The 144,179-nt window shown below is 39.9% G+C and overlaps 2 protein-coding genes across 6 annotated transcripts; one reads left to right on the top strand and one right to left on the bottom strand.

Moving 5' to 3' along the window:
• Positions 1-19,284: 19,284 nt before the first annotated feature.
• DLEU7 (deleted in lymphocytic leukemia 7) lies at positions 19,285-31,431 on the bottom strand. The gene is given in 2 exon segments (XM_006210134.2): positions 19,285-19,548; positions 30,973-31,431. Coding segments are annotated over 2 exon segments (666 nt in total). The 3' UTR covers positions 19,285-19,341.
• Positions 31,432-67,444: 36,013 nt separating this feature from the next.
• On the top strand, positions 67,445-129,236 carry RNASEH2B (ribonuclease H2 subunit B). Of its 5 annotated transcripts, XM_072976209.1 has the most exons (12): positions 67,446-67,800; positions 83,851-83,928; positions 89,211-89,282; positions 91,298-91,405; positions 93,788-93,864; positions 97,601-97,715; positions 107,175-107,239; positions 108,821-108,926; positions 111,361-111,442; positions 113,371-113,413; positions 115,873-115,953; positions 118,444-118,875. In XM_072976209.1, the coding sequence occupies exons 3-12, from the start codon at positions 89,237-89,239 to the stop codon at positions 118,558-118,560; spliced, it is 840 nt and encodes a 279-aa protein (XP_072832310.1). In that variant the 5' UTR covers positions 67,446-67,800; positions 83,851-83,928; positions 89,211-89,236; the 3' UTR covers positions 118,561-118,875. The 5 variants fall into 5 exon arrangements, with proteins under 5 accessions (XP_072832307.1, XP_072832309.1, XP_072832311.1 ...); XM_072976206.1 differs by lacking the exon at positions 83,851-83,928 and having other exon boundaries at positions 67,445-67,800; XM_072976208.1 differs by lacking the exons at positions 83,851-83,928; positions 118,444-118,875 and adding an exon at positions 116,869-118,437 and having other exon boundaries at positions 67,445-67,800.
• Positions 129,237-144,179: the final 14,943 nt, after the last annotated feature.

Raw genomic sequence — 144,179 nt, 5'->3', positions numbered from 1 at the left:
TTAATATCTCTTCATAGATCCTGAGTTGATTTCTTTCTGATTGATCACAGAATAAGACAAGTTTTTCCTACTCAGCTTTTTAAAAAAGGCTTCTATGAGAGAGCAGTATGGGCCATGTTCCAGCTAGTAGGGCTTTTTCTTATGAAAAAATCAGTTATTTTAGCCTTTAACTTTCTCCAGGCAAGTGATATCAGCAGCTTTGGGCTACACATAAAGCAAAGTCAGTTTCCTCCTCATGGGCACACTGGTAGACTGCTTCCAACAAGTATGGTATTTTTATACAACTTTTCATTTAGCTTTATCTCCTCTCCTTTTTCCAAAAATCTCATCAGTTTGAAATCCAGAGAATCTCTCATGCAATCTGGTACACCCTTATTACTATCGAACAACACTCAGCAAGCCACAGTCCACAGGCCAGCTGCCCGTTTTTATAGTTTTCTTACAACACAGCCACGCCCATTTGTTTACAAACTGTCTATGGCTACTAGAGGTCTACAGCGGCAGAGATGAGTACTTGCAAAGAAGACCATATTGTCCACAAAGCCTAAAAATTTACAGTCTGGCTGTTTAAGAAAAAGTTTGCTGGCCCTTGTTGTAAAAAGCTGGGTTTACATTTATTATGTGTCACTTAAGACTCTTACAACTTCTTCCCAGCTCAGTATCCATGGGCATCTTCACTGTGGCGATTCCTATGTCCTTGTTCGACTGATTTTGGAAGTCTTTTTTTCTTATTTTTTATTTTGGGGTCTTTGTTGTTTCTTAGTTTACAAAGGATAGGCTTTGCATCTCTGTTTCCCCTGTTTTCCTTTCTGCTTTTGGGTGGCTTTTCTGAAAAGTGAATGAGAAAATGCTGACTTCATTCTGCATGTTAAAATTAGAAGTCCTCAGATGATATTCCAAGAAACTGGGTTTTGTTTGTTTCTTTGGTTGGCTGTTCTTTGGACATTGGAGAGAGATCCTAGCATACTGAATATCTTCGTCCTAGATATAGGTAGATGTTTTCTCCTTGGTTTAATAATTTTTATGATTTTTTTATAGTTTTCCTAGGTATGATTTAGTTCTCAATGGAGAACATAAACATAAAATTAAAAACATATAGAAATTAGTAAGAAAAATTACAGTTTTGTATTTTTTATTGCCCTAAATCCTGACTCAATTAAAGTAGACAGTTCAAAGTGATATTTAGCATTTGAAACTTCAGAAGTAACTGTAAGTAAACCCTGCTATAAATATTTTAAAATAGGTGGAAAAAATATGCATTTAAACACTCCTAACTTCACCCTCAAACTCTTTTGCTATCTAAGTCTTATTTAGTTATGTATTGGGCTTATTTTTAAATTAAACCAATTTTTTAGAACTTTAATGTATTTGCATATTTATCAAAACCATTGTGTCCAAATAGTTTCACAAAATTTATTTTCATTTTTACTCAGAAGCAGAATTTTTTAAATGAACTGAAATTTTAGTGATAATTACACTATTTCATTGTTTCTTTCTGTTTCTCTGCCTTTTATTTTTCAAAGTAGTCTTTTTCTGCAAACTTTAGTGAAGTATTAAATGGTGTTAAGGTATATATTGTCTTAAAACAAAATGTCAATTTAAACAAATTATATAAAATGTATATATTCTCTAATTGTTCTTAGTTTTCCATGAACTTTAGTATATGAGCAGAAATGTCAGAGATAGAAATGATATAATACCAGCTTCCTTAAAAAGTTTTTTATTACTTCTTAGAATCCTACTTTATTCTCTTTCTTGAATTCACGTGTGGCACTTATAATCTTTTAAAGATAGTTGTCAAAAACAGATAGAAGAAAATAATAATTTGACATCTTTCTTCCCTCCTCTTGCTTCTGGGCACCAAATTTCAGGTAAAATCCCCTACAAAGCATTCTCCCAGATGCAAGTTATTTTTTTAGTATTGAGTAATAAAAAAGCCAAAGTAATATATTACTCTTCTCAAGAGTAGTAACATTTTGATGGGGAAATCTTGAAGTCAGATTCACCTTAAATGCACAGGAATTCTTTAATGGACATTTCAGGAACTTTGATAGGCTAAAATAAGGAGAAAAAGTGGGGCAATGTGTTTCAGTAGAGGGCCTTCTTACCATATAGTCATACGGCCAACTTGGGCATCACATTTACCCTGCATCTAAGTGTTCTCCAGTTTGGGAGGAGAAGTAAGTGCTGTCATAGAGAGAAAATATCATCTAGCCCAGCCTGAGGAAGTTGGTGAAGTCTTCCAAAAGGAGAAAATGCCCAACGGAACGGACTTTCTTTCTAAGGAAAGGGACCAGCGTGTGCAAAGTCTAGGAGGTACTGAGACCGAAAAGTGGGTCATGGCATTAAGAACTTAACTGCTGACCTCCCAGAGAAGGCTTCCCACTGAATGGGAGGGAGATCTATTCTACTAGGCATCAGACTGTGGATGGGTCAGCTTTATAGACTTACTAGAAATGCTGAAGATCAAGAAGACAGGATCACACAGTGAACAGAGGACTATCAGAAACAAAGAAAAACATGTTTCCATCATCCTAGCTGAAACCTTTGGTCAGCCAGTTCTCAGTGTGCACCAAGGCAAAGAAGACTAGCCAGCAATGGAGAGTTTTTATTGCACGTTGCTCATCTGAATCCAAAAGAAGCAGCTTCCAAGCATCTAACCTTCTCAGATGGGACCATAGCACTCCCAACCCATTTCAAGTTGTTCAGCACATCCCCTTCTGTCCAACAAGTATCTGGAGCAACTAAAAGAAACTGGGCCATGCTTGTGAGAACATCCATTTTATGTCTTAAATATATATCAAAATATATTATACATATTGAAATGTATAAATGTATTTGAGGTTGGGAAGATCCATGAAAAGAGACAGTGTGTTGGAAAAAATGTGCTAGAATGTAATTGCTGTGAAAACAGTTTCTTCTCTGTGTTGTACATGACTGTATCGCCACTACCTAGAGCGGTGTGTGGCACTTGGTAGGTACCCAATATACATGTGTTGAGTGATAGATGGAAAGGAGATCCTCTGACTGCAAGACTTCTTCTGTTCTCTTGCTGTTGAGTAGATCGGGATGCCCCAAAAAATGAGACAAGAACTTCAGGAAGAGGCTCATTTCAGGATGGGTAAGGGTGAAAATGAGGACTGATTTACACATGGGGTTCAGGAGTCAAAGTTAAGCTCCAGCAACTGGGAACAGCATAAGGTGTTCAAATGAGAAATTTCTGACGTTCTTGCAAAACTGAGCTTTTCTATAAAATCGTGAAATTGACAATCATCCTTTATTTCAAAAGAAAAATTAGAAAAGTCAACAGGAATAACCAGAGAATTAAAAAAAAACACACACACAAAAAGAAACTTACTATGATGTCCTGGGGTGCATTTTAAATTAGAACCCACTTCAGCAAAAACCTTTGTGCTGAAGACTTTTTAAAAATGGGATCAATTCCCAGTTTCCCAGGCAATTCACTGTCAAGAAGCTTGTCTGTGTGACTGACCCAAGCATGAAAATGATAATAGCAACTTGATGAACTGTCAGATAAAGCCTGGCGACTTTTCCTCGCCAGCCACTGGCCCCACAGGAAATATTCATCACTGCAGTTTTTACCTTGTACCAGATATTTAAAAAATAAAACCTAAGAAATTCATTTCCATGTGTTCAAGCAGGAAAAAAAAGAGAGAGAGAGAGAAAGAGAGAGGTTTCACTCAATCTATTTCAGAAATTATAGCCATCTTGGGACTGAACATTTCTTTCAGCCTTAGCCCAAAGGCAATCACATTAGGGGCATCGTATGCATTTGGGGTGATAAAAATTGAGCTGTAGTCTAACCTATTGCATAATTTTCATTCTAAAATTACTTTGCTCTGGACATAGTGACCCATCAGTCAATCTATCATCTGGCTGGTTAAATGAAGTAAGAAAATAATCCCAGCTGTTCTCGGAGGAGTAGGAATTCAGCTGCCTGAGGAGGCTGAGATTTCCTGAGGTTTGTTCTAGATCTGTTGGGCCGACCAGCAGCTGCTCTCACCTTCAGCCTCCACAGCGAAGGCCCTTCAAGCCAGGTGAGAAGCCACTTTAGATGAAGCCTGTAACCAGCCCAAGATGGAAACACTTAACACGGCCTAATGTTTTTGTTTTTGTTTTTCTCTTTTTGGTGGATCTAATGCACAGTGATTGTTCCTAATTAGGCGGTCTTCCTTGAAAAGTCCTCCCCAAATGCCAGAAGAGAGCTTTTCTTAAGTGTCTTTGAAACAAAGATACATTGGGCTAGAAAGTCAGTTTGCATTTAAGGAATCACAGCTGCATAAACAATGTTTGTTTACTACAAGAAGAAAATTTATAGCATTTGTCAGGAAAATGTAAGCACATCGAGGACTCTGTTTGTGACACACAGTGTCATACTTCATGAGCCTTTGAGCCAGCAGGCACAAGAGCAGATCAACAGCAGAGGCAGCTTTCACATCACTTTGCCCCATTTCTGTTTCACATCTCAAGAGGACCTTGCATTCAGGGCATCTCAACTTTCATGAATGTTGGGAAAAGAGAGTAAAGTAGGGTGAGGAATCCTTCACCATCCTCATTCTCTATACTTTCCGAAAGAGAAGTTCTTAAAAAAAAGCTAATGCCTGGTTGCAGGCATTCGTTCCCGGTCTTGGGATTTGACCCAACCTCAGAGCAATGTTTTCCTGACTTTAAATTTCATGGAGAGTTAAAATTGGTTTTAAAACCAATGCAGAGTTTCCATCTTTTAATTTTATAAAGAAAGGTCATTTAAACAAAACAGAATATGTCTATCATCCACTATTACCCTTGCTTTCTGTAAGAAACGAACATTTTAATACCAAAAGAGAAAGGCAAGAAAAGCAAAGATAAAAATCTCAAAATAGAGGACAGAGCCTGCCATTGAATACGTTTAGCTGTAGAAAACGGGGCACACTATTTTCCCAGCCTTTCTCATTTCACTCCTGAATTTGAAGACTATGTCAACAACTGGCCCTGGCCCACAACTGGCATTTGGAAATCACTCCATTAGGGGAAAGACCACAGAGAACTTCGGGTGCCAGGATCTACAGAAGGGGGAAGTGTGTCGTTGCATGCCATCCATGCAGGGCCCTTTCGCAGTCATCCGTCATGACCCACATCTGAGCAATCTGTAAGTGTTTTAAAGGGACCTTCAGGGGGAGTCAACTGTTGTGAATTTTTTAGCTTATTTAAAAGCTTGGCAAAATTTATATTAAACACCGCGAGTATCTTAAATCTTTAAAGCCCAGTGGAATTTCAAAGAGCTTAATGATGTTTTCTTTTTAATGACCTTGACCCTAGAAATTAATTTTTAAAAGTTGTGTTACTATAGAAGGGGTTCTGAAAATGTTCAGGACAACGTGTGGTACCAATGAAAACACAGAGACTTCCTGGTGGTTTCATGCCGGAAGGGGTGTGTGTGTGCGTGTGTGTGTGTGTGTGCGTGTGTGTGTGTGTGTAGCAGCTGGAAGCACCTGCCAGGAACCCAGAAACTTGTTGCTGTGATCCCAATAAACAAACTCCATACTTTTGGTCCTTTATAGGGGGCTTCTAAAGAGGAGGAAAAAAAAGGCAAGTTAGAAGAGTGTAGACAGAAACTAAATGTTAAGGACCCAGAGAAAGCATTTAAAAAGGAAGCAACCAGAGAGGTGCGAGGGGGAGGCACATGGAGGGGAGGCAGTGCTGGATCAGGCTCCTCACAGGGAGTCCTCGGGCCTCTGCAGATGCCTGGCAGGACTGAGCGGAGCCTCCCAAGCTCTCTCCTTTACTCCGACTCCTTCCTGCTTAACAGGACTGCATACCATTGGCTGGAAACTTCTATCCCGGAAACGATGATAACAGTTGGAGTTTATGAGAAGGAAATCGGCTCTCCTGTGAAGTTTCTGGCAGGGATTTTCGTGGTTAGACCCACGGAGAAAAGGACCCATCCCGTGGGTTAAGCACTAACGCTCCCTCACCCATCCTTCACCGTCCCTTCCACCCGGAGCCACGTGGCCTGGGAATGCGGAGCTGAGGAGGGAAAGATTAGCTGCTCCAGCAGGCTGACATACTTAAGTTGTAAGCTCTAACAGAAGGAAGGGTGAATTAGGAGTCGGCAGAGCTGGGTCAGTGTCTGAAATAGTGGAAAAGTCTCCCCACTTCTCTAGCTTCATATTTTAAAACCTGTAAGATGAAGTAAGTTGGTGTTTATCAGTCTTTTTTTGGTTTTGTTCCTTATTCATTTATTTACAGGATTTTTTTTAACTTTTGTTTTCAGCAGCAGAACTCTTGTTTTCCATAGAGATGCTATTTGAAAATTGATGTAAGTAAATCAGGCCTGATGATGTAGGGGTGAGCACGGGTGAACGTGTGCCTGAACTCAGACCTGAGGCACACCACCTGGGCTGGCGGGTCCCACCTGCTCTGAGAAACCACTGGTGAAACCACAGGGTAGGTGGGATTCCACATCCTTCCAGCCCTCACAGCTGCTGACTGTATGCTAGAGCTATAGAAAGCCTATTTGGGTGTATATATGTGGTTACTGTTTTCAAAGATGAGTTTTAGTCTGTGCATAGAGATGTAGGGTAAAGAAAGGCTATGGCAGGGTAAACAGTTTTAAGCACAAGAAAAGCAGCTATGAAGGGCCTAAGGCCTAACACAGGCCACTATCATCAACCTCATCAGCAGAAAGGCATAAGCTTTAGTCTGGAATAAAAACAAATGCCTTTCAGTCACTCACAGTTGGGATTCGGGGTGTAGCTTGTTGATATATGTGAATAGTTGTGTGTCGTTTTATATGTATAAATCCAGTTCACAGATGAAGAGATATTTAAAGTAATGGAGGAAAATCTTGACATGGACATAGCAAAAGCTATAGAATGAATGGATAAAAATACATATGCCTTAAAATTAAATCTTCCGTTCAGAGTTTCATTTGAGCTGTTACATGTGAAAAACCAAATGCTTTGAAAAGATTAAAAAAAAACCTAAATACCTAAATAATTTCATTCTCTGAGTAATCTGCAGATCTCAGAACTCTTCACCTATCAGTATGATAGCTACATCGTGTGAAATGTACCCTTAAGTTGATGCATCTGAGTTTTACCAAAAATGCTGTAAGCCTTGGGGTGAAGGATAGCTGAGAGTTTACATAGCCTCCCTTTAATAACTGAAAAATCTCCATAATTTCTTCCAAATTTTTATATCCAATACATAAAAACACTTTAAGGTAAACTGTAGAGGTCTTCGATTTAAATATTAAAGTGATGATCTTGGAGTTACGGTAAAGCAAAGAAGTGCTCTGTTTTATGACTCAGCCAATTTAGGAGACAGGTATTACTCTGTGTAAGTTCTGTTTATTTTCCATGATATACTTCTTTTATGTGAATTATAACATTTCCCTCTAGTTAGATTGAAATAGGAATTCTAGGAGGTATTTCTTTTTATGGATTTTTATCCATAAAAGATGTATTTTTATCCATTTTAAAATGAAATAGAAAATGCCTTATTTTTATTAAAGTGTAGTTGATTTACAGTGCTATGTTACTTTTAGGTATACAGCGAAGTGATTCAGTTCTACATATACATATATATGTATATTCTTTTTCAGATTTTTTTCATTATAGTTTATTATAAGATATTGAGTATAGTTTCCTGTGCTATACTGTAGGACCTTGTTGTTTATCTATTTTATATATAGCAATGTGTATGTTAATTCCAGACTCCTAATTTATCCCTCCTCACCACTCCTTTGCCCTTTGGTAACCATAGTTTGTTTTCTGTGTCCGAGTGTCTATTTCTGGTTTGTAAATAAGTTCATTTGTATCTTTTTTTTTTTAGATTCCACATATAAATGGTATCATACAATATTTATCTTTCTCTGTCTGACCTACTTCACTTAATATGATAATCTCTAGATCCATCCATGTTGTTGCAAATGGCATTATTTCATCCGTTTTACAGCTGAGTAATATTCCATTATATATATAATATATGTCACATCTTCTTTATCCATTCATCTGTTCATGGACATTTAGGTTGCTTCCATATCTTGACTATTGTAATAGTGCTGATATGAACATTGGAGTGCATAAATCTTTTCAAATTAGAGTTTTTTGCAGATATATGCCCAAGAGTGGATTGCTGGATTATATGGTATCTATTTTTACTTTTTTAAGGAACTTCCATACTGTCCTCCACAGTGGCTGAACAAATTTACATTCCCACCAACAGTGTAGGAGGATTCCTTTTTTTCCACACCCTCTCCAGCATTTGATGGTGGCCATTCTGACTGGTGTGAGGTGATACCTCATTGTGGTTTTGATTTGCATTTCTCTAATAATTAGTGACGTTGAGCATCTTTTCGTGTGCCTGTTGGCCATCTGTATGTCTTCTTTGGAGAAATGCCTATTTAAATATTCTGCTCATTTTTTGATTGGTTCGTTTGGGGTTTTTTGATATTGAGCTGTATGAGCTGTTTGTATATTTTGGAAGTTAATCCCTTGTCAGTTGCAGTATTTGCAAATATTTTCTCCCATTCCATAGGCTGTCTTTGCATTTTGTTTATGGTTTCCTTTGCTGTGCAAAAGCTTTTAAGTTTAATTAGGTCCCATTTGTTATTTTTGCTTTTATTTCCATTACTGTAGAAGCTACTTTGAAAAAAATGTTGCTGTGGTTTATGTCAAAGACTGTTCTGCCTCTGCCTTTGTTTTCCTCTGGGAATTTTGGAGTATTTGGTCTTACATTTAAGTCTTCAATCTGTTTTGAGTTTATTTTTGTATATGGTGTTAGAGAATGTTCTAATTTCATTCCTTTACATGTAGTTGTCCAGTTTTCCCAGCACCATTTATTGAAGAGACTGTCTTTTCTCCATTGAATATTCTAACCTGCTTTGTTGTAGATTAATTGACTATAAGTGTGTGGGTTTCTTTCTGGGCTTTTTATCCTGTTCCATTGATCCATGTGTCTGTTTTTGTGCCAGTGCCATGCTGTTTTTGGTTACTATAGCTTTGTAGTATAGTCTGAAGTCAAGGACCATTTGATGAATTAAAGTGTCAAGAGTGAGCATCCTTGTCTTGTTATGCCCACTTTCTGAGAATTTTTATCATAAATGGATGTTGAATTTTATCATATTGGCAAATGCCGTATTTTGATGTTGGAAATAAATAACCAATTTATATTAAAGAGCCTGAACTTCCATATTTAATGTCTAAAATAATAAAAAAGAAAACATAAAAATGGCATTTTAAGCAATATGTATTTTTTAAATTGGATTGAACTTCAACATGGAAAGTTTTTAAATTAGCAAAGTATGACCAGACATACCTGATAGAAGAGCAAATGAGCAATATTTTACAGTCTAGTTTAAACTACAGAAAAATACATTAGATACAGGACAGGCTGGCTCTGAATCTATTTGAGTGAGGTCATTGTCACCACTATACTATTTTAAGGGCTATCCTGTGAAGTGAAAATATGGGAAGTCATGTAAAGAGACAAAGACACACTTGGAAATATTTAGCTCTTGATTCTGTCATATGGGTTTGGGGTAGTCCACATGTGGAAATTTATTCTATCAGTGCAACATAAGAGAATCCTTTCACTTTGATGATTCTGATGAAGATTTTCTTGGTAGTCATTTTTGTCACCTAGAGCTTACCAACTCAGCAGAATTTCCAGATATGAACACTTAATGGGTTTTGCAAAACTCTTGTTTAGAAAGTGAATTTTGAAAATAAGAAAGTGAAACAAATAGCAGTCAACTCCATGAGTTCCTAGATCTATGTGATTCAGCCTAGTTTCTGCCTACATGAAGCCAGGACCAATACTGATGGACCACTGAGCAACCCAGACCATCCACCCATCCATCATCCATCCATCCGTCCATATAGTCATCCACTTATAATTTTTGGAAAACCAATATAGTTCCTGCAAGTAAATCGAGCTTTGATTTATTCATATAAATTATGTTGTTTGTTTATCTATTTATTTTTTCATATAAATGAGTGTTTGTTGATATGTTCCTTGCAGTGATGCAACAGTTCTGTGTCTTGATTTTAGTGGTGGTTGCAGAAATCTGTACATGGAATTGAATTGCACAGAAGTGCTAACACATACCCTAGTACGTGTAAAAACTAATGAAAACCGAATAAGATCTGTAATCTAGTTACACTGTTGTACCAATGTCAGTTTCCTCGTTTTGCTATTGTACTATAGTCTTATGAAATATCATCACTGGGGAAAGCTGGGTGAAGAGTTTATGAGACCCCATGCACTATATTTTGCAACTTCCTATCAACATATAATCTTTGAATAATCTATGAATGTATAATTATTTCAAAATAAAAGGTTAAAAATAAATACATGCATAGATAATAAGTTTTCTTGATAAATATAAAAATGCCTGAGTCTTTTATTTGGCAAACTCTGTTCTTCACTAGTGATACTGTTTTGCTAAGGGCCACCTTAATTTTCCCAGGAACTCATTTTATTTGTTATGAATAGTATTAAAACCTGTAACTACAACACCTCTGGGAAATTATGATGTAATAATTAGTACTCAAAAAGTTCATTTGGGAACATGTTACATATGTAATCATTTTTTAGAACTGGGTATCATTATGGAATTTCTCATTTTTGTGGGTTCCCATTGTAAATAGAAAAATCTCTCCACTCAAAGATATTTTTAACCTGTTGGTTTTAATCTACTGAAATGGGTAAAGGAAAATGAAAGGGAGCCCCTGGAAGTCAGATGTTTATTGATACAGGAACTTACACACACACTCCTGTTGAGTTGACTGAATTTGTTGTCAATTCTGTTTCCATTATTTCCATACTAATTAGATCAACTATTGAGCAGGTTCAGTGGTCAAAACACCCATAAACAATGGACAACTGTATCCTACGTCTAGAATAGATGCTGGTTTGCACTAGAGTTAGGCCCAAGTTATGTAGGAATGTGTGTTCACTGATGCTGTGGGTAAATTTGGAGTAAACCAGCCTGTGGGCCCACTTAGGCTGCACCTAAGTCTGTCAGTGTTTGTGACTTGATGTTGCAATACTTGTCCCAGAAGATGCAAAGCCCGAGAACAGGAGCAGAACAGCTTTCAGTGCGACCTCACGGCAGTGATTCCAACCCCATTAACTGCAGGGTTCCTGATAGTAAAAAAAAAACCAGCAAAGCTACTTATCTTTTTAAGAAAAAATTCAAAAATTACATTTCAAAACCAGGAGATATTCTTGAAGTAGCTACAAAAAATGCAAAATGTCATAATACAGGATAACATAGGTGTTGTATCAACCATTCAGATTTAATTAAGCAAAAGTGTCAGGGAAATTACATCAACAAAGTTTATCCCATTCTTTTTGTCTTTCAGTCAAAATTGCCAAGAGACAGGAAAACGGATAGAAGAGATTTATTTACATTCCACCTGCGTATGGCTGTTCATCCAATGTGAGTGTAAATGGTATTCCTACTATACGCACATTTAGTTCAAGTCTGAGCTACACAGGAAATAGGTTTCTAAATAGATTTCTGAGACTGTAAGAGAGGCAAGGGAACATATGAAAAATTGAGGGAAAAGAACCAAGACCAATATCTGTTAACTTTACTTATACATAAGAGAATGCTTAGATACAAGAGAAAGCATAACGCAGTTGATAGCCTTATGAATGCCTTTGCCCCTCAAATTCTATGCAAATTGGTCCAAGACTTGGAGAGAGGCTGAGACATGAGGGGTGTGGAGACAGTTGTTGAGGACTGAATGATTGTATAAAGCAGCTGTCTTAGTATTATTATCGAATGGCATGAAAAGCTTCATGTGTGAGAAGCACTATATTTTTCATTTGAGCAAATCAATAAAGCAGTTAGATCCATCTGATGGACTCTTCAAAGTGAGGCTGTGGGAATCCCCAAGGGGATTCATTTTTTCAAATTGTCCCACTGCTTTCTTCATGTTTGGGGTTATAACACTGGGTCAGGTGTACTTCCTCCCCTGACCTCCCTACCTCTGGCCCAGACACATACACACACACACACACACACACACACACACACACACACACACACACAGCTACGCCCTTGGACTCCTCGGTTAGATTTAAAGCTAGAGTGACACATGCAGGACAGGGAAAGAGGTCTATGCAACCTCCTTTCCTCTCTTTGTGCCAACTTCAGCCAACACTGTCTTCCACGACTCATTTCTAGGATCACTGTGAATTTATTTTCCCACCAGATGCCCCCCCTCCCCGCCCCAGCTCTACAGACATTTTGTAATGCTTTTTTAAGGAAAAAGAAAATGAAGCCTTGATGATATAAAAGCCTTCATCAAGGCAAGAGGCACAAATTAATGTTACTTCTCTGTTGGGAAAGATTTCTGTCAACCTTGACAATGTCTCCTGACTTATGATTATAAGCATGGAGCAAATATGAGTTTGTCTACAAGAAAAATGTATAAACCATGGCTCAGCTTTAAATATCACATCTATTGAGCATAGCAGTAAACAAAGGTAAGCTCTCTGGTAACATATGCCAGGACAACAACAGCCTAGATCTTTGGTTCTGCTATGAGCTAAGTGAAACCAGGACTGTGGTAATTTTTTGGCTGAAGAATGGAACACTGGGATCCCTGCTGAGGATACCCAGATTACACAGAACACTTCTTATTCGAAGTTCTGAATTTAATGGGTCTTGAAACTCATGGATCCACAGAATTTATACTCCTCTCAGATAGATTTACTCCATAAATGTCTGGCACTGGAGCATGAAGAACAGTGGATAATGGGGCCAACTGTTGCAGGGAATTTTTAGATGTGAAAAACGTGATTCTTGTAGTCCTGTGTTCTGTGTGGAACAAGTATCTGAATGGTTTTCTACCCTCCAAAGGCCTTCATTTAAACCAAGGAAACGAATCCACTTTGGGGAGAAGCTGTAAGAAGAGAAAGAGCAGTTAAATGAGGGAAGAGGACTGATTCTGAAGAGGCAAAAGAAAATGAGACACACCCAAGAGACTCACAGATATAAGGCATGCAGTCAAAAGGATGTAGGATCCGGCCAGTCTGGGAGCTCACAGCACTTCCAGAGAAGTGGAGAAGAGTGAGGAGAGAAGGTGTGTCTTGTCTGGTCTTGTCACTTGCCTGCCCAGCTCTGCTTACGAAGTCCTCAGCACGGCCCCTATTTTTATTCCATAAGCAAATGTAACTCCACCTTCCAGAAATTGTTCCCGAGCACACCAGCGTAAGAGATCAAGGGAGTGGGAGGGTTAAATATCTAAGGAAATCCAACACAGAAATGATCAGATGGCTCAAGTTTTTCTCAGCATTATGAAGAGACACACCCTCTTGCAAGTGTCACAGACTGCTCAAGGTACTACATGGTCATAAATTAAAAAACCACAGGCTGGCTCCAAGATGACCAAATCCCGCCAGACACTGTGGTGTCACAAAAAATGTAGGAATTTTTTATTAAGATTGTTGCTGCTGCTGCTGATGACATGGCTGAAGAAGAAAACAGCCCATGATAATAAAGTTTTAAAATGTGCTTTTTAAAGGTACAGCTATGCAGTCTGTGAGGTAAGGGAGAAGAGAAGACTCCCACTGCGCAGAGGGGCCTGCAGGCCCAGTCCTTGTAACAGTGATCATCACGGTTATTCGCCGCTTACTGAATGGTAGCTACATGATTGCTTTCAACCCCACTCCTGACCAGAATGTGCTGATTAATGTAACCCTTAGAATTGTCCTTTTAACTTTTTTCTTTGAGTTTAGATATTTACCAAAAGTGATGTAACGCTTGGGGAACTCGTGGAGAAATCAAATCCATCAGTAAAAAACAAACAAAACAGCTTAAATAATTAACCACGACTTGTATGTCTTCATTTATCAAGTATTCATCTAGCTGCCACTCTACGCCAGGCTTTGCTGCGGGACCGGGGATACAGCCGTGGACAACGTCCTGGTGCTTTCATCCTAGTGAGAAAAAGCAGGTGCATTCATCTCTTACGGCTGCTGCGACAAGTTATCCCAAACTGGGTGCCTTAAAACAACAAAAAAGTTTATTCCCACAGTTCTGGAGACCAGGTGTCAACAAGGCAGTTCTCGCTCCGAAGGCTGGAGGGGAGAATCCGTTCTTTGCCTCTTCCAGCTTCTGATAGCTGTCTGCATCCTTTAACTTGTGGACACATCACTCCAACCTGTGTCTCTGTCACATTGCCACCTCCTCTTTTGCCTATACTCTCTCCCTTTGCCTCTTTCTTACGGGATCTATGGTCCACCTATTATAATCTCAAATAATCTCACCTCAATATCCCCAATATAATCGCATCTGTTGCCATCCAAGAGCATATTCACTTTTTGCCGTATAAAGTAATATTCACAAGTTTCATTGATTAGGACGTGGAAATAGCCTTTGGGGGCCACCAGTTAACCCAGTTACAAGTCAGTAAACACATAAATAAATTCAGGCCATTATAAGAGTTAAGAAGAGAACAAAGCAGGGAGAAGGGATAAGAGAGTGAGTGGGGATGGTATTTTCAATTAGAAGATTAGAGGGACCTCTTTCATGAGATGGCATTGGAGTCAATTTACCTTAAAGTAGATGAGAGGAAAGTCCTTTGAGAAGAATGAAAAGCAACGGCAAGGCCCTGAGACTAGTTGTGTTTGAAGAGATGAGAGTGGCAAAAAGATCGGGGTTGTTAGAACAGGAGTGTGATAAGAGATGGATCAGAGGCAGAACTGAGATTTTATTATGAGTAAAACAGGCAGTCATTGGTGGGTTTAGAGCAGAGGACTAATGGGTCTGACACAGCACTGTGGCTGATGTGTAAAGAACAGATAATGGGGAGAGGGCCATGAAGCAGTCGGACCAGTTAGGAAGATACTGCAACATTCCAGGCAGGAGAGAATAGTGGCTGTGGAAGTGTTGCGAACTGATCCGATCTGAGATGTATTTTGAAGTTGGAGCCAATAGGATTTGCTGACTGAGTGGCTGGAGGTGAGAGTAACAGAGGAGTCAAGGATGGCTTCAGCGTTTTTCTTCTTGCCTGTGTGACTGCCAGGATGAGAGCCTCTGCCAAATGAGATTTAGAGGATGGGGGAGAAGCAGGTTTGGGGATCAAGAATTCTATCTTGGCATTTGAAATGCCTTACAGACATTCAAATAAAGACATTTTTCAGTCAGTTGCTACAGGAGTCTGGAGTTCAGGGTGAAAGACATATATCTGATGCCATTGGTGAATAGCTCGTATTTAAAATCACCATGAAGTAAGTGCAGATAGAGAAGAGGACCAAGACTGAACTCTGAAGCACTCCAAAATTAAGAAGTCAGGGAGATGGAGAAGAACCAGGAAAAAGTTCTGTGAAATAAGCTAGTGAAAAAGTAAAACCATGGAAGTCTGTTGAGCGGGAAACCAAATTAAGAAAGTGATGCAAGGAGAGAGTCATCAATTGTATCAAAAGCTTCTGGTAGCTAGATCAAATAAGATGAGCACCGAGAAATTTACCATTGAATTTATCCAAGAGGCAGTCGTTAGGGATCTTGACAAGAGCAGTTTTAGCAGAGTTGTGGGCACAAAATCCACTTGGAGTGAGTTCAAAATGGAATCAGAGACGAGGGATTGTAGATGATTAATTTAGACAATTACAATGAGTTTTGCTCTTAAGGAGAGGAGAAAAATAGAGTCATTGCTGGAGAAATTGTTTTTGTTTTTAAAGATTGGAGATACTATAACATAATATCATGCGGATGGAAATGCTCCCATTAAAAAGAAAAAATTGCTGGGACATCATGCCGTACACCAGAAATGGACACATTGTAACTGACTGTACTCAATTAAAAATTATTTTTTAAAAAGGAAGCAAAAATTGATAATGCAGACAAAGGAATGAGTGCAAGAGGATGGTCCTCAAGCAAGCGAGAGAAGACAGGGTCCAGTGCCCGAGTGGTCGATCAGCTTCGGTTAGGAGCAGGGCGGGTCCTCCTTACTTATAGCTATGCTATAAGTTAAATGTGTGTGATAAATGCCTGTGCAGTAGGAAAATGTGTTTTATTGAGGCCAGAGGATGAAGAGCCCATGTCCTACTGGGATGATCTGGAAAGGTCCATGAAAGAAGTGGTGAATAAATCAGGCCTTGAAGGATGAATGGAATTTTCATTGGTCTATGGCAAGCACATTGCAAAGTGAGGAAACAGTACAAATATAAACAGAAAAGCAAAAATATCCAATATTTCTTGAGGTAGGAGTTTTAAAAAACCTTTAATATTAATATTTATTGGAAGACCTATTGATTGCAATGGGGAAGGCAGCTATAGTAATGATAAGTCATTAGAGTGGAATCCTAGAATAATTTCCCTGGGGAAAGACTACACCATAAAGTACAGTAATACCCCCAGAATACAATATTTCCTAGAACTGTGAGAACAAAGTGCCAAAGATTGTTCCTAAGAAATGAATGCCTTTCCTTTCTGGCTCATCCATCCTCCTTATACACACATGCACCTACATAAACAACACACTTTCCATCTTTCATTTAAAATTCAGTCTCATAGAAAGAAGAACAGAGCTGGAGGAATCATATTGCCTGACATTAGACTATACTACAAAGCTACAGTAACTGGCAAAAAAACAGACACAGGGATCAATGGAACAGGATAAAAAGCCCAGAAAGAAACCCACACACTTATAGTCAATCTACAACAAAACAGGCTAGAACATACAATGGAGAAAAGACAGTCTCTTCAATAAGTAGTGATGGGAAAATTGGACAGCTACATGTAAAAGAATGAAATTAGAACATTCTCTAACACCATATACAAACATAAACTCAAAATGGATTAAAGAACTAAATGTAAGACCAGATGCTCCAAAACTCCTAGAGGAAAACATAGGGGGATCACTCTTTGATATAAATTGCAGCAATATTTTTTCTCCAAAGCAGCTCCTAGAAGTAATGAAATAAAAGCAAAAATAACAAATAGAATCCAATTAAACTTAAAAGCTTTTACACAGCAAAGGAAACCATAAACAAAATGAAAAGACAGCCTATGGAATGGGAGAAAATATTTGCAAATGCTGCAACTGACAAGGGATTAATTTCCAAAATATACAAACAGCTCATACAGCTCAATATCAAAAACAAACAAATAAACAAACAACCCAATCAAAAAATGGGAAAAATACCTAAATAGCTATTTCTCCAAAGAAGACATACAGATGGCCAACAGGCACATGAAAAGATGCTCAATGTCACTAATTATTAGAGAAATGCAAATCAAACCCACAATGAGGTATCACCTCACACCAGTCAGAATGGCCATCATCAAAAAGTCTATAAATAATAAATACAGGGGAGGTTGTGGGAAAAAAGGAACCTTTCTGCACTCTTGGTAGACATGTAAATTCATGCAGCCACTGTGGAGGACAGTACTGAGGTTCCTTAAAAAACTAAAAATAGACTTACCATATGATCGAGCAATCCCACTCCTGGGCATATATCTGGAGAAAACTCTAATTTGAAAACACATGCACCCCAGTGTTCATAGCAGCACTATTTACAGTAGCCAAGATGGAGAAGCAACCTAAATGTCCATTGATAGATGACTGAATAAAGAAGATGTGGTGTATACATATACAATGGAATATTACTCAGCCACGAAAAGGGATGAAATAATGCCATTTGCAGCAACATGGATAGACCTAGAGATTATCATACTAAGTGAAGTCAGACAAAGGTAAATATCATATGATATCACTTATATGTGGAATCTCAAAAAAATGATAGAAATGAACTTATTTACAAACCAGAAATAGACTCATAGTCATAGAAAACAAACTTATTTACCAAAGGGGAAAGGAAGGGGGATAAATTTGGAATTTGGGATTAACATATATACACTACTATATATAAAGTAGATAACAGCAAAGACCTACTGTATAGCACAGGGAACTATATTCAGTATCTTGTAATAACCTATAGTGGAAAAGAATCTGAAAAAGAATATGTGTGTGTGTGTGTGTGTGTGTGTGTGTATAACTGAATCACTTTACTGTACAGCTGAAACACTATAAATCAACTATATTTCAATTTAAATAATTGAATAATTAAAAAATTCAGTCTCATAAATTTAATTCTCTTCTATGAAGATGGTCAGTTATATCTAAAGGGAAGCAATATATTTACTTTTGACCCTAAGATTGTGGAAGAAAATACTTGGAACCAACTGGGATTAGAATATGTGAGATTAAAAAGGCTTTAATTGTAATTAGCACTTTATTTTTTTATAATAGATATATTCTTGCCATACAGACTCAGCTAATTATTCCTTCAGAAAAGAAGCTACATGTATACCCTATGCTCTTTTTATTGCCCCCTAAATCTGATGCCATTGCTACTAAAACTTTAAGGGAAAAGCAGCATTTCAGTTTACTTTGGTTCCCAACACAGTCATCGTTAAACAGCAGGAAATTTCATTTTTCCTAAGCATGTGCAGATTGTTGTTGCAAAAAAAGTAACCCTGTCTTTTCCTAGCTCTAAATGTTTAGGGAAACCTGCCAGTATATCCACTCCCTCCTTTTTTTCACAAGAATTTTCTACTTCAATGAGAATATTTAGAAAAAGTACAAAGAGCTAGATGTTTCCACATGAGACTTTAATAATACTGTACTTTGTATTTACATATCATATATCTTTGGTACTTCATAGCCCATTATCATTTTAAATTTACAAATCAATATATGAAAGCACAAGGTTTAGAAGCAGCTCTTCTGCTGAACAGCAAGTTATTAATGCCAGGATCAGAACTCATAATTACTGACACATGTGGTTGTGGTCCTACATCTAAAGATCATTCTCATAACATAAAATGAAGTGCTCAGTAAGTAGAACGTATCGATTATCAAATATCCCTCTTATTCAAGACAATTTTAGGAACCATGGAGCTTTAATCATACAAATAACCATATTAAACCTCACAGGCCTACATTAATATGAATGTAGGTTAAGATGTCATTCAATTAAAATTAATAGTTAATAGAGATTAATAAATGCGTGTGTGTATATTTATATATGTATATATATTCCAGTCAGTGTCACAGGGTGGAATATATTTCAGTCAGAAAGTCAGCAAATATGTCAGTACATTTAAAAATGTGAACTACTGCTTTAAAACTTTTTCACCAACATGCTGTAATTCCAAATGGTACAGATGCCACGGGTCAGATTGCTGTATATGCTATCAAGTCTCTCCTTACCGGGAATGAAAACATCCCTTGTCTGCTGGTTCAATTAGAAATTTAAGGTACCCAGTTCTCTTCGCAGTGCTCACTGCGGTTTTAGTTCCAGTGTCTTGAACACTCATACGTCTGGGAGATTCTGTAAGATCTGTCTCAAGGAAGCACAGGCTACCGTGTGGACTTCCGAAGGAAGGTTAGCAAGTGACTGAATCAGCTTCTTGACTATCACCTTCAGACACTGGTGGGCAGCATTCAAATCTCTGTCAAACTGCTGTCCTTCACTCTGTAGAGCCGGATGACTGCAGATGTTCCTAAACTCAACACTGTCCTGCAGTGAAGAGCAAACACAAACAAGCAATGAGTGAGGCTGTGGAGGACATCTGTTGTGCTTTGTGTGCCCAAGTTTCCATTCCCGTCCTTTCTGATGTCAGGATCTTGATTTTTCCCTCGGAGAACTGCTCTCCTCCATTCTCGGTCTATGTGGTTTGACCAAAGCTGACCCCACTCCACAACTCCAGGGGACCAGGCCAATCAGAGCCATCACCTCTCAGCCACTTAGATTGGCCAGGGATGGGCAGATCACGTAAAGCAGGCCGATAAGCCACATCTCAGGATATTTGCTAGACTGGCAAAGAGAAGCTCTGTTTAACTGGGGCTGTTGGAAAACATCTCACCACCGTAAGGAGAGAATCCGAATGAAAGTGAAGCCAACACAGAAAAAAAGTAGAACCCAGCGATTAAAAGGGACTGATTCTAATTACACTTTCTGAGCATGTCAATCTAGCTGTACTTGAACAATAAATCCCAGGATTTTTTAGTTCTCTGAATCAATAAACATTTCTTTTTACTTAAGCCATTTGGAATTGAATTTCTCTTATTTGTCCCTAAAAGAGCTTTGATGAATACACAAATAAACTCTGTTCCTGTTATTCCATACTCACTGTCTTCAAAATTCCGATACAAGATTTGGTATTTAATGAACATAGTCCCAAGAAATTTCCAATGCAGATTTGGAAAGAATAGTTCACAGACAGTTTTAAAGAATGAGCTAATTAAATAGATTTTTAATCTGTAGATGTGTCATATTCTAAAATCCACTGCATGTAAATAGTACACTGAAATTATTCCACATCAGAGATAATGTTGAATATATATTTTATTTTAAATACGGTTACCTCAAACAACAGAAGTTTGAATTGTACAGGTTCAATTATATGCAGATTTTTTCCAATAAATATTTACTACAGTACTGCGCTATTTGCAGTTGGTTGAATCATGGATTTGGAACTCTGGATACAGAGGGCCAACTATAAAGTTATATGCAGATTTTTGACTCCATGGTGGGGTCGGCATCCGAAATTCTCCCACCCTTCAAGATTCCAATGTACATGAAAATGACCTCCCCAGACTTTTGGTTCTAGCAACTTAGCACATGTAGTTGCCCTATAATTCCTCGCTACTAAATTCTAAATAATACAGAACAAACATCCTTTCTGAGTTTGCAAGAAAGTAACGGAAATCCCCAAGGGCCAGAAAAAAAAAAAAAAGAAAAGTAGCTTATTTTAGCTGCCTGCCAATACCCACCAAGAAAAGAAAGTTGGTCTCTCTTGAGCTGGATTTCAGGTGGAAGGTGAAGTTGCCCTATGAATGTGCAACCGTGGACCTATAGTACACACTAGTTCAAGTTTGTGGTTGTCCTCTATACCATATATATGTTTTTGGAACACGCTTGCAAAGAAGTTAACTTAAATATTTGAACTGGCCTGAAATATCCATGGGCACATGGTAAAAGCAAACAAAAGCCTATTCCACAGTAACATGCCCACCACCCACGCCCCGCAGTAGTCGTCCCATAAAGCACCGCTACGACAGACTCTGCATATGACATTTAAAGTGGGAGCCACCATGATATAGTAGATGCAATGCAGGGCAGGATTAAACGCCGAGGATTTCAGGTATAAACTTATAAAATATATTCATAATGATTAAAGATATAAAAGAAGGAATCCGGGAAAAAAATGTTTTAAGAAAAAACAGGCTTGAAAAAGAACTCAATACCACTCCTAGAAACGACAGCTATCATGACAAATTAAAAACTCAATGGACAGTTTAAACATCTGAATAAATACACCTGAATAAATACATCTGAAATGAGGATTAGTAAACTGGATAGTAATTTTGAAAAAATTCCCAGAATGCAAAATAAAAAGTGGAAGCCATGGGAAATAATAAATGAGACATTAAGAGACATGGATGAGAGAATTAACAAAGTACAACAAATACATATCCAGGAGAGACAAGAAGGAGAATAGAGGGGAAGCAGTAGTCAAAGAGAGTAACGGATAAAATTACCCCAAGTTGATTCAGAAAGTGAATCCTTAAGATTCAGGGAGATTTGAGCAGGAAAAGCTAAGTGAGATCCAAATCTATACTCATCAAGGTAAAACTACTCTTAAAAGCAACCAGAAAGGAAAAAGACAGATAAGGTTCAGTCTGGATGACCAGACAGACAGCCAGCTTCTAAGCCACAACAATTGATGATAGAATAGAATAGAATAATATCTTCATTTAACTGTCAACCAAGATTTTTTTAATCCCCCTAAACTACCATTTAAACATCAGGGCAGCTCCCTGGTGGTCTAGTGGCTAGGATTCGGCGCTTTCACCATTTAAACACCAGGGCAAAGTAAATATACCACAAGAAGAAATTACCACAAACAGACCCTCACTGTCAGATCTTCTTAAAGATATCATTCAGAAAGAGAAAATTCAACTCAGAAAGAAAGAGATGTAAGAAGTTACAGTAAGGAAAGAAACGTAAAAACATGGAGTAAATCTAAAGATTTGATTATTCAAAACAAAAATTATAGCTAACGTGGGGTTTACGAAAGCAAGATGGTTCCGAAGTGCTGGGGAGCAGTACCCTGTGGGATGCAGTGGCATCTGAGGCACTGTCTCATTCAGGACAAAGGTGGCAAAACTGACAAAGTTTCAGGCTTGTTAAGTATTCACAAGTGAGAAAGTTCGCAAGTGAGAAATGTAATGATCATCATTAAAAACAGAGAAATAATACATAAAACTTCAAAATCAGCAGAGGGAAATGTTTATCAAAACTTTTTTGATCCTACTGATAGAAGGTAAAAACAGAGAAATAAAGATTCAAACACAAAGCAAGGTGAATATAGAAAGCACCAAATCAGACACCTTTTGAAATACAGTGGTTATCAGGTTGGATTTTCAAAATCTATCTATATGCATGCTGCTTACAAGCAACACATTATAAACTAAAAACACCCAAAGATTGAAAGTAAACAGATATTCAGATATATCCCAAGCAAAGAGAAGCCAAAATAAACCCCCCAAAAATCATTATTAGGGACAAAATAAACTGCAATTAATAACAGGCACTATTGCACAAGAAAATCTAACAGTTTTGTACTTGTGTGTGTCTAACATGGTAACCTCAATTTATATTCAATCCACAGACATAAAGACTGATTTTAACCCATCTTTTTCAGAAACTGTTCAAACAACAGGACGATCAGCCTAGAGATAAAAGATAAAAATCTTTTCTAATCACAAGCTTGGTCTAATGGAGATAAGCAAATATACATTATTCTCAAACATCTATGGATTACTTACGAAAGATAACTTTTATTTTAATGCCACAAAGCAAATCTCAACTAACATCAAAAAGTCTATATCACACAAATCAATGAAAATAAATGAAAAATCAGTAATACAGATAACCTTGCCAAAACATGTATGATTTAAAAATCTACTTTGAAATAATTCATGGGTCAGTGAAAAACTAACTGAAATTTTAAAATGCTCTATACTGAACAGTTACGGAAATACTATATCACAATTTGTGAGACATAGTTACCTAAATGCTTGTATAAGTAAAGAATAATCACTGAAAATCCATGAGCTAAGAACTGAACTCAGTAAACTAGGAAAAGAAGAACAGATAATGCAAAAGAAAACAAAAAGAAAAATAAGAGTTGAACCCAAGTTTGACGAGGAACTAGTTTTTCTAATTCTGTATAGAAAGAGAAGCTATTCTTCTCCCTAATAAAAACTCTGTCATTTGGGTGAGATGGACCTGGTGAGATGGAAAAGTGTTTATTTATTACAAAAACATCCTCCAAGAAACAAAACAAACATCCATTTGTTCAATTCAGCAAACAACGGCGGGACCCAGTGTGGCAGGCATGCTATAGTCCCCTTACTCGAATATTCACGTTATTCTTGGTTTTTTCCCTCTTTAAAGCATTCTTGCTTCCCTGCTTTTGTGTATTGTTCGTTTCTGCTCAGAGGGTATCAAGAGGCTACTTAAATAATCTATCCCACGGTTTATGGGGTAACCTATATTGCTGGAGCATGTTGCTTGGGAATGAGAAAGTAAGGGAAAAAATGGCTCTGGACTACTTTCCCAAGATCCACATCAAGGGAAGTTGTCTGCTTGCTTTATAGAAGTAATCCAACTCTTAAGTACAAAGTGGAAGGATCAAAGGCAACATGCAAAAGAAAATTTAAAATAGAAGGAACCACTGAAATGTGTGCTGACGTGTGCCTATTAGCCGGTCTGCAAAGGCATTCATCACCCAAAGAAGATTAAAATGCCTTTAAAAATATATTTGTGGGCCTAAATTCTGAAGGTAATTTCACATTTGCTGTAAAGAATCAAAGAAGACATCTTCTGGGGAAGTTATACATACAATAAAATTCCACTGCCGGATTGTACTGGTCCCTGAGGCCCTGGGTAAACTTCAGATCTCTGGCGAGCTTTGCAAAGTCTCTTTATTTTACTATTTTAGTACAGTATTTCCATTTAATCCTTTCTCAAATATATTAACAGTCAAAGAAAACAAATTAACAGGAATAGGCTTTCCATGGGACTCTTAAGCCAAGGAAGGGAAAAATAAAACAGGTGGTTGCTTCTCTTCCTTTCTGGAACGTCTGAAAGCCAACTATGGATCCAAAAATCAAGGTCTTCAACCCAGCCTCTACTGATTCTGCTGCAGAAGGTAGGGGCCACCAGTGACAGCCTTAAGGCGACAGCATGTTAAATGGCTCATGGGCTTTCAGTAGAAACTCACATGATCAATATTGGTGATGATTTCACTTACGGTGCTTTCCATTCAATAACAGGGTGTATTCTCCCAGCAGCTTTTATTTAGCAAGTCCCGGATACTTCCAGAAATGATGTAATATCCTACATGGTGCTTTGAGCCCTTTGCCAGAATTAGAACATGATGGTGGCTGAGCAATCTAAAAGCAGGTTTTGAGACTTTTAAAGCCTTGAGTAACCTCAGACTTTGGATATGAAATGTATTGAGTGCTACAGTGGTCCAAATCGATGGCCAGCTTTTATATTTTAGAGGGAGTTGAGATAACTTCCCATGACTCAACTAATATATTGGGATAATGGCCTTGGCCTATTTGATTCAATTAATAAATCAGTTAAATTTATTTCAAATGTGTATCAAGTCTCTGCTACATGACTGACTACACTGAATAAAAGGCAATAAGACATGGTACCTGATCGCTAAAGAGCTTATAATTTAGGCGTGGAAAATGAGACACATACAGCATATCTCCACATGACATGTGAAGAAGGCTATGGTAAAACACAAAAACCCAATCCTAAAGAACAGGCATTTATAGACTCATAGTCTGAGCCCTGCTCAGAGTTCATACAGATTTTGTTCGGATGGGTGAATACATAAAGAAAATGTGGTCTATACTGAAAAAGAAAGAAAATTCTGACACATGCTACAACATGGATGAACCTTAAGGACATCTTAAGTGAGTGAAACAGGCTAGTCACAAAAGGACAGAGACTCTGTGATTCTCCATATATGCAGCACCTAGAGTATTTAAACTCATAGAAAAAAAACTAGAATGGTGGTTTCCAGGGGCTGGAGGGAGGGGGAAAAATGAGGATTTTTTTTTTGTTTAATGGGTATAGAGTTTCCAGATTTGCAAGATGAAAAAGTTAGGGAGATTATTTGCACAGAAATGTGAATGTACTTAACATTACTGAACTATACCCTTAAAGTGGTAAGTTTTGTTTTGCATTTTTTACCATAAAAAAAGGGATGGTTGAGACCATCAGATTACTGCCAGCTTTATAGGAGGGAAAGGAAATTTGGATGAGGCATCAGAGAAGTAGTAGGTGAGAAGCTGCTGTAAGAGACGCGGTGTTGGCAAAAGCAGTATTTGACTCATGGGGAAAAGAGACAGCTTTATAATTAGAATGAATGATACCAGCAAAGGCATGGAGACAAGTAGGGACAGGGACTGGAGGAGATCAGTCTGAAAAGAAAAGAGCTTCGTGTTGCATATCAGGATAAGCTAGTGCAGAAAGCCTTGAATGCCACAGTAAAGTCTGTGGAACTTCTGAGCAAGGGAGGAACTCGGCAAACCAGTGTTGAAGAACACACATCTGGCCTAGGCGCCATTCTCCCGTGAATGGGAGATAGAAAGGTAGCTTGCAGAGATTAAATGATGTCCCTAAACTGCACAGCAGTAAGTGGCAGAGCTGGAATGAACCTCTCTTCCAAAATTCAACTGTTCATCAAAGATCCACCCCAAATCAGGAACCGGGCCAGATGCCAAGATGACACAGAGAGAGCAGAGCTCGCCGTCCAGTGCAGGAGACAGACTAGCAACAGGGAGTACTGAGCTGTAGATGACGCTCGGGGTGAACGGGGACAACCATGGAAGCAAGCAGAGAGGCACCCAACTAGCTTTGGGAGTGAAGCAAAAATGTCTACATGTGAATTGTTTCATGTTTCTTTTTGGCTATATTCATGCTGTTTTTCTTAAGGCTAACTAAATGTTATGAAGCTCAAATTGGCAATGGTCACATCCAAATTGAAGACTCTTCTCTTGGTCAATTCCTCTTCAGTGCAGCATTTGAGAGGGCTTGGCGATCTGGAAGAGATTCAAGGCATGGAACCTTCTACACACCATGTAAAGACAGCCCCTAGCTAATCAGGGACCTCCTAGATGGAGCTCTCCCTTCCTCCGCTCTGTTCTCTCCTACTCAGTGTAACGGAGGTCACTTACAAAATCCACCCCACTTGTACCCTTGTGCACTGTGTGTTGTGTTTCTTAGGAATGTGCACATCTGGAATCCCTGAACAACTGAAAATGCACCTGCAAAGTCCGAAAAGGGAAGAAAAGTTAAGCCTGTTTTTAGCTCCTTTTTGAAAATAAACACTTCCATCAAAACTGAAGGCTTGAAAGCAAAAAGAATCTGGCAGTGGGAGTCAGTTTCAAAGGTTTGTTTTCTGAAACCAACATGAATGGATAATAAAGTCAAAAATACAATATGGCTTTATAGGCTCTAAAATGCAGATACCTTTTAAACAATAAACAAAGTTTTTGGTTTTTTTCCTGCAACGTCACTTTAAAATCACTTCTAGATCTACACAAACTATCAATCAGTTCGTATTCCTTTCACTGCTGGCCTTAAAATAACTTAGTATTTTCCAAAAGTTATGTCTTGAGCTATATTCTCTTACAATTGCCTCCACAAACTTGCCTCTTCTCACATTTTTCCCTCTCACTCTCCCTGAATGCCTAACACCCTCTACAAAGAGCATTAACGAAAGAAAGAGTTTTTCCCCAGCTTTCTATGATGAAGCCTGTCCTTAAGGAACTTTAGCCTGGCCAGCAGACCACTCTCCACTAAAGCTGCCCAAGGCTAGGCACTACAAGGGAACCCAAATCCCCTCCCTAGACCCATCACAACCCTCCACACTGGATGTGTACATAAAACGGCGATGGGTTTCTCTGTTTTAGAGGGATATTGTAAAAACCATATTATCAGGCGTGGCATATGACAGATTGGCCCAACTTTACTTCATTCATCAACATCTGGCTTTGAACGACAAATTCACAGGGCCCAGAGCAGTCACCAGTTGTCTAAACTCAATATCAATCTCAAATAGATATGCAACCATGTATTAATAAAACACCCAATGAAGAAGCACAGTATTTGCAAGTAACTAAAAAGTCTATTGTCCACAGGAAATTAAACATTTTTCTTTGTGGTGTACCCATGTAAATGCTCACAAGTAACTCACGTTCCTTACGCACTTGGCTTTGGGTACAGTACCATTTCCATTAGGAATGTCCAGTGAAAAGCACTTTGTGATGGATACAAGCACTCAATTCAGGTACACTCACAGGGCAAACTCCCAAATTATGAAACAAAGGACAACAGCATTTCTGCCAAGACGTTAAACATTTTAGGACCTTCCTGCAATACCTTTCCCCAAGTGTTCATTTCAGAAAGCTTATATTTACTGGTTTTCATATCATTCACCTTACAAGGAATGACTAAACTATAACTAAGCTACTTCTAAAGCAGTCACTGGGCCTTTGCCTAACATAGAAGAACAATTTTGCCCCAAATAAAGAGCAACCCACTGGCCGTAGCTACTAATAATATAACCGTAATAACTTATTTGTTCAACACAATATTAGTAATTTTTAAAGACAAAATTCCCAAATTTGCAGAAACTGGCTTCACTAACTGATGTTGTTGGGGTTGTGGGAGGGAGAAGCACTCAGCATCAGTGTCGTCCTCGGAGTAACGTGATGTTCACACGTGCAATTTGCAAGAGCCTTAGCAATGACTGTGAAGTCAAAACCAGCGGTTTTACAACTGCTGCTCTTGCTCTGTAGAATGAGAAAACCAGCGCAGGCTACTGAACATGATGGAATTATTGGTACCAGAATTAGCTAACTGAAATGGGTGAGCTCACTAGCAAGTTTTATCTGCAATGGCAAGAAAGTTCTTCTCTCTCCTAAAGTTGGCATCGGCCATAGTTTCCATGAAAACTTACTTCAGAACAGAACTCTTGGAAACTAGAGATGTTTTTAACTATCAAAGGAAGACAAAACCCAATCTGAGTGACTTCATGATTGGCTTAGTTAATGGTCTCTATGGCAGTTGTTCATTTTTAGCAGTTTTTAAAATCCTACACTTGCTTCCTTCTGATGTTCTGCACATTTCCCTGCTCCCTTTGGGTGACAAATATTAAAGCATCTTTGCTAGTGTTACTAGTTTGATAATAATTTCCTACCTAATGTAGGAAATTATCACTTAAGGAGACACAGATCACCCCATGTTAAGGACTGAACTGTGTTCTGCCAAAATTCCTAGGTTGAAAACGTAACATGCAACTTGACTGTATTTGGAGATAGGACCTTGAGGGAGGCGATTAAAGTTAAATTAGGTCATTAGGGTGGGGCCCTAATCCAATAGGATTGGTGTCCTTACAAGATAAGGAAGACACATGCAAGATCTCTCTTTCCACGTACACAGAGGAAAGGCCATTGAGGACACAGTGAGACAGTGGCAGTTTATAAGGCAGGAAGAGAGCCCTTACCAGAAACCAGATTTGCTTTTGGACTTCCTAGCCTCCAGAACAGTGAGAAAATAAATGTCTGTCGTTGAAGTCACCCAGCCTGTGGCATTTTGCTATGGCAACCCAAGCTGACTAAGATACTCCGTCTACAACTTGACTGTTACAGCCCTAACAGACTGCAGTGCATGGGCCGCCCTGTCAACTGTGCCCTGTCACTGGGCACTCTCATGTACTTTATCTCAGTGTGATGTTCACAATACCCTATGAGCTAGCACTGTGATTGGTAGAAAGAGTCAAGACAAAACTGTTTGAATCCTGGGCCACTACTTCCCAACAGCAAGATCTTCAGCAAAGTTCTAAATGTTTAGGACAAAAAGTCAAGTAGAGAGGGTTAAGAAGATTACCAAGGAGAAGTGGCAGTTACACTAACCTCAGGTGGCACGATTTGTAATGCAGAGCAGAGGGCACCACTGCTACTGAGCTGGGTCAGGCCTTCTGACCTGACCTTGCCTCTGTGATTTATCGGGGTCCTTGACTCACTCAGTTCAATAGCTGTCTTCTGTCTGCAAGACAATCCAAGGTCCTTAGCATGACCCGGAGGCCTTTTGCCAGCTGACCCCACCTACCACTCCAGCATCTTTTTTTTTTTTTTGCCTTCTACCATACTGAACTAATTTTAGTTTCCTCCAAGCTCCAGGCCCTTTCATTGCTTCTAGGCCTTCAGTCCCACGGTTCCTCTGAGATGCTTTTTCCCTTTAATGCCTGGAGAGCAAACATTCTTTTTTAAAAGGTTACCTCCTCCAAGAAGCCTTCCAGGATCACCTAAAGTAAAACTGATCACTCGTCTCTCCTTTTCACAAACTACCTGAGCCTTGTATATTTTCCTAAGATCACATAGCCTTTCATATTTCATCAGTTCTAAAACGCTCATTTTTCACATTTCAAAAATCTCTGACATTAGGATGTATCTTAGACCAATAGTGTCAGTTTAATTGGTAGGATTTTTTATTTCTTGTTGGTACAAAAATGGTGCATCTTATACTCAAGATCATTGATGAAATGCAGCTTCATTTTTTCTTTTTACCTTTTTAAGGTGAGTGAAGCAGTGCTCCACATCTGGAGGCGATTTTGTTTCCCCTCCCACCACACACATTTATCAATTTTTGGTTGTACAAATTGGTAGGGAGGGTATGCTGCTGGCATCTACTGGATGGAGGCCACAGAAGCCACTAAACATCCTATAATGCACAGGACAACCCCCCTACAACAATCATCCAATCCAAAATGTCAACAGTGTGGAGGCTGAGAAACCCTAATGTATGTAGAGTAACAATATCTATTTGGCTGTATGCTCTGCTTTATTATGTTTGATTTTAAATTAATCTTTTACAATATTTAGTGCAACCTAATATATAGCAATTTTTTCCAAACCTTGGCTTTTGGAGGAAGCATAGCAACTCTTGAGAAATGCTCTAAGCTTTCTTTATTACCTCTCCTTCATTTCCTTCTGCCAGAGTCCCCAGGGGAATGAATGAAGCAAAGCTCCAGATCGGAATGGGAAAGCTGGAAGATCTCAAAGAGAGTTGTGACCTTAAGCCAATCAGGTTAGTTAATGGCACAGCCAAGACTGGATCCCACACCCCCAGACTTCCATGATCCCACTCAGCCTGGGAGGCAGCTGCTCTGCTCCCTGGCTAAAGTGGCTAACACAGTTTGGTACCCTAAGAGGAAACTGTGCCCTACAAATATGAGCTGCGTGACTTAGCAGGAGTTTAGCATGAGTATTCACGCTTCAACACCCGGAACCCACCCGCTTTCATGCTACTTTATGAGAATTTAGGTTGACTCTTTAAGACCCCAGAGCTCTATGGGGAATTGGATTTATGCAAAAATAACTGCAATTCATAAGTGTGAAAGAACTTTAAATAAATGTAGGTGATTTTCATCATACAAAAGGCAGAGAGGACTTAATATGTATATTTAAGGCTCTAGAGGAACTGTTATTAACTTGGAAGGGGAGTTAGGGGAGCAGTCCTCCATCCCTAGAAGTTGCACGTGTCCAAAGGGCCTTCAGCTGGAGCAGGAAGCTGATTTACCTGACAGAGGAAGGAGTTCCAGAGGAAGGTTTTGGCCAGGCCTTTCCGCATTTCTGTTCTGCAGTCAGGTGGGCCCCAGGTGGACTGAGTTCCCTGCCCCGAGTGCCGAATCCCCATAGTGTCACCTCCCTCCTTCCCTCTCCCGGGGTGCGGGGTGCTGAATCTCTGGGGAAAGCTTCACTTTGGAACCCCCGGCTCAGCCACCTCTCTGTCCTGGCCGGCTGCCCGGCTCTGTGGAGATCCTAAGCCACGGAGGGGCAGACTCACCTTCAAGTGGATGGGGAAGGACCGCTCCTGCTGGAGGGGGCCCAGCAGCGTCCGCTCCACGTTGACCAGCTTCGAGGTCGAGTCCACCACGCGGGCCAGCGTGCTGCGCATCGCCATCCGGGCCAGGGTGCAGGGCCCGCGACCCCCGGGTAAGGGCAGCAGTTCCATGCCTCCCTAGACGCCTAGCACCACTTCCACCTCGGGGGAGCTCGCCTGCGCCCTGGACTCTGGATTCTTGGAGCCCCTGCCTCCATCCCCCACTTCTCGCCCTGACCCCTGCCCGGCCACCTGCTGGCCTGAGCGACGCGCTGGGGCGGTGGATACGTGGTCCAAGTCGCGCGGACGTCCTGGAGTCCCTGGACCGTCCCCCCAGCCCCACTCCGGCTGCAGCAGCTGCAGGGTATGCAAAGCCACCATTTGGTGGCTGATGGAGGCCACTAAGGGCGCGGGGCTAGCCATTGCCTCCACCAGCCAACAGGGCGTTCCGCGGGCAGGTGCAGCAGCGGCAAGCAAGGGAAGTGTGGGCGTTTGGGGTTGCCAGGGTCACATTTCCTGGCCCACGGCTCCTCGATCTCCTGGCCTCTCACCGTGTGGGGCCGGCCCCGCCCCCGGCCTGCAGTCAGTGACCTGTACTGGCCCCTGCATTCCCTTCAGGTCTGAATGGGCTTGTTCCATCTCAAGGCAGACTGAAACGCTGTTGCCCGTTGAAAATCAGCCAAATGCTGAGCTCTGGATCTTCCTCCTCTCCAGGGCTTTGCAGGGAAAACGTACAGCTTTGTGCAGATGCATCTATCTGCAAGGATAGGCAGCCCCCATACCCTCTGAAGGATGTCTGTCAGTGACCATTCACACCCTGGGGGCTAGGGACGCGGAGTGGGGGTGGAGGTGGGGGTGAGGGTGGGGGGCAGCTCACATGGGTAAAAGATCCCCTAGGAAGTGAAAAGTGTGAAGAGAAAAGCTCACAAAAGGAAGGCTGTGCTTGATTCTCCTCCCTCCCTTTCCCAGCCCTTGGGGAATTTCAGGCACTTCTTGGAGTAACTGTCAAGGCTCCTGTCCCCCACACAATAGAAGGGGACTTGTGTATCCTCTTTGCTTTGCTCCAAGCCACATGTGGTGGGAGGGCCTGACTGCCAAAGCCGAAGTGAGGGCAGGACTCAGCCTTGGCGGCCTGCTCCTGAAGCGACTTGGGACGCAGGGGCCTGGCACTGCCCAGATGAGGAGCCTAAATGGTTTTTGTGAAACTCCCAAAGGGCTTAGGCAGCAGAGTTTGAAGCTAAATCCTTTTACGAGCCATGAACCCAGGGACAGCTGTACAAATAGTTGCTGGTTTTAATTAAACCTAGCTTCACTACTTCCTTGACTTGGGAAAAGGGGGCTGGCAAATTTATGCTTTGATAGATTGAAAACTATTGGTGTGTGATTACACTTTAAAAAAAAAAAAGTATTTGAGGGGAATGTTATGGAGGATGGTCCCAGAGCAGCATGGTTTCCACTTTTTTCCTGCATGGGAAACCTTTTAGATAACCCACAACACCGCAGAGCGGAAGACAAGGGTGCGGGCCCATGGCAGACAAGTAGACCCTAGCACACCCGGAGGATGGGATTTCATTCTTCCTTTAGAAGGGAGAGTCCACCCTTGGTGCTGTGCAGTAAGATCTGGTGAGGCCTTTGCATGGGAAGGCTGCTCCAGTGAGTTTATTAGCCTAGAAGTGCAGTCATCAGAGATACGGGGCGGGATTTGGGGTCCTTCAAGGTCTCTTTAACTCTGGGATAATATGACCCAATATAATCCTCCCAACTCTCCAGTGAAGGTTTCTTCTCATTCTCAGTGTTCTCGCCTATGAAAACAGATCTCAATGCCAAGGTAAAGAAAACCTTTCTGAAACAAAAACGAGTATGTTCACACTAATTATAACTAAGTAAAAATGCATGTCTTTGCATTGACAGAGAGGAAATTACTTTGGAGGGAAGTAAATAGTGTCATGTTGATTAGATTCTCTTGATGACATTACCTAAGTTCATAATGAAAAAGAGAGAAATTATTCTTTATGTGTGTGTATGTGTTTTTTTTTTAGTCCTCAAACACTGAAATACGTTAGGTTCGGCAGAAACTAACTGAGAATAGGGAAAACTAACCCCTAATTTTCACAGAGCATGTCAGATCTCAAGGGGTGCTCCTCTTTCCAGATACACAGGAAATCCTAGTGGGCCAACACTTCCACTATCAAATGACTGACTGCAAAAGCTTCTTGACAGATGGAATTCCAGCCAACTGCAGAACTGAAATCACTAGATGCAGGCTGACCTGAGGCCTCACTGTGCTACATACCAGGCTAACTCTGAGAGCCATGAGATCAACCAGACTGCAGGAGGTAAGAGAGAAGGGGGCCTGTGGGATGGCACATGAAGCTCTTCAATAGCTGCTTCAGTTTTCTAGCATCCTTTAGAGAGCACTAGATTGTGCAGCAACTCAAGGCTTTGCCTGTCCTTTGTCATGACCTTGAAGTGGCTGACGTTCCAAAGCTGGAGACATGAGGCCCTCACTAAGGAAAAGTATTCATAGACTATTGAGACGAGTCAATAACATAGCAGATGTACCTTTGATCTGAAACACCTCCAAAGCTACATATGCTGGGCTACCAGACCAAGTGACGAATTACACAGTCCCTATACTGACAGTTTGTGGCCCCTGGATAATAAAAGGCACATTCAAAAGGATGAAGTACTGGACACCTGATATTTTTGCTTCACAGTATCTATTTCACTATTTTATAAAAACCATACCCTAATTTCCCAGTAGCTATTCCTTCTCCTCTGTGCTCAGTCCATGTCATCCAGTGGGATGAACCCATCCCACTGCAGAAGTGGACTGGAGCATCTAGGCTGAGGTCAGTCACACATCACATTCCCACTGTGAATGGTTAGGAATGAGCATATGACCCCACTAGAGCTAATGACATCACCTAGGAAACTGTCTGCTGAATGTGCTGTGTGAGAGAAAATAATGGACCTAGAAGAAAGTGTAGAGCAAAGATGAAACGGCAAAAAAGATGAATTTCTTAACAAGAAAACTTCACATAAAATAGAATTAATCAATAAGAAAAAGTTATTGTCTCAGATCTTGAAGTAGGATGGCTCCAGGGTTGGTTAATCTTTGGGAGTGTCAGTTTCCAGGAGGGCTTCTCTTTCCAGAAACACTTCATGAGTCTAAACCTCCTGCTGTTGGATGGCTGACTGCAGTGACCTCTTGTGGATGTGAAACTGAGACAATGTAAGTTCTGGAGCTTCTGCAGCCATCTTATGAGTCTGAGGGAAGAGCTTGCCTAAGAATGAGCTGACAGTAGAGAGAGAAAAGCCAAGAGATCTATAGAGAGAAGCCAGTGGTCACGTAACACCATCTGAGCCTCATGTTGTGCTGCATAAGAAGACAGCCCCATCTCTGAGCTTTTCAGTTATACAAACCACTAAAATCTCTTTCTGTTTGAGTTTAGTTTAGGTTGACTTTACTGCCTCTTTGAGCAGACAGTCACAACTGAAGCAAACTGCTTGACATATGTTATAGGACAGATGAGTTAGTGGAATGACCCTGTGGTTCAGTGCCCCTCGGGCAAAACACTGCTAAAAGGTGCCTCCAACCATTTCCAACAATGCTCCTGTTCCTTACCTCATCTTTCTACTGTTTCAGCAGCTATGAGAAAAGATCTGTGAGCAACTCTGGCTATTCCTAAAGACTGATGGGGTCATTAGAAAATGACCAACAGAGACATTCCTGATGCTGAGTGATGTGGGATGGAAAAGAGAAGAGGATAGAAAACTCAGTGAAGTGAGAAGCAATTGTCTACGTGTTACTAGACGAGGCAGAGCGTTGCTAGATTAACAAGGATTCTGGTGCTTCTATTAATCCAAAGGTTGTTTTCCTACATGAGCAGAAGATATGAGCCCCGACATGAAATTGTGAAGAAGCCGGGCACAGTGAGAACAGAAGGGAGCTGGAAGGAGGTGCAGCTATGTGGAGCCTTTCTCAAAGGCCTTGGCAGAGCCCACATACATCTGAGCCCTCTTTATATACTTTGGCACTTTTCTTCAAAAGGGATCCAAGAAAATTCCAGAAATGGAGCCGTTAACCTTCAACACACCCTGGTGAAGTTCATAGGTAGGGGCAAAACAAAATATATCCAAAGAGACCAAAGAGTTATTATTCTTGAATGAAGATTATTATTGAGGAGAAGCAGATGCTGAAGAGATACACCAAGATATGAAAATGTACTGTAAGAGAGAAAACAATGAAACTAGGGAAAAATGGAAGCCCAAAAAAGAAACAGCAAAAAAGATCAAATTCCCTTTTTAAACACACAACTGTAATGTTTGACTATGCCAAGTCATAAAAATGCACATGCAATTCTAACTTTGGCGTAAACATTTGATTTTCAGAAAAAAAAAAAAATGCAGTCCTGCCACGAAACCTCTGAATTGCCAAAAACAATTGTTTACATAGGGCAATGTGTTTTCAGGCCATCGTACATGCGCTGCCTGCCCAGACTCTGTTAAGCTGGTGAAGCTAAGTGAAGCCTAATAAAACTAAGTGTAGAAAAATAGGGAAGTCTATTAAAGGGAGGAAAAAGAAAAGTTAAAAACGTTGAACCCCACCTGCTTGTGCTGACATAATCTGATGTGCAATTCACCTGCTCAATATAAAATGCAATTTTTTCTTAACATATGCTTCATTTTACTTGATTCTGTCTTAAAAATAAGTTTATTTTTCCGGGAAGAATTTTTGATGTTGGCAAAAAAAATCTAAAGTGAATTTTAAAAGAGTAGATATAATTTTTCCTAATTCTTGTAGCTCTGGTAGGTGATTTCATGCTTAAGAATGAGAGAATGGGTATGGGTTCTCATGCTGCCTACACATGATTTCAGCAGGACAACCTTGCTGGGTTTCTCCCTTCATTTCCAATTATAAGATGTAACCCCTGGAGAATCCTTTCCCTCGGTTGGAAAATTTAAAAACTGCTTGAGTTCCTGCCCTGTTTCTGTTATATATGTAGATGTGGCTCATAATATTGAAATTAGGGGAGTAAAGGGTAATTGTAATAAAAACGGAGACATGATAAATGTAGGAAGTGTTTAGATCCAACTAAATTCCAGGTTCTTTAATCCTAATGGAAAAAAAAAAGTACCCACCCTCATCACTCTCCGTGATCACTCTGTATTTTCAAGCTCTGCTACGTACCCTTTTAATGTGATGGGGAAAAATACTTGACTTGGATTGATGTATTCTTAAAAATTTACTCTTCCCTGTCCCTTTCCTTATATTCACCTTTACTGCCGTCTGCATTTTTTTTTCTCTAAGAGATTATCTTCTCTTGTTCCCCAAGGTCTTTTCTGTTGGGTTTTATGGTTGAACGACATTGGGGTTTTATCCACCCTCTTATTTCCTCCTTTGTCCCTTCTGTTTTCCCAGTAATTCTTTTCCTATGGTAATTATAATGAAAAAAGAGAGTGGAGAGGAGGGTTTGGGGGCACATGGGTTTTTCCCTTTAGCTTTTGCTACAGTATCACTATGCCTGTGTTTCCATGAAGTCAAAACTTCACACTGGAAGATTCAATTCTCCAACTCCTAAATCCTGAGTGTGGCAAGGGAGAACTAAACCAGCTTTGAGAACTGGATTAGTGCCTTCCCACAGTGGCTCTCTGTGCTGGGGAAACAAGAGAGGCCAACAGTGCTGCTTGCTTTATTTGTTAGGTCATTTTAATCATTTTGTTTCAAAATATTATTGAGGGGGTCAGAAAAGTTGAAATAAGGTAAAAATCATTTTAAAAATAAAGATCTGTTGAACATGATTGAAGTGACCCATTTTTTTTCCCTTGGAGGAAAAAAGTATGAAACACTTTAAAAATTATGTTTACGTAATAATATGACATTATATATTTTAGCATGAAGGCAATATATTTTTTAATTCTCATCATCTGGTTCTCTCACTGCTCACTGTTAATTAGCAAGTAGGTTCTTATAGATGCTAATCTGACCATAAAACTCAAATGTTCCATAGAACTGATCAAATTTCAAGCATTTGTTCAAAACAATTATATGTAAATTTAATTTGGTCTGTACCTCCCATTTGAAAATTGAAACCACATTCAATAGGATCTTTAATACCTCTGTTCAAATATCTAAGCTTTCTCAAAAGCTTAAATTGTAGCCTTTGATGGATCATTGGTAGATAATAGTAGACAGTTTGTTGAAGAAGCATTAAAGGAATTCCTAGTGTCGTATTCATTTTAGCTAAGAATAAAATATAACGTTTAAGTGAATGTTAATTCTACACAATGCTTTTTAACAGTGCCTTACGATTTTTAAAAAAGTTTAAGTGACGATTATTACAAAGCCAGGGTAGAATATAAAATACATATTATGAGTGAGAAGTATACCTTGAAATCTTTTATTTGTCACAATTTACACTATGTTTCAAATTTAAAGTTTTTTAACTGTCTTAAATTTCCATGCTAATGTTCTAAATTTCCAAATTTAACCCTCACAGGGGAAGCAATGTAGTATGGAAGGTAACAGGTTGGGCTCTTATGGATGATAGAAACATCTTCCTGGAGAATTCAAAAAAGTCAACTGAAAAATTCTAAGAAGAAATGAGAATTTACAGATAAATACAGCCAACATACAAAAACTGATTCGCTTTCATATGTGCCAAAATAACTGATTAGAAATGTCAGAGAAAAAATGGTCCAATTCATGATGACAACAAACCTACAAAATAACTGGAAATCTACTAAACATAAACATTTTCAAGACTTCTGAGAAAACTGCATGTAAAACAAAATTACTACAAACTATAAAAGAAGATCTAAATAAATGGAAGAAAATATGCCGTTTCTGATCGAACAGTCCATATTTATAAAGCTACCAATTTTCTCTAAATTAACCTAGAAACCCAATGCAATCCCAATAAAACCTCAGTAGGCTCTTTAGGAAACTAAGCAAGCTCATTCCAAATCGATCTTTTCAAGCTGATCTAGAAGACAAAGGATCTAAATAGCCAAGAAATTTCTGAAATGTCTTTTAACCTTTCCATTCTTGAAAAGCTCTCCTCTCATGGCTTCTGCTACTTTTACCTGTGGAGGTTCTCCCAAATCTTTGATCGGTCCTTCCCAGTCTTTGTGAGATCTTTTTTCTCTTTGGCTCCTAAATGTCAGTCATCCTCTGGCTTCAGTCATTGGTCCTCCTGCCTCTCAGCTTCAATAATACAACATCTCAGAGAAGTCCTTCCTGAGGACTTCTGAACACCTGGTCTAAAACACGTGGTCATTTTCTGTCTCTTCATAATATTTATTTTCTATTTAGCACTAGAACTATCTGAAAATCTTATTTATTGATATGTTTACTTGTTTATTGTCTGTCCTCAGAGGTTCCTCCTCCCCCCCAGACTGTAACGTCAGAGACTGAAAGATCTTGCATCTCATTGCTTTTTCCCCAGTGCTGAATGACCAGTTTGATGAATGAATGATCTCTATACATTCTTCCTGAGCCATTTGTTTATTTCAAGCATTACTTACATCTTCATGACAGTACTTCCCACCAAGCAGTTAAGGAATATATAATAGCAATTCTATACAAATTTTTCTAGAAAATCAAAAAGTACAGATTACTTTCTAATACATTCTAATAGGCAAGTATTATCCTAATACAAAACCTGGAAAAGACAATACAGTGAAACTACAGACCCATATCCTTCCAAAACAAGCCCCTAAAATGCTAATAAAATTTTAAGAAATTAAATCCAACAGTATATTAAAATTGTAATACATCATGGCCAATTTAGGTTTATTCGGGAATGAACAGTTGATTTAATATTTGAAAATTGTTCAGTGAAACACACCATACTTACAGCCTAGAAAAGAAAAACTATATCATCTATCAATAGGTACAGAAAAGCATTTTACAAAATCCAGCATCTATTTCTGATAAAAACTTACACCAAACTAAGAATGGAAAGAAACTTGCCCAATCTAAAAAAATGCATCCTTGGAAAACATACAGCTATACCATACAAATGGTAAAAGACTGAATGCCTTCCCCCTAAGATCTGGGACAAGGAAAAGAATGTTCACTACCACCATTTCTATTCAACATTGTTCTAGGAGATTCTAGCCAGTAAGATAAGGCAAGAAAAATAAGCTGGGCATCCAGATTAGAAAGAAAAAAGTAGAACTGTTTCTTTTTTCTGCACTCAACATGATTATCTGTGTAGAAAATACAATGGGAATCTATTTAAAAATCACTAGAACTAGCAAATATAGCATGCTTACAGGAGGTCAGTATTCAAAAATCAATTGTATTTCTATATGTTAGTAATAAACAATTAAAAATGAAACTTTAAAAAATGCCATTTATAACACATCAAAAAGCACGAAATAATTAGGGATATATTTGACAAAATATGTTTAATACTTGAATGCTGAGAATAATAAAAATTGCTAAAAGAAATTAAAGATCAGAATGAAGGGAGAGATATACCACATTCATTGATCAGAAGCATTAAATCTTAAGATGTCAGTTCTTCCTAAATGGATATACAGATTTAATATTATCTCATTCAAAGTTTTAACAGACTTTTTTGTATAAGTTGACAAGTTGACAATAAAATTCCTGTGAAAATGCAAACGCCTGAGATAGCCAAAACAACTCTGAAGAAGAACAAAGTTGATTTCAAGACTTTTTATAAGTCACAGTAATCAAGACAGTGCGGTGTTGGTATAAGCAAAGCAAATAGATCAATAAAGCAGAATAGGGTCTAGACCACCCCCATATATATGATTAATTGATTTTTGACAAAATTGCTAAGGCAATTAACTAGGGAAAAAATTATTTCAGCAAATGGTGCTGGAATACTTGCAAAAGATTTAGAATAGAGAATTATTCTGAAAAATAAGAATGGAACTAGAGAACTTAACTATATGTATTTAAAAAAATATATATATATATAGAGAGAGAGGGGGGTGGTTTTTGATAAAAATCAACCAATGGGGAAAAGGAATGTCTTTTTAATAAATGATGCTAGAAGAAACTAGATCTCCATATTTTAAAAATAAACTTCAACTCCCATGTCACTCTGTAGAGGAAGATTAATTTAAGATGTGTCATAGCCTTAAATGTAAACAATCTATAATCATACAGCTTTTAGAAAAAAAAATAGATATTCTTAGACAAGATTCCACAAACACTAACAAACAATAGGAAAAATATTGACAGAATAGACTTCATCAAAATTAAATGTTCTGCTGTTCAAGAGCCATTATTGAGAAAATGACTTGGCAAGTCACAGACTGAAGAATGTATTTACAATAAATGTCTGACAAAGGACTGTGTCCTAATACATACAAATTGATAATTGAAAAATCGTATTTTTTAAATGGACACAAAATCTGAACAGACATTTCACAAAAGAAGTCATACGAATAGCCAACAAACACAAGAAAAGTAGCTGAACATCATTAGTCATCTGGAAAAGGCAAATTAAAACCACAATGTGCTGCAATTTCAGACTCACTGGAATTATTTTTTTAAAAAAACAGGGAAGATGTTGAGCAGTTGAAACTCTCATACATCACTAGTGGGAGAGGGAAAAAAATGGTACAAGCTACTTGGAGAGCTACTTGGCAGCTTCTTATAAAATTAAACATATATGTCCCTCATGACTAAGCAATTACATTCCTGTACTTAACAAGAGACACTGAAACATATGTTAACTAAAGGACTATAAGATTCTAACTCACAATAGCCGAAAACTGGAAAAACACACATCAGTCAACTAAGAAAACGGGTAAACTATGACATAGTCACAGAATGAAATACTTCTCAAGAAAAAGTTTAAAACTATTAATAACAAAATATGCCTGAAACTTACAAGATACTAATCTGACTGCAGCAAATGAACAACAACAACAAAACAACAAAAGGTGGCAAAATTTTGACCCCATGGCACTTTCTTTGGTCATGTTGCTATACCTGTGAATATGTTACATTACATGGTAAAGAGGGCCTCTGCAGATGTAATTGGGTTACTTATCACTTGACCTTAACATAGGGAGATTATTCAGGATTATCCTGTGAGGTCCAATTAATCATATGAATCCTTGAAAGCAATGGGAGGGGGGAAGTGAGAGATTAGCTTGAAGATGGAGTCCATGTGGCAAATGTGAGAAGGAAATGGACTCTGCCAACAACCAGTGCTTGGAAGATGACCCTGAGCTGTAGATGAGAACCTCCCTTCAGCCAGCACCTTGATTTTGGTCTTGTGAGATCATGAGCAGAGAATTAAGCCATGCTGTGCCAGATTTCTGATTTATGGAAACTGTGAGATAATAGATGTCTGCCTGTATAAAAGCAGAGAACTAACTGAAAGGGGCACACGGGAGTTTTTTTTCCTGTTGTAATAGAAATGTTTTATATGTTGTTTACATAATGATTACATGATTTATAAAATCATCAGAATTCATTAAATTTTATATCTCCATCAAAAACAAACACAATGAGACACCACAACATGCCCACTAAAATGGCAAAAATTTTAAAAGACTGACTAAGTGTTGGCTAGGATGTGGAGCAACTAGAATTCTCATGCATTTCTGGTGAAAGTATAAAATGGAATAACAGATTTGGAGATGTGTTTGGCAACTTCTTATAAAGTTAAACATATGTTTTCCCAATAACCCAGCAATTCCACTAATTTATCTCAGAAAAATATCTAAGAAAAATGAAAACTACGTTCACAAAAAGACTTGGGTAATAATGTTCACAGCAGCCTTATAAGGGCCCCAAATTGAAAAAATAACCTAACGTATATCAAGAGAAGAATGGAAAAACAAACTGTGGCATATCTATACAATAATGCAATGTATACTCAGTGGTAAAAAGGAATGAATGATACCGCAACACAGATGAATCTTAAAAATATTACGTTAAGCAAAATAATTGCTGTGCAAAAGAATGCATGCTGTAGATTCAATTTATATGAAGTTCATGAACAGTAAAAACTAACTATGCTGATAAAAATCAGGAAGTGGTTGCCTCTGGGTTTAGAAGATGGGTAATTAATTGGAAAGGGCCAGGAAAAAACTTTCTGGGGTGATGGAAGTATTCTATAATTTGTTTCAGGTGGTGAGGACATAGAAGTAATAGTCAAAACTTGTTCAACTGAGTATTAGAGTTCTGTGCATTATATTATATATGAATCATATCTTATTAAAAAAGAAAAAGAAATCCTAAGAAAGTAGGAATAGTATTTATTTAGTCAGCATTTACCCTCTTAATGTAGTTAATTGAGTGCCTACTATGTGCCCAGCCCTGAGCTGAGCCCTCACACTGAAAGATCATGTTGTTTTGACATTCTCTGTTATCTTGACAGCTGTGCTTCAAACCAGTCATATTCTCTTCCTTGATGACAAATTTCATCATTTCAAATGGGTCTTTATTACATTAAAAGTGGAAAGTTGCATACAGTCCACAGATGCTCAATTCCCTTATGTAGATGGCTTACTATTTGCATATAACCTACACACATACTCCCTTAAGTCATCTCTAGATTACCTATAGTACTGACAACAATGTAAATGCAATATAAATAGTTGTAGATGCTGTGTAAATAGTTGCCAGAGTGTGGCAAATTCAAGTTTTGCTTTTTGGAACTTTCTGGAATTTTTTTCCTGAATATTTTTGATCTATGGTTGGTTGAATCTGTGGATGCAGAACCCACGGATAAGGAGGAGTAACTGCCTTATAATTACACTCTCAGCCTAAAACAGTTGTACTTCCAGCAACTGCAGTATGAAACACAACGTAGCTTATTTTCATAGGAAGTGGAAAATTGTGTCTAGGGAATGATTTGACTTAGAATTCTGAGTCCACCCAAACCTTATGGTTTTGAAAGCTTTGAGATTAAACTGAAAGAAGATACTGAGATTTACATTCCTTTTTCACTTGTTTCTATTCTGGCAGCCTTTGTCTGCCATGGATTATTTATTCACTGCTTTCGTTACTGCTGATACCATCCAAGATATGTTTTTAATATTATACTGTGATGATTCTGAAGACTGGAAGGTTTTATAGAGAGTAGAGGGATTATAATAGAGATGTAAAGTTTATTTAAAGTTTTCACTTCGCCTTTGCAGAGCATTTTGCTTCAAAATGTAAAGCATTTCACAAAAGGAGAAATCCAAATGATTAGTAAACATATGACAGAAGTTAAGCCATTCTAATGATAAAAGAAAAAATGCAAATTAGATACTATGCCTTTACCTCTCCAATTATCAAAGGTTTATAGAAGTGACATTATCCAGGTTTGGCTGGGATGTGTCATAGGTTGCTGGTGGACATGTAAACTGATACAGTTTTTGGAAGAGCAGTGTAGCCACATGCATCAGTATCCTTACAAATACAGGCAATCCTCTCTTTGCATGGTGCCATGTTTAACTCAATCATATCAGAACCATGCAAAGTGAGGAGCATCTGTATTGCTTTAGATACAATAATTCCACCTCCAGGAATCTATTTTGAGGTAATAAATAGGAATGCATGAAAAGATTAACATATAAGTATATTTATTGCGGCATTATTTATAATAAAAATGGGAAATAATCCACATATCCAGCAATAAGGAATTGATTAAATAAATTTTGGTGCTTCCATATAGTGGAACACTATGCGTCCATAAAAATCATGTTTTCAAACAATAGCTGAAAACATTTGGAAATGCTTATGATATAATGTTCAATAAAAAAGCAGGATGTGAAGATTATGTACAGAATGAGTTCAGTTTTATGTGTATCTGTGCAGCCATGCTCCCAAGAATATCCACACATGATACTAGTTTAAATTGAACCAAAATGTTAAGAAAGCTCTTTCTGAGTGACGAGATTATGGGTATCTGTAATTTTTCTTCAATGTTTCTGTACTTCCCCAATCTTTGTTATGAAGCTGTATGTTTTTATTTTTGTTTTAATATTTAAAATAAACATATTTTGTAGTACATTTGTAAAATCAGAAACTATATAGAATAAAAAGATAGTTCCCAGTCTCTTTCCCTTTATAAAGGTGACCATCTAAACCGTTTTCTATACACTTGCATAATTATGAAGGTATATATCCATATTAAAAAGTGACTTCATTGAGAATTAAGTTACATACAATAAACCACTTCCATTTAAAGTGTACAATTTAATGAATTTGACAGGTGTACTTCCCTGTTAAACTGACACCATAATCAGACCATAGGACATGCCCATCACCCCCAAAAGTTTGTTCATGTCACTTGGCAGTTCAACACGCCCTCCACTAATCAACCTTTTGTTACCATAGATTAATTTTCTTATTCTAGAACTTGATATAAATGAGATTATATAGAATATAGTCCTTTCTATTTAGCTTCTTTTGCTCATGAGTATAGTTTTGAGATTCATCCATGTGGTTGTGTATATAAGGAGTTCCTTTTTTATTGTTGAGTAGTATTTAATTGTATAGATATACTATATTCTGTTTACATATTCACCTGCAAATATTTGGCTTATTTCTAGTCTTTTACTATTATAGCTAAATCTGCTATTGTCATTTGTGTACAGTAGTTGTGCAGATATATTTTTCATTTTTCTTGGGTAAACGCCTAGGAGTGTGTATTAGTCTGGGTTCTCCAGAGAAAAAGAACCAATCAAATATATGTAATAAATATCTATCTAGCTACATTTATAGATAGATAGATAGACAGATACACAGATACATAGATACAGAGAGAGAGAGAGATAGAAAGGATTTACTGTAAGAAATTGGCTCACTTGATTACGGAGGCTAAGAAGTCTTAAAATCTGCAGTTGGCAAACTGGAGACTCAGGACAACTATTGGTACAGTTCCAGTCTGAGTCCAAGTCCGAGGGTAGAAGACCAATGTTCTAGCTCCAAGGCTGTCAGCAGAGAGAGTGAATTCATCCTTTCTCAGCCTTTCTTCTCTATTCAGGCCCTCAACAGATTGGGTAAGGCCCACCCTCAGCGGGGAGGGCAATCCACTTAACCAGATTCAGACACTCATCTCATCCAGAAACATCCTCACAGACACACCCAGAATAATATTTAACCAAATATCTGTGCACCCAGTGACCCAATCAAGGTGACACATGCAATTAACCATCACAGAGTGGAGTGAATGAGTCATATAGTAAATGTATGTTTACCTTTTCAAAACACTGTCAAAACTTTTCCAAAGTGGTTGTACCATCGTACATTCCCACCAGCAGTATATGAGTAGTTGCATTTACTCCACATCCTCCCCAGCACTGTTAGAATCAGCCTTTTTAATTTTAGCCATTCTAACACGTGTTATCCCATTATGGTTTTAATTTGCATTTCCGGATGATGTAAAACATCTTTTCATGTGCTTATTTGCCATGTGTAAACGTTCTTTGGTAAAGTGTTTAAATTTTTTGCCCAATTTTTAATTAGGCTATCTCTTTCCTTATTATTGAGTTTTGAAAGTTCTTTATATATTCTGGGTACTAGTCCTTTATCAGACATATACTTTGGAAATACTTTTTTCCAGTCTGTGGCCTCTTATTTCATTCTCTTAACGGTGTCTTTCCAAGAGCAGAAGTTTTTAACTTTGATGTAGTGCAATTCATCAATTTTTTCTTCTGTGGATTATGCTTTTGGTATTGCACCTAAGACCTTTGTTAGCCTAAGGTAACAAAGATTTTCTTCTATGCTTTTTCCAGAAGATTTATAGTTTTACATTTTACATTTATGTATATGATTCATTTTGAGTTGATTTTTGTATATGATGTGAAGTGTGGATCAAAGTTCTTTTTACTTTAATGCACCACTGATGCAAAGACTTGCCTTTGCACCTCTGTTAAAAATCAGTTGTTCATCTGTGTGAGAGTCTGTTACTGGACTATCTAATCTGTGTCATTATCTCTGTCTATATTTATGCCAAAACTATCTGTCTCAATTAATGCAGCTTTATACTCAACTTTGAAATAAGTGGTGCTAATCTTCCAACTTTGTTCTTGTTTTTCAAAGATAATTTGGCTATTTTAGATTCTTTGCATTCTTACACACACTTCAAAATTAACATTCCATTTCCTACCAAAGAACCTTTGGAGATTTCAACTGGAGCTGTGATGGATCTGTAGATCAGTCTGGAGACAGCTGACATCTTATTATTGAATCTTTCATCTCTGAACATGGTCTCAATATTTATCTATATCTATCCATCTATCTAACCTAAACATTGTTTTATTAAAACTATCAAACATTGCTAATACGTGTATTAGCAGTGGGTATACACAAATATACACACAAAATATTCTTAAAAGTACTAAACACTGCTGAGATATATATCAAATTCTATGCTGATTTTTTTCTTTACTTTCCACTCCATGAAGTTGTTACTCTGTTGTCTTCTGGCTTCCTTCTTTTTCTTTTTCTTTTTTTTTTTTTTTTTTTACTAAAGAAGAGTAGTCATCATTCTTACTGATGTTCTGAAGGTAATGTGTGCTTTCTCTTGGGACGCTTTTAGGCCTTTTTTACCTTTGGTTTTCAGCAGTTGACTATAATGTGTCTGATGTGTTGTTGTTGTTTGTATTAAGCCCTTTTGGTATTGACTGAGCTTATTCGGTGTGTGACTTGGTGTTTTTCAACAATTTTGATAATTCCTGGCCATTCTTTTTCAAATTTTTTTTTTCTGCTCCATTTTCTCTCTCACCTTTCTTCCAGGCCACTAACTACATGTATATTAGATGATTTGGTATTGTCCCATGGGTGTTTTTTAAAAAATCTTTTTTTAAAAAATCAGTTTAGGTTACAAAACAGTTGCAAAGATACTGTAGTTGCCATGCACCCCATAGCTAGTTTCCCGTGTTGTTAAGATTTGGGCCATTGATGGATCTGCTTCTAATGACATTATCTTCTCTGGGCTATGAGTCGCATTGTCCTACTCTTCTTTGTATCTCAACTGTTGTGGTTGTATTCTGGCCATGGAGCTTAAGAGAACGTAGAGATGGGGGAATAACATCTACTCCTGTCAAAGAGCCGGCCTTGCTCTGTAAGCCCCTCCACGTTGGAGGACTGGCCATCCTGATCTGTAGTTGGGCTGGTTCTGAGCTTCGTCGCAGGTTATTTAGATTCAGTTCCTGGCTGGTTTCGTGAGCTTTAAGACTGGCATCAGGACTTTCGCTTGTATATCTTGGAACCCTAGAGCTTACACGACTCCGGAAATTTCTCCCAGCTTCACAGGCCAGCCCCCAGCTTCCTAAACGGTGGGCTACTTCTTTGTGCTTTGTAACCCAGCCAGGAACTTCTGGGGGTTTCTGTGGCATTTTCTTTGCTCTGCAACTCTGCCTCCGCATTATAGAAGCTTGAGAAGTCTCCTTCCCCTCTGGTGGCCTGCCCCTGGCTTTCGGTAGGCAGCTTCAGCGCACGCGGTGAAGGTCTGGTGTGCCGCGGGGTCGCGGGCCTTTGCCTCAGTTCTCCCACTTTGCTCACAGCATCACAGGCTGCTTCCTTGCACTAGGGAAAAGCCCATGCTCTTAGGAAAGGACTGCTCTCAGGTCTGCTGCCTCGCACCCAACCGCTGCTGGCCCTCTGCCTTACAATTAGCGGAAGTCATATCCCTGGGAGATTCTCTCCCACCTCTCCAGCCTTGCTTGCACATCAGCCGGCCACTTTCTTACACTTGGGGAAGGCTTGGCATACCTCTGGAGTGTATCGCTCAGCTCTCCTGCCCTGGCACCAGCTTTTCAGTGTACTACGCCCATGCACCCAGTGCAGGCTGAGCAGGTACATGCTAGCTTTGTTACTGGGCACCGCGTGATTCCAATCTACTTTGCCAGCCCAAATACAATCACTGAAAGTTTGTTTAAAGATAGGCTGGCTTCTCCCTTCTCTTCTAGTATCCTTCTGACATGTCCCTGGGGATGAAAGCAGCTGTGGGACTCCTCTTCTAGGAAGGGCTTGATTCTTTCTAAAACTTAGCTAATTTAGGATTTGTTTTATTTTATTTTGTTTTGTTTGCCTCATGGGTTCTCTGTCGGGCATAAAGCAAGTAAACAAAAACAAAAACAAATCAGACTACGAATCTGTACTGTTTCTGGCCTTTTCCTTTTAGGTAAGAGTGACAGACCCTTATAACTTTCTTCATTTTAGATGGAAATTAAGTCTTACCCTCTCATTAGGTGTTGTGCGTTGTCCTCGGGGTCTGGGATATATACCTGTCACAAAGTTACCTTAAATGCACACACACACACACACACACACATTCCTTTTAAATACAGCTAAGCAATGCTGTAAAGCCTCAAAGTTTGACATCCTTACTCAATGTGAAGGAACTTAAACTTTCCTTGGTCTTCAAAAATGCCCTCTAGGATCTCCGTATTCCTGATGGAGTTTGCATAATAAATCTTTTCAGCAAATATTTATTGTGTACCTTCTATGAGCTAACTAAGGACTGTTTCAGGGCCTGGAGATACAGGATAGAAGTCCCATGGCGTTTAGATTCTAGTGGCCTTAAGGAAAAACAAAAGGATGGCGATTTAGATGTGAGTACTCTCATGATACGCAAGCTCACCACAGTCTAACATTTGAAACAGCTATTTCAGGAGTCAAATTATTAAGGATAATTTATTCCAGATCTCTCCTGGAATAAGCAATGCTTCTGAGTTCTGTGCAGATGTGTACCCAGCAGCAAGCTGCCTGACTACATCAGTTTCGAGACATCTTTCATCAAAGTCAGAGCTCCACAAGGAAAGCTGAGTCCTGGGGAGCCTCTGTGCATTTCTAGGCACACCCTGGGGCCTCAGTCTAATGAAGGGATTACATTCTTCTCTGTGTGTAATTTTTTCATTGGTGACAAATTTAATGTGGATAATAGTGCTCACTTAATAAGCAGTACAGTATAATTTAACAGAAGTTACTAATTCAAGTTAAATGAATCTTCATCTACAATTTTAACAGTTTCATGTGTGTGACAATGAAGAAGAGTAGGTGAAGTAACATCCTGAATTATGTGTTAGTGCATTCATTTCTTTTACTTAAACAACCGAGACTATGAAAAGTAGGAAAATGCATTTCATGGTAGACACGATTTGGGTCTAATATCAAGAAGCTTAAACCAAAAGATTGTTCTATTCACCGAAGGTATCATAAGACGTGAAATCATGTTTACTTACACAGGTTTAGCCAATCAACTGAACCAGCATTGGTAAACATTTTCTCGAATGGTCCAGATAGTGAGTCGTTTAGGCTAAGCCGACTGCATATTTTCTGTCACAACTACCCAACAACTCTGCCTTTGCAGCGTGAATGTAGCCGTAGATAATAAGTAAATAAATGAGCATGACTGTGTTTTAATAAAACTTTATTTACAAAGACAGGTGGCAGGCTGAACTTGGCTTGTGTGCCAACCCCTAAACAAAAGAGTGTGGGAGCACTGGAGTTGAAATCAATTAGACTCTCCAGAAAAAAATGACAAGTCATGCACAAAATGTGTTGATCTGTGGCTGGCTACAGGCTGTGTGTTATGCATTAATTATGACTCAGTCATGCAGATATTTCTAGGCACACATAATGGGATTTCTGAGTGAGTATCATATCAGTGCATCATGACCCTTCTTCCTCAGAGTGGTCAGGGAGATTCTCAGTAGACTGATTTAGTAGCTTTCTACTGGGCGGGAAAGTAAGATTAAGATCGTTTAGGTTATAGATGTTTTCAACACCATTCATTCATTCAACCAGCACTATGTTGTTCATATCATGCTAGGATCTGGGGATATAAAGATAAATAGAAAATAATATCTGCTCCCAAGGGCTCATAGGCTAGTGACAGAAAGTAATGAAAAACAAATAATTAGAGGAATTTAATAAATTCCACAGTGAAAGCGTGAATAAAGGACTCTGATATGGGGGAAAGGAGGCTCTCAACTTTTCCTGATGATATTGAGGAAGACTTTATAAAATAACGTGTCATTTATTTGGTCTTTAAAGACTAAGCACTTGCCAGGCAGACAAATGGGGGAGATAATTCTAGGCAGATGGGCAATTTCGTTTCACTTTCTTCACCTTCTTCTTACCTCTTGTCATCTGGCTTCTGTCTCCACCGCTTAAACTAGTCTTTCCTGGAGGAGAGACACCATCGCATCATTTGTTTCTCAGGCTGCCTTGTCTCCTTGACTAGTCTGCCTCATTTCACATTGTTAATCACTGTCTTCTTCTCTTTCATTCTTTTTTCCTTGTTTTTCTTTTTCTTTTTAAATAGATTCATGCTTTTAGAAGGTCACTCATCTTGGAAGTATGGAAAGTAGATGTTAACAGAGAAACAGGTTACAATCTTGTGTTAATTGCAGTAGGAAGTGACAGGGCCTGACCTAGGTCTTGGAGTGCTAATTGAGGGAGAGGAAAAATTCTAGAGTTGCTAGAAAAACTGACTCCAGTGAGTAGGGACCCACTGGCTATGGCACTGTGGGAGGTGTATGAGGTATATGACCCCACCAGACTAGACTTGGTGTCAGAACCTTGACAAAGCAATTGACTCCTCTCTCAGAAATGCTTTCACCCCTGAACACATAAAACAGATCTAAAGATAATTTTGCTCATTTCTTTAAATTATTTTTTAAATTATCTTAAAATACACAGAACAAACTTTACCACCTTCACCATTTTTAAGTTCACAGTTCAGTGGCATTGAATACATCACATTGTTGTGCAACCATCACCATTGTCCATTTCCAGAACTATTTTCATCTTTTGTGAAACTGAAAGTCTGTATCCATTAAACAAAACTCCCCATTTTCTTCCACCTGCATCGCTGGCAACCACCACTTATATTCTGTCTCTATGGATATGATTACTCTAGGTATCTCATGCAAGTGGAATTATGCAGTATCTGTCTTTTGATGACTGGCTTATATTACTTGGCACCGTGTCCTCAAAGTTTATCCATGTTGTAACATATGTCAGAATTTCCTTTTTAGACTGGCTTATATTACTTGGCACTGTGTCCTCAAAGTTTATCCATGTTGTAACATATGTCAGAATTTCCTTTTTAAAGCTGAATAATATTCTATTGTGTGCATCTACCACATTTTGTTTATCCATTCAGCCATTGATGGATACTTGTGTTGCTTCCACCTTTGGGATATTTACTTACTTTCCAAAGCTTAAAATAACATTTGTAAGATGGCTGCACTATTTCAAACTAAAAATCTCTGCAAATTCTCAATATTTTAAAAAGTGTGTAAATTTGTTATTTTTTACTAATTAGCTTAATGGGAAAAAAAGAGAGAGAAAAGCACCAAATTGATCTCAACCAGCACAGATTTCTCAAAATCTTCCATCTTCTATTTACTCTTTATGTGATTTTCTATGCCTTTTCCTTTCTTGCTTTTATGCTATAGTTAAGAAGAAATTGGCTGTTAAATAACCCTTAGAATAGCCAGTGTATGATGATTATTGTACGACAATCAGTGCTGTTTTGTTTTACTTGCATCTTTGTCAAATAAAGCAAAGATGCATTGCTTCTTACATCCCAATTCTCTCCACTGATTTCTGCATTCTTCTTCCTGAAGAACATCATTCAGCAGCTCTTTCAGCAAGGATCTAGTCAATTTCTCACGCTTTGCTGCTCTGAAAGTGTATTTCACCCTCACTCTTGAATGAAAATAAGACCATAGTTAGACATATCACAGTGAAACTTCGGAACACCAAAGATAAAGAAGTGTACAAACTCAAGAACTTATACATAGACATCTGGCATATGACAGAAGCAGCATTACAATTAGTAGTCTTAGGGAAGTTGGTTATTCAGGTAGATGAAAAACCTAAAATGAAAAAATGCAGTATTGTAAAAGTTTGGAAGAAAATAGAAAATAATGTCTTTATGGTATTGAAGTAAAGAAGTAGTTACTGTATAAAATTCAAGAACATAAGCCATAAAAAGATAATAAATTTAAATAACTTAAACTTTAACAAAAATCCTCCACACAATGCCATATACAAACTAGAAGAGCAAGGCTCATACTAGGATATTTGCATAGCACATAACACACAATTACTATTGTGTAAAGAATTCCAACAAATCAATAAGAAAAAGTGATAACCCGATAGGAAAAATGGGCAAAGAATGTGAATAGGTAATTTATGGAAGCATAAACTTGAATAAACTATAAACATATGAAAAGATGATTAATCTCACCAGTAGTCAGAGAAATTAAAAATAAAGAAACATTGAGATGGTTCTCTACACTCATTGACCTGGTAAAGGAAATATTTTAATCTGACCACACAGAATATTGGTGATGATACGGAGAAAAAGAACTCTTAAAAATAATTAGAGAGCAGATTGCTACAATCACTTTGAAAAACTTAGTACTGCTTAAGAAATTTGAAGGCCCACATAGCCCACAACCTGGCAGTTCCACATCTGGGTATAGACCCTAAAGAACCTCTTTAACATCTGCAAAATGGCCACAGACACAGGCATGCATTGCAACACTCTGCATGGAGAGACTAACAACTCAGTGGTGAATAAATAGAGACTAGTTTACATGGACTAGAACACCATGTAGCAGTTAGAGTAAATGCACTGGAAACATACCAACCTAGATAAAGCTTTAGAATATGATAGATGTCAGAATTAAGTTGTACGTTCCTATAGCTCAGATACTCTGGAGAGAGAGATCCTGCCCCTGTGCAATAGCATACAGGAAGTTTGGGGGCAGGGGGAGGGCCCTCCAAATCAACACCTGTAAGGGAGTCAGGGAAACAGGACAGGCAGAGAGAGAAGCTGAACCACAACTCAGTTGCAGCAGAGGCTTCAGTTAATTCCACAAGGAGCACTGGAGATAGGATCTCCCCTTAGACTTGTCCTGCATTGAGGCAAGAAGGCCAGCTCTTTTTGCTGGCTCTCCTCCGCCATGCAACAGCCAGTGGATGCTCCCAGGAAGGGGATGTGACTTTGGACAAATTAGCCCCCGTCAGCCAATGGAAATTCCCAGTGAGGGATTCAACTGTGGCCAACACTCCCACATGGGAGAAAAAGTACCCTGTCCTGAAGGTCTGGGATGACCACACCCTTGTAGCCACAACACAGAACAAACCGAATAGTATAATATTTATATCGTTTATAAAAACACAAAAAGCTGTTTGTTGCTTATGTATATAAATATATGTTAAAATTACAAACATCATTGCCCATTCTCCAGTTAGGTTACCGGAGCCAATAAATGTTCCTCATGGCTTCAGCTAGTTTCTGATTGAGTTTCTGTCACTTGCAGCCAAAAGAACCCCGAGTAATACAGAGTAGTGCTTCCTTGTGAGCTGTCCCAAGTGTTTTTTGGAAGTAGACAGGAGAAATAACAAATAAAATAAAACTATTTATTTAAAATTTTATTTGCTTGTCCATTGGTTTATTTCAAATAGCTGTTGTCTTTTCAAGGTAGATTCAGTATCTTGAATGAATGTTGTAGATTATAACTCTATCAGAAGACTTTGTTTTTCTTTATGAAGCCACTGAGGCAGTCTTTCAGTTTCTTTATAAAGGAAAGTAGAACACGCTCATGCATTTGAGGGGTCCAGCAGCTTGAGAGGCCACTGGTGGATGTACTGCTTAGCAAGGGACCTCAGAGCAGGACCCCCTGACTAGCAGACAATAAGGTGTGGGATAAAGCGTTCCAGAGCTGGGCTTAACAGGAGTCCATGAAGGTTCTTAACTTCCTTATACTAAGTTTAATTATTTATAAAATGAGGATAATAATAATACCGATTCTATTCTCCCTGTCTCCCAAGGTTACAGTGAAGAGCAAAAGAAGCAGCATGTGTGAAGATGCCTGGTATGTGTGAAATGAGTACTCTGTAATAGTACAAAAAGCTTTCCATTTGGGGTCACCATGGTAATGTTGGTGACTAAAAATCTGTTTTGTTTTTTCTAAAAATATGTCATGACTGTTTCAGCCTTCACACCTCCCCTTGCCTGGAATGCCTCCCTCCTTTCCCTCCATATGGTGAAATCCTCAGTGTCCTCCAGGCATGCTTCCTCCATTCAGGTGCCTTCTTTTCAAGCTTTTCTCTGAGTCTCTCAGTGGAGTTTGTGGATCACTATTGTATAAGGCTTCTCTCTGGTCATTGCTTTGGGGTCTCTTTCTCCCTTTTCAAGGACTTTATTTTATATATATGTTGACTGAAAAAAATTGCACAACCTAAAAGTTGAGAATTATTTGACTTCTATGACACCTAGGTACAAATACATCATAGTTAACGTTGATGACTCTGAAGACATGTCTATATTAATTAAATCAGCAAACTTTAATTTGAGGTATTTACTCAGACTGAATATTCCCCAGTTCACGTGAACCTGAAATCCATTCTGGCCAGTTTCCTTTTATATTTCGGAGAATTTATATAAGCACTTAATTTCCTTTAAGCCAATGAAGTAGAGCTCATTTATAAATTAATCTGGTAATACCATCCAAAGGTAAAGACATCTATAACATACACATAGACATATAGGCAGACACATCCAGAGATCTCATAGGTTCATTTTCTAAACATAGTCATGAATCAGGTATCACAATATAAAACCCACTACTTTAAAAATAACAGTTGGAACAAGTTAAATTTAAAAAGCCCCCCCCCCACCAACAGTCTTAGGAATGAGAGATGGTCTAGGTAGGATGAGTGTCCCTGAGAGCCCTGGTCTCACGGCACAGGGAGAGAAACGCAAGTTCTCCTAGAAGGGCTTGTTCCCTCAGGGTCAGAATTATGAAGACTTTTTTTTTTTCTCTTTTCAGACTAGCTTTCTTTAACAACTGGGTATGTAATAAAAGAGCCCACTTTGGTCATTTTCAGGGCAAAATTTTCCTTTAATTACCAATTAAGTAAGTACTTTCAAGTATATGTTCTGTATGTACATAAACCTGGCTGGGGTGTTAGCCAGAGGCTGGCTTTCTGACACCCCTTGATTCTGTTTGAGAGGCTCTGTTTCGCATTTTAAAATGGAGTTTGTTGGGGATGAAATTGACTGATGAAATTGTGTGGTGGGCCAGTGTGCTGCTCGTGAGTTTAACTCCTCCAGGCGTCACCCCAGAGTCGTTTCAGCCCTCTTGCATGGCTCCGTTTCTCCCTTCGGTGGTTTTAGACCACCGTGAGCACCCAGATCCCTGAACGGCCAATGCTTACACGTGACCCCTGGATGAGTAACTCTTTTCATTAATGAGTGGGTTTCCCTATGGAACCACCACGCGGTATGCAGACTGTGCCTCCACCACTACCATAAATTTCTCAGTTGCCTGAGAAAGCCGTAAGGAGCCGGGAGTGTCCTGGGCAGTGGAGCGCGGTGCAGGGGGCGGTCTCACTGTCTCCGGCTCTTCCTGACGGTGAGAGGGTGCTCAGCTGCAGTCACAGGACACGACATTCTCTCGGAGCATCTCTCTCTATGAAAGAAAAAAGAGTAAAGGAGAGGGAAGGAAAGCAAAGGGCTGGAAAAGAAAGCCAGTAAGAGGATGAATTAGACGGGCTGTGGTTTTGAAACATGAAGCCTAGATAACAGCAAATGGAAACAGAATGGACTAAAAACTTTAAAGCTATGAAACAAAGTAATACGAGAAATCTTAAATCTGAAAAAAAAAAAAGATGTTTGAAGAAAACAAATCCCAGGAGACTTAAGAAAGTCCCTAAATTTCCTTGATTGTCCTAAACAGAGAACTGGACCAAAGTGAGGTAAGTACAACCACTTTCTCCAAGTTCTTTGCCGTAGTCAGTGGACTTTTCCGATTCTTTGAGACCATCACAATCCCAGCCACCCTTGGGATCCACTCCCTTTAGAGTGTTGGTACCAAAAAGCCTTACAAATGCTGTTTGTGTAGAGAAATCAGTGATGTTAAAGAAAGCCATCATTCATGAGGAAAGTTCCAAAGGGAGCAGTAACATAAAATGATGCAAATGCCAAAGATATGAAAAATAAACACAATTGTTACAAGACACAATAGCTCTGAACATTTGCTTTTATGTGACAGATGTTTTTAACCAAAGCTCAACATTGGCAGTTTGAGTCCACTTATGATTTTAATCTGAGTCCTATCCCCTTTTCATATTGATGCCTACTGACAACATCTGCGAAGGCGCTGTAACCTGAATTTGACAGGGGAAAGTGAACAGACGGCCTTTGGAGTGTTTCCATTAAGTCTATGTAACAGACTGTTAATAAAAATCTGAAATAGCTATCCTAATCATCAACAGCAATCTTACACAAATTAAATTAGACCCAAAGGGCCCGATTAACTTTAAAATGCCTTATAGGCATGTAACATAAGTTTAACTCTTTTTTCCTTTGGGGTAGAATAGGATTGTTTGGTGTGAGTCTGATGTACAGTTTTTTTTTTTTAAGTTAGCATGCATGTTGGACTCATAATGACAGGGAGACAGAGTTTCACTTTCTTTATCAGGAAACCACACTTCTGTGCATAGAAATTCAGTTAGGCCGCAGCCAAGCTCCCTGTTTACATGCAAAGCAGATGCTTCGAAAGAGGGAACGTACCTCCTCTAATAAACTCAAGGAAGTCTTCTTGGTAAAGGAACAGGTATTAACATTACAATGATGCCATCAGCAGAGGTAAAAGCTGAGCTAGAACTTCTGCAGTTCAGACCCACCTATCAAGAAATTAGCTGGATTTATGGTTTCAAGTATAATCATATCATAAACCAAGAAAAAAAAAACATTGTTAAAAATATCTTCCATTCTCTGTTTTAGCCAGATCCCCAGAGGCCTGTCCAAACGCACTTCTTGAATTTTCATTTATCCTGAATCCCAGCCAGCAGGCCCGTCATTTGTACATTTTGGTATATAGTCTCCAATCCTTGTACACATGTGAAAACTTCTCAAAGGCAACTTCCTTCCAGCTGCATGGAACATGTAATTTCCACCCAAATCAACAGCAGTAGATGAGGAACCCAACTCATGTTAAAGAATATTAACCATTAAAATTATCAACACTACATTTTGGACATTTGAGGAACGTTTGTCCTTCCAGTTCTTACAATGCTATCACAGACACCCAAACTTGTCAACACCTCTCTGTTTTGGTGCCCAGCAGTTAGATTTTTCACCCAGGAGGAGACGTTTTCGTCTCCACATCTCCCCAGACACTAGATCAGAGTCGTGGAAGATGTTCACTGCCTGCAGAATATTCCTCAGTACCTTGCAGAACCGAAGTGCTTTCCAGAGGAGGGAAGCTATAGCTCAAGTGGTAGAGCGCATGCTTTGCAGACACAAAGTGCTGGGTTAAATCGTCAGTATCTCCTCTAAAAATACACAAGTATACCTATGACCTCCTCCCAAAAAGCAAACAGAAAAAAGGGACATGCAAAGTGCTTTTCAGAAACATACCCCTCCTCCACACGTCTCAGGGGATTTGATGACAGTCTGGATCACCAAGGATAGAACCTGATTCATTCAAGTCAATGGCAGTGCCCCGGTCACTGTCAGTAGGCCAGGGATGGGCACGTACTCTGAGATGCTATCGGCAGAAAAAAAAAAGGACTTATCTTTCATGCTTCAGTGTGAACCAGAAAAGCATATAGCTCCCACTGCCACTGGCAGCCAGATTGTGAGTGAGCATGAAGAGAACCGGTGTTAGGATGAAAGTAATGCTGCTCTCCCTTTGGAATCTGGATATAACATTAAATGTGCTGATGGTTTATGCCAGCTTGAGTCAGGGATTTTAACTCCCTGCAGCTGAAAATACTCAACTGACTTCAGGGGTCTTCTGAGCAATTTGTACTCCAATGTCTATGAGTTTTTCCTAGAATTCAACCACCAGTTCACGGAGGCTGGGCCAAGAGGCTCTAAATTGTAGAGAATATACCCCATAGTGTCTCCATCCTCCAGGGCTAGACCCCTGGTTTTGAACCAAGTGTGTGTTTAGCTCTCTGAGAATAGCTGCATTCTCTCCTACAACTAGATGCTTCCTACCCGCCTGCCAAATACGCTCAGTTACACCCTAAAATATGTCAGGCTAGGCCCAAACTAGAACCCCTGGTACATAAATAAAGGTATTTTTGTACATTTGAGCTAAAAAATAGATATTTTTTAATTTATCCATCTTCACTCCCCCTTCCCCTCAGCAACTTTACATGAAATCTGGACTGGAGACATGGCCAGACTAAGGAGGACAACTGAGGAGAGCTTGAGCTGGGACTGAGCCCCCATCCCTGCCCTGAATTCCACACTCGGCCCACTGCTCTGAGCACAGAGCCTTCCAGTGTAACCCTAATGCCCCCTCCCAATGGCCTGGGCGCATTACACACTGACTATGTTGGGGATTTGGAATAAAGCTGTTAAAATTCTATATTTAAGAAGTCTGAATTTTTCATACCTGCCAAATTAGCTGTTAATACCATTATTGCTGTTTTCTTAGAAATAGTGCTAAATGCAGTGAAAATCTAAAGAAGAACAAACCACTGGCAAAGGGTTCTAAGCTCCAGGTTAAGGCTCGGCAGACGCTGTCTGACTGATGATAAAGTCAGTCCAGTTATACCCTGGGCTTCTTCCCACCCATGTGTTCTAAAGTGACTGAGTGGTCATCTAACCACCACCACAACAACACCACTTCTATATTTTAATATAAAAAAGAAACAGAAAAGGCATGCAGACGTTTTATTTTATACCTAATCCTTACGAAATACTTAATTTGCACGAACTGCTGCCAAACGTGGTTTTCAGTATATTCCTGCCTACTCAGAAACACACACTGGCTTCTCTCCCCCCTCCCTCTTCAAGTCTAGAATTCTCTGGCTGGTTTTCAAAGCGCTCTGTGACCACACACCACTAATCAACTATTTTACTTCATCACCTCCCGTGCTCTCTGAAACATCTGCACCATAGCCAGACCCCTCCGTTTAACATTCTCTGATATTCAGGAATAGTGCTCCCTCAGGTTTTAGCCCACATTTTGCCAGCATCTGAAATGCCCTCCACCCTTCCGTGACTGTCAAGTTCTAACCCACAGGACTCCTCATAATCCCCTCTTCACTGACAGTGAGCCCAGTCCGCAACCTTCCCTTACGACCCAAGTGCTCGGCCTTGATTATCAATTGCTGTGTTGTGTTTTTCTAATTATTTCATACGGGTGGGTCTTTTCAAATCTGATTGTACACTTTTTAAGAATAAGCAGTGATGAGGGGGACAGTATAGCTCAAGTGGTACAGCACATGCTTAGCACGCACGAAGTTCTGGGTTCAATCCCCAGTACCTCCTCCAAGAATAAATAAACCTAATTACCGCCTCCCACAGACAACAAAAACAAAACAAGAGTAAGCAGTGATGTTATTCTTTCCTGTATTCATTCTGCAATTCATTCTGCAGAGTGCCCTGCAGTGTGGAACTCGAATGCTCCTCTACAAATGCCTGTTGATGATGGTGAGAAGTAACCTGGAGAACAGGTGAGGCAGCGCCTGACCCGGCATCACTGGCCCCCCAGGTCCTGCTCAGGTACCACTGCCTTCTTATATTAGGATAAGCTCTTATGAAGACCGAGAGCCAAGCTTTCTTGTTCTCTTCCTCAGTGCCCTCTCTTCCTTGCTGTAGACTCTGAGTAGATCAGTTGAGATCTTCAGATCTATAGACTTGATGGATGGAATCTCAAATTTCAAGGACTTTTGAGGGGGTGGGTAACGAGGTTTATTTATTTATTTTTCTTAATGGAGGGACTGGGGGTTGAACCCAGGACCTCATGCATGCTAAGTACATGCTCTACCACGGAGCTACACTCTCCCCCTCAGAATCTCACATTTCAAAGGACGTCTATGGCATTGATAATCCCTTCTAGTTCCAAGTAGGCTAGGATCTAAGCTGTTGCAGCAAAGCTCTTGTTCTCAAAATCCCCAGGCAGTCTTGAATGTCTTGCAGAGATATGAGGTTATTTCTAATGTCTAATCTAAATCTCTTTGGCTGCATGTCAAGGCAGTTCCCTTTATCACAACCCTAAGTAGAAACAGGGACTAGGGCTTTCTTTGCTGAAAACCATGTCCACACCATGTAACTGATTTTTTTTTTAATGTACTTACCAGACTATCTTCTTTGCAAATTAAGGATGTGGTGTTGTGTTTTATATCCAGTCTCAGTTTTAAAGTAAATGGCTATCTATAGCACTGACTATAATAAGGCAAGTCCTTTAAATTTTCAAATATTGGGAGAGTACAGGGAAATTTTTTCGTATTTGCCTTAAATATTTTATTTTAAAAAGTAAGATATGATGGATGCAGTTGATGCTCCCTTTGTACCATTGCCTCTTCCTTCTCTGGAAAGGTAAGGACTATACTGAAGCTGAGTGTATATTCTTCCTGTCCAGTTTTAAAATCATATATAATATATGTATATATCATGTACATATATCACACATTCATGTGTACATATATAGGGGTATATATCAGCATTTGCTCATGACTTCCAGCTCACCCCTTCTCTATTTGATTGTGTCCAGTCTAGAACTTACTCAAGCATTTATTTCAATTGACTGTATTTGGTTTTTTTTTTTAACGTACCCTTGTTCTTCCTTTACTTCTACCACTTTTTATTTTATAATATCTTGTCATTTCTTAGGAGGGCATCCCTTTCTCTCTTTGGGGCGCGAAGACATTTATTTTAACATCAGAGTTGTATCAGGTTTCAGATTGCTGTGTTATTTTTGTATCACCTTGCCCTTCTTCCTCTTCTTCACATATGTGGCTCCTTTCCTTCGGGGTCTCGATGAAAATGTCGTACCCTCTGAGAATCTTCTCCCCACCTGCCGTGATTCTCTGGTCCAGCTCAGAGCCCTAACTGAAGATGCTATCACAAATTTCTCTGCTTTTGATTACTTTAGACAGTCTGTCATCCTAACTAGACTACAAGCTGCACGAGGACAGAGAGCCTGTCTATCCTGCTCAGTCATCTTTGCTGTCACTTGCCAGCACCGAGCACAATGCCTGCCTCACAGACGGAACTCAAAAAACATTTGCCAAATGAGTGAATGAACAAGTGAACCAAGAATAGGAGACCTAAGAAATGAGTAGGCTTTAGCCGGGAAAGGAGGGCATGAGAGGAGTGTCGGGTGGGAGTGGATGGAGCTTTCCTGGCAGAGGGAACACCCTGTGTCAGATTTTTGAGGATGGAAGGAGCACGGGAGCAGAAAGAAGAGCCAGGAGGTTGGAGTCTCAGTGACATAGTGGTGAGCAGGGGTCAGCTCATCTGGGCTTTCAATGCCAAACTGAGGATTTTAAATTTTATTTGAAAGGTTATTGGAAGCCATTGGAGGGACTTAAGCAAGGCAATGACGTGTTCAGCTTTTCACACCATCCACGTTTCAAATGCTGAAAAGCCGCAAGTGGCGAGCGGCTACCTTAACAGAGCTGAGAGCATTTCCATCCCTGCAGGAAGACCCACCGGTTAGCACTGTGGAAAAAATTGGACACTCACGCTGTATAAGGAAGTTGGAGGGGACATTTCCAGTATACTATAAAACTTGAACCTATCCAATGGCAAATCTAGGAACTTTTTGCAGTGGCAAAAAATATATATTTTTAAAAGTATAATCTAGTTTTGAGATGAATTCTGAGTTTTGAAAGGGCAATTTAACGGTTCAGAAAAGCACTAGTACTTGCATACTCATAAAAGCAAGCTGTTCTCAAACATTTTGAGAAGCTCTCAAAACATTTTGAGATCCAGTTCTAAAATTTGCACTGTTTTCTAAAAACAAATATATCTAAAGATCGGCCTGGAGATAATGAACAGAAATCTATCAGCAAATTTACTAATTAGGGTCATGTCTACGCTTTAATGGAAACATTAAACATTTGTTTATTTGAAGTAAACTCTTTTAAGTCAACTACCATAAATATTGGCTGCCTGTCAGAAACAATGTACCAGAATTTCTCATGTTTTGTTATTTCCTAATAGTGACCCAGCCTACACGATATTTTTATATGACGACAGCTGTCACGAAAGCAGAGTATCTTATATATACATTAGCTTTTGATTAACGAGCTAATGGTAGTTCTCTGTTTTAAAGTCTTTAGGGCCAGTGTGTGTTTAGCCAAAGCTCACTCAGAGTTGACAACGATGTTGATTATGTCGTCCACATGTTAGGGTGTAGCCCAAATAGTCACATTACTGATTAATGTACATCACAGCCATACATCACAATCCATTCCTAGGTTGTGAAATCAATTTAGTCCATGTTATCAGCGTTGAATAAAGAAAAGAAACTTAATAGACTGGAATTAAAGTACACTGAACATGATGCATGTAAGTATTAGTTTGTGAAACCTTTGTTTCAATTGTGTGTGTGTCTTTTGTGTGATGTCTGGGTCATGCTACAAAATGTACTTCTCACTGTAGATTACACTGAAAATATTGAGCAACACTGGGCTTCTTTCACGTTTTTAGTTGCAACTACTCTTGGTTGTTCTATTTTTTTCCCTCAGTTGCTTATTGATCAAAGTCCTTTTCTTATACTTTATTGCACTCTCTTGGCGCTCTGTGTGTGGTCAGCCCGCTGGGCAATCCCATTTTACCCCCTCCAACGGCAGGCAAGGTCCTTACTTCTCCAACCGCATCTCCTACCACCTCCTCCCCTTGCTCACTCCAGCAGAAGAGGCTGTCCTCGAAAGTGCTAGAAAAGCTGCAGCGCAGAGCCTTTGCACGGGCTGTTCCTAACACCCTTCTCTCAGATATGTACACGCCTAACTCCCTTTCTCCGTTCAAGTCTTTGCTCAGACGTTACCTTCTTCGTGAGGCCCATCCTGACTGCTTTATTTAAAATTGCAACCCTCCTCATCACGAACCCGCTTCTCCTGTTGTATTTCTTTCCTCCTGGGAACTAGCCACCTTCTATATGGAATGTATTTATGTGTGTTGCTTGTCTGTCTCCCTCTACAAGATTAAACTCCAGGAGGGAAGCTATTTTTGTGTATTTTATTGACTGATATAGCCCAAGCAACCAGAACAGTGTCTGGCACCGAGTAGGTGTCAGTAATGTTGTAGAATTAATTTCGATTGGCCCACGTGGAGAGAAGGGGAGAGAGACAGAGAGAGAGGCAAAGAGAGAATGAAGGGGCCAAGCATCACATACAAGGCAACCAGGAGACTGTTAGTGCATTCTTAGGTCATTTCCTGCCTTTTATCAAAAACTTTAAATTCTTCTTAGAAGCAGACATTGTTTTATGTTTTTTCCTTCTAGGGCCCATTCTTCATCTGGCTCTACCAGACATTAGAGAAGAACTCCCACTAACTTCTCGGAATCCAGCCCAGCAGAGTGTAGCACAAGTTAGAAAGCTCAGCCTCCGGTTACAAGGTATAGGTTTAAGACAGCTGATGTAGGCAAAATCATCAAACCATGGTCCTCTGCTGAACTTATGTATTTATCCATCATGCAACATGAAACAGTAAAGGAGGTCAGAAAGTAAATTATGGGGTCAGTTGGTTTCCAACATAAAACTTACGGAAAAAAGTAGCAGGATCAATGTGATAGGAAGTTTTGTGATCCTGAAATTTTGTTTCTGGAGCCATCCAGTTGAGGTAATAAAGTCCTCCAGTGGAGCTGGCCCTGCCACCCAGGCAGGAGGGTTTTGTACTTGGCACATTTCATTTATTTCCTGCCTCAAAATTTCCAATATAGATGGCGAGGCTACTGCTTGCTTCTGATGAAGTCAGCAATGCATTTCTGTACTTATTCCCCAAAAGGTACCTTGCTCTACTCATTGTCATAAGGGCCATTTATGAAGTAGTTTCCTCTTTTAGAAAGCCAGATCGTTGTGAAATAAATAATTTCTGGAAGAAATATGACTTTTGAATTGTACATGATTGCTACAGGGATGCCATTTATAAGCTGGCTCACAGAAGACATAGCTAATGTTAGAAATAATAAAACGAGGGGCCTTCAAATAGATTGACATCGTATAAATAGCAAAAACCAAGCCAAAGCAGAACCCTAAAAAAACCTCACAGAAACTCAGCAAGAGATGCCTAAAGATTTGGCCATTTCTTTTAATCTTCGTCTTAATCTGTGCTTATTTCATCTTAATCTGTTTGAATTATGTGAGAAACTGAAGCAATATCTTTCTTTTGTCTCCAAATTTATGCCTCCCTCATCCCAATCTGTACTTAAACATCTGAGCAATTTAAATATAAATTCAACTGTAAAGCTCTCTTCTATCTCAGTGTTTAACTCTGAAGCCAGAAGTACTGCACCATATCTTGTTCATACTTAATATTTTCTTAAATCTCAAGCCACATTTTAAATAAATGGAAACATTCTGGACAGTTCCCATCTACAAGAAAAATGATAGAAGCTGTTAGTCAATTTACAATTATTGCCAAAGCTATGAAATAAATAAACTGTAGTCTTTAAGATCAGGGCAATTGTTTTACATTTTAAATCAATATTAAATCTTTTAAAAGTCTCTTTGGTTTTTTTCCCCCAACTCCAGAACAAGGAGTACTTACTTTGTAAATTCTTCTCCTCTTGTATGATCTTGATAAGAAATACATGGGACTCATTTGCTCTGTCTAGAGGTTCTGATAGAGAAATTTTTTAAAGTGTGTTTCATATTTAGGCTGAAAAGTAGAGAAAGTGTAAGCACTTTTAAGGACAATCCTTTTAGCAAGTTCTTAAAGAATTAGGAATATTGAATAAACAAATGAAGAAGACCCTAAGTTTTCAGGAATTTACATAGTCAGTGTAATTACAAAAGTCAACATGAAATTGAATATTATTCTGTAGAAGATGCAGCAGTTTCTCTTTATAGCTTTGCTTTGCTTTTTGCAGCAGTTCCTCTTTAAATAGTCAATCATGACTTACTTTTGCTGTTGCCATAACTGCCTATCTAACCACATACATGTTTATTCAAAAAATATTTGCGGAGTATACGCTATGTGCCCATAAGCTTTGTCCTAGGCACTGGGACACTAGGGAAGGAGGGAGGAAAGGTTAAGAGCCCAGTCTCTGGGTTGGAATTCCTGTTCTGCCACTGGCTGCTTGTGTGTGCTGGGTAATCAGTTGATCTCTCAAAATTTACCTTCTTCCTCTGTAAAATGTGAGGAGCATCATAATACTTCCCCTTAAGACTGTTGGGAGAACTGAACGAATAAGAGTTATGTGTTCAGTGCACTGCTTGTCACAGTTAGTACATAGTGAAAGCCATCGTTATTTTTTGAGGATAAACTGGTGAATTATTAGATGCTGTCCTTCCCCAAGGAACTGACTGAAAATCAGGCTCACTCCCTAGTGAGATTACTGGGAAGACTGGAGGTGTCTCACGGATTCATGGGGAGGGTGCTGGGAGACAGGAAGAGGAGTGCTAACAAGAAGGCATTGTCTCAGTGGGCCTGATGGAGGAGGAAAAGTTGTCCAGGTGAAGTGGAGGGTGAGAGAGAAGGCGGAGGAATGAGGCTGGTTGAGAGCATCGCAGTCCCAGTATTAGGAACACAGTGTCAAGTGCTGGATGTGACGGAGGGCAGTTCCTCATGGCCAAACTGTGGTCAAGGTGGGGATGGAGGTGATAGAAACTGGCTGGAGGGGCAAGTGAGGACCATATCTCAAGGGCCATGTGTTCCAAGCTTAGTAATTGAGACTTCACCCTGAGGACAATAGGAATCTGGAGTCAATCTCCAACATCACTGCTGGCCGCCTTCCAAGAAGGTACTTAAATAATTTTTTTAAGTGGTTAAGGAAAATTGCTTAGAGATGTTTGTTGCAGCACATTAAAAACAAACAAACAAACATATTTTCATCCTTGGGCCTACTGTCAAGAGAATTAATTATACTCTCATTCATAGGACATAGTGACAGTTGTCCACATGGGTCCTGGCCCCTCTTATTTCATTTTTCTTGCCTCCTTATTCCTTATCCATCCCTTAACCCATGTCCCTTCCTTTTAAAGACACCCACTTATGTGTTTGATACATGGCCTTAAATGCGCATGTATTCTTGTGAAAGATATGTTGTTTTATGTGTGTTTTTAATTTATCTATACGGTTTTCTGCCATAAATCTCTTTCTGCTTCTAACTTTCCCCCTTAATATAAAGCATTCATGTTGCTATATGTACAATCTAGTTCATTATATGTGTACCTCTAGTTCACGGCTTCCAACTACCGCATAGTCCATATATAGTATACATTGTAGTACTTTCAGAATAACAGTTTGAAATAACCTAAATATTGCACACTAGGGAATGGTCAGGTAACCCTGGTACATGTCTCCAATGATATGTCTGGATGCCATGGGAAATATGTTTACGACAACATTAAGAGAGAAAAGCAGGCAAAATTCTTTGCACTGTGAAAACAACCACATAAAAACACGTATTCAAACAGCCAACGGCTGGAAAAGATCAGAGGAAGATGAAAACAGCTCCAGAGCAACACCAGTTTGCTGCCTGCCCCAGAGTTGGCATCTGGGTGCCCCGCCTCAACCAGAAAGGCTTCCTCTCTGCCAGGTGTGTCCTGCAGTCAACTTCAACTGCATTTGTCTCCCCTCATGGGAAACAGGACTGAAATAAACAATCTTTTCAGAAGGTAGGTCTAGTGGTACCCAATTTAACTATCTTCAAGACTAAGCCAAAAAAGTTAAGTGCATTAAGTTACGTAGATTACTCTTCAATTTGTGCGAAAAATAAGACACATGAACTTGTTTGTGAATGGAAAAATCTTGGAAGAATAGACAAGAAACTGTTACCAGTAATGGCTCCTGGGGAGGAGGACTGGGGACCTGGGGTGGCAGGGTGTCCTACTTTCCTTTCACGTATGAGACAGGTATTTATTATCTTCTTTTTTAAGACTATGTACAATTAACATTTTATTTTTACAAGTTCAAATCCCCAAATTTCATGACCCTTACTTTTTAAACATCAGTTTTTAAATGTCTTAATTTTTATCTCATTACAAGTTAATGTCTTCCAAGCAACAAATGCATGTTTTGAGCCTCAAATTGTGCATCTCTTTTTAGTAATGAGGACTAACCTCAATTTGAGGGCTGCTTTACAAGCGTTATGAATCACAAAGGACACCATATCCTGGCATTAATTCCACAGCAGAATGCAAACGATAATCAAAATACGTTGACAAGGAAGAGTGGCATTAGGGTTCGGATGTGAGAGCTGTCCTCCTTAATGTGGATTTGCCCCAGGCTTTTCCTCCTGCTAGGTGTGTGCGAGCCCGCCAGCCCTCTGGGGTGGCAGGCGCCATCTCTCCAGGGGCCCCACTCCCCGGGGACCCGGCCTCGCCCCGCTCTGCGACTTTGGAGCCCCTCGGCCGCGCCCTGGCCTCGCGGGGAGGCCGCTGGCGGCGGTGACCCGGCGCCCGGGGCCGAGGCGACCCCTCCCGCCGCCGCCACCGCCGCCACCGCCGCCCTCGCCCTGGGTCGCCGCCCCGCGCGCCGCGTCACTGGGCGCCGCGAGCGAGCACCTATCACTGGCCGAGCCGCGGAGGGGAGAGGCCGCGACCCTTCCCCGCCCGCGGGCGACGAGCCAGCGCGCTGGCGGCCTGGGCCTGGCGCTCAATTTAAACACTTAGCACGAGGGGCGGGCTGGGTCCGGAAACGAAACTTAATTCGTCCCGCGGGCCGCCCGCAGGCCCGGCCAGTCCCTCCGCGCGCCGCGCTCCCCCGAAAAGGCCCTGCTCCCTCCGTCTGCCGCCCGGCTCTCGCCGGGCCCGCGCTCCGAGGGCTGAGGCCTGCGGCGGCCACGGCATGGCTGGCGGCGTGGACGGCGGAGACGGGGCTCGCGCCCGGCAGCACGTGTTCTTGGTCCCAGGTAAATACGCCCGCCCCGGAGCGGCGGCGCGCCCGGCCCGGCCTCCCGCCCCGCGCGGCCCGGCCGGGGAGCGCGCAGAGCGGCCGGCGGGGGCGGCGGCGGCGGCGGCGGCGGCGGCAGGGCGCGCCCCCTCCAGCCCGCGGCTCCCTTCGCCCTCGCGCGCGCGCGCCCTAGTGGGCTCTGTGCCCGCGGTGGTGCCGAGGCGCCACCAGCTCTGGCTCTGCTCTCCTCTGGGCCGCGCGTGCGGGACCCGAGCCTCCCCCGGAACATGTGATTACTCATCTCGGTCACACGTACCAGCAGCTGCGCTTTTCAAAACCAAAGCCGGAAGCACCAAAACGGACCGAGCGGATTTTCCCCGTTCGGGTTCTTTGTGGATCGGGTGGGCTGGAGAGAGCGGCCCAAGCCTGCGGAGAGCGACATGGTTTCAGGGCCTCGGAGCCTGCTGCGGACCCCGGGGGGTTTGCTACTGGGTTGTAATTTGGTATCCCCCCACTCAGCAGCCGGCCCAGCGCCTGAACCCTACTGGATCGGAACCTCGGATCCGGTAGTCCCGCAGTGGCCTAGGAGGCCGCAGTCGTTGCAAGACCCCTGCCCAGGGACAGGTCTTGTTTGGCGAGGCAGGAGGGAAGCTGGGTGGTGACAGGGGTTAGGACGAGGGTAGCAAAGAGATTCAGGCGGCTAATGACAAGTGTGTTGGAGCCAGGGTTTTCAGCCTCCCTTGGGGTGATGACCAGCTGTCCAGGGCCTGCAGGGGCTGGGATGTTGGAGCGAGTCGTTATCACACATGACGGCGTGAAATGGCAGAATGAATGGAACTGGGGACCAGGGAGTGCAAGTCAGAAAGTTTTGGCCCTTTTATCGGATGATGCATTGATTTGATGGCATAACATTGGATATAAGGGAAACTCATTGCTTTCTGTATCTAATTGTGAGATTTTAGCTCAGCAAATGCATTATTTTTGCAATAAATGATACTCTGATGATGAAACATAGTTGCCCAGTAATCTAGATTTTTATGGTGAATATTGAAAATTGTTACATGACAATCTGTCTAGAATATTTTTTGTTTATATGTTTTAATTTTTTTTATAAAGAAGCGTAACATACATATAGTAAAGTGTGCAAATTTAAGTGTGCAACTCAATGGAACTTTTCCTATGTATACACCTCTGTAACTATTCCCCAGGTCAAGGCCTAGAACTTTTCCAGTAAGCTCCTCTTGCCTGTTGCTAGATAGCCCCAGTAACTTCTGTGCCGACCTCTGTCACCGCAGTTTCGTTCTGCCCGTTTGGAAAAGTATGTGTTCCTTTGTGCCTGCCTTTGACTCAGCATTGCATCTGTGAGGTTCATCCATATTCTGTGTAGCAATAGTCTGATTTGTTGGTTGGCTTGTCTTTTCCTTGTGTATATTTAATCGTATGCATATTAACAATATTTATCTCTACTACTGTGGATGGACATTTGGATTATTTCCAGTTTGTAACTATTACAAGTTTCATTTCTAAGAACACTCGTTTATGAGGCTTTTGGTAGATGGAAGTGCTCATTTCCCTGCCTTGTAGACCCAGGAGTGGAAATGCTGATCCTCGTTATGCTATGTTCAGTTTTGGAAGATGCTGCTCAGTGGTCTTCCGAAGCGGTTGTACCGATTACACTCCCACCAGCTGTGAGTGAGTTCCTGTTGCTCCACATCCTAACTAGAGATGTTTGTAGTTTGAATAGGAAAAGTTAATGCAAAATTCCAGGTTTCCACAGAATCTAACAAGGGGCTACCTGATACTTGCTTTCCAGTAGAAGAATTCTCTTCTCACCATTGTCACATTAATTCAATGAGATTTTAATGGGAACTCTATACATTCAGAATGAAGTGCATTGTTTTTATTTAGATACACACTGGCTGAGAATAATTTGAGTTTCTTATCTCGTTCTATTCAGTTAGTAATGGCATGTTCATTCTTAAAGTTTGCTTGTATCCTCATCGTATTAAACACAAAAACCTTTGAGATAATTCAATATTGACTGCATCCCTGAAAATTGTAGGTTTTAATATGTCTACTGCCAGGCGGCGAAAAGAATTTCAGGCCAGTTCCTGTTCAAAGCTGCAATGTACTATGACCTTTGAACTCACTGGAGGAGGCTGAGCCAGCTGTTAAGGAACAGAACAGTGTGGTCAGGAGGCTGGTTCTGTAACACTAGAAACTTGAGCGACTAGTGCCTGTAATTCTTCCAGCTGGCCTTTACTGCCACCTGCAGGCCCTGTGGGTATAGGCCCTGCTGGTTTGACAGTTAACTGCTGTGCGACAGTGCTTCTCAAACTTGAGGGCATCAGTCACCTGGGAAGCTGGGCCCCACCCCCAGAATTTCTGATTCAGCAGGTCCAGGATGGGGCCTGAGAACATGCATTTCTAACCAGTTCCCCAGGGATGCTGATGCTGCTGGTCGGAGGACACCATGAGGAACCCTGCAGCAGGACCATCCTGGAGATAGAAGGGGCCAGCCTCAGGGTTAGCTGTCTTTATGGTGGGCCAGAATTTCCGCCGCCAGGAGAGTGCAGGGTATGAGGCCCATCTTTACAGACCTGTCTATTGTTTTTTCCAGCCAATAGGAAGTAAACCCCACTAAGTTATGCATTTGAGAGGGGACTGTACCCTACCATAGCACTGTGTTATGTCTTGAAGGATGTAGTAAAGGACATATTAAAAAGTACTAGTTAGGTCTCTTTGCCCCTCATTTTCAATTTGTCTGGAGAAGTCGATTATCCTGGAAAAACAAAAGCTGAAACTTGGAAGGAATGCTTGTGAGGTAGATGCGGGACCTTGATTTTCATAGGCCGGTGGAGACAGAGCTGTCTCTGTTTCCTCAAGGTAAGCATTTCTTGCAGTTTGGGATGGTCTTAAACGTTTCTCCTGCATGGCCTGGGGACATTAGCCTATTTGCAGATTTAGTTACCATAAGAGACCAGTGAACATCCCTACTTTTTGGAATAAGGTAGAAATTTCCTTTCTCTTTGCTATCCTAAAAGCACATGTTTGAGTCATACTTTTAATATTTTTTCTAGTCCCAGTTTTATATGCTTGTTAGTTCTACTAAGTTGGAGTGGATGCCAACGTGGAAGGCCAGCCGGGAACAGAGTCACTGAATGTAGGAGAGAGGGCTGCATTGCTGGCTGAACCCTGTTACTTTACCGTCTCCAGGGGAATGTTAAAACAGTGGGAATCCTAACGTTATGTGAGGAAAAAAGGAAGGACAAAAATGATCTCAGGATCCATTTAGACTGAAATCATCCTTCAGCCAGCCCCCTGATTAAAAAGCCTCCAGGTCAAACTGGACTTCGGATCGCATCTTCAACTGTAGACAAGTTTTGCAATAAAGTTATTCCCTTTTATTTCATGAAAAGACACATTAAAAAGTATTTTAGGAAGAATTCTATTTGTTATTTATTTCTCTACAGATGGCATAAGCAATGGCAGTTTTTTTGGGCGTAAAGGACCGGTTGCTCTCAGGGAAATAATAATCTCAGACCTGCCTCCCTGCCTCAGACATTCCAAATGCAGTAGTGACCTTTCTATGTGAGGCACCATGATAATCACAAATAATAGTATCAGATTTGTCTCTCCAAAAGGAAAACAATAATAGATTTGAAAGCATTGTATGACTGCAAGCTTTAGAACTATATTCTAATTAAAGAATTTAAAAGGAAATCAAACATAAAGGAAAAACTAATTTTCCTATTTAATGATGGAGAAAATTTATATTATTTCTGATTAGAGACTTGTAGCTTTTAAATAAGCCCACAAGAAACACTTCTTGTTTGAAAAGTAGGAGTTTAAAGTAGATGGCAAAGGAAGAATCACTGTAGACCCAAATGACTTTTCAGTGACCCTAAAAAAAAAACGAAACCCTTTTTTCCTATTTTACCGAAGGGCCTGTGGTTAGTCTCAGAAGAAAAATGTAAGCAGGTGTTTTGTTCTTTGTCAACACTGTTTCTCTGTCTGTTTCTTTGTGTTTAGAAACACACCTGTGGGTTGAAAGCTTCCTCACTTTCATAGGAGCGTGTTCAGTGGGAGGAACCTGCACTTACCTTGGCCAGCAGTTGGGAACCTGCCGGGTCCAAGCACTGACCTTAGGTAGAGCTCGGCCTCTCGGAAGGTTTGTCATTTACTGAATAGTGTCCTGCAGGCTGTCAGCAGTGGGGGGGGGGTCTCTTAAGTTCCCCAGCACAGAGTGTGTTCAACATTTTCCACACAAACCCCCAAATCTGGCTTTGTCTTTATGAAACGTTTGTCTGGCAGGAGCCCGACTGGCCTCCCTCAGGTGGCCGCTCGCTGGGTCCCAGCACGTTCTGAAGTGGACGGGCTGAATCGGTTGCTGGTTGGTACAATCAGGCTGTTTCCAGAGCTTGACCTTGTCCTGCTAGTAACTGTTCCAAAAGGCGTGGGACATTGAAAGTCAGAACTCATACTTATCTTCCAGGGCAGAAAAAAAATTCATAAAAGGAAAATAAGAGATGTTCGTGATTTTTTTTTTCACTTGAATAGCAGAATAGGGGCTGTGTGGTTTCCCCCATATCCTCTGAACTTTAACCATGATATTAAGAAACAAACAACTCATCAATGTTCTTGAGAGCCTGGCAAGCCTGAAAGTAGACTTAAGCTATTTATAAGCTCCTTGGCAAATTGCATCCTCATTGTAAAGCCTCAGTTTCCTCATCTCTGTAGTGGGGAGAAAAGTACCGGACTCACGGGGTTGTCCTCTGTTGGTCTGAATTACGCGTCAGCTCTTCCTGGTACCTCAGGCTCTCAGTGCCCTGGCCTGGGGCAGAAGGGGCCTTCAGTAAACATTTAGTGCAAGAACGAACGGCTCACATTCCAGTTCTCCCTGCAATCTTTGTCTTTGCACATGCGTCCTTTTCCCTCCCTTTCCACTTTGATCCAAATTCTATCCTTTCTTCAAGGCTTGGTTCAACTTTAGTTTCCGTGAAGCTAAGCCATTTGTATGTACCACGAAATGAGTTCCAGTGTTCTTTTTTCTATTTCTGCCTTTATTTCACTATTTACTCTTACAACCTGTCTACTGGAGCACCCACTAAAATACTCAGGGATATTGGTGTTATACAACTTCTTTCAATGCCCATGACTGTGTGTCTGCCTAGACCCCTGCCTGATCTTTTCTATGATCTCTGCTTGGCAAATGCCTACTTACCGTTTAAACCCAGTGCAAGTGTCACCTCCTCCAGGAAGCCTTCCCTCTGAGCCTCTCCCCCTGTTAAGGTGCAGGTTAGTGGTACCTCTTCAACCGCCTACACATTTCATCATGGTTATTCAGTTCACTTATCATTTTTGTGTAAAAATATATTGGATGCCCAGTACAGAACCCAGGCACGTTCTTCTGAGTGGCCCCTATGGCATCTCAGTGATGGGCATTTTGGCCTTAAGCTTCAGAGCCCAACCTTCCCCAGTGCTTCTGAAAGCAGGCAGGCCACTTAGGACTTTCAGCCTTTTTGTTCAGAGGTCCTTTATATTTGCTTTTAAAATATCTTTAAAAGGTGACTTGCTAAAGTGGAATGGGCTATCTGGTGAAAGGCTCTGATCTGCTCTGAGCCTGTTTTATTACCTGCCTCTGAAACAGCTAGAATCCTGGCCGGCCAAGGGCTCTCCAGCCAGAGCTGATTTCCCTGCGAGGGCCTAACATCCTGACAACATTTGGCGAGGCTCTGAGCTGAGATCAGTTGCTCTTTTAATCTCAGTTTTGACCATTTAACTCTTTTTCTCCAAATGCTTTTTTCCAATAAATTTTTATTAGAACAGTGCATACCCAGTGTAGAAATTTTAGTAATGCAGAAAAATATGCAGAAGAAAAGCATTTGTCCATCATCCTGCCACTCAAAAATAACAATTTTGGAAATATTTTTCTAGTCTTTTTATGTTGTATGTATCATAAAATGAATTTCAGTGTTCTTAAATTTTTCTCATTTTTCTATTTCTGCCTTTATTTCACTATTTACTCTTCTTATTTGCTGGAACACTCACTAAAGCACTCAAGGAGATTGAGGTTACACAAGGGTACTACCTGGCTCTGTTTACTATACTTCTATGTAGAATTAGAGAAAGATGGTTAGATGGATTTAATGGCGAACTAGGGAACTGAAAATTTTTTCTCTTAATTTTGGTGAAGACAGACACTCAGACAGTGACATGAATAAATCTGACAAAGAGAATCTGTAGGTCATACTTTTTGCATTGAAGAGGTTTGTTACGAGTTTATTTACATTGCAACAAATATACCAAGTAAGAAGCACTTCCTCACAGGGTAGGCACTACATATATGAAACGGATTATTTTTAAGAGTGGATAAAGACTGAAAATGCAATCAGATCCAAGAGAGGTGAGGATAAATTCCCAGAACCATAATGAACATGCTGGCAAGCTAGGATATTTTGAAAGTCATTTGAGGTTGAATTTTTGAGGACAAGCCTGACTTCCTGCAGACGACCTTGGTGTGTTTGCTGTAAATGGGATGCCACTTTGAATGGACCCTGAAGACCATGAGTCTACTTTAGTATGGAAATTACTGTTTCTTTAGTGTGAGGGTGGGGAGAGGGAGGCAGCACATCTTGATTGTGTTAGAAAGCCTGACTGATGCTTCTTTAGGACTTCGCGGGGCCACAGATTCCTAGCAAGTGCCAGCTGTGTTGGGGGCAGGGTGGTGGGGTGGCGGAGAGCTTCAGGACACCTGGAATAGGGTGTTGCAGCACCAGGAGGTCTAGGGTTGCTGCCTCTCTGAGCGTTAACTTCCTCTTCTCAAACCAACTTCCTCTGCTTGGTGTGAAACAGGCTGCATACACCCTGCACCATGAAACCTCCTGGCACTGCAGGGAGGAGCTGCCCCTCTTCTCTTCGTTCTTGGTTTACAGTTTCCAGGGCAGCTTTCTGCCCGGCCCTGCTGTGATGACTTGTAAGCCCAGCCGTCACCCTCTGTGAGCGGTAGCCAAGGAGGGGTGGGCTCCCTCCAGGCACAGGTGGGAGGGGGGCCGCCAGAGGGTGCTGGGGTGGGGAGTGCTTCGTCCAGGAGAAGGAGAAGGTGCAGGATAGACGGCCCCAGAGCTCACCACTGCCTTCACTCACCAGTAAGCCTGAGCGCTGGAGGGAGTTAGCCGCACGTGGCCGGCCCATCTCTGTCAAGTTCTGAGTTTCCAGTTGCCAGAGGTCTCTGACTGAGTGGCGCAGGGACCTGGCAGAGGCCTGTATGGAGAATTGGGGTTTGGCTGTAACTTACACTCTCCTTCCTTCAGCCAAGGTTTATGTAATTTGGGGGAAGCCCATCTCCTAGGCTTACATGTTCCATCTCATACCATTGTAATACACTCTGATGTCTGTTACTGTATTTGACCCTCACAATGACCTTGAGAAGTAGTCAACACAAGCTTTATTATCACCATTTTACACGACTTGGAGAAGTCAAATAATCTGCCCAACACTCTGTAGGGATTAAGTGGCAGAGACCATCAGCACGCCGGAGTCCCCCAGGGCCTCTGCCATGAGCCCAAGGCCACTCTGCTGGCTGAGCAACGGTCATGCCACCCTGGGAGGGGTGGGAGGACCAGGCACCAGGCACACCTCCTCTCAGTGAGCCAGCTCTGTTGTTATCTGACATCCTAGTCAGGCCTGTCCCATCTGCCTCTCCAGAGTTTCCCTGCTTCTCAGATATTTCAGGGCCTCAGCTCCATCTCCAGATGCTCCTGTTCTTTGGGGCTCTGAGTTGGTTACAAACCTGAAGTTTTGCATCAGTTTCTTCTTCAGGGCACATGCCGTTCCTAGAAACATGGCCGTTGATAGGTCGCCCCTAAAAGAATGGAGATGTTATCTTCTGTGGTTTTGGTGAATGCTAGTTTTTTCTTTTTCCTAACTTCAGAATGAAAAGTTACTCTTAGAAGAACCCATTACTTGGAAATTATTTTCATAGTGCGTGCCAGCTTTCTTGGTTTGCCTCCTGTAGTGTTTGAGGAAGCTGAGAGCTTCAAAGCCAGGAGAATGACCCCAGATCTCTTTGATGACAGTGCTAACAACTTGGGAAGGGAAGGCATATAGTTGTTACTGAAATTGGTATTTCTGAAAGCGGCAAGTAACTTGAAAATTATGCTGATTTGTCTTGTATGCGTTGTGTTTGTGTCCTAGCAGAAAATCCCAAGGAGGTTTCTCTGGCAATCAGGCAGAAGGGAACCAGGGGATCTGAATATATTCTAATGGTTGAAGTCTAAAGAAAATGAACTAGGACCTATATAGGACATAGTATTGCATGAGCATGAGAGTGATAGTCTCATTTTTCTTTTCTCCTATTGGATCTTCTCAAGAAACCTGAATAGCCTTGATACGGTATCTAAAAATAAAACGAGTGGTGCTTTGATGTCGGTTCTTTCTTCTCCATGTAACAGTGGGTGTGTGTTTCTCAGCTTATCTGCCATGTGCCAAAAACCAGACAGGGTCACGAACAAATGCCTGTTGCTTCCAAGTCATAAGAACACTTGGCAAAAAAAGTGGCTCTCTCTCCTGTCTCGTGTCTTTGAACTTTAAATGATACGAAGAAACTTGTCTTAACCAAGAAAGAGAGAAGAAAGAGCTGCCAAGTTTAAAAACTAGTTGATAAATAACTTCATATCAAGTGTACAACAACCCACATACTATATAGTCTGCAGATGAAAAATAATGTTCCATTTTGGCTTGTACAATACTTCACGAGTAACTTTTCAAAATTACTGAATGGTTAAGTCTCTGCACTGATACGTACTGTGTACTCTAATTTTGAAGCATTAAAATGTCACAGATAAGTGGGGGCAGAGGGCATGTGCAGCTATGCATAGGATATTGTCATTACTAGTAAGATCTGTTTTCTTCTTTTTGCCATTGGTCAAACTTGACTTTATCTGTTTTTATCACCAGATGTTTCTTGTATCCCACAACAAATTTCTAGCATCCTTCTTTTGTGTATTTTTTGATCCTGCCTTTTTTTCTGTCTCACTTTCCTTGGCTCCCCCTCTTTGCTCTTCTTTCTGTTGCCTCCCTGGCAGTGTGGGAAACTGGCTGGACTGGAGTGGGGGCAGCTGATGAGAAAACTCTGGTCTTTGACGCTGAGGAGGACAGGACAGGAAGGGGACAGATGAGTCTGAGCTGTTTGTGTCACAGGAAAACAGTTACACCAAGATAATTATTGGGTTTCAGAGCCGCAGTTTGTGTTTCCTGAGTTAAGAAGGATGGGACTTCAGATTAAGAGTTTCTCCAGGGTCATAGTTTAAAACATTTGTTGCCTGATTTAAATCTTGGCTCTCTGTGTAGTTGAATAGCTCCATGACCTCGGACAGCTTTCTTAACTTTAGCAAATTTCTCATCTAAAAAGGTAGAAATTAAAATGGTACCTTACCTCACAGAGATACTTACTATGAGGATTACATTACATAATTTACATAAAGGATGCTGTCTGGTCTATAGTAAATGCCGCACACATATTACCTGTTATTTGTTATTTTACATTCACTGGGCACAATTGTCTCTTTGTCATTGGTATGTTTTCTTTAAAGTTCAAATGTCAGGAAAGTAGCAATCAGAGTTTCCTTTTGTTGAGGTATTTAGATTGGTATGTAAACAGATGGAAGATTTGCTGCAAGAGTTAACGGTGACCAGTGGGACATAAAACCGGATCTTTATACAGAACTCAGAGACCATAAGAAAACTGTGTGGAATTGGTTAGACATAAGAAACTCAAGTGGCAGGGCTTGAGATAATTGGGAAGTTTAAGATATTATTGAATCTGTAATGGCCAAAAGGACTGAGTACCTGCTTCTGATTTGTCTGAATTTTTTGTTTTTGTGAAAACGCTCTTTTAGCCAGCATGGCTTATGTCATCTCTTATATAAGAGACAACAGTCAGGAAAAGAACATATAGAGCTCACTCTTTAAAAACCATAATGTGAAAAGGTCTTACTTTATTCAGCGTGGTTTTGGAAGAAGGTGTTGCGTGTGAATAAATTTTCTAGATGAGTGAAGTTCGGCTCATTAAGTGTGAAAACTTGTTTTACCATTTTTTACTGAGCTTTTGCTAAAATCAAGCAACAAATTCATGTAACACTTATCAAGCATATTCCATGTGCCAGGAACTCCTGGGTACTTCACTTACGTCATCTTAATTTTTGCACATAAAATGCACTGTGTCCGGGCTTCTTAGAAAGAATATACAGGCATAATTTTATTGTGCTTTGCAAATACTGTGTTTTGTTTTGTTTTTTTAACAAATCAACAAGTCTGTGGCAACTGCATTGGGTAAGTCTTTTGGCACCATTTTTTCCAACAGCATTTGTTCACTTCGTGTCTCTGTGTCACATTTGGTAATTCTTGGCATATTTCAGTTTTTTCATTATTATTATATTTGTTATGTTATCAGTGATCTTTGATGTTACTGTTACAGAAAAGATTACAGCTTGGTGAAGGATCAAATGATAGCATTTTTTAGCAATAAAATATTTTAAATTGAAATATGTACTTTTTTTTAGGCATAATGCTATTACACACTTAGTAGACTATAGCATCGTATAAACATAACTTTTATATGCACTGGGAAACCAAACAATTTGTGTGACTCACTTTATTGTGATACTTGCTTTATTGCAGTGGTCTGGAACTGAACCAGACATTTCTCTGCAGTATGCCTGTACTGGTCCTGATTTAATCTCCTCTTGGAAAGCTAATTGTTAGGCCCTTTGGCAGTTATATGCTTAGAATTCTTAGCTTTTGTATTTTGATCTTAATATTCCCTACATGTTCTTAACGTTTCCATGTTGAGAGCAAGGGAACTGATTTTTAATTAAGTACTTATTGCATGTTCTAGGCACTTCGACATATATTACATTTAAGCCTAACAAAACTGTGAAATAATTATTATGCCCATTTTGTAAATGAGACGAGTGAGAGACAGAGGGGTTGAATTTCTCGCCCAAAGTCACTGCTGAGTAAGAAGAGGAGCTGGGATCGGATTATGGACCTGACTCCAGATCTTGTGTTCTATGCTGAGATTATCAAAGAAATAGGCATCAGTTAAAAATAGGTTTATAGAGGAAAATCCTTCTCTATACTCCCACTCCTACTTTTCCGATTCCTTCCCATTATTCTAAAAGCACATTTTTCTTCCCTAATTAATTTAGCTATCCTTCAACTGTGCTAGATACAGGTAAAAGTTAGATTAGAAAAAAGATGGAGCTTCTAAGCTTGGTGGGTGAGCAACTGGCCCATGGGATGACCCAGAATTTTCCACATTTAAAGGAAGGTAAAAGAACTCTTTATCTTTGATAGAGCCTTTAGTTTAAAGTCAAAAGTAATTTTAACAAGAAGTTTATACTGTATAGCACAGGGAACTGTATTCAATATCTTGTAGTAACCTATGGTGAAAAAGAACATGAAAACAAATGTATGTATGTTCCTATATGACTGAAGTATTGTGCTGTACACCAGAAGTTGACACAACATTGTAAACTGACTATACTTCAATTAAAAAAAATTTTTTAAGTGATGTTATGTGCCTAAGGCACACACAAAATTATTCACTAAGGAATGTATTAGAAGTATTAAAGCGATATGAGTTATTTTTATATAAGCCTCCAAAATCTGGTGGGGGTAAATCTACCACTCTATAAAAGCAATGAAAACATTGGCAAAGATGGCCAAAATCAACTTTTTCAGAAGTCTTCAGAATTAGCCCAAGGCTTCCAACAATCTGAGGAGTGTTTATTCAGGAAAAACTGCTGAATCTCATTGAACAGGGTTTGTGGTGTTACAACTTGAACTGCTCCCATCTCCATTTACTCAGATCTGCAGTAACCTTGAAAACCAGCAGCCTAGCAGCCACTGGATGGGCAGGCCTTGTTTGGAGCTCCTCAAAAAAAAAAAAGGAAAAAAAAAAATCCGATTCCCAGAGCATTGTCCCTGTTTGACCTGTTTTGCAGCTCCCTGGAAAAAACCTGTTCTCAAGGCATTGTCATTTGACCTGATTGGAGCTCAGAACTCGCTCTGCAGGAAAACCCTATCCTAAGGCCTTTGTCAAAACACTTAGTAGCAGTTTAACATATCACCTGCTGAGGGGGCATTATCAATGGGGCAAATAAGAACCTGGCCAAAAACTTATAAGGAAGATATGGGAATAAGAGCTCCATAAGAGGCTTTGAAAATCTCTGACATATTCCTAGGGAGTTAGAGGGCTGTGCACCTATGCAGGGCTGTGTGCCTGCCTAGGAGATACCTGAGAGGGCCCTAATCTCTCACCTTGGACTGACCTTGAGGCCCTAGGCAAGCATTATTAAAAGCTAATGCAGAAGTTTAAATTGCCTGAGTGTTGGTGTGATGCCTTAACACACGCAGACGCCCGCAGCAAACGTTGAGAGACTTTTTGATTCAAAACATTTAAGGAAATCTCAGACCAATCATTAGCTAACCACTAAGCTAACTGAGACATCAGTGGTTGCACTACAGGGAATAGAGATTACAGGATTAGTCCAGAAAAGTCACTAAACAAACAAATTGTAACAACTGCAATGATGACTGAAAGGAGCAACAACAGTAAATCTTAGAGAAGTATTGAAAGGGAGTCTGATTTCCGGAATTGTCACTTCTATTATTATATTATCTAAAATGTTCAGCTTTCAATAAAAAGATATGAGACACATAAAGATACAAGAAAGTATGGCTCATACACAGGGGAAAAAAGTAATCTATACATACTCCCCCTGAGGGGGCCAAATGTTGGACTTATTCTGCAAAGACTTTAATCTGCTATTATTAATATACTTAAAGAACTAAAGCAAAGTATGTCTAAAGAAATAAAGTATGACAATGGAGTCTCACAAAATAGAGTGTATCAATAAAGAGAGAGAAAACTTACAAAAGAATATGTAAATTCTGCTATTGAAAAGTACAATAACTGAAAAGAAAATTTCATTAGCAGGCTCAGCAGCAGATTTGAGCTAGAAGAGGAAAGAAACAGCAAACTTGAAGACATATCAATTGAGATTATCCAGCCTGAGGAACAGAAAGAAACAAGAATTCGGACAACTGAACACAGTCTCAGAAACCTGTAGTACACCATCAAGGAAATCAATATATTTATAATGGGAGTCCCAGAGAAGAGAAGGAGAAAGTAGGGGAAAGAATATTTAAATAATTATGGTGAAACACTTCCCAAATTTGATGAAAAGTAATCTACAAATTCAAGAAGTTCAGTAAACTGCAAGGGGATAAATTAAAAGAGATCCACACCTATTCACATCATAGTCAAACTGTCAAAAGACAAAGATGAAGAAAGAATCTTGAAATCAAGAGAAGAATGACCTATCAAGTACAAGGATCCTCAATAAGATTAACAGCTAACTTCTCATTAGAAACCATAGAGGCCAGAAGTTAATGAGATGACACATTCAAGATGCTGAAAGAAAAATGCTCAACCAAGAATTCTCTATCTGACAAAACTCCTTCAAAACTGAGGGATAAACTGAGGCATTCCTAGATAAAGAAAAACTGAGAGAATTCACCACTACTACACCTGTCTCCAGGAATCATACAGGGTGTCCTTCAGATTGAAAAAAAGGCACTTGACAGTAACTTGAATCCACATGAAGAATGTAGATCACATAGATAAATGTAAAAAACAGTACAAGTGTATTTTTGTTTGTAACTCTTTCTACTCTCTGGTTTAAAATACAGCTTTATAAGGCAATAATTATAAAACTATTGATTGGCTTAATAAAGATGTAATTTGTATGATAATAATACAAAGGAGGGGGAAGGAAAAGTACTACACTGCAGGAAAATTTCTATATGTTATTACAGTTTTCAAGTCAGTATTAATCTGAGCTACATTCTTGTAAGTTAAGGTGCTGAAGGTAATTCCCAGGACAGCCACTAAGAATATAGTAAAAGAAACAACAAGGGAATTAAAATTGTGCACTGGAAAATATCTGTTTAACAGGAAAGAAGTTAGTAATAGAGGAATAAAGGAACAAAAACATATGACATATAGAAAACAAAGAGTTCAATGGCAGATGTAAATCTTACTTTATCAGTAATTACATTAAATATAAATGCATTAAAAATTCCTATTGGAAGGTAGAGATTGGCAGAATGGAGGTGGGGTGGCGAACATGATTCAACTATATGCTATCTACAGGATACATACTTTAAAATCACAGACGTGCTTTAGAGTCACAGATACAAATAGGTTGAAAATGAATGATGGAAAAAGACATAACCATGCAAAGAGTAATAACCAAGGGAGAGCTGAAGTGGTTGTACTAATGTCAGATGAAATAGACTGTAAGACAAAAATTGTTACCTGACACAAGAGGGGCATATTATAATGATAACAAGGTTAGTCTATTAGGAAAATATAACAATTAGAAACTTATATGCTTGTAATGGCAGAGCCCCAAAATGCATGAACCAGAAGCTGACAGAACTGAAGGATGATAATAGACAATTGAACAATAATAATAGGAGATTTCAATAACCCATTTCAATATGGATGAAACAACTAGGAGGAAGATCATCAGGGAAACAGAAGACTTGAACGACTCTATAAACAAGCAAGACCTAAGAAGCATCTGTAGAACATTCCACCCTACTGTGATACACAGTCTTCCCAAGTGAACATAAAACATTCTGCAGCGTAGGCCATACCATAGGTCATAAAGCAAACATCAATAAATGTAAAAGGACTGAAATTATACAAAATATGTTCTCTAAAAATAGTGAAATGAATTTTCACTAATAGTGAAAGACAATTAATAGAAGGAAATTTAAGAGATTCACAGATACGGAAATCAAACCACATACTCCTAAATAACCAATGGATCAAAGAAGAAATTATAAGGGAAGCTAGAAAGTACGTTGAAATGAAGGAAAATGAAACCCAGTATATCAAAAACATAAGAAATGCAAGTAAGCGGAGTTTAGAGTAAAATATATAGCTGTACATGCCTATATATATTTTTAAATCTCAAATCAATAACCTAATCATAAAAAGACATGATCTTTCACCTTAAGAAACTAGAAAAAGAAGAACAAATCAAACCCAAAGCAAACAGAGGGAGGGAAATAAAGATTAGAAAAGATATAAAGTAGAGAATAGTAAAACGAGAAAAATCAGTGAAACCGAAAATGGCCCCTTGAAAAGATCAACAAAATTGACAAATCTTTAGCTAGACTAACCAACGAAAAAAAGATTCAGATTACTAAGATTAGGAATGAAACAGGGGGCATTATTACTGATCTTACAGAAATGAAAAAAAGATCATAAGGGAATCCTATTAACAAGTGTATGCCAACAAAATAGAGAATTTAGATGAAATGGACAAATCCCTAGAAAGGCATAAATTACAAAAAAATGACTCAAGAAGAAACAGACAATCTGAACAGACCTATAGCAGGTAATGAGATTAAATTAGTAAATTAAAACCTTCCCATAGAGTAAAGCCCAGTCCCAGATAGCTTCACTGGTGAAAATCTTTAAACACTGAACAAATTAACACCAATTTTTTATAAACTTTCCCCAATAATGGAAAAAGAGATAATACTTCCCAACTCATTGTATGAGGCCAGTGTTACTCTTATACCAAAACCAAAGATGTCATAAGAAAATTACAGACCAATATCTCTTATGAACACAGATGCAAAGACCCTCAAGAACTAGCGAACCAAATCCAGGAGCTTGTAAAAAGGATTATACACCATGACCAAGTGGGATTTATCCTAGGAAGGATAACAAACACTCAAAAAATCAGTAATAAGAAACTTTCTTAATCTGATAAAAGACATCTATGAAAAACCCACAGCTGACATCATGTTAACACATTTCATGTTTTTAATATAATGAAATGAAAATATTTGAGATACACTGGGTTAAATAAAATATATCGTTGAAAGCTTATTTTACCTATTTTTATTGTGGCTCCTAGAAAATTTTAAATTACCTATGTGGCTCACATTTATGGAATGCATTTTATTTCTGTTTTAACAGTGCGGTTCTGGACACAGGGCCTCTAGGTTCTGGCAGATCTGAGTCCTCTTCCCTGCCCTAGGACTGGATGGTTGAGAGGTGAGGGCCCAGCATGAGGATGGAGGGACTGGGGTGGAGAAGTAAGACAGGGGAAGGTGAAGGCGTGTATTGAATACAGTCTTTGTGAGCACAGGGGCTTTGTCTTTTTCATAGCTATATCCTCGGTGCCTGGAATAGTAAAACTGGTCATAGAAATCAGTTTCAATAAGAGGATATTGTTTAATACTAAATGGCTATTTATTCAGCACCTGATATATGCAGTGGGTACATGGAATCTAGAAAATGAGAAAGCAGTTAAGTGAGGACAGATGTGGCGTTCAACAGTCATCCAGCCATGCGATGAGTGCACAGATGCCTTGGAGGACTAAGGGTAGACAGTGGTAGTTCCCATTTGACAAAATCAATTCGTTGCTGCCAGGTGTTTTGATTGTGCAAGGCAAAATCTTTTCCTAATAATTTTTTTTCATATTTAGGGAAGATATATCTGACGTCTGTACTTCATGTAAAATCACCTGATTTCCAAATATTAGCACCTAATTCAAATTTTTAAAAAATATGCATATCAAGCAAAGCCCGCTTGTGGACTGCTTTGGCCCAGGAGCCAACTAAATATTTAGCTGGTAAAGTAAATACATACTACCTTTGACTCCTTAGCCATCAAAGCAAAGAACTCAACCAGTGCTAGACACAGGAAGCCTTCCCAGACCTCCTTATCTGTGTTATAGTCTCTATCATAAGGTCTCATATTCCATGTATTTTTTTTCTTAGCAGTTGTTACATTTGCAGTCTACAGTTACGTGATTATTTGATTCGATCGATATCTGTCTCTTCCATGGAATATCCAAAAGCTCCCCATGGCCCATGGGTAGGGGCTGGGTCTATTTATACTAATCAGTAATTAACAAATGAATGAATGAAGTTGGCAGGAGAGATTAACTTTGAAATGCATTCTATAGTTAAAGAGTATAGCATCCCACTTGGAATTCTGTGTTGAAAAACTGAGACCAACAGCAAGTTGTTTTGTTGGCTCAATATGAGAAAAGATACTTTTTTTCCCTACTGCATAAACATTTCAGTGTTATCTACACTAATATATCTCAAAGCATATTTCCGAGAACACTGGCATTTGCAGCAGAACACATTAATGTCAGTATTTATTTGTACTTAGTAATTCCGAAGTTCTTATAGTTTGACGTTTTAGGCTATAGCTAATCCTCTGGACTTACTGCCCTTCCTGGGAAAAATAGAAACACCGCTTTCCTTGAATAATTATTAAAAATATGTTTTCCTAGATTCTAGTTATTTGTAAAATTTGGTTATTTTAAGTTTCAGAGGAATGGGAAAGCTGAAGGAGTACTGGCAAGAATCACTGGAACCAAAATTTTCTATTAAAAAAAAAGAAAAAAAATCAATAATAATTCACCAAGTTACAGTTGACAGATTTACTGTCATACAGAAATAAAATAAAGGCTGTATTGCTGAAAAAGAGAGAAGTCACCTTTTCTGTGCCTTGAGACATAATGAAGAAATGTGATGCTGGAAAAGTGAGAAACAGCAGACGTGGAAAGGAGAGAAAACCACAACCTGTTTTAGTTTTGTGGAAAGGTTTTTAACAGTGCTAAACTTGACCCTTTACATTTTTATAAGTTGCAGAAAGGAAAGTCTTAAAAGACTTCTTAAAATTAAATCGGTATGGGTCCATTTATACAACGTTCTCAAAATGACAACATTTTAGAGATGGAGAACAGATTAGTGGTTGCCAGAGTGAGAGAAGGGGCAGAGGGTTCTGTCCGTTTTTACTTTGTATATCTTGAAGCTCTGTGTTTGTGATCGTAAACATTTAGGATTATTTCCTCATGATCATTCTATCATTATGAAATGACCTTCTTTATCCCTGATAGTATTCTTTGTTATTAGCAGAAGCATTTCATCCTTCTTTTAATTAGTGTTAGCATGTTAAGCACACTCTATCTTCTTCCTTTTACTTTGATCTACTTGCGTCTTTATGTAGAAAATGTGTTTCTTATAGCACATGTAATTTTTTCTTTCTTTTTTATCCTGTCTGACAATTTCCACCTTTTGCACTGAATATGGTTTTTGATCTGGTTAGGTTTGAGTCTGTCTTCTTGCTGTTTGTTTTCCATTTGTCTCCTCTGTTCTTTGTCCTTCTTTCACTCCCTTTCTGCCTTCCTTTGAATTGTGAATCGAGTATTTTTTATGATTCTATTTCATCTCCTTTGTTGTCTTACTAGTGACAGCATTTTTTGTTTGTTTTATAGTTTTACTGGCTGCTTTAGGGTTTACTGCACATATTTAAATGACTGCATCTGCCTTCAAGTGATCTAACACCACTCCACATAGAGTATGAGAACCTTACAGTGGAATGTTTTCATTTCTCCCTTCCTGGCCTTCATGTTGCTGTGGTCATATATTTTATTTATGCGTATGTTACAAACCCTGCACTAAATTGTTGTTATTTTTGTTGTTCTTTTTATAATTATTTTATAAATAATTGTTGTTATTTTGTCTATGATCTTTAAAGAGATTTAAATAATAGGAAAAATTCTTATTTACCCCAGCAGTCACCATTACCAGTATTCCTCATTCCTTCATTTAGATTCATATTTTCATGGGGTATCACATTCCTTTGACCAGAAGGACTTCCCTTAGCATTCTTTGTCATGAGGGTCCGTTAGTGATTATTTCTTTCATCCCTTGTGTGTCTAAAAGGACCTATTGATCACCTTCACTTTTCGAGAGTATTTTCTACAGCTTCATCATGTTTTCTTTCTTTTCTTTTAAAGATGTGTTAATTCTTTTCTTTCCTCTATTTTTTCATTTTAGATAGTTTCTATTGCTGTGTCTTCAAGTTCATTCATCTTTTCTTCTACCGTTAATCACATCTGATGTATTTTTTAAATCTCAGCTTGGGTCTTTTTAAAAAATCTTCTATGTGTCTGCTTAACTTTTTGTACTTTACAAAAGAAGAATACTGTTTTTAATCCTCTTGCCTATTCATTCTAACATCTATGTCTAATATTAATACTCCTCTCTCAGTAATTGGTTTATTTTTCTCATTATGGATTATATTTTTTTGCTTCTTTGAATGCCTAGTAATATCTGATTAGATTCCAGACATTTTGAATTTTACCTTTTTGGAGGATGAATATTTTTGTATTTCTGTAAATAATCTTGAACTTCATTCTGGGACACAGCGGAGGTACATGGAAACAGTTTGATCCTTTTAGGTCTTCGTTTTAAAATTAGTTTGGTGAGACCAGAGCAATATTTAGTCTAGGGCTGTTTGTTCCCTACTGCTGAGCCAAGACCCTTTGGAGTTCTCTACCCAACTCCCCCTGAATTATGACGTTTTCCAGTCTGTCTAGGAATAGGCCCCATCCAGGGCCCTGAGTGAATGTGGGTACTGTTCCCTCTAATCTGTCCAGCAGTTTTTCTCCTAGCCCTTAGGTGGTTATATCATACGCATCACTATGCACTGATCAGGACTATGTTGAATACTCAAGCAGTACCCTTTGCAGATCTCTGAGCTTTTCTTTCTATGTAGCTCTCTCCTTTCCTGTGTGCTGACCTGTGAACTCTAGCCATGGTGTTTTGAGAACTCTCCCATCTCTTCAACTCAGGGAGTCTGCCAGGCTTCACCTGGGCTCTCTCATTCTGCGCCATGGCCTGGAAACTCTCTCAGGGCAGTAAGCTGGGTGATTGCAGGACTCATCTCATTTGTTTCCCATCTCAGAGATCACTGTCCTGTGTGCTCCACCTCCAGTGTCTTGAAAATAGTTGTTTTGCATATTTTGTCTTTTTTGTTTTTGTTTTTCGGTTGTTTCAGGTAGGAGGGTAAGTTGGGTTTCTGTTAACTCCATTTGGTTGCAGGTGGAGACCTCAAAATTAGGGTTTTGTTTTCTTAATATAGTTAATGTCCCTATTAAGAAAAAAGTTATACTTATGCCATGTATGAGTAAGCCAATTTCTAAACGTGCTGGTTTTATACGTTTATGAAGATCTGGTAAAGGGAGTAGGGCTGTAGAAATAAAAGTGACTAAAACGTTTCCTTCCCCAAAGCTTTCTGATCTGCTCTTGGTAGGTTGTTGCTTTGCTCCCTTATTAAACAGAATCCCATGGTTCCTTTTGGAGAGAAATTCTTTAAATGGGCTCTATGAATATGCCAGTCAAAATGTATGAGGATGTTATAAATGAAATTGTCATGGTTTTTATGTTTTAATCTACATGATTTAAACTTTGACAGTAGAATATTGTAGAGGAAACATCATGAGAGGACCTAACTCACCAGATGTTAAAATGTATTTTAAAGCTACAGTAATTAAAATATTGAAGTCCTAATGCTAACATAGCCTCAGATTAGAGGATCAAAATTCAACGCCCATAGACAGACTCCTAAATGTGTTTTAAACATTTAGCCTAGGTTGTTCAGTAGATGGCCTTGAGACAGCTGGACAACTCACTGAAAAAGAAATAAAGTTGGATGTCTCCTCATATCTTATACATAGATGTGTTCCAAAAAGGTTAAATATAATGTAAAAATGTTAGAAGAAAATATGGGCAATTCACATAATCTTGAGGAAGAGAAGGCTTTTCTAAGTGTGACACAAATGGTACAGCCATGAAGGGACATGTTGATGGGATTACATAAAGATTTTTAGATTTTCCAAGTGGCAAAATAATCATTAAAAACAGCATCGATAAGATATCCTTACTGTACAAAGACTCCATAGAGTGGTGAAAGGAAGATGAATGCCCTACCAGGGAAATGCGCGGAGGACATGAGTAGACAATGATACTTAGGGGCAAAAAATGTGAATGTCCAATAAGTACTTATTTTTAAAGTGTTCTATTTCATAATAATAATAACAATAAAAATAATAATAGTAATAAGTGTTGTCATTTATGTGTTTCTTTTTGTCTGAATATGTTAAGAACTTTCACAGATTACCTAATTTAATCCTTTGGAAGGCAAGTATGTATGTCGTCATCTTCATTTGATAAATGTGATGACCAAAACAGGACATGAGAACCTTGCCTGGGGTGACAAAGCTACCAGGTAGTTGGGCCAAGGTTACAACCCAGGCACCTGAGTCCTGCTCCTCGTCACTTCTCAAAAGAAGCAAATTAAAACTACCTAAAATTCCACTACACCTTATAGATAATTTGCACAAGGTCACACAGCTTGAAAGCGACAGAGTTGAAATTTTTGAAAAGAAAAATCACATAGAGGAAAGGAAAACAGTCAAGTGAGCAGCAAAGCAAGTATCTTTTAATTTTACAAACTCATCGTTTCTTTTCAGAATATTTAAAAGATGCTGCAGAGAAGATGAAAACTGGGCTTATGTTTGTGAAATTGGTTAACCCATGTTCAGGTAAGCTCTCCTCCCCTCCACTCTCCTCTGATGATGGTAACTTGAACACTTTTTTAAACATCGTTACTGAAAAGTGTGTATATTTATTTGTCTTTGTATGTTTTGTCTTTCCTGAATAGCTTTTAAACATAAGTGGCATCACATGGTGACAAAAGCAAGCTAATGACATTACCAGTCTTCTAAGATAATTCACTCAACCTAAGTGTTTTTTATTTCTTCTTAATTTTAATCCATAGACTTGTTCACTCATCAGAAATGCTGGCAAAACAAAAAAAGGTAGCGTGTTTGGTTTCTCTTTGAAAGCAGATTAATTTTCCTTGGCCTTCTTAAGCCAACTTTTCTTAGCCTCCATTTATATTCATTATATGTTACAAAGTAAAATAAATAATCAAAGTTTAAAAAAACAGGAATGCTTTTACTGGACACGCCAAGATTTTGAGTGGTTTCATTTTTAGCTGTACTTTTCTTATTTTGTCCTGTCGAAAAAAATAGTATTTTTTTTTCCTGCAGGGGGTGATTTTTTTGCTTTAAAAACATTGTATTTTGAAGAGATGCATATTTTATCAGGAATAATTTTGACTTTATAGTCAGTGTATTTTGTTTTGTCTTATAATTTTTAGTTAAAAATATTAAAATATACTGTAAGTATATAGTAATATTGGTGATATTGTTTATCTCTGTGTAGGATTGTTTCCACGTTAGTTTATTTTATAAGATTTGTGTTATAAGATTATTATTAATTCGATAAGGTTTTGAGTAGGTATCTGACACTTAGCAGATCGGCGCGCTCTCCTGGCGACTGTCATCCTGAGGAGTGAAAGCAAGAGTAACCCAGCAGGTGGTGCCTTGTGGTTGTTGTTGTCGGGCAGACACACAAATAGAAGCCACAAGAGAGGCAAAAATTCTGGCTTCTTCCAGTTTTTTCTTCCTCAAAATGAAATGGAATGTCATTGGTCAGCTGTCGTACTTGGAACTCCTTGGTGCACATAAGGCTAAGTTGTGAGAAATGTGCTTTCAGGAGAAGTTTCAGGTAGTAGTAAAGGTTCTAAAGCCTCTAACAAAAGGTACCAAAAAAGCCAGGCTTCTTCTAAAACTTGTTTCATCTAAATGTCTGTGGACAACATTTTGCTCTACTGACTATGGAAAAATAAAGACTAGCCTTGGCTGAGCACTTACTCATGTGCCAGGTACCGTGTTAGGAACTTTACATGTACGTGTTCTGTCTTCTTAATCCTTACAAAAACCTTAGGGGGTAGATTCGGTATTGCTCCCATTTTACAGATGTGGAAACGGAAGTACCGAAAGGATTACATAGCTTCCCCAAGGGCACACACCCAGCATGTGGCTGAGATAGATTCAAACTCAGGGTCCTTGATTGTGCTGCGTTTAGGAAAAAAATTTGTGCGTTGAAGGGATTCATTCAGATTCATGGAGATGTGCACAGCCTCCATCCCCTTACAGCCTTTTTAAACATTTTTTATGTATTTATTTTTTATCTTGAGAAAGAAAGGGAAATTTTCATCCAGTTGAGCGTGGCTTTCCTCACTCTTCACAGCTTACAGTGTGTTGCTCTTGTGGAAGGCCCTGGCCTCTCAGCTGTGCAGGCCTGTGGGGTGTCTCCGTCCCTCCGTGTTGGGGGCGCATGCTGCCCTGGAGACTGGCCCACAGGCCAGCACAGTCCATCTGGCTGAGCCAGTAGGTTTGAATAGTTTAAGAATGGGTTTTCCTTCCTGATCTGATGGAGGACTCAATGAGAGGCTTTATGGCAGTTGATAAATGATCTGCACTTTTGTATTTATTGGTCTAAGTTCAATGAGGATGATGGAGCTGGAAAAGAAGCATCTGTATGTAATAGCTACAAGCCTCCCTGGACTCACTTTGTAGAGACTGTATCTCTGTATCTTTATGTTCGTATTAGGAACATTCCTCAGAACTATTAGGTAGTCTTTTGAGTGTGTGTGTGTGTGTGTGTGTGTGTGAAAACTTACAAATAAAAAACAGATTTGTCTCAACAGGGGAAGGAGCCATTTACTTGTTCAATATGTGTCTACCGCAGCTGTTTGAAGTAAAAGTTTTCAAGGAAAAAAACCATTCTTGGTTTATAAATGAATCAGTTCAATCAGGTAAGTGACCAGTGTATACATTTCCATTAACTAAACACACCCCCTAGCTTTTCCAGCCTTTGTGCATGGGAGTCTCGGTCTAATCGCCTGGTTTGGAGTCTGGTCCGTGGTTCTTTCTTCATTGGCATCAGAGCAGGGTTTAATCAAAGAGAAAGGAAAGATCGTTTGAGAAAATTTAGATCAATACCTTTGTGTCGTAGATGGTAGGAAATTTTTAACTACCAACTCTGATTTGTCTCCTAAAACACTGACGCATTCCAAGTAAGAAGTTAGATGACTTTGTTCCATGGAGGGCACATTGTGTTGACTGGAAACTCTGCTCTTCTGTCAGCCACTTCTGAAGATCTTCAGGTTTTTAACATCTTATTTCCTTGCAAACAGAAGGCAACACGCTCACTCTTATACCACCAATGCATTTCCTTGCAAATGGATACTGACAAAGCTTCTAAAATAGAATAGAGTAGAAAAAGATATTTTTGAATGCTTTTTCATATAAATTACTACTGCCACCCCCAACACACACACACACACACACACACATACACCTCACACACACGCTCACAACCCCAACACCCAATTTCTGTTTCTTTTGGAGTTCCTTGATTTGGAGGCAGCGCTGACTGGGAAGGAAGGATACCACGTGTAGCCCTGAGGCTGTGGGAGGGAGTCGGGAGTCATGGGATGGTTGAGGCACTCTGAGTTCCCTCTGCCTGGTCTCATTGTTTCCAGTGAGTACTTTCTGTTGCTTTCTAAGTTCTCCGCTTTCTTTTGATTGTCTGTGTCGCCACGTAGTGCTAAGGTAGAAAGGCCACTTTGCCTTTCTTCTAAGGCGTTCAGAAGACAGGTTTATTGCCTGTGATGAATTTCATATACCTGTGTGCAGGAGATGATGTGAAGTGGTTTTCAGTTGCCAAAATGCAATGGTAGTCTGTGTATATATATAGCTTGGTAGGTGCCAAGTATACATTCCTTTTTCTTGTTCCCTTTTATTGTTTTTCTTTTGGCAACATATGAGAGTTCCAACTTCTAATGTAATATGCTTGCCTTTCGGTTTCGCTGGGTAGACACAGTAATATCCAGATGAAACTGGAAAATACTGGGAGGCAGTGATTGATCATCTCTTCTGGACTGTCTGACTTGGTACCTGCTTTTTTTTTTTTAATAGACTTTATATTTTATAGTTTTTGGTTCACAGCAAAGGTACCTGCTTTTTTCATCATTATCTTCTTTTTAAACTTAACTTTGAAGAAAGAGCTGTTTTTAGGAATGGCCACCAGGATATTGTCTTCAGACTGAGAAACCTGTTTCTAATTTCTGAATACAGTGGATGCCATGTATAAACTGAACTTAGAGCTTCTGATAGGTTGTTTTCATAAACTTCTACTTTTAAAAAAATAATCAACTAATGTCATCATATAAAATTATATCCTTAATTTTTTTTACGTACTATGAGATGGATTCATATATGTAATTTAGGGTTAGAATTTCTTGGCTGTATAGGTAGGTTGCTCTGTTAGAGACTAAAAGTAAATACATGTTTTCTGAAACCAAGTTAATAAGTATGGAGATAAATGAATTGTTTATTATTCTTTTGATGAAATACCTTTTCTGGTTCACTTCCATGGAAGAAGGACTCTGGGATGCTTGGAGGGGAGAATAGTAAAGAAAAGTGAGGAGCACGTGGCTGGGGTGGTTTGAGTTGCCTTTTTTCCTTTCAGCCTGGAGACCTCCACTAATCTCACTGCAGTTTCCAGTTTCTTACGCTCAGTCTTGTTATTAGACTCCTGCCCTCTTGCATTTTGGGGGGGATGGGGGACAAGGCAGTGTCTAGAATGGGTAACGACCTCTGAGCTTTGAGTCATTGGCAGTTTAGAGTTATGAGCCCAGAGTCCACAGAAGGAGCCATCCACAGAGGGAATAATATTGGTTTCCCATGGCTTCGTCCTCAAAAGCACAGGAAATTACACTTCACTGCAGCTTTGTAGATGGACTTACACAGGTTTCCTGATATTTGCCTGGTTCACATTCTGTCTTTATTCCTCCCAACCCTGCTATTTCTTTTTTTTTGGTGGGGGGTGGGAGAGAGGGGAGAGGAGGGCCTCTGTTAAAAATGATTTCTAAAGAAGAAATGGAAAGTTAAAGATCTAGTTCAGTGTCTTGGCTCTCCTCCATGGAGAGCAGGTTTGAAGCTCTTTGGAGTAAAATCTCACAGGCCATAGTCTGTCTTTTGAGAGAATCACAGAGGATCTTGGGCCCATGTAAGAGGAACTTCTGAATTTGAAATTTCACATATATTTTTCAGTGAATGATTTCCACATTGGGATTAAGGTGAAATAACTAAGTTGTCTTTCCAAGACATCAGATTCTCTTTTTAATCTATAGGAGGTCTTCTTCACTTTGCCACACCCATGGACCCTCTGTTCCTGCTTCTCTACTACCTTATAAAGGCTGATAAAGAGGTGAGTTTCTCAGATTGAGACATTAACACTGGGGAAACAGTACAGATTGTTTTAATTTGATCTCCTCTCTCTCCTCATAATGATCCGAATGTAGATTCCTCACAGATTTCAGATTTAACTTGGTTGGTGTAGAACAAGTGTACCATGTGGGTGGGTACAGATGAGAGTGCTGGCTCGCACACCTGAGTCCAGCACCCTGATGTTGGGCTAGTTTACCGATGACTTCTGAGAACTACCTGACCCTCCATGCTACCTGCCTTACTTGTTTGACAAAACCTAACAAAGAAAATTTTATTACGTACTCATTAGTTTTGAAATACAGTACAAATGTTAAGAAATTGGCCTCAGGCCTTAAGAAAAGAAAAATTTATCATCTTTCAAATGCCCCTTTGTGAGAGACTGTGAAATAGGTAAACACACTGGGGTGTGTCCAGCAGAAATTCATTAATGGGGAAGCTGTAGCTGTGACTTAAGGAATCCCAGATGGAGTAAAATTCACCTTTGTAATACAAAGACAGAGTTTGTTAATAGTCATAGGTCCAGCCAGAGGTTCTGAAGCATTTTGGTCTCAGGACACCTTTACACTCATGAAAATTATTAAGGATCCCAAAGAGCTCTTGTTTCCTGTGGGTTTTAGCTATCAACATTTACAGCATTGGAAATTAAAACTGAGAAGTTTAAGAACAGTTTTATTAATTTACTTTTAAAATAAAAATTAAAAGCCTATAGTATGTGAGCATATAACATGTTTTTAATGAAACAAACAGTGAAAGTCAGTGAGGAGTCTGGCACTGTTTTACGTTTTTGCAAATCTCTTTGATGTCTGGCTGGAGAGGAGACAACTGGATTTTCACATCTGGTTCTGCATTCAGCCTGGTTCCATACATTGCTTCAGTGGAAGAGTATGAAGAATATGCAGCCTTACGCATATGAGGTCAGAAAAGGGAGGCGTCGTATGTTAGCCTATTGACAGTCATGGCTGTTCTGCTTTGATACTACTCCAAAAACCAACAAGCGGTAGTTTCTTAAAAGTTAGTTGCAGTGTGACATCTGAAACCCTGTCAATGAACTTCTCATGCTCTTGTTAAAAAAAAAAATTCAGATGAGTACACTTTAAAGACCTTAATGGCTTTCTTCAGTGATTCATGAATTGGGCGGAATCTGTTCTTGCAGGTAGAAAGGCGCTCCAGGGAACTGTACAAAACGAAAGACTTTCACAGCCAGAAGGGAACAGGAACAGGGCAGTCAGATTGGACTAAACGTGGCTGGGTTGTGCAGGGATGGCGGGGTCTGTCAGGGAAATGACCGGACTAGTGCTGATTAGGAGGTGACAGATCGACTGGTTTAAGGTTCCATTTCTGGGAGAGCTGAAACTAATTAAGTAAGTCTTTGTTTGGGCTTAGCACAAATGACTCCATTTTGGGCCTGCTGTCTTGTTTTTAACATGTTGTTGCATTAAAATCTATTGGTGCCCTGAGAATGGATCTTTCACCCTTATTACTTTGCAATATCATGCATTGGTCATTTGGAAAATACTGTTTCACTGAATTATGAGGTCTTCCAGATGTCGTCACAACTCATTACACACGCACACGCACACGCACACACACACACCCCTTTGTTAATTTAGTGTCACCACTGATCTCTTTAGAAAACTCTGAGTATTGGGAAGCTTCTCATAGTGGCAGCTACAGATTGTCTACAACTCTAATTTTTGCCTTAAGGTTCAAGTTTTATCAGTGGTTACAAGTACTGTCAGTCTTTCCCTTGGAGTGACAGGCTCACTTCATTTATGTTCTGCCAAATTCTCAAGTCTGAATAACCCCATAGTTCATGGTGGTTTTTTCCAGGTAAAAAATTGAGAAGAAGGGAGCTAGTTCTGCTCGCAAGGCAGGCAGTCACACAGTGCCTCTCCCGGAGATGATCCCGAAGCCTTGGTGGTGACAAAAGTGCTTTAGCCACATTTGACTGTCATCACACAGAGCATTTAACCAACTTGCACTCAAGACTCAAGATTTAAATAAAAGTAGTTGCTTCTGCTCCTTGATCAAGGATATCCTTAAGTGAAAATGGCATTTTTTAAACTGCTGGTCCAGGGCAGGGAAGAATGCAGTGGCTGCCGGGCAGTGTGCTGGCACCACCCTGACTGGTGCTAAGGAGCCAGAGGCTTTACCTACCTTTGCTTTGTTGGAATCATCAAGTGCAAATGTCAACACGGTGAAAATGAAAATAGCATCTTATTATTATTATGAAAATAGTTTGGAGCTTGTGGACTGAATACCTGAAAGGGTACTGGGGACTCCCAGGGATCCACCAACCACAGCTTGGAAACCTTTGAAATAACGACTTTAAGGAATGCATTATTTAAGCACTTAGAAGACTCTTATTTGGTACTCTCATGTTTGCAAATAGTTTAAGTGCTTATGGGTTCTCACTTAGTGCTTAGACCAGATTTCTAAAATTCCCATTTTGTATTTATATAAATTTAATTTGCTGTAAGTACTGAAAGTAATAAAGCTAACTTAACCCCTTGTCATACTGTCTCCGGATGCAGTGTGTCTTCTCTCATTGTCCTCCTTTCCCACATCCTCTGTTCTTCAGTGTGGATGAGTGAAGTTTTATTCCTTGGTTTAATCATATTTCCACTTATCTGGAAGCTACTGTGGTAGCCAATATGATTAGAGCCTGCAAGCAGTGAGGCTGGGAAGTCATGTGTCTCTAAGGAACAGAAATGGTTCTTGTCACCACCAGGAAGGCCCTGAAAGTATTCAGGGAAGGAGATGGGAATTTCAGGTGGCTCCCATTTGCAGTGTTTCCTCGGATGCTCTAACGGGAGGAAGCCACCAGCCAGCCTGCGTCTTTAAAGGCCCTCCCACAACCTGGGGGGCGCTTTGCCTCTTTCCCATTAAGACCAGGTGAGTTATCCTCACCCTGGCCCTCTGGGAGGCAGTGGGGGTGCTACGGCTGGTTCAGGTTGACAGATGTAGAATGAAGCTCAAGGCGGTGGTTCTCATTCATTTTAAACCACCTTTCTCTTAAGTACTTGAAGTGACCCTTAAAATAACCCCTGAGGCATTCAGATATTTCCTACCATACACTTTAGATGTGACCTTTTCCTATTTAACTTTAAAAAATGTTAGTATGTACTTTTGAAATGTTGACCTGTTTTTTTTACACTTTCGTTTTCTTTTAACGTCAGTACGTCTGTCTAGCTATCCCAACTGTTATTAAGTTTTTACTCAAACAAGTTGCTTATTCCAAAACCTTATGTATATATGGTAAAGAAAACAAGAATGAAACAGTTTATTATGAAATTATTGTATCATGACTGTGTGGTAGTCTATTACATACAAGTCGAATATTGTTTTAAAGTAGTTAAATATTTAACATACCGGTTGATCATGAAAGAATATAGATTAAGGTAGAAATCTGAAGACAGTCAGATCTGGGAAACCTGTGAATTATTCTTACTATCGAAGGAAAAAGGAAACATTTAAACTGAGGCATTTCTTGCCCTGGTTGGAACCCCAGTGCCTTCAAGAGCTTCCTGAGGGGACCAGGAGTTGGCTTTAAAGCCTGTACCAGGTGAGGGGTTCCTTAGGTGGAACAAGTGGCTTTGAACTTGGTTTAAAGGTCCAGCTATGAGGTAATATATCGTCTTCTCTCTCTTTTTTTTTAAATATATGAGTTTGTTGACGGGAGTGCCTGCAGCCTGACTGCCTAAAGTCTTTTTCAGGGCAAGTTTCAGCCCCTTGATCAAGTTGTGATGGACGACATGTTTCCAAATTGCGCCTTGTTGCTGAAACTTCCTGAACTTGAGAAGTTACTTCGACACGTGACAGAGGAAAAAGGTACAGTGTATGGCCTTTGAAATCAGGCTCGCGGCTGCTGGAAAGGCTGCGCATCTGTGTGGAAGTGCAGCGGCTCGCGGGCCCCTGGGACGCGATGCTGGCACTTGCAGGCCCCCAGGACACAATGCTGGTTCTGTGTGGGTCGTAGACAGGGAAGCTGCCATTCAGGCTCGCCCCTGCCCCTGCCCCCACCGCCTCCCCAGTTGCCAGTAGTCATCCTACTGCACTGGCTTGTCCAGTCTGCGAAATTCATCCCGTGAAGGGTGGTGGCCTGTTTCCTACAGGGCCTGGGTTCATGAGGCTCGGGCTGTAGTCTCAGTTCTTCTCTGAACTAGTCTGTGACTTTAGGTAAGTCACTGCTGCTTTCTGCCCCAGGTCTCTCATTTGTAAAACTGCATAAAATCTATGCCTTTATTGATTCAGGAAACATTTATTGAGCACCTGCTAAGAAGCATATGTTGAGCACAAGAACCAGGCCCTGGGGATAGTTATAAATTATCCTTTCCCTCACTTTGCTTCGACTCTGATGGAGGTGAATGACAAATAGGGCAGTGACAGTAGGGAGTAAGGGACGTGTGGGGGGTGGGGCGGGCGGGTAGGTGGGAAGTGCGTTGCTTTCCTGTGGGAAATAACCCCTAAGTGGAGGATGTCAGAGCAGCAGTGTGGGCATATGGAAAAGTCTGTCACGCTTAGCAGGTTCCAAGAAGTTCAGGGATGCATTCCGGTTCTAAGGAGAGGACGGGTGAGAGTGCTGGGCAGGGGTTCAGATGGTGAAGGGCCTTATATGTGTCTGGACTTGACCTAATGGTAGTGAGTGTCAGCAGAGTTTTAAGAGGACAGTGCTGTTGTGTGTGAAGCTAAGGCTGGTCCATGGAGGTGCTGCAGTGGTCTGGGCGGGAGAGGAGAGTTGCCTGAGCTCAGGAGAGGGAAGTAGCAAGCTCGTGTGTTGATTGGACGATGGTCGAGGGGGAAAAATCAACGATGACTTCTGGGTTTGTGCCTTGACCCAAGGATGTGTCAAGGTGGCCTCCTGGAGACAGGGGACATGGGTGGGAGGGGCAGACGGGGGGTAACAGAGATGAATTTTAGATCCTATACACTTGAACTCTGAGGGGAGGAAGTGAGGCAATGTGTGACTATGTTTTGACAGGTTAGAAATACCATACAGACTTAGCATCAGTGTCTCAAAAAATCATCCAGGTAGTTTCAGGGTTAATATGGAAACAGTGTAAGAACCAAAACAACACGCTAAGTTGTGGTTATTTGGGTTAGAGCTGGTTTGGCCGACTATGGCAGTTCTTCTGCGACCATGAAAGTGATGATTCCAAGAAATGTAAGCTATGGTGGGAAAGGGGTAACCTCATTCACTGCATTTCACATTTGGAGGGTCTACTAAATTCATACTTGGCCGGATTTAGAGCTCTGTTTTGGATCAGAGGGGTGTGTGGTGCCCAGGTTTTTATCAAAGCAGTCCCATTAAAGACATTCCTTGATTCTGAGCTCAGCAGGGGACAGTAATCTTTTTGTGGGTGACAGGTGAAGTTGCTCATAACCATTTCTGAAAGCCAACGCAGTGAGGAATAATTACAAGTCATTTTAATTTTGCCAGGTTAACAGAAGTTGAAAATGCAATTAACTCATGATGTAAAATTCTAATAACTGTATAAGAACAGTTATCTTAAACCAAAACCCAGAAACTCAGAATCTGAAATAGTACTATTCAGAAATAATATTACCACACTGGCATTTGTTTGCTTGTAGCCTGGGTTTCAAAGCCAGAGCATCCCACTCTCCCATTCCTTCCTCCTTGCTCACTGACCCCCTGACCGTTTGAATCGTCATCTGAACTCCTGTCCTAATCTCTTTCACCTCTCATCGTTGTCTGACTTGTGCAAGTTCTGCTGTGATAGAAAGTGCATGCCCTACACTTGTCTTGTTTGACCAGCTCTAAATAACGACTTATGAACTTCAAAATACCGTGCATTTACCTGTGGATCTTCACGGAAAATGATGTCTGTCTTAGTATGCTGTCCTTGTACACAGAACTGACATAAAGAAAAATATTTCACATATGTGCATTCTGTGTCAAGGGGTGAAGCAAGTAATGTGAAATTGCTTATGTCTATTTTGATGAAGAGGCCTTCTTGATGGTTGAGGCATGAGAGATCTTATTATTTCTTGTTTTTAAATCTTCCATTATTTTAAGATTTACAGAATGTAGCTCATTAGGGGAAAAATTAAATTATAAAGAAAGTACCAAGACTTCTAAAGAACTGCTTACATCTTTTACCATGTGTAATGTAACCTGTTACTTCGTTCTGCCTTACTATCACTGAAAAGGAAAGAAAGAAAAAATTTGAGGCGTAGAGTTTTTAGAAACCCAGCAGGTATAAAGGTCGATAATATATCTGCTTTGAAAAGGAAAGTACATGGGCAGGTGAAGCTGTTTTTTTTTAATTAAGAAATTTAAAGGTACAGAAAAACTGAGTCAAAAACTGCAAATATTATTTGTTCCCAACCACAATAACCAACCACTGTTAATATTTTGTTATATTTGCTTCATATCTCTTTCACGGAAAGAACTTCTTTATGAACAATTTGGTAATCTGATCTCAGGATCTGATGGCCTACAAGAAAAATTTTAACTGTGTTTGTTTCATAGTTTCTAGCAAATCATTCAAACTTTTAGCATCCTTGATCTGTAAGATGAAGAGTTTGAAGGCTTAAGAGTATCCCTCATATTCTACCATCTATTATAATTAGTCCTCTGCAAGGTTGTTCTAAATCAGAAAGTAAAGCTTTCCTTCTCTTAGCTTTAGAATGTTGTGATCTCTAAATGACCAGCATGTGAACATTATTTAAGTATTGCAGCTAAAGTAACTAAGATCCACCACCAAGAGATGCTTCAGAAATTAAATGAAATAATACAAGTAAATCAATGCCCAGAGAGTGCTGGCTATAGAGTAAGTGCTCAGTAAACGTTAGTACCATGAAGGCTTCGGAGTTGGAGATTTTTAATTCTTTGCTGATGTTTCAGTACTAGGTACACAGTAAGTGACCAATACGCACTTGTTTGATGGTCCATTGATTAATATATGCTCAAGAGGTTTAAGCAGGAGAATGAGGATAATCAGATAATAATAAAAATATCTACCATATATTGATAATTATTATATATGGTTTCTATGCATGTTATTCTATGTTATTGAATTCTTGCAGTAATTCCCTTTCATTGTTATTAGAGCCTGAATTTTTACACATGAAGGAGTTGAGGCTCAAAGAGTTTAAGCACATTGAGTAACATCATAGAACTTGAAGTGGCAGAATCAAGATTTGAACCCATGTCCGTCTGACAGCAAACTCTTTCCTTTCCTCTTACGTCTGTCTGTAATACTTCCAAGAGACTGTTAGAGTTTTTAGGTGTTGTCTCCTGTAAAATTAAAAACTTACTTTAAAAAAAAATCTTGTATATCCCCTCTTAATAATTTCCCTTTGCGAGGCAAAGAGAGAGACAGGACAGGAGGCAGTGGGAGCTTCTGCAGCTGAAGGAAAAGACGGTCCGTGTCCTGGCTGTGAGCTTTCTGTTTTCTGGGCACCCTCTTTTAGCAATTTCCTTGGGTCCTGGCTGCTTATTTGAATTTAGATTTTTGTCCCTTTTTAAGTTAGTGTTTGGTTCTATTCTCTGTATTTAATTGCTAGGCTTTTTAAATAAGGAACATAGAAGACTGCTGAAGAGTGATCAGGTACTACCCATGCCAGGGAATGAAGAGAAAGAAGGAAGCTGGTGTTTTTTCACTTCATCCTCTCCACAGGCACTGTACAGACAGAGCAAAAACCTGAAATGTTCAAATTCCCCAGCCAGCTATTTTGATATTAGATTCCAGATGCTGTGTCAAAAGTCTGTGGCATTAAAGATCTGGCTAAGCCTGCTAGCTTTATGAGAACCTTCCCCCTGCCTTCTCCCTGCTGAATAAACCCAGCCCCAGTTGTTCGCATCCTGAATGATGGTGACCTTAGTTAGTTAGCACTGCCTGCTTTATTAGTGAAGGAAACGATGTGTCTCCGTTTGCTAGCTCTGGGGCTCAGCACGTTTCTTGCCAAAAAAGCTCCCATTCAGTGGAGAGATGACAAGGGAAAGGACTAATAAAGGGTTATGAACCTCGTCTTGAGTGTAACACTCTGTTTCACATTGCAAGCAAAAGCTGCACTGCGCTGTCCGATTTGATTAACAGGAAGAGCCGGGAAAACTTACCTGATTAAAATACCCCAAGTACAGTTGCCAAGTTTCTATCCCCAGGAGGCGGGGGGTGGGGGTGGTGGGGGACCATATGAATTTCTCAGTTGTGGAAAACATTCAGAAAGGAGATGTGAAAATGTGCTGCAGGCAGTTTGTTCAACAATACATCAGGGAAATTCAAGTTTGTGAACTGATTACCCAATTGCTGAACATGTTATTTAATTGTGGACTCCTTTTTATTCCATCTTTATTTTGTAAACTCAATCTTTCCAGATGTTTGAGACCAGTTTTATAGGCACCAGACACATTAGGGAAAGAAAACTTTCTAGCATGTGCACATATTATCTAACTCACAAACTCTTGCAAATACTAAATTTAGGGCACAATTGAACATGTTATGGTATTTTTCATAATTGTAGGTAATCCGTGGCCTTTGTGAATATGTAAACCACCTTGCTTATCAAAATGTGTAAATTTTAAAATTAAGCGGTAGTTTATGCACTTGTTCCTTGTATAGCATTTTGGGATATTCAAGCTGGATATTTCTTAGTGATCATCTTGTCCAGGGAATGTTTAGTCAGAAATAAATTTGTAATTTAAAAACTTCCTAAAAAAAAACTCCAGGCCCAGCTGGCTTCAGTGGTGAATTCTACTATACTTTAAGGATAAAAAAAAAATCAATTTTATTTCTATATATTAGCAGTGAACAATTGGACAATGGAATAAAAGCATACCATTTATAATATTAAAAAATCATGACGTTCTAGGGATAAATGTAACAATATATACAAGACAAGTACACTGAACATTATAAAACACTGCAGAGAGAAATTAAAGAATTAAGTAAATAGAGATATATACCATGTTCATGAATTGGAAGACTCAGTATTGTTAAAATGTCCATTCTCTCCAGAGTGATCTATAGATTTAATGGAATGCCTATCAGGCTTTTTGTTTTTTATAGAAATTGATAAGCTGATTCTAGAATTTATATGACTATGCAAAGGACCTGCAATAACCAAAATAATTTTGAAAAAGAAGAACAAAATTGGGGAACTTAACACAACCTGATTTCAAGACTTACTGTAAAGCTACAGTGATCAAGAAAGTATGGTATGGGTATAAGGATAAATAAATAGATAAATGAAACAAAATAGAGAGAACAGAAGTGGGCCCACATTTATATATCCAATTGTTTTTTTCCCAGTGGTGTCAGAATAATTCAATGGGAGAAAGAATAATCTTTTCAACAAATGACCTGGAAAAATTGGATATCCATATGAAAAACAATTACCTTTGACACTCTTCTCAGAGTCATACAGAAAAATTAACTTGAAATGGATCAATAACTTAAATGCAAAAATGAAAACTATTGAATTTCTGGGAGAAGACATAGAAGAAAAACTTTGTGACCTCAAGGATAGCAAAGATTTCGTAGAACGCAAAAACCACTAACCATAAAAAAAAATTTTGTTGACGTTTCATCAAAATTAGTATCTTCTGGTTTTTGAAAGATACCATTAAGAAAAGAAAGAAGCTAAGCTACAGTTGGAAGAAAATATTTATAAGACATATCTGATAAAAGATATATATACCAAATATATAAAGAACTCTTTTAACACAAAAATAAGATAAGATACAACCCAGTAAAAAAAAAAAATCAGAATGTTTGAACAGACACTTCACTAAAGAAGATTTATGAATATGGCACATGAAAAGATGTTCAGTATCATTAGTCACCAGAGAAATATAAATTAAAACCACAAGGAAATATCATTAATATCCATCAGAGTCACTGAAATAAAACAGACAGACAACACCAATAAGTTATGGAACCACTAGAACTCATCTGCCTGGCTAGTGGAAGCATAAAATTGTATATAACCACTTGGCACTTTCTTACGACACAGTAATTCTACTCCTAGGTGTTTACCCAAGACTTACGGAAGATAAGTGTCTCAAAGATTTTGCAAGAATGTTCAGAGCAGCCTTTTAGTTTCATAGCAACTTTTTCAAAATAGCCCAAACTGGAAACAACCTAAATGCCCCTCAGTAGGTGTGTGGGGTATCAGTACGCAGGGCACTACTCCGTAGCACAATGAAAGGAGCTATTGCAAGAAACAGCAGCATGGAGGCATCTCACAGAAACCATGTTGAGTAAAAGAAGAGCATCACAAAAAACTACTTACTGCATCTGATTCCATTTCTGTGATATTCTAGAATTCAGTAAAAACTAATCTGTAGTCACAGCAGATCAGTGGTACCTGAGGTCTGTGCGGGGATGAGAGAGTTGTCTGCAAGCTCAGGGGCACTTTTTGCGGTGATGGTTACATGACTGTATGTAGACATTTGTCCATACTCCTCAGATGATACATGTCAAATGGATGTGTTAATCATGTGAACACCATTCCTAAGTTGTTTTTAAAAAATAATAATAATGAAGTAATTACTTATCCAGCACAAGGAGCTAAGCGTTTGATTTCAGGCAGCGTTTTTGTTTTGGGGTTTGTTTGAGTTTGTTTTGGTTTGGTTTTGGTTTTTGCTTTTTCCTCTCTCATTGTTCCCTGCAAGATAATGTTGGCTCCTTCCCGTCTCCTGTGGAATCCAGTGATGGAATGTAGGAAGCAAGGCAGGAGTGACTGGAGCCTGAGTGACCAGGAGGGTGGTTTGGGTGGAAGAGCCTCAGCCCAGGGCTTCCTGGATGAGTTTGCTTATTCTTGCTGAGACGGGATGAAGTCACCCCTGGAGAAAGATACAAGTTAGCGTCCACGGAGGGTGCAGTGGAGCTGGAAAAGAATCAGAGGAAAAGGTATTAGAAAGACCAAGAGAAAGGTTTTACAGAACCATGGTAGAGTGTTTTCCCACAAAGAAAGGGTCAGATGTACTGAGGAGGGTGAGGGCTAATGGATCTCAGCAAAGTGAACAGCAGACCCATGGCTCTGAAGTTAGCTTGAGAAGGGATTGGATGCTCCCGCTCACCAGCTCCGTGGCTTTGAACAATTTCTTTACCCTCACTCAAACCTTAGTCTTTTGAGACAGGGACGAATAGTAGTTTTCACCTGAGATTCATTCTGAGCATTCAATGTGTGTATGAAGAAATGTGTATAAAGAATTTAGCATAGGCCTGAATTTACACTAGTTTCTGATATTACTGTTAGCGTCAAGTTATCATTTCATTTTTTCTTAACTAATGTTACGTATGTGCTGTGTGCCAGCTGTTGTGCATCATTATCATTCAATAGGTGACTTCCCGAGGTGACATCGTGTGCTGGGTGTGCGGGAGCCCCAGCAGTACGGCTCAGAGCCCAGTCCTCCTTCTTCTGAAAGAGCCATTTCAAGAGGAAAAGGAAGGGCCTGCAAGGGGTTCAGGGAGTGAGCGAGAGAAAGGGAAGCTGTGGCAGATTGTGGAACATCCTTTCAGGAAATTTGGAGGTAGAGGCAAGAGAAAAGAGAGTGGCAGAGTCAGGGTGGGATTCTTAGGAGAGACCTGACCACTGAGCTGTGGAGATTGTCCCAGGCAATGATCAGAACATCTAAGGCTCGTTCAGCAGTGTGCGTGTATTGAGTGATTGCTGTATGCTCTTAGAATTTCCTCTATTTTTGTGCAAAGAAATACTACATCAACTCCAGAGAGGTTGAGTCCAGTCTCTAGTGCCTTGGTTCCTTAGCTGTCCTTGGACGGCTGATTTCCAGGCCGTCCTGGCTCCAGGAGAGCAGGCACTGTGCCTTCGAATTCTCAAACTCCTGCATTTTCATTATTTCATTTTCATTATTCCAGTGACACATCCTGAGGAGATGGGTGCAAGGGTCCAGCCCAACTCCATCCGCCTCCTGTTGCCCGCAGTGTTGACAACCACAGGCTGAAACGGGGAGGAAATGTACGAGAGCCCCGGCCAGCCCCTCCCCAGACAAACCTTCAGTGAAACTCAAGCAGTTTAACAGACTGCAGAAAATGATCCCTCAATAAGCGGTTTCCGTTTCCCACCATGATTACGGAGGAAAGAGAAAGCATCGTCCTGTGTAACTCCAGCAGAGTCACATGTGGCGAGTTTGCATCTGGCCGTGGGAATTCCAGGGGTCACAGAAATAACTCCTGCATGGAGGCAGGAGGCTGGGAGTGGAAGTGCTGCCTCTGCTGATTGCACAGAAAGCAGGAAACCCCATGAATGAAGTGTTACCAAGGAAATAATGGCTTAATGTCATAGACCACATATGACATTAAGCTGTTATTTATATGTGCGTGTGTGTATATATATACAATATATAATGTATATAAAGTTAGCTGGATTGTGAGGAGAGGAAGTATAATTTATAAGAGATGAAACTTTTATCCCCATAAATTGAGCCTATCATAAATCTAAATTCCCCTGAAATAGCTATGGATATACTGGTAATACATTAAAAGATAGACAGATCTTTTCTTCTTTCTCCAGTAATCCCACCAGAACAGTACTAAGTAGTTAACAAGATTCTTTTCCTGAATGTATGCAGTAACTTCATAGGCATCTGCATTTAGCTTCAGTTTTCTTTCTTGAGATTTCCTTTTTTATTTAGAAAAGAAGTCTTTCATTGAAAATTGAGGTGAGCTTAAAGTTACTCAGAAAAATGAAGGTCGCTTGCTATGTTAATCGGCTGAGTTTTAAAAATTACCTTTTCAGGCATAACTAGACTTATTGTGGTGACCATTTCAGAATGTACATGAATATCAAATCACTATGCTGCACGCCTGAAACTAATATGATATTATATGTCAATTACACTTCAATTAAAAGATTACCTTTCCTCCAGATTTATTTTTATAATTGTTTTCAGTCTTACTGAGAAATAATTGACATACATCACTGTGTAGGTTTCATTTGTACAGCATGATGGTTTGATTTACATATATTGTGAAATGATTGTCTCAAGTAGGTTTAGTTAACATCCACCGTATCATATAGATACAATAAAAGGAAGATAAAAAAATTTTCCTTGTGTTGAGAGCTACTGTATAATTTGATAATTTTCTTAAATTTTACTCATGTAATAGTTGGATGAAACCTGGGGTACCCCAGTTCTGTTTAGAGACTTTTAATGTCTCAAGTATGTTTTCAGGGTTATAAATTGAGTTTTTCAAGAATATCAAATATTATAAAATATTTTTAAATTGTTATCTTGTGTATGATATAATGTTATGAGTCTATTTTTTGTTTAATCCACTGCATTTTTTAATTTTAATACAGAAATAGACAAAAAGAAATATTACAAGTACAGCAAAGAGAAGACATTAAAATGGCTGGAAAAAAAGGTACAGTACCTCTCTAGTGCCTTGTGGCAGACAGAGTTTAATGCTCCTTTTTAAACATCTTTAGAGAAGGTGATAAGTCTGAACCCAAACACCATCTTGTACATCCAACTACAAGAGAGAAGCTGTAACAAAGACCACCAAGTGTGAGAAGGACTTTTCATTCTCCCTAACTCATGTCTCTCTGGACTTAGCTTGATGTATTCCTTTGACCTGCATTCTCACTTCCCCACTACCCTCACCACTGAGTGAAGAGGTTCTGGCTATTTGCTGGTGAAGATTTGAGCCTTCCAAGCCGGCTCATCCTAGGGCTACGTGCCTTTGCTGCTGTCAGCCCTGCAAGCGTCTCACAGGTTGATGCTGCTCACACACGACCTGCCAGGGGACCAGGCCGACGGGATTCAGGCCAAGAGGAAGTGTGACCCCTCTCAGTGTCTGGGGGTCATCTTTCAGGGAAACCCTGTATCTTAGTGATCCTAAGAATTAGACCTAATATAAGGGCATGGGCAGTGTTTTTCAAGTCAATTTAGTAGATCACAACTAGTAATTCTCATGGAATGGGATAGGACAGGATAGGATATACTTAAAGATAGCACAGAATAAGGACAAGTATTAAGTATGGCTCTGTGAAACATATTTGTATATGTTTTTGGGTATTGGGTTGCTGTGTGTTTCTTACTGTGGATATAGTAAACAAAAAAGCCACTGGTCTAAAGATACTGTGAACTTTCACAGTGATTCAGAATCTCACCAGACCATATCTTTTAATGACAAAGTTTTTGCAAGTTCAGTGGATACCAGTTATAGACTGATTCCTAAGATTCTCTTCTGTCTTGTATATGAAAAACATGTTTGTCATGTCATGTTCCTGGGCACACTGGAAACCTGGGAACATGGAAATGAACCTTGCAGAATTAATCAGGCTCCTATGTACAAAACAGTGAAAAGTGGCTGTGTTTTTCTTTTCATTTGCACTAATAGTATTTCCACTAGTAGAATTCTATGTAGGTGAAGAATGAGGATAAATGCAGAGCAGAATTTTGGCATTTAGTTTTTTCTCTTAGCAAATGGTAATAACATGAAGTTTACATTTATTGTGTTTCCTTTCTTAAATTCCTAGGAAGTGAGAAACTCATATTATTTTATTCTGTTTAGAAAATCATTACATGTAAGCTTTGTACCATGTTTTTTTTAAGGGCTCAACATATATTAACTCATTTAATGCTCACAACAGTCCTGTGAGGTACTGTCTTGATCCCCATTTCATAGATAGAGGCACAGAGAGGGTAAGGGACTAGCCTATGGTCACAGAGCAAACCCACGCAACCTGCCTTCAGAGTCAGCGCTCTCACACCATGTAGGCCTCAGAAAGCCCATGTATTGAGCTCAGCTCACAGTGCTGTCACTACTGCTCACCTTTCTCCAATGTGCAACCATCTCTCATCTTCTGGCGTCTGGTGAAGGTACTTCTGGGTCCTCAAATACTTCTTCCTGGATATTCAGTGGATTGAGGAACATCTGGAAAGTCATGGGTTTCTAAAGTTAGCTGAAAATACAGTTATTCTGCTTTTGGTTATTTCATAGGTTAATCAGACGGTGGCAGCATTAAAAACCAACAACATAAATGTCAGTGCCCGGGTGCAGTCCACTGCATTTTTCTCCGGTGATCAGGTTTCCAGTGACAAGGAAGGTAAGTAAATCGTTTCATCAGAAATTATTTTTTTCTGGAGTAAGTTGCTGATGTGTAAATGCCTGTCTGACCATTTAAAATCTGAATGTCTCAGAAGCTTCACATTCTTGCCAATACGTTCTCATAGATCTCCTGGCAGGTGCTTCTTTTATTTCAGACTCAAGTTGTATTTCTGCCCTAGATCATTCCTATCACTAATTGATACTTAAATCATTCATTCAACAAACATGTATTTTGCACTGATAGTAAGAACAACACTAACAACTCTGGCTGTCATTTATTGCAGGCGTGTTGTGTGCCGAGCCTTTTACTATCGCCAGTGTGCACACATTGTCTCATCTGACCCTCCCTCTAAGCCTCATTTTACAGTGAGAGTCCCGACTGTCCGCAGTCACACAGCTGGTACCTGGCAGAGCGGGGCTAACAGGGCTTGACTGACTCTTAAGCCCGCGCTCATCACCTTTTGTTGTATGTTCGTTTGGCACAAGGGTTTCCTGTGAGCTGCATCTATTTGCATCTTACTCTCAGGACGCATAGGTCCAACCGTAGGTCTCAATGTTTTGATTTTAGGCGAAAATTTATTCACTTGGCAATTTTTTCTTTTAGATTATTACGGTACATTATTTTGCTTTTTCCAGTGTAGTGTCCTCTTGTTTTTATATATGTGGTTGAATAAAAGCAGCTATATAACGCCATTAATGTTCTGTAATGGTAGGGTGGAAATGATTCCGACTTCAGGCTCTAATTCAGTGTTCCTTGTTCTAGGTATACAACTCTAAAACATCTGAGTTTATTTATTAAAAAATAAAAATAAAACTAGGACCAGTGACCTGTTGGTAATTGATGCTAATTCAGTCAGTCTTTGATTTGCAGAAATCTGCTTTATAACACCTTGCACATACAGATGATAGCTGGCTCCTGCCATTCTGAAGTGTTGGGCTTGCCCTTGACATCTGAGTTTACCAGATGTCAGTGTCTCTGATGGGCTTTAACAGCAGAAGAGAAAGGACTGATTCAGATGGATGGATGGATGGGTGGATGGACAGACAGAGAGATAAATGAATGGTTTGACAGATGTATGGATGGATAAAACTGTAGATTTTTGTTAAAGTAGAAGGGGTGTTAGAGGTTATTTAGACAGATCTTCTAATTTTAAAAATGAAAAACCAGGATCTCAGAGAAGTAAATGACTTATCCAAGATGATCCATCCTAGCTAGCAGGCCAGGTCTTCTGCTCTGAATCCAGTGTTCATACCAGCCTCTGAATACAAGGATCTGGGCTTGGCGATATTGCCATTGAGGGTCCCAGCCATTAAGTAAGCTTTATGCTCTTTACACGCTTTCCTTTTTTAGATCTCTAGCTTGAGATGCTACCAGCAGAAGCAAACAGATGAGATGTTGGTTTTCTGAAAATAACTTTGTCTATTCATGACTCATTGGATAATTAATAACTCAGAACCATGAACAGATTTTTAAGAAGGGTCTAGTGATAACTTTCAGTTCTATGTTGGCAATGAAAATCTCTTACCGACGACTCTTTGAGATCAGGTGATCCAGGCAGCAGCCACTTTCGAACTAATACTGAGGCAAATTGTTATCCTAGCGTTGAAGGTAGAAGAGAAAGGGGAAAAAAAGAAGAAACTGAATATCCCGGCAACAAACCTGGGATATTGCTTTTGGTGGTTTATATTCCCATGTGATTATGCCATCTATTAAATTTGATTAACCCCCAGTATTCTACAAAAAATACTGAATTAAGGAACAGGGCTTTAAAACAAATTTTCTCTTGTGTAACTGTATTTAACTGATACCAGAGCTTCATTTTAATATGGAGAATCCAAATGCTTTAGAAGTAATGAATATACACTGTGCTGAGTTTTGTTTTTTACATTTTTTAAGGATTTTATTGGTTTGGAAGTATATATGGTGTTCAGGACTCTTATAATGCAAGTACTTAATAGGGATATATCACATGTTATTTCTCTTAAATAAGTGTTCTCATTACTGTTCAGTAATTAGGTTTATTTTATGTTGAAATGGACCCAGAAAAGATGAATCTTTTAAAAAGACATGAATATTTCATATTGTTACAGCTGATTTTGGAACTTTATTTATTTGTATTCAAGGACCTCAACTAAGAAGAGAACTCTGAATTCCTAACCATAGTTGAGAGAGCAGCTACTGTAATATATGTACTTTATTATCTCATCATGTCTTTGGTATCATCCTGCGTGATACCTCAGCTGTCACGTCACCCCACTACTCTGACAGACAGATGTGAGCATCCCCATTTCACAAATGAGAAAACTGAGACTAACAACTTAAGTGACTCTCTGAGGCTAGACAGCGCCAGAACTTGAACCCTCGTCAATTTAACTGTAAAACTGCCATAATTATTACTAATTTTTTTTCTTTCACTCTCTGTTTCTTTCAGAGGATTATATTCGTTATGCTCATGGTCTGATATCAGATTACATCCCTAAAGAATTAAGTGATGCCTTATCTAAATATTTAAAGTAAGTATGGTTCATCTTCAGTCATAATGAAGCATAGCTGTGCTTCTTGGTTTCCTAGAAATAGGATTTCTTTATGGCTTTTCATATCACTTTTTCTGATAAGAGATTATTCTCTTTTTTTAATTGTAGTAATAGTTGATTTGCAAGGTTGTGTTAGTTTCTGGTATACAGCAAAGTGATTCCGTTATATGTTCATATATATATTCTTTTTCATCATAGGTTATTAGAAGATATTGAATGTAGTTCCCTGTGCTATACAGTAGGACTCCTTGTTTATCCATTTTGTATGTAGTAGTTTGTATCTACTAATCCAAAATTCCTAATTTATCCCTCCCCCAGCTTTCCCTTTTGGTAACCATAAGTTTGTTTTCTATGTCTGTGAGCCTATTTCTGTTTTGTAAATAAGTTCATTTGTATCATATTTTAAATTCCACATGTAAATGATATCATATGACATTTGTCTTTGTGTGACTTACTTCACTTGGTATGAAATCTCTAGGACCATCCATGTCACTGCAGATGACATTATTTCATTGTTTTTTATGGCTGAGTAGTAGTCTGTTGTGTGTATCTACACCACAACTTCTTTTTCCAGTCATCTGATGATGGACATTTAGGTTGTTTCCATGTCTTGGCTACTGTAAATAGTGCTGCTGTGAACATTGGGGTGCATTATGATAAGAGATTATTCTTGAGTTATATCATAAGCTCTGTGGTTTGGAGGTGATTTTTAATGGACATTTTTTTTGATTGGAACAAATTAATTTAATGGATACTTGTTGAGGAACGGAAACTCATGAGTGTTACAATTGGAATCATGGGTTGTATGATTTTAGACGGTAAACTATTAAAATTTTATCACCAGTCAGACTTAACCAGTTTGGTTCCTAGTGATCATTTTAAGAGAAATAAAGGTGAAGAGGAAAGAGTAGATGGCATGTAGAATATTTTTGAAAGTTATGTTTAAAGGTTTTGAAAGTTACGTTTAAATTTTATTGTTATTAGGTGTTCAGTAAGGATTTTTTTTTATGCCCAACACTTGGAATTCAAAGAAAGAAGAAACACAGTCTGTGTCTTTGAGGGGGAAGAAGTGTTTGAGAATGACTTGATTTGTGTTCCTTCCTTCATAGAGACCTTTAATAAAATATAAAGACTTAACCTGAAAAAAAAGTTTATTTTCTGTATTTTAGCAACTGTTGTTAAGATTTTCTGTGTGATGACTTAACAGCTTTTCCTGATTCCTATAATAACTTTCTCCTCTGATACATGAAGATAAAATGACTTTTTAATGGATATAGTTGCTTTTTTAGCAAAGTGCATTTTGGGTCCTATTTTAAAAAGCAATTAGTGGAAACTGGTTCCTATAGTAGTGTAGTAATACAGTATATTGAAAGCCTGCTTTGAATAGATAAACATATCCTTCTGTTTAATCTTTTCCTGGATTCTTTGTACCTGCTTATCTTGTTAAAGACTTTATGTCCATATTCCATTTTTTTTTAGATTCTTTTCTTTCTGCTGAAATTGTTAAGGTTTGTTTAAAGACTTAAGGAGAAAGATACATCAATTAAACTTCTCTTTAACAGGAGAAAAGTAAGGCTTGTGTGACTTTTTGTCAACAGTTAAAACAGTTTTCACCTTTAAATGTATGCTAGATTCATCACTTATGATGAAAAAATACAATACCAAAATGCAGATGTATCGAGGCTAAAGAAAAGCAATTCCTTTTCAACAAATGAGTTCTAATTTTATTTTTTAGCTCAGATGATTCCAATACAGAGAATTAAATAGCTAAATGAAGATTTAGTCACTTAGAGAAGTTTCACTCTATTAGATGAAGGTAGGACTTACTAAGTCTTAGGTTGACCCAGTCTATCTGTTTGCTTGTCTATGAAAAACCATGACTATGCTTTTTATTGTTCATTCCTCAGGCTTCCAGAACCTCCAGCTGCAGTACCAAACCCTCCATCAAAGGTAAGAAGCTGTGACGAAGATATCTTTGGAGGACTTGGGATAATATTACACTTTTGCCACATAGATTCAGTATATTCTAGTACATTTTAAAGCACACTTAATCCACTGTGCATGGAGTGATATTATGTGGAATGATATTATGTGGGCTGTCCATCAATGTTTTTATTTTTGTGGATTTACCTGAATGACAAAGTGCTATGAAAATAAAATGAGTTGGTTTTAGGCAGATACCTATGTCAAAATATTAGAGATACATAATTAAAATGAAATCTCCTTGAGTGAGCTAGATCCTATAGTTAATCACCAGGAGTATTCTGTGTATAACTGAAACTCATTTTGCCAAGTCTAATTGTCAAGGGCACAGAGGTGCACAGAGCATCATTTTTGCAGCACAGAGTATCCACTGAGCAAGGATGACCACACTTTTTTCTCTGTGCTCGAAATGATGAGTGCAATTTGTGTGTAATCTTTATCTGTCGGTGGAAAACCTCTCTTCTTCCAGATGTTCTCAGACTGCTACCCACAGCTCCTCTGCACCGTGGGCTGTGGCTTGCTTGCATCTGTCTCCCAGATACAGAGAATAGAGAGGCCGGTCATAAACCACACCTGTCGGCAAACAGTAGCATCCCTCAGTCCAGGCCTGCTTGCAGACCAGTGAGCGCTGCTCAGACACAGGGAGATAAACACATGCTCCACTTGTCAGTGTTCCAGTAAAACTTCATTTAGGAAAACAGATGTCTGGCTGGATTTGGCCCATGGGCAGTACTTTGCCAAGCGCAGATTTAGATCTCAGCATCTCATTTCTCCTACATCTCAGCTTCAACTCCTGAATTATTTCAGTTGCTCTCTGAGGTTTCCTGCTCCACTACATCTTCCTGGGGCTCCGGCGTGCGCCTAACAGACTCCACTGGATGGTGTACCATAGTTCAACCCAGCGTAGAACAACCTCTTCTGCTAGTTTTCCTGTCTGTGTCCAGCATTTGGTTGAATTTTACAGTAATAAAGTTGATTGTTTGCAGGAAGTGACGTTCCAGTGCTGTCAGGTATCTTTGCATCTGTGTTGTAATCCGTAGCACGGAGCCCGTCATCTGTAGCACGGAATGTGTTGCATTATTTTCTTACTCTCATGTTTGCCTACGTTGAAGCTCGGCTTCCAGTCCTCACCTGCTTCCATCTTTTGAGTTTATCACCATCAGCTAGTGGAGCAGAATGCCGTCAGTGGATGTGGGGATGTTCCTGCATTCCTTCTTTGCAAATCATTTGTAAGAATAAGACCAATCTCGGCATTAATGTCCGTGTGCTCTGCGGTCTGCCCTTCTCTTTCCAGAACTTACCTCATTTAGTCGGACCTTCTGTTACTGCCTTTCTGAGCCACTTTTCTATTTCTTCTTGAAACATTCCCCAAAAATCCATAGTAAGTCACTCTTTTAAATAATAAAAGTGTAAGTAATGTAACAATTACGTTTTTTCCCAACATATTCAACAACATGCTGGGAATAACGTAAAAACTAGTTAAGTGCAGAGGCTTCCGCAGTTTTTTTCTTTTTCATAAGCACCTGTAACTGGTGTCTTGTTTAATAGTGAACCATCCAAACACTCCCAACAAGTCAGTCATCATCATAGTGAACATTTTTTATTTATAAGGACGTGCCTTCTGTCATAAGCTCTTGCTGTGAACATTTTTTATTCAACTCATCAGTGAGGGGTGAATATGTTTGTAGCTTTCCTCATGGTTACCTGTGAGCTCTGCTCTCCTGGTTGAAGATACTTTTCTAGTAAAAATATGCATCACCTAATACCTGTTGCTGTCTTAATTTAAGTAGAAACATGTATTCTGAAGAAAGTTGCTTGCATATAAACAGTTTGTCTGGTAATACTCATACGTGATAAACTAGTATTTTTCCTTCTCTGTTTCCTAGGGCAGGTCCGTGTTGGGCCTTGTCAACCCAGTGTCTCCACAAAGGGCTTGAAAATCTGTAAAACTCCAAGTTGTGATCCCTGTGTGGGCAATTCTCCATATTAAATATCAAGACTTACCTGCTCTTCTCTGGGCCTTTTACATAATAAATGTGTAACAGTTCCTAGTGTAATGTACATATGAAGGCCCTGGTCTAGCTCTTGACAAGATTCTCACATTCGCTGATTGATGCAAAATGCTCACGTGAAAAGGTGAAAGCATGAGGTGAAGGTTGACTTAGGTGCATTGGGGCCGATGGAAGGAGCACTTGTACAAAAGTTGCAATCTCACCCCAAGTCCTCTGCTAGGATGGACGGGACATCTGGCTTTATTCCTAGATAATTGGCAAAAAATTCAGGGGTTGTAAAAAGTAAGCCCTTTGCAAGATCTGCTGCTCGATTTGGCTTCGATATGGGTCCAGATTGCATATGTTGTTTTTTTAACGGATCGATACAAGTGTCAAGGTGACGTTTGACATCACTTCACTGCTCTAACGTTGCAGAAAGTAAAGTTATCAGATGAGCCTGTAGAAGCAAAAGAAGATTACACTAAGTTTAACACTAAAGATTTGAAGACTGTAAAGGTACGTGTGTCCGAGTGCAGCCGCACACTCTTGATTTCCACAGCTGGTGCTGTGTGCATACATCCAGGAGCGACTGCATGCTTGATTGCGATTTTATCATTTAACCATGAAGAATTATTAACTTGTGTTTCTGTGACTTAAGAATTTTAATTCAAAATTGTGAATGACAATAAAAATGTCAAGCAACGAAGACTTTTTACGAGTAAAGAAGGGCAGTATTCCTACCAGCAGGGGTGTGCCTAGACTTTGCCGTGTATACAGAGTGATGGGATGGGGCAGAGGGAGGGACTCCAAAGATCATTTTTTTGTCAACTCTACTGCCCAGTAGCTTCCCAGAAATTATTATGATAGGGACAAAAATTATTAATAACCCCATAATTCAGTAAGCACCCCAGCAAATATTTTTGTAGCATTTCTTACTAAGCTTTATCTTCTACATCATTATAAATACATGCATAGCTTTTAAAAAATGGCATATATATAGTTTCGGGTTCTGCCCTTTTTATTTAGCACTATATTGTGAAAATGTTCATGTCGTTAATCTTTTTTGAAAAATTATTAATGGTTTCATGGTATTCAGTCATTAGTGTTATTTCACCATATGGAATATAATCTATTTAATCATTCCCCTGTTTTGGACACATAGGTTACTTCTGCTTTTTTGATTTTTTGTTTTAATGTAGTGATAAACATTCTTAGTTATAGTCTGCATCTCTGATTATTTCATGAGACACAATTTAAAACTCAGAGCAAACGCTTAATAAACAAGAGCTCTTTTCATGATTACTGAGATACATGTGTATATCTGAAATGCCTTCCAAAAATGTAGCAGAAATCTGTACTTGCCATCATTATTGCTGATAAGTATTCATCTCACATTTCGGGGAAGGCGTAATTAGGTTTATTTATTTTCAGAGGAGGTACTGGAGTCTGAACCTGGGACCTCGTGCATGCTGAGCTTGCACTCCACTGCTGGAGCTGTACCCTCCCCCGAGTCTCACATTCTTGACAACACTGAGTATTATCTTCATTCTTAAAAATTTTGCCTCTCTAACGAGGCTACATTTCTTTAGCTAGAAAGGTTGGTGGTCCTTCCAAATGCTTATTACTCATCTGCATTTTTGTGAAGTGCCAGTTCATGTCCCACGCCTGTTTCTGTATTGGGATAGTAATACTTTTCTTGTTCATTTGTAACAGCTCATTCTAAATTAAGGCTGTTAACACTTTTCATGATATATAGGGCACAGATAATTTAGTTGTTTAGTAGGTTTAGTGTTTTCATTTGACTTTTTAACTATTTTAAGGTTTTCTGAGGATTAAATATAGAAATTGTTTTTCTCTATGATTTTCGTATTATTTTTATGCTTAGAAAAACCTTGCCTGTCCCAAGATAGGTTAACTTCCACCTAGATTTTAATACTTGCTCCCCTTAGAGTTAATATTTTTAAAGAATTGTTTTCTTTAACCTACATGTCATTTATCTGGGCATGGAAATCTCTTGGCTTTCTGTAGGCAGGGACATTTCTGAGTTTCTCTGTGAGAAGTACTGTCCCCTCTTCTACGTGCCACTTCCCATTGTATCTGCTTGAGCACAGCACAGTGAGACGAGAGTTTGGACCAGGATGCCAGTTAAATGCAGGGGATAGAGGATGACTTGTCTCAAGACTCACTTTTCTCCATCGCCAAAAAATAAGCCTGCTAAATTATGTGACAGAATGTAAAAAGCAGGTTTTTAGGGATCATATGCTGACTGTGCCCTTAAAAGGTACTTTGACAATGACTTTGACTCACAGTTCCTGGGGAGAAAGATGATTTTTACTGATTCCCATCATTTATGCTTGAACACGTTGAGATGCACTGAAGTAAAATCTGCTGCTCTTTACCTTCTGCCAGTGCTAGCAAAACAAAACAAAAACAGTAACCAGGAAGAGAGAGAATTTTAAAAGGCAGAGTTATTTGGAGTCAGCTTTTTGGAAAGTATTTTTTTGTTGATGGAAAAGTGGGGCAGCTCTCCTGCTGGTCCTGGATGCTTCAAGGTACAGATTATCTTTTGCATTTAATAGCCTTGTCCTTGGTTTCACATAGAGCCTATGAATAAAATCAGACGGTAGATTGTTGTGAATTATTCATTGTGTGGCGATACAAGGCTGTAATTCCTCCCTCTGACAAATGCTGCCTCTGTCAGTTCCATTGTTTGTGTTACTGTCCTCAGTGCACCCTCCAGAATTATTTCCCCTAAAGTAAACCATTGGTTGTGACATTCCACTCCTTAGAAGGTGGCAGTTTTATCTCCTGTCTCTTTTAACATATTTTGTCTCTTAGGTCTGAATTCTGAATAGAAATCAGAACTTTTAAAAATAATCACTCTTTAAGAAGCAAATGCTTACCTCCACTAATGAACGTTGAGGCATGCAATGGTCTTGCTTGATTTGCATGTGTGATTTATAAATGTTACATTCGTAACAATTTTTCTCTCATTTTCATTAACAGAAAAATAGCAAAATGACTGCAGCTCAGAAGGCTTTGGCTAAAGTTGACAAGAGTGGAATGAAAAGTATTGATTCCTTTTTTGGTGCAAAACATGTTAAAAAAATTGGAAAGATTTGAAACTTTGAATATGAAATCTAGCAAAAATATTTGCCTTCTACATGTTTTATTTTCATCCTTCCTCCATGCCACTGTACTCCCTCACCTTTAATTACCACCTTTGGAAAAAAAGTAGAGGTGAGGGGCAATTTTCAGATTCACTTAAACATTTCTTTGAACTTGATTTTTGTGTTCCTGAACAAAATATGGGAAAGTAATTTTATAACTTCATGGCTTGTGGCCTTTGGAGTTTTGTTTGACATCATGAAAAGTAATCAAGTGGATAGAATTAATCTCTAGCATCACATTTCCTCAATAAACTGACATGTGACAATATCTGAGTGTATGCCTGTTATTTAATGCAGCTTTGCACATGGTAGCTGTAGCAATGCGGTTTTCAGTAATACTGAGAGAAGTCAGATAACACAACTATCTACTTTTTAAAAGCCTTTAGTTTTTGATAAATCTTTTAATTAATGTATTTTCTGTTTTATGAATACATATTCTTTGTACAAAATAGAGAAAAGTATAAAACAAAAATTATAATCTCCTAGCTTTTCCTTACCCAGAGATAATATAGTGTATTTTCTTTTATAATGATTTTTAAAGGAATTATAATAGTAATTTTATAAACTTTTTCTTGACGTCATTTTGTGATCATTTTCCCAGGCTACTAAAGTATTCTTCATGAATATGATTTTTTTAATAACAGTAATTTAAAATTTTTTGAATGCTTGATTATTTAATGACCAAGACCCTATTTTGGACATTTACATTATTTTCAAATATTTGCTGTTGGAAGAATTAGATTATATGTAAATATTCACATCTTTTATAATTTCCTTAGAATGGATTTTTAGATGTGGGCTTACTGATTCATAACTAAGTTTTCCAAATACGTACTTCTGGGAATATATTTCACCGAGAGGTTATAGGAACATACTGTCTAACAAATGATGGTATGAGTTCTTATCTTATTCAGTGCCATCTTGTTAGCTTTGATTGTTATCTTTGTAAATAAGTGGAAAAAAGGCACTTTATTGTGGTTTTAATTCACATTTTCCTGATTAGTAATGTCAACTGAAAAAAAAAATCTAACCTAAATCTTGAGAATTCTGCTTTATTCGGGGAACTTAATGAGGATTATAGCTGGGAGACAGTCGCCTTTCAGATAGCTTTGAGGAACTGTTCTAAAGAAGTAAGGGAGGAGCCAGGATATACAGGAATTTTTCCCGGGGTGGGGGGAAAATATATATATATAGTCAGACATCAAAAGATTACTGCTAATCAGACACAGAAAACATCAGACATTTCAAGTTAACGATTTTAGTGCTTTTCTGTGTATGGTAAGATGCAAGAGTCTGGGCTCATTGAAATTACTCATTTTATATGCACCTTAGAAATCTAGGACCAGTATCCTGTATTTTTCCATCCTGAATCCCCTCAGGGCACACCTTAGGGGGCCGCTGATGGCTCGATAGTGGGTAACATTTATCGTGTACTGAAATGCAGGTGACTTTTTTTGTCCACAGTAATAATATTGTTTGTTTTTTCACAATTTACCTACCACTTACCATTTTATAGAGAATTATTTGTTTATGTCCTCTATTAAATTATTGGAGTGTCAGTATATTTCTCATTTATTCTAAAAGTATTCTGTAACTCTCATTTATTCTAAAAGTATTTTTTGTCCACCATGTTTATTGAAAATTTTTTTTTAGTTTGTAATTTGTCTTTAATTTTGTATATTTTTTTGTCATGGACATATTTTAGTTTTTACGTAGACATACACAGGAACTTCTCCTTTACATAGATGTTATACTTAGAAAGTTGTTTCCCTTTATAGGAAAGGTTAACTAGTCACTTATGTTCTTCTATTTTTTTTTTAAGTGAAGTATAGTTGATTTACAATATTATGTTAGTTTCTGGTGTACAGCATAGTGATTCAGTTATACATATATATTCTTTTTCATATTCTTTCTCTTTATAGGTTATTACAAGTTATTGAATACAGTTCCCTGTGCTATACAGTGGGACCTTGTTTATCTATTTTAAATATAGTAGTTTGTATCTGCTAATCCCAAACTCCCAATTTATCCCTCCATTCCCCTTTGGTAACCATCAGTTTGTTTTCTTCTAATTTTTAATGGTTAATTTTTTTGTTTTATATTGAATTACTTAAATCATCTAAAAAATTTCTATTTAAATATGCTGCAGGATAAAGCTCTAATATGATTATTATCTCACTTCTTTATTTTTTCCATTAGATTTGTAGGATTATTTTGCCAGATTTTAAGAGTAAATTCTAATGGGATTTTTATTGAGATTTTTGTTAGACCCATGAATTATTTTGAGAAAAACACATCTTTACAAAATTCAGTGTTCTTATTCATTAATATAATATTTCTCTACATTTCCTAAAATCTTAAACATATCTTTTGCCAGCATTTGGTTCTTCACCTTCATGTAGGTTCTAGATACCTCTTTTAGGAGTATCTCTAGGTATTTTTGTTGCTATTAAAGAAATCTTTTGTTTCAGTTATATCTTCTAACTGGCTATTTTGTGGTAAGTTTTTACATTTTCATATATTTGTATCTTAAATAACTAATTTAGTAAACTATTATTTTAATTTTTAATTTTATTCATATTGGATTTTCAACACATAGTAAGGTACATAATCTTACTTTTTAAAAATTTGTGTGCAATTCTTTATGATAGGTGTACCTCTTTTAGATCATATCTTATGAGTGAGACTATCTAGAACAGTATTGAAGAGTATATGTGATAGTAGTTATCTTTGTCTAATTTGTGATTTTATTAATGTGCGTTACCGTTAATTCTGACACTAGCTGTTGTTAATGTGATAAAGAATATCTATCTTTGGTATTTCCTCTTATACTTACTTTCCATAAAGTTTTAATTAGTAATTGGTGTTGGTTGTTATCAGATCTCATTTTGGCACCTCTTGAGATGACTGTGGAGTTTTTATCACAGTTAAACTCTGCCTGAGTCCGTACACTACACCCTACCTGGCTGTAGGTAAAGGCGAGCATAGTGGATGCTCCATCTCTGGTTTAACTATTGTCAAATCTAGTTCTCAGGTAGGTTTTCTAGGCTTTTATTTAAAATTTTTGCAACTGTATTCAAAAGCAATATTGCTATTAGGTTTTAGTGTTACAATTATGCTAGCTTTCAACCTTTCCCAATGTTCTGGAAGGAATAATTTTGCATAATAATACTCTTATTTCTGGAAAATTTTAGAGAACATCAGTGGTAAAACTGTCCAGCACTGAGCCTTCTTTTATTGTCTTTATTCTGGAAGAATTACTCACCTGTTTCTTGTCTTACTTGACACTCTTGAAGAGTGCAGACTGGTTATTTAGTAGAATGTTCCTCCCTTTGAGTTTGCCTAATGTTTCCTCTTGATTTGATCCAAGTTTTAGCGTTTGGGCACCCACAGAAGTAATAATGTGTCTTTCTCAGTGCACCACGTCAGGAGTCACATGATCCAATACCATGGATGTTCACTTTGATCACTTGATTAAGGTGGTGTCCACCAGGTTTATCCACCGTAGAGTTATTATTTTTCTCTTTATAATTAATAAGTAATTTGTGGGCAAGTACTCTGGGACTTGTAAGTATCCTACTCCTCATCCAACATTCACCCACAGGTTTTAAAATGAAACTACTGATGATTTTTCCAACTCCATCACTTCTTCTATATTTATTTCTTTCACATTTAGTTGGCTTTTTTCTAGAAGGAAGAGTTTTCCCTTCTCTACTTATTTATTTATTTATGAGCTTGTATCAGTATAGACTTGTAGACTATTTTATCCAGTGAGTAAATTACATTATTCTGTTCCTCATATGGTCCCAGAAGGGCTAGTGGGAGTCCCTGCAAGCTGGCTGCTGTTATCTTTTTGGTATGTTTCCATTTTTTTTATAATACTTCATTACTTCTTCTACAAGAAGGTATTCCAGGCTCTTTGTGTACTTTCCCTGCCAAGCCCTGGAATGAGCCTTTTCCTCCCAAGAGGCCAGGGTTTCTTTTAGAGGAGAATGGCATTTAGAAACCAAGATCCAGGCAAGAGGTGTGATCGTTGCTACTAGTGACCTCTGTGTGTGGGTTTCTGTACATTTCCTGTATCAGGCTGAAGAGGTTCTCTTCTCAGTTCAGTGTGAGTTTTAATCATGAAAGGGTATTGAATTTTGTCAAATAATTTTTCTTTATCTATTGAGATGACCTCACAGTTTTCCTTTAGTACAGGAATATCTTTTAGTATGTGAAATATAATGATTGATTTTTGAATGTTAAACTTTACATTCCTAGGATAAACCCTGCTTGCTTTTTTTGTATATGTAATTGTGTTTTGTTTCCTAACATTTTGTTAAGGATTTGTGTATTTCCATTCATGAGGGATATTGATGTATAGTTTTCCTTATTTGTTGATTTTGTCTAGTTTTGGCGTCCGAGTGAACTGGCCTTATAAAATGAATTGAGCAAAGTTCACCTGTTTTCTGAAAGAATTTTTGTGAGATTATTTTTTCCTTTTATGTTGGAGAGATTCACCAGAATTTTTTCCTTTTATGTTTTATGGGCCTGGAATTTTTTTTTTTCTGGGAAGTTTTTAACCACTAATTCAATTTCTATAATAGTTAGAGAGCTATTCTAATTTTCTCCTTTTTCTTGTGTCAGTTATAGTAATTTATGTCTTTCAAGAAATGTGTCTGTTTGATCTAGTTGTCAGACTTACTGGCGTAAGTTGTTTCTTATATATTAGCCTATTTGTGTCTGCGAATCTATGGTGATATTCCTTCCTTCATACCTGAGTTAGTCATTTGTGTCTCTTTTTTGTTGTTTTGGTTATTTTCATCAAATTTAGAACATTTCTGGTCAGTAGTTCTTTAAATATTTTTCTGTTCTCCCCCCCCCCCTTTGTCCCCACTCCTTTGACTTCCAGGACTCCAATTACATGTATGCTAAACCACTTGATGTCCCATGGGTCCTTTTAACTGAGTTTCTATTCTTCTTCTTTATTTTCAGTTTTATTTTGTCTTGTATTTTCTTCTTATATTTTCAATTGCATTTTGTCTTTAATCTCAGTTAGTGAATTTTTATTTCATATGTTGGAATTTTCAGGTCTAGATGTTCCATTCAGTTGTTTTTTATATCTTCCCATTTCTCTCATCATTTGTGTTTTTCTTTAAATAGTTCATTATAGTTACAATAGCTGCTTAAATGTTCCTATCTGCTAATTCCAACATCTCTGACATTTCTGTGCCTATTTCTTTTCTTTTGTCTTTACTGTTTTGTTTTGAATTAGACTTACGGGAAAGATGCAAAAACAGTAGAGTGTTTACATATACCCTTCATCCAGCTTCCTCTAACCTTAACACCTTACAAAACCAGTACAATTATCAAAACCAGGACATTTACAATAATACAGTACTATTAACTAATCTACTCCCTTATTTGAGTTTCACCTATTTGTACACTATTGTTTTTCTATTCCAGTTTCAAGTCCATCCTTCCGCATTGCATTTAGTTGGCATATCACCTCTGTTTGTTTCTAATGTGTCTCTCAGTCTGTCTTTGTCTTTCAAGGCCCTTGATATTTTGAGAGTACTGGTCAATCATTTTGTAAAATTCCCCTCAAGTTTTGAGATACCTTGAAATTATGTTAATATCCTGTTTCTTGTGGTCATTTCATAATACTTATAACTGATGATCCTAATAACAACACACACTGTACAGCATCTACGTGTTTGACACTGTTCTGAGCGCTTTACACAGAACCACCCATTTAATCCCCACAACAGCTGTAGTTGTAGGGCAGGCTGCCATGGGAGCCAGGATACTCACACTCAACCCAAAGGGCAAAGAAAGGCTTCTTCAACTCTTGAATTATCATCCCTATTGCAGGTAAGCTCCTTAACAGCAGGAACTCTGTACTGTTCAGGTTTGTGTCTTGCACAGTGCTGGGCACAGAGTATGCGATTGGCAGATGTTGAGTACATGACAGGTGGATGGCTGAATAATCTAACCAGTGTCCTCACTAGTTGAGACTTGAGATAATCAATTGATCAATCAATGAATCAGTCTGTACAGGACAGCTCAGACAAGTGTTCTGCAGTACAGTATTGGGGTCCTTGACACCTTATGGCTGAAATTTGAAATTCAAGGTTCATTCTGAGTGGGTTTTCTCTTGTGCTCTTGAATCTGAATTCCATGGACATATTCATAAAGTCCTTGTAGAGGTTTAATAGAAATAAATAGATATAATATTTAATCTATAGATGAAAGGCTGTGAGTTTTCTTGTCAGTTGATTAAACTGTACTTACTGTAGTCATTTTATGTGTCACAACATTTGAAGTTAGAATACATTGTTTACATCTGTGCTAATGTTAAGAAGTTGCTTTTATATGGCATTTAGAGATTATATCGAACCTGCAACCTAAATTATTGAAGTTTGAAAACATATGTGATCTTTATAAACTTCTTGTCTTCCCACAAGCTTTTATTTTTTTTTTCCAGTTTTACTGAGGTATAATTGGCTAATAACAATTTCAAGTATATAGTACAGTATTATTAACTGTAATCACCATGCTATACGTTAGATCCCAGGAGCTTTAAGTAGGAGCTCACATCATGAGTTAGCCAAAGATTAAATGGAAATTTGGGACATCATCAGTTTTGTTTTCTTCCACATGTGACTTTTGATGTCAAAATGAAGATTCTAATCTTCTTCGCAATGTGCAGCGTTAACTAGGATTTGGATAGTAATTGAAGAATGAAACACTAAAGGTGTTACGCATGCCAAGTGCTGTTTTGGGGAATAGTATTAGGGACAAATCAGCGTGGGCTTATTTAATACACACGTATACACAAATAGACACACATATACACACACACCTATATACAAATAGACACATGCACATATACACATAAGCACCCACAAATGTATATACATATACACACACTCATGCATATATGTCCTATCCTTCTTTCAAATTCTTTGAAGAATTTCAAACAAGAGACTTAAGACTTGATTACAGCAAACCTTGGGCTCCTTTACCTTACTCAAATCCTGTGGCCCTTTGCTTCTCTTACTCACATCATTTATCTTTTTGATTAATGTACTGAATTTGGGGAAAGCTTCAAAAAATTTCTGCAAACTCTAAAACCACTTGTGTACACACACAAGAGCCTCCATAGTTTTCATCAAACCACACGTTTTTCTGAACCTGATCTCAGATTCCCAGTGTTCTTTCCTTTATTGTGTCTGGTTTGTCTTCCATTTAAACTTTCCTCGTACTCTGGCTCCCAGGCTCTTCCATCTTCCAGGTTTGTGCTTCTCTGATTCTGACTCCCAGGGAGAGTCCCCTCCACCAGGTTTAACGTGGGTGTCAAGGGGAACCGCCGTCCCTTAGTTCTGGTCTGTTTTGAGCGTGCGGCCGACCGTTCCCGGGATCCTGTTTCTCTTACTTGGGGCCTTAGCCAGACACAAAGGCAGTTTGGAAGTGAGAAGCTAAAATGTACCCATTTACTACCTAAATGTACAGTGTTTATGCTACATGCAAACTTACGACGATAAAAGTAGACAGATACCATAGTCTTTAAAAATGTAAATGAAGAGAAAAATGGGAAACCATGTTTCAAACTAAACTAAAAAGTTTATTTTTAAAACTGACACAAATGAACTGACTTACAAAACAGGAACAGACTCACAGACATAGAAAACAAACTTACAGTTACCAAAGGGGAAAGGGTAGGGGAGGGATAAATTAGGAGGAGTTTGGGATCAACAGATACAAACTGCTATATGCAAAATAGGTAAACAACAAGGTCCTACAATATAGCACAGGGAACTATATACAATGGCTTGTAGTAAACTGTAATGAGAAATCTGAAAAAGAATACACGTATGTATAACTGAATCACTATGCTGTCCACCAGAAGCTAACACAACATTGTAAATCAACTATAATTCAATTTTCAAAAAAAATTTTTTAAGTTTGCCTTTGAAAAGTAAAATAATTAGTCTAAAAAGACCGATTAATTTAAAGGAGTTGGATGTATCCTTGGTTGCAGTTCCAGTCTTGCCTTAACTGACCCATGGACAAACCACCAGCACAGCTGGCCACAGTCGTGAGATGAGACTAGATCGTCGAGACATTTGATGTCCTTCCGTCCCTGCAGTTGCTGTGCTCAAGAAGCCTCATCTCCTTCACACTCGTGAGGCACATTCATTCCCTTTCCCCAGAGGCCGAACTTTGACTTTTGTTTCGCGCTAGGAAGTCATCCCTTCACCAGATTGGGAAGACAACGTCTTCACAGAGGTTAAGATTGACTTTCTCTGTTCTCAAAGTTGATCTAACTTGACCAGCTGCCTTATGTCACTTTTTTTTTTCCCAAACAGCCTTTCTCTGGGACTAATTTAAAATCTCGAACATCTCCAGAGTTAGCTGCATTGTACAGTCAAACCTCTTGGTGGAAGACAAGGAGCTCAGGGTCTAGGAAGGCAAGTGACAGGCTGTTTTCTTAGTGTCCTTGGAAGGTGTCCACAGGCTTTGACCTTGTCTGAATAAGGAAGAAATTATTAGATTCATACACTTTTTTTATACACAGATTTTATACACTCCTCCAGTTTATACACTCCTCAGGGTCATTAGATTGATGAAAAGTGCCTCATGTTTAATAGCACTTTACAGTTTTTACAGCAATCCCATATCCGTAGTTAATCTTTACAACAACCCTCTAAGGTGGACCAGAAGGGGGTGTATCCCTGTTTTATAGACGGTCAAAGTCAGGTCGCCCAGACTGTAAGTGGCGCAGCCCCAGGCTGCCCTTCCACCCTCAAGCCCGGCCCTCTCTTCTTTTTGCCTCCCCGAGGTTCTTATCCTCATCACTGTGTGTATATCTTCTGGAATCTGTTTTAATTGTGAATGTTATCTTAAGAAAGGAAAAATCGGATTTATTCTACTTAGTCTTCTTGCTCTATTCGTAATGAATTCTGCAGGTCAATTTATCTCACTCAGCCGTGCTGAGCCAGATCCAAGCACAGCTTCTACTTAGCTAGTGTATTTGCATGTCAAGTCTTTCATTCAGCTGTCAGCTTTTTAGCATTTACTGTACTTTCGTTAATAAATGTTATTTTGATGGTCTCACACTAATCAAGCCTATTTGAGATGGGGAGGGGGTAGAGGGACTCACCAAACGTGATTTAGAGAAGAATCAGCTTCGTGGACATTAAAAGAATGATTAACTTACCCATGTGTTTTAATCAGAACGTGTAAAATTAAAGTTAGTCAAGTTATTAGTTCTTTCAAAAGAAAAAAGGCAGCAAAGGATAAGCTTAGATTCATTTATTCTTTTAAGAACATATACTGAGCACCCGCTATGTGCCAGATGTTGATCTGGGCACTAGAAAGGCAGGTGTCCAGGTGGCAAACAAAAATACCTGCCCTCCAGAAGTTTCTGCTCTAGGGGGCAGATAGGCTGGGCTGTCAGGTATTGCCAGGGGCTATGGATAAAGCCAAGCAGGAGCTGGACAGGGTCCCAGGTGGTCGGGGAAGGTCTAACCTCTGTCACAGCTTACCCACATTAGGGCAGAGAAGTCTGATTTCCATCAACATCTCTTTCGGTAACTTATAGCTCCAGAATAAATTATGTTTGACTTTGTACTCAGTAAGAAACCAGCTTTTAGTAATTAAACTTGTTCAGTGGCATTCTTCAGGATATTAAGAACTACTACCACCAGCAAGTCTATCTTTATCTCTTTTTTTACCCAGTGGATCTACATAAGGAAACGAAAAGAAAAAGTGGTTTAAGAATTATTCATCTTAGAAACTTTTCTGTGTGTTTCATGCATTTCCTTTTTTTTTTTCCTAGAATGAGGGTGTTTATTCCATAAGTTTGGGCAACCTTAGCATTATTTTGTAGTTCAGTCCTTGGAACACTGGAAGAAGAATATGTATCTCCCCCAACACACACACTCTCTCCAGGAGTATTAGCCCTAGAATGAGGTCGCCCCGACGGAAACCCCTTCCTTTGCCTGAGGTCTTCTCTTAGAGGCAGAAGTGCACAGCTGCTGATCTCAGGACTAAACCAGCCAGCCTTGCTTTTCTGTTCTAGAAGCTGCAGGTGGTCCTTGGAATTTCAGGTAACTGCTTCTCTGCACCAGGACAAAACATCTGTTTTCCTTTTCTCTCTAGGTGGCAGCACAAAGACAGAAAAGGGACAAGTGACAGCAGGTCCACACAAGGCTTGGCTGCTCCTCATATAATTTAAGACACTCCCAAAGGGCTACAACTTTTTCTTCTGCACTTTCTAGAAAAATCACCAAGTGCCAAAAGATGTATTTCAAAGGACTAACCATAAAAGCTGTGTTTGTTTGACCAGTACCCCTGGTCTGTTCAGCAGCCACAGTTTCCCCTGGAGGTGACACTGTCCTGGAGCTAGAAAGCACCCCAAGTGCAAGCTGCCCTGAGGAATTCAAGCCACATCACCCCTGCCGACCAACCGTAAAGGTGTGGATTCTTACAGTCTAATGCTTCAGATTTCCAAAAGTTGGGAGAAGGCTCATTGTGGAATCTGGGTTATTTCTTAAGCCTGACCACGGTGGCTGGGTGTGCTTGCCTGGGACTGGGAGAGCGTGGTGACTGTAAGTACACGATTCCACACCAGAAGCTTTTCTACTCTTACTTTAAAAAAAAAAAAAAAAAAAAAAGCCTGACCTTTCTTTACTCCTTATCAGTTTGGCAGCTTCTAGTTCATAACAATACCTGAACATGTGCATTTTATGATCTGCTGGAGTTGTAACCACTGCTTCATTTTTAAAAGCTTTGTCCAATGTGTGCGTTATTATTATTTTTTAGAGTGGAGGCATGAGATATGGGGGGAAGTTAGAAGTAGATGCCAAAAAGTAATTTAGTGGGAATTCTGGTGCATAGTGACTCTGTTTTAGGGGCAGTGGGAGGTTTTGTGCACATATATTCCAGGCATCTGGGCTGTCTCGTCAGCTTGACCTGCAAGAGGATGGGGGGGACGGCGCTCAGGTCACCTTCCTGCATTCAAGACAGGACGCCAGACCTCTTCTTCGGGGAACTATTATGTTTCTGATTCTCTGACTCCATCAGGTACGTAGGTTCTGCAAAGTACGCTGCAATGTTTTTACATCGCTCCTTTCACACCCAGAAGCTTTTGTTAACGTTCCCGCGTGCCTGAGGTTGATCGTCTCGGGTAGTTGTAGTGAGTCCTCGTCCCCAAAAACCCAATTCTAGGAAGTCAGTTAAGGAATTCGGGATGTATTACAGGTTTACAGACAAATTACCTGTTTGAAATCTAGGCCATATGAGTAAGAACCAAGACCGTGGGAGAGTTCAGCACATAGTTGTGGAGTTAAAATCCAGCTTTTTCTGCCCATTCCTTGCATAATCCCAAACACTGTCCTTGGAGGTCAGGACACGTATATTTTGGCCCAAAGCAACTGCCAACCCTGGAGTTTCCTGTGGAGGATGTTGTGTGTCCTTGAGCAAATCAGTTCTCCTTTCAGGACCACATCTCAAGGCAGGAGAGCCACTAGGGTGATGGCTGTCCCCTCCCTCCCCTACTGCAGGGACCGCCCCCTCGGGAACCTCTGTGGGCTCTGTGCTCCCACTTGTGGGACACTCCCCCAGTGTGAGAACGACTTGTTGGGACGGTCCTGTGCCTTCTCCTGGCTCCACTTATCAGCTGTGTTCCTGGCCCTCTGCTCCACCCCTGCATACCCCATCAACACACACACACACACACACACACACACGCGTTGCTTGGAATTTAATCCACCCCTTGGTGGCCACAGCCACTGGATACTGTTGACACCTAAGTTGTCACTAGTAGCCCACTCTCACCAGTACCCCAACCTTGTAGTCCACCAGCCTCTGAACTTGGAAGAGCTACTAACATTTTAAATGTGACACACCTAAAATTACAAAAATTCATTATTTCAGAGGGGAAGGTATAACTCAGTGATAAAGTGTGTGCTTAGCATGCACAAGGTCCTGGGTTCGATCCCCAGCACCTCCATTAGTAAATAAGTAAATAAACCTAATTAAACCACCCCAAAAAAGTATTACTCTTTTTCTTCACACAAGTAATTCATGATGCTTCCTCCAAAAGTTAAAAAGACAGAGAAAGCAAAAGCAGTCCCCACCCCACAGGCTCCTCTAGGTAACTGTATCCTTGGCTCCAAATGAGGTCATTTCCTTAGTTACCCGATTTCCAATATCCAGTCTATCCTTTTTCTAGCTGGCAGCTCCCTAGTCACTTTTCATGCAGTCGACTCGTGGTTTTACCTAAGAATCAAACCCTATAGATTCCTCCTTCAGAAATGCTTCCCAGGAGAGAAGTGCTTCCCAGCACCCTCACAGAAGCCCCCTCCTCCCCATGCCCGCTGTCCCCCGTGAGCGCAAGGCCATGTGCCACCTGACTGTCCGCTGTCATGAGGGCAGGCCCCACGTGGTCCAGGTCTCCCCGCCCAGAGCTGAGCGTGTTCAGTCTGTTCTACACTCAGCGTAAGAGTCACTGATGCACAGATAAAATGAGGTGCTCGTTACCTATTAAACTGTCCAGGACTTATAGAAACTGTCGTGCTGAGAGCCGGAGCAGGCACGAGAGATGGGCACCAGGAAGGGTGCAGCTTCGGGGAGGCCAGGTTGGAAACAAATGTCAAAAGCTTTCAGTATTTGCACTCCCTCCTTTCCCCTCTCCCCTCCATCTCTGCCTTGGCAATCACAGTTCACAAAGTGCAGGCCCCCACTCAAAGCCAATTTATTCTTATTTTTGGAAGGCTTGGTAAAATTTCTGTTTTCTGGTTTCCTAGCTCACAGCCAATAGGCAGGTACATCAATCAAAAGAAGAAATAACACTTTTTATCTCAACAGCATGGAAGGGCAGCCTCTGGGGCAAGCAGAGGGAACCCCAAACCATGAAAATCAGGGTGATTTCAGAGCTGGTCAGGACTAAGAACATCCCCCTAGTACAGCACAGTCATTCCTGAGAATGTTTCCCACAATGATCAGCCGTCTACCCCACCACTCAGCTGCCCCCTCTCCCCCATGCATGCTCCACTTGACATACAAAATGAAATTAATGATTTTACTTTGAATATTTGGTAAGCGCTCATGAGCGGTGATGACGGTGCACGTGTCATTTACTGTCTTGGGGACGCTCCCTCCTCCAGTAAGTGTAAACCCATCCAGGGCCGCCTCTGAACTGCTCTCTGGGGAAGACAGTGGACTCCGAGGCACATCGCATTAATTGGCAGGGCTGTGATTTCTCTCCTTCGTAGCGCCGAGCAGGGCTGCTCAGGGAATCCAGGGGCAGTGGGTAATAACTGGGTGAGGAAGGTCATCCCGGTCTTGAAAGTCAGCAGAGGAGTTTGGCTTTGAAGTGGATGGAAATGCATATTCTCAAACAGAAGGGAGGAGCCGTGAAAAGAAGGAGGATTCTGTGGAGAAGACGGGCCTGGGCGGAGGGTTGGATTTCTGCAGGTGTGCTCCCAAAGGAGCAAAGAGAATTAACAGCGCGTTTCCTGGTTCCGGGAATCCCTTAGGGATGTGATTTCACTTTTTCTCTGCTTGATGCTGTGGCCTAAAGGTGGCAGTGGACGTGCCGCCCCAAGGAGAGCGCACGAAGGCTCAGGGGACGTGGCCTGTCCAGAGCCCTGGCTGGCGTGGGGCAGGCCTGGGCCGGCAGGAGTGGGGTCAGCAGACCTCACTGACGCAGGTGCTAACACAGGCATTAGCTTTCAAAGCCCTAGCGTGGGTTTTACATTGTTAACAAGCCGGGCAGAGGTGACTAATCACTGAACGGGCACTAATCACTTGGCGGCTCATTTATCTTCCCCATGAATGCTTTTCAACACAAGCGTTTACATTTCCAAAGAATAAAGACTTGTAAAAAGGCTGGTGGAGTTTATGGTGGCAGGAAACTGGTTCCCAGTTTGCTCTGCTGACAGGTTTATAAGGCCAGGGAAGTTCATACGGTAAAATGAATTTCTAAGCAAATGTATTTTTAGGAAATAAATTGTTCACTTAAAAAAAATACCAAGGTTATTTGCACTGATTTCACTAGTGCACAATGAAAAACTGTCAAAAGGCGGTATCTAATTTTTTTTTAATGTGAACAGAAGCACCAGTGTTTTTGTTTGTCTTGTTTTTAAGGAATGATCTGGGTAAAAGATGCCTTGGGCCTTCGAAGAAATCTAATTGGTCTACTTTTTAAATGGATGATTTGCCCAAATAATTTTATTGAAGTGTTTGTTAGTAAATGAATACCACGTTGTTTACAGTGTAGTGTCCAGAGCTCTAGCCTGGGTAGACAGAATGCAGTTACCTTAACACAGCCTGGATGTGGTCACCGGGGGACTGAGAGCAGAGGGGATGCAGGTATTTGGGTTGCATTCGTGAAGAGAGACTAAATCAGTTTCTATTAAAAGGCCTGGTTTGTAAATAACCACCATGGAGATGGGAAGGGAGGCAGTGGCAGGGCGCTGGGACAGGAACTGTTACCCTGGCCCGCACGTGTCAGGCAGGACACGCCTACACGCCTGTGAGAGTTGCTCTGGGAACAACGTTCAGCTCCCAAACCAGGAAGGCCAGGATTTCAGCCCGGGCTCTGCCACCCGGAGTAAGTTACTAAGCCCTTGTGCCCATTTTCCATGCCTCTAAAATGGAGCTGGTCATAGTACCTGCTCCCAGGAATATTAACACATGTCGAGTTCTGAGCAGAGCCGGGACCGCAATGACGTCTCTCTGCGAGTTAGTCCTCTGCTTCCCACCTGAGGGCCCCAAACTGCACTGCTATCCAAGGAGCCTCGGGCCTGGATTCCTCCACCAGTGATCTGTTTCTTGGAGTTAAGCCTTGGGTTGCCCACCCTGTCTTAAGGCTTTAAAGAGCCTTTCCCCTCATTGGAAAAATGAGGTCCAGAGAGGTAAAATGACTTGCCCAAATGATAAACTGGAAAAAAAAAAAAACCCGAATACTTTACATCTGAAACCGTGAGTTATCATCAGCTTAATCCATTTCACCTATAACTTGTCTTCACGCGTCAAGGTTGTTTTAATTGTTGCTGCAGAAGACCTGCATGTCCTCCAAGAAGCACGGAGCCCAAGCACGATGTTTGCCTGAGTTGTTTTCCAGAAACTTGGCGTCACCTGTGTCTAGTTCAAGCTGAGCCAGTTAAGATTGGATGGACTATACTTCAATAAAAATATATTAAAAAAAAAAAAAGACTGCATGGGACCACCGACCCTCCAGCTGGGCAGGCACGAGTGTCCTCTAGGTGACCTTTTGACATCAAAGAGCCAGGAACGCCACCCTCAGATCAGGCCAACTGCCTCCTTTTTTGAGCTTGCAGGGGCCTGTAGCTTAGTTACACCTGCACAGAACAACAATTAACCCCACTTTTTCCCAATCGCTCTCCCCGAGCTCTGCATGCTCCGCACGCCCAGGCCGGCCTGCTGGGTTAGCCTCCATCCCATAAATACCTGCGCCCCTTGCCTTCGGAGACGCGATGCTGGGACCTGTTCGCTTGGCTGCGGCTCGTCATTGCTAAACCTCAGTGTCTCGGCGGTTTGGCCTGCTGAGCGTGAGGGCAAAATGACCCTGGTTCAGGAACAGATCCACTCGAGACTTTAAGCTACCTCTATGCTCTGGAAAATGAATTTTTTTTTTAAGACTTTAGAAATTAGCTGCTTCAATCCTTTAGGCTTTTCATGTTGAAACTTGAAATACTAGCATCTAGGTAGTTCTCTGTCCTGAAGATAGAGATAGGTCTGCCTGTCCTCTTTTTTTCTTCTTTGAAGTTGATGAAGAGAAAACCAGAAATGAAAATAAGATTTCCATTTTCAGCAAGACTGGGAGGAAGTTAAAACTGAGAATGACAGAAGAGGTGGAAGGGCTGCAAACAGCAGGGGAACTACAGGAGGAAAAAGAGGGGAGAGTCGGGAGGGCAGAGATCAGAGTCAGTAAAAAGCACCTGTAAGAGGGGCGACAGGGTGAGGGCCAGAATCTAGGTACAAACAGGGCAGCAAGAACTCTCCTGGACCCAGTTTTGCTGTGCAAAGTAGAGGTGATGGGGCTTTAAAAAAAAAAAAAATTGTAGAGAAGGTCCTATCTACAAGCAGCAGGAAGGAAGAGGTGCTCTTTGAAATACCTCACAGCTGCCTGTCTTTATTGGCTGGGGAGAGGGTACCTATAACCAGCACAAGACCTGGTTCATAACAAAAGTTCCCCCATAAACTCTGCTGCAGCTTCTCTCTGAAGCACCCAGATAGTAATATCTCGCGTGTATAGTCCTGCATTTTTCAGATGCTTAAAACCACCACCAAAGGGAAGAAATTAACTACTTAATGATGGAGAGCATGTAGCCCCCAGACCTTCTGGTGCCTAGGGGTTGAGAGTGTTGACCGCCCTGTGACGGCAACATCAATCAGAATTGAGCACAGCTGAGCACATACCCTGAAACCCCCACCCCTCCCTTACCTGGCCTTTAAATGTGCTTTGCTGAAACCCTTCGGGGAGTTCGGGGTTGGGGGGGCACCCTGTCCTTGCTCAGCCCTGCATGAAACATTTCTCTGCCCCAAACTCTGACATTTCAGTTTGGCCTCAGCGTGCAGCGGGTACACAAACTTGCCTTTGGTAACAATAACAAGACAGTAGTGTGTGAGCTGGGGAGGTCCGGGGTAGAAATGGGAGGAGAAAAAAGAAACTATCAAAGAAGTAAGGATGAACTGGAAGGGAAAAAAGACACTAAAAGCTTAAGGCACTTAGAGGGTCAAAATGAGAAAACCAAACAAAATGAAATGGGTACGAATATAGGAAAGATTACACAGGATACACAAAGTGAGCATAATACTGATACAAAAGCCTGGTAATAACTATACGATTAAGAAAAACAAACTTTAAAATACTGATGCAAAAACAAAACAATCTTACCAAAAATACTCAAGCAACTCATTAAAAGAATAATGCAATGTGACAAGGTGGCATTTATTCAGCATGAAGATAGTTCAACATTAGGAAGTCTACTTATGGGATTTCACCATATTAATGATCAAAGAAAAAACATGCATTTATCTCTAGATGCTTAAAAGATGTCCAAAAGTAAAATTCAATTTCCATTATTGATCTAAATTCAGTGAATTAGGAACAGATGTGTACTTCCCTAACCAACCAAATTGAAAGTCAACATGTTCAAGGGAGAAATACCAATAGCATTTTTATTAAAGTCAGAAATAAGATAAAAATCTTAGAAAAGAAATTAGATACAAAACTGAAAAGTAAAGTTATCATTTGTATACTTGGATAACCTAAGAGGACTATCTGAAAAAGACGAAAATGAGATTTCAGTGAAGTGGCTTAATGTAAAATCTGTAATTTTCAAAAGCTTTCATGCATTTAAACAGCAATGTGTTAGAAGATGTAATGCAGGACAAGACCTTTTTACACTTAGAGCACAACAAAAAAAAGCTAAAGTAGCCAGGAGTAAACCTAAGAAATGTTCAGATCTCTATGAAAAGAATTTAAAGACTCTGAAAGACAAAAGCAGCCTTAAAGGCAAAGGTAGGCTGTATTAGCTAAAAGGAGTGAATTTTATAAAGATGTCAAATCTCCCCAAATTACATGTCCCTGTGTATAATTCCACTTAATATACTACCAAGATAATTTTGTAATTAGTAACATATGCATCAGGACAAATTCCAAGTAGATCACAGATTAAATGTTAAAAGTAATAGACAAACTTTGGGAAACTTAAGTAAAATTCTTTATAGCAGAAATCAACATGAGCAAACTCCAGTGACAAGGGGGGGAAAATATTTGTGCTTCATATCATAAAGAACTACTTTTTTAGAAACTGAGAAGTAAATCAACAAGCCAATAGAAAAGCAGGCAAGGAAATACTTTTTAAATGAGTGGAAATAAACCAGACTGCAAATGCATTCATCCTTTGACTCACTAATTCCAGTTCTGGGAACTTACATACCTGCAGCTGTAACAAACAATTTAAAATACAATTTTAGAGTTTAGAACAATACAGAGTTTATCCCTCTCTGTTCTGTGGGTTGACCAGGCTCAGCTGGGCGCTGCTCACTCAGGAATTCTCATGGAGTTGCAGTCAGATGGGGGTTGGGCCGGAATCATCTGCCGTCTCCTGTCTTCATTGCCATGTCTGGGGTGCAGGCCAGCAGGACTGGAATAGCTGGGGACCAGTTGTGCGTCTCTCTGCGTAGCTAGTTTGGGCTCCCTCACAGCATGGTGGTCTCAGGGGAATCAGACCTCTCCCCAAGTACTTGGCCCCCCGGGGGGAGCATCCTGAGTGGGAGGATGTAGGAACAGCCAACTTCTTCGTGCCTGACCCACAAACACAGCCTCACTTGCCCTGTATTCTGTTGGCCAAACAAGTCACTAAGGTCACCACATCTTCAAGAATCCACCTCTTAACTGAAAGAGGAGGAAAGAATTTGGGGCCATCTTTAACATGCCACATGATGAAGACGTGTGGTGGTTTGAGGTGGGGAAAAAATGAGGCTACTCTATTCTGACATAGGAAAACTCCAGGTTTTATTGTTAAGTAAAAAAAAAAAACGCTGAGTGGAGATCAGTGTAAATAGTATATTTTGAGTAACACGGGAAGGAGTGGGGAATGAACACCTATGTGTGACTTCTATTTTCTTAAAATATAAACAAATCAAAATGTCAATGACAGCAATGGGTGTACAGGTGTAGAGTTCGGAGAAAGATCTCTTAATGTATGCCTCTTAGTATTTAATTTTTAAAGTGAATAGAAAAAATACTCAAACTGTCATACCTGTGCTGGCCTGAGAGGGGCGTTGTTTTTCCTTCACTGTCAAACCCAAACTACCATTTAAAATACAACTTAAAATGTTGAAATTGTCTTTGAAGAAGATAGCCAGGGGTGTGCTGGCTCATGAAAGCCAACTGTTATATATTTATGAGTTTTGCAAACCATTTGTTAAACCACTGATAGCTTAAAATTAACATGGTAGCTCATTCCAGTATATAAACATTAATTTCAGGTTGCAGTGAGGGCAGAGAGGGAACTGGCCAGGGGTGTTTTCTTATATAAGGCAATCAGACACAATGTGGCACATGAAAGTAATATTGACTTCATCAGCGAGACAAGATTTCCACTTTTCCTATTTCTGTAAGAAACCATACAGACATTGAGTGTATAAGGATGTTTTAATATTTATTGCACAGTTAATGTGCAAGGCACCATCTCACTAATCATCCTAACAACTTCCTGAAGTAGGCACTATAGTGATTGCCACTCTACAGAGAGGAAATTGAGAATCCAAAGGTGGAAAGAATTTTGCCCAAGGCAATGAGCTGCAAGGCCAGACTCCAAATCTGGTGACTTGTCTCCAGTGCCCACTCACTGAAACATCATGCTGGACACCCATTACATTATTATTTGGAAAATTCAGAAACACATGAAGGAGACGAATAAAGTCACCCATAATTCTAGCTCCTGAAGATGACCACTATTGACACGATCTAAATCGGAGGCTTTCAACTGTTTCTACACCCTGGTCCATCTGAGGACTGTGACTCACTTGTATGAGTAACTGGGGCTCAGTCTGAAAAGATTTTTCTCAAGGTATGAAGGCTGTAATCTGAAAAATCCCACATGTGGTTTTTATATGGCTTCTCATTTCTTTTAATAAAGGGAATGGTTCCTCAAAGATCACATTGCCCATGATCAAGTGTGAAGAAGTTTGATATGTTTTTATTGGAATTTCCTGACCCATTGCACCCCTATTGGTCTATCCGTACCCTGTTTAGCCAGCGATTTGCTTTACTAAGGTGCTTAGGAATTATGCAGAGAGCTACTGAGTCACAACGCATGTTACCTGAGAGCCTGGTTAATATTCAAATATACATGCAAACCCAAGCACACATTTTTTGGAAGAGCTGGGTCAAAATCAGTTCTGATTTTGCCAATCACAGTCACTTTGAAAACATCACAAATACAAGATTATAATGATAATATCTTCAAATGTTTTTTTAAAAAGAAGAAAAAACCAATTCCCTTTCAATCAGTTTTTTTGTTTTGTTTTGTTTTGTTTATGTTTTGTATCGTAAGATGATGGCCACAAAGACTTTGGATGGTTTTCTAAATGTGTGTGTTTGGGAAGCTAAAACAGCTAATGATTGTGTGAGTGTATTTCTGATGCTCATCAGTCACAGGCAAATCAGCTGACAGCTCAGGTTTCATTATCTCTGCAGATTTGGGCATCTTGAACTTTCAAAATGGCATTGGTTGAATCTGGGAAAATGTTAAAGATTTCTCCATAAACTGGTTTTTTGGGGGGTGGGTGGGAGTTAAATGCTTAATTTAAAAAACTTTTTGATGTGAAGAACTTATAATGAAGACAGATCTCTTTGTGAAAAGATTATGGTTAATTACTGATCATGGACGATAACCAGTTAAATCACATTAGCTATGACATATCTCGAGGCTTTTAACCTCCATTTTAGTGCTTCATTTAAAAAGTTTTAAATTTCTGACTTTTCATTGGTTTGTCCCATATTCTTTGCTCTGATTTTTCCCTTTTACGTCATTAGTTCTCGGTCTCTGTGGAAGGAGACTTTGCTGTGATGGTGGGTGCTTCAGTCTGGCTGGTCTGGCCCCCGGGATGATATTCTTGCTGCTCTGAGTTCCTGAGTGATCCATTTTTGAGTGATTTGTGATTTCAGTCTCTCTTGTGCTGGTCACTACTGTTCTCAATCTTTTTAATCGAGGTCTTTATTGAAGAAGATTATTTTAATGATTTTTTCATTTCTGTAATGCAAGTCGATTGAAATATTTGCAAACAAATGTATTCAGTAGAGATGAAAAAAGTCAAACTCATTTTTCTGTAAGCAGAGGTTTAATTCTTAACAGAAAGCTGATGTTTTAAAAAATGTTAAATTTCCTTAAGTTTTTCCACCCTTGAATAAGATAAAACAAACACCAGTCCAACCAGAACTTATCAGTCACTAGCAAATTAGTAGAAGCTGTGTCTCCTGACACCCTGCTTTGTTTAATATATTCTCTCTATAGTGGGGCCTCATTGGCCCTTGTTGATCTGAAAAGGCACTAGAGATTCCTACAGGAGCCTAATTTATTTTATCATATGCTTAGTTTAAAAAAATACTCTTTCTGAGAAATGAAATGTCTTCCCTTTTTCTCAGTTCCAATTGGCATCAGCTTTAGCCTAGTCCAAGGCAGTGGCATAGCGGGGAAATTCAGGGGCTGCCGGAGTCCGGGGCCAGGACCACAGCCTGCTCTGACTAGTTTTCCCCATGAGAGAAAAGGGCAGTGGGCAAGATTTGGGGGGCACTTTACTTTTTGGTAACATAGGTTCATTTCAGCCTGGTTTGGGATACCTTGGGTGATTAAATCTTACTGTGTATTTCAGACTCCAAACTAACTGGATATTTTAGGGTGAGAATTCAGTTTGAACTTTTTAGATCTCTCCTGTTTAGTTCACTCCAATGATACTCATCTGATGGAAGGTGCTTTACCAGGGCACATGAGCGAGAGTGTATCCCTTGTCCTACTGTCTGCTGGAATATTAGGAGGGTGCAACCCAGTGGCCAAGAGCTAAGACCAGAGTCCAGCAGGGCCAGACCTGAAGCCCAGTCCTTACCTCTGTGCCCATTTCTCTGTCTGTAAATGTGGATAATCCTGGTGTGTATGTACACTTCCAGGACCAGGGCATGTGGCTGGGGCTTGGCACGTAAGTACTCGACCAGCAGCAGCCACAATGATATCATCACCATAGCTCTCAGCATGAGGATCTATGTATCCAACACAGTGTTGACAGGAAGATGTTCCATCAGGTAGACACCAGGCTACAACCAGCCCCTCTTCTAAAGGCAACAGGGGCCCCCCTGTGTGGGGAAAGTGAAACAAGAAAATACTGAGACTTTGCATTTGGAAACTGGAAGACAGATGCACTGAGCAGCGCCCGCCTCTGTGAATTGCACATTGTGATGGCTTTTCTGATGCCGCCCCTACAAGGATGAGTTAAGCGATTCGTTGACATATCATTATCACGTTTTGGAATTAAACAGCCACAGGATCTATGAACCCTCATCATGCAGTTAATTATTCCTGGATTTCTCTGTGCTCTTGAAACATGTTCTATTTATTTCACCATCCCCTGGGAGCTCTGGCTGCCCGCATCCCCATGACACAGCCAGTGGTGTAAAACCTCTGCATCTGTCAGATTTCTCCATGTGGAGCGTAATTGCCTGATTTCCATTTGAAAGTACAGCCCTGACATTACAGCTACATAGACCCACCAGTGATCACAATGATGTCCTGACACCTACAAGCGGGCAGGGAGAGGGGGGCCTGATGCTATAATAAATGTGCACCAGATGAACACTCGCCTCAGATGGACCAGGTCTGAGTTTACAGCTGCAGATGAAGTGTTCCTTGGGAACAAAAAAAAAAAAAAAAAGAAAAGAAAAGAAAAGAAAAAGAAAGAAAAGAAAAAGAAACTAACAGATTAGCATCAGCGTGAGTCTGGTGGAGCCAGATGGCTCTCTGTGGAAATGGAGCTTTCCCGCTTTCTTCCAGTAACCCCGACCAGCAGACAGCCAGCGTGCTAAGAGGGGAGGAAAAATGATCTCATGCCTCAGCCAGGCACGTGATTCACCTCCTTTCTCTCACATACAGCTCGAGCTGAAGGAAAGTTGGAAAAGAAGAAGGGATGGAAAAGAAAGGGTGGTGGGGGAGTCAGGTTGTTGTAAAGAGGGAGCCGACCGCAGCCCGGAGGAGGGTGAGACTCCAGCCCCTGGCCGGCTCGGGCTCTGGGAAGCCAGGCTCAGATGCCCAGGATGGGGAGAGCCACGTAGAGGTGGGGGAAAGGCGGACAGGGCCCCTGGCACGTGTGAGCCCCTCAGCCCACATCCACCAGTTTATCCCCGGGGAGAGGCCAGGAGGTGGGCTTGTAGAATCCATAGGATAAAGCTCTGCACTCCCTCGGGGAAGAATGGTGGGCAGTGTTTTCAGACTCTTGTTGATGAAAATGTCCGCCTCTCCCCATGGGCTGGAGGCCAGAGAGTGTGTAATCGCCTTTGGCCTGCTGGACCAGGTCGGGAGCCGGACCGGCCATCTGCTTGGATCCCAGTCTGCCATGCCCCTGGGCTGTGCTCTGGGGTAAGAGGCTGGAGCCAGACAGGGTCACCAGTAAAATGAACCCTAACAGGTTGTGGGTGTGGGAGGAGGCTTATCCTGGAGTCACTCTGCTTTCCCTGCGGAGCAGAGCATTCCAGGCTCGTAAACAAAAGTCTGTTCTCTGGAGTGACAGCCAGACGTTCGACTGATGGACATCAGACAAGACCACCAGATGTAGGTGTCAGCGCGTGGCGCTGGCGGAGGCCCTCAGGGTGCGGGCGTCCCACAAGCCAACCTGCTCTCCCTCCGCCCCAACACTCAGCTTGGCAGGGGGGATCCCGAGGATTCCAGCCCAGAGAGGTGTGTCCAAGAAAGAATGCTCCCTTGGAGTGCCAGGGGCTCGCGGAGCTCGTTGTCAGCCCGGCTGGGTTTCCCTGGGCACCTGAAGTTTGTCTCCACCAGTGTTTACTCCAAGGAATAAATAGAAGCCCCCAGGGGGATGCAAAACGCAGGATACAGCCATTCAATTACAGCTGGAAAAGATTATTTCGATCATAACAAACATGAAACAAAATCCTCTCCGTTTTCCACACAGGCTGGGGCACCTGCTCCACAGCTCCCGGCAGCCTCAGGTAGAGCTGAGCGTTAAACCGGCTGCTCCATCGGGTCCAAGGCAGCAAAGCAAGCCGCCAGGTGGGAGCCAGAGCCACAGGTCCCGCTTTTCTCCTTCCAAAAACAAAGCAAATCGCCACTCCTCCACCAGCGGCAACCGTGTTACCCTTAGTCTCTCGGGCAGTGCCGTCACCTAACAGCGTCATAGTTCTGGCTTCTGAACTAAAGGACTGGGGGTGGGGGGAGGAGGGAAGCACACAGGAAAAGTAACAAGTATCATCTTTCTTTAGCCCCACTTTAGCGGGATGACCACTTAACAGAAGCATTTTTAAAATAGCATTTACAGAAGGATTATTAAACGTCAGTCACTCTAAGTGCTTTGTGTATGTCACGTAATCATCATGACACCCTTATGGGCAGGTCCTCCTGATTATCCCCATTTACAAAGGGAATACTCAGGCACAGAGCTGTTAAGCAACTTTCCCCAACACACACAGCTGCCAAGTGGTAGAGGCAGGATTCAGACTGGGCTCTACCAGCTCCAGGGTCCACACATCCAGGCTCTCCTGCCTTTTTTGATGTAACATTGAACAGCGTGTGTCCTGCTTAGGCTGGTCCCCAGCACCAGCGGCATGATCTCTGGCTACTCAGTCTCCCTGAGTTTGTTTCCTTATCTGTCAATTAGGGACTGAAAGAGATGTCTCTTTACGGGTTGCTGCCAGAAGCAGAAATAACATGTGTGTCACATACATGTGAGGCCAGTGCCCAGCATTTGGTTGATGATCTTTGTATGTTAGTAGTTATTGTGACTATCACGGGCATCTTGTACTTCACTGAATCCTCACTTGCACCACCTGTGAGGTAGGTGGGGTGCTGGGGTGCTGTCACTAACCCCACTTTACAGGTGGTGAAACTGAGGTAGCAAGACATCCAGAAGTGGAGTCGGCACAAGAGCCCACATCTCTTGAGTCTGCATTCGTCTAATCCTGGCTGCTCTGGCCCTTCTGCACCTCGGGCCACACCACCTATTTCTAGACACAAGACACAGCTGCCATCTAGAAGGACACAGCAGGGCAAGGGATTCAACTCTTGTTGCCTTCCCTTCCCCTCCTGCTCCTGGGATTGGCTGCAGACAGAGGCCAGTCCCGCCCTCCTGACAGTTAACACCCCTTGGGACAAGCAAGGTGTGTGTGCCCTTCAGATTTTTTATCGATTAGGAAAAAAAAAAAACCAAACTTATTTTTTGTACCATCACCAAGGGCAGATACAGAGCCCACAGACCACTTCTCCACCTCCCTCGCCCCTACCCCATGGCTCTGAGAGTGTTTCCAGCACTTTCCACTGCACAAGATGTCCCCATGCCCATGCCAAGGGGCAGGAGAAGGAGCTTCCTGGGTCCTGAAGGCAGCGGGCCAAGCCACACTCTGCCTTATTTCCCTGTCTTTCCTAACTACCCTTCCACTGATTTTCTCCTTTTTCTCCTTCATTTCTCCATTTTTCAGAAAATCTCTGGGGAATGCAGCTTTTGTTCTATTGCTTCACATAATTCCCAGGACTGGGGATGAAAATGCTTTCCTTTCACAGCCCCTGGCTGAGTGCCTTGCACATCCTGGCTGCGCTCTGGCGTGATTTATAAACTGTGGGATCTGGGGCCTTTCCTCCGCCCCCATCATTTAGAGCAAGACATTGCCCACGACCGGCTCCAAGGTCAGGGCGTCCTCTGAACTCGGCCACTGGGGCTTTTGCTCAGAGGCAGAGACTCAGCAGAAGCAGTGACGGGAGCAGGAGGGCCGTCCATCCCTGTTAGGAGAACACAGGGCGAGGAGGCCCACGCTGCTTGTCCCCG

Source organism: Vicugna pacos, chromosome 14, assembly GCF_048564905.1.
Source record: "Vicugna pacos chromosome 14, VicPac4, whole genome shotgun sequence".
NCBI classification, from domain to species: domain Eukaryota; kingdom Metazoa; phylum Chordata; class Mammalia; order Artiodactyla; family Camelidae; genus Vicugna; species Vicugna pacos.
This window is presented reverse-complemented; position numbering and strand designations above follow the sequence as displayed.

Coding starts and splice junctions, on each gene's coding strand:
- RNASEH2B (XM_072976206.1), top strand. CDS start 67,737: ATGGCTGGCGGCGTGGACGGCGGAGACGGGGCTCGCGCCCGGCAGCAC. Junction 111,443..113,370: donor GCCTTATCTAAATATTTAAA/GTAAGTATGGTT, acceptor TTCATTCCTCAG/GCTTCCAGAACCTCCAGCTG. Junction 115,954..118,443: donor AAGATTTGAAGACTGTAAAG/GTACGTGTGTCC, acceptor TTTCATTAACAG/AAAAATAGCAAAATGACTGC.